Source organism: Sorghum bicolor, chromosome 4 (genome assembly GCF_000003195.3).
Source record: "Sorghum bicolor cultivar BTx623 chromosome 4, Sorghum_bicolor_NCBIv3, whole genome shotgun sequence".
Lineage (NCBI taxonomy): Eukaryota > Viridiplantae > Streptophyta > Magnoliopsida > Poales > Poaceae > Sorghum > Sorghum bicolor.
Genome location: NC_012873.2, coordinates 6,309,575 through 6,449,525, shown reverse-complemented (window position 1 = coordinate 6,449,525; position 139,951 = coordinate 6,309,575). Strand labels below are relative to the sequence as shown.

General features: G+C 42.9%; 14 protein-coding genes and 1 long non-coding RNA gene across 19 annotated transcripts; 8 read left to right on the top strand and 7 right to left on the bottom strand.

Moving 5' to 3' along the window:
* Positions 8,779-14,377, top strand: LOC8071627 (leucine-rich repeat receptor protein kinase MSP1). The gene is made up of 3 exons (XM_021459425.1): positions 8,779-9,038; positions 9,583-13,418; positions 13,772-14,377. Exons 1-2 carry the CDS (start codon positions 8,779-8,781, stop codon positions 13,391-13,393), a joined length of 4,071 nt encoding a protein of 1,356 aa, XP_021315100.1. The 3' UTR covers positions 13,394-13,418; positions 13,772-14,377.
* Positions 23,961-28,013, top strand: LOC8071626 (non-structural maintenance of chromosomes element 4 homolog A). The gene is made up of 7 exons (XM_002453426.2): positions 23,961-24,342; positions 24,479-24,559; positions 25,941-26,181; positions 26,292-26,388; positions 26,699-26,915; positions 27,011-27,102; positions 27,460-28,013. The coding sequence occupies exons 1-7, from the start codon at positions 24,243-24,245 to the stop codon at positions 27,691-27,693; spliced, it is 1,062 nt and encodes a 353-aa protein (XP_002453471.1). The 5' UTR covers positions 23,961-24,242; the 3' UTR covers positions 27,694-28,013.
* On the bottom strand, positions 29,109-31,835 carry LOC8082890 (zinc finger CCCH domain-containing protein 14). Its single transcript, XM_002451667.2, has 3 exons — positions 31,633-31,835; positions 30,975-31,035; positions 29,109-30,145 (listed from the first exon to the last, which is right to left on the bottom strand). The coding sequence occupies exons 1-3, from the start codon at positions 31,703-31,705 to the stop codon at positions 29,392-29,394; spliced, it is 888 nt and encodes a 295-aa protein (XP_002451712.1). The 5' UTR covers positions 31,706-31,835; the 3' UTR covers positions 29,109-29,391.
* LOC8071625 (citrate synthase 4, mitochondrial) lies at positions 33,719-39,826 on the top strand. The gene is made up of 20 exons (XM_021458504.1): positions 33,719-33,878; positions 34,129-34,206; positions 34,319-34,381; positions 34,468-34,509; positions 34,926-34,991; positions 35,092-35,157; positions 35,573-35,686; positions 35,902-35,965; positions 36,194-36,276; positions 36,486-36,535; positions 36,620-36,697; positions 36,830-36,958; positions 37,041-37,083; positions 37,948-38,034; positions 38,494-38,595; positions 38,779-38,886; positions 38,964-39,014; positions 39,098-39,171; positions 39,282-39,333; positions 39,414-39,826. Exons 2-20 carry the CDS (start codon positions 34,156-34,158, stop codon positions 39,507-39,509), a joined length of 1,419 nt encoding a protein of 472 aa, XP_021314179.1. The 5' UTR covers positions 33,719-33,878; positions 34,129-34,155; the 3' UTR covers positions 39,510-39,826.
* Positions 40,121-43,367, bottom strand: LOC8082889 (protein YIF1B-B). The gene is made up of 5 exons (XM_002451666.2): positions 43,223-43,367; positions 41,414-41,589; positions 41,229-41,327; positions 40,976-41,127; positions 40,121-40,861 (listed from the first exon to the last, which is right to left on the bottom strand). Exons 2-5 carry the CDS (start codon positions 41,582-41,584, stop codon positions 40,480-40,482), a joined length of 804 nt encoding a protein of 267 aa, XP_002451711.1. The 5' UTR covers positions 41,585-41,589; positions 43,223-43,367; the 3' UTR covers positions 40,121-40,479.
* LOC8071624 (DNA-directed RNA polymerases I and III subunit rpac1) lies at positions 43,470-48,203 on the top strand. Of its 2 annotated transcripts, none has more exons than XM_002453424.2 (10): positions 43,470-43,700; positions 44,189-44,355; positions 44,928-45,113; positions 45,235-45,364; positions 45,446-45,526; positions 46,318-46,499; positions 46,831-46,926; positions 47,021-47,114; positions 47,560-47,673; positions 47,841-48,203. In XM_002453424.2, exons 2-10 carry the CDS (start codon positions 44,230-44,232, stop codon positions 47,942-47,944), a joined length of 1,113 nt encoding a protein of 370 aa, XP_002453469.1. In that variant the 5' UTR covers positions 43,470-43,700; positions 44,189-44,229; the 3' UTR covers positions 47,945-48,203. The 2 variants fall into 2 exon arrangements, with proteins under 2 accessions (XP_002453469.1, XP_021314180.1); XM_021458505.1 differs by having other exon boundaries at positions 44,186-44,355.
* On the bottom strand, positions 48,673-52,956 carry LOC8082888 (SWI/SNF complex subunit SWI3B). Its single transcript, XM_002451665.2, has 6 exons — positions 52,710-52,956; positions 52,218-52,624; positions 50,032-50,412; positions 49,439-49,571; positions 48,973-49,100; positions 48,673-48,873 (listed from the first exon to the last, which is right to left on the bottom strand). Exons 1-6 carry the CDS (start codon positions 52,954-52,956, stop codon positions 48,673-48,675), a joined length of 1,497 nt encoding a protein of 498 aa, XP_002451710.1.
* On the top strand, positions 56,373-59,162 carry LOC8071623 (bZIP transcription factor 50). The gene is made up of 3 exons (XM_002453423.2): positions 56,373-56,831; positions 57,644-57,864; positions 58,577-59,162. The coding sequence occupies exons 1-3, from the start codon at positions 56,428-56,430 to the stop codon at positions 58,855-58,857; spliced, it is 906 nt and encodes a 301-aa protein (XP_002453468.1). The 5' UTR covers positions 56,373-56,427; the 3' UTR covers positions 58,858-59,162.
* On the bottom strand, positions 59,479-63,158 carry LOC8082887 (mediator of RNA polymerase II transcription subunit 18). 2 transcript variants are annotated; one of them, XM_002451664.2, is made up of 6 exons: positions 62,825-63,158; positions 61,750-61,792; positions 60,663-60,762; positions 60,532-60,589; positions 60,106-60,462; positions 59,479-60,008 (listed from the first exon to the last, which is right to left on the bottom strand). In XM_002451664.2, exons 2-6 carry the CDS (start codon positions 61,783-61,785, stop codon positions 59,906-59,908), a joined length of 654 nt encoding a protein of 217 aa, XP_002451709.1. In that variant the 5' UTR covers positions 61,786-61,792; positions 62,825-63,158; the 3' UTR covers positions 59,479-59,905. The 2 variants fall into 2 exon arrangements, with proteins under 2 accessions (XP_002451709.1, XP_021314181.1); XM_021458506.1 differs by having other exon boundaries at positions 61,750-61,789; positions 62,825-63,152.
* LOC8071622 (brefeldin A-inhibited guanine nucleotide-exchange protein 1) lies at positions 64,140-73,586 on the top strand. 2 transcript variants are annotated; one of them, XM_021459239.1, is made up of 12 exons: positions 64,140-65,275; positions 66,823-67,140; positions 67,359-67,704; positions 67,803-68,225; positions 68,299-68,591; positions 68,676-68,949; positions 69,894-70,393; positions 70,495-70,816; positions 70,968-71,316; positions 71,414-72,072; positions 72,301-73,062; positions 73,155-73,586. In XM_021459239.1, exons 1-11 carry the CDS (start codon positions 64,278-64,280, stop codon positions 72,904-72,906), a joined length of 5,088 nt encoding a protein of 1,695 aa, XP_021314914.1. In that variant the 5' UTR covers positions 64,140-64,277; the 3' UTR covers positions 72,907-73,062; positions 73,155-73,586. The 2 variants fall into 2 exon arrangements, with proteins under 2 accessions (XP_021314914.1, XP_021314915.1); XM_021459240.1 differs by lacking the exon at positions 64,140-65,275 and having other exon boundaries at positions 66,977-67,140; positions 67,349-67,704.
* On the bottom strand, positions 75,545-78,540 carry LOC8071620 (mitotic spindle checkpoint protein BUBR1). The gene is made up of 11 exons (XM_002451662.2): positions 78,232-78,540; positions 78,049-78,108; positions 77,793-77,937; positions 77,531-77,688; positions 76,891-76,969; positions 76,742-76,811; positions 76,606-76,657; positions 76,339-76,510; positions 76,147-76,232; positions 75,965-76,045; positions 75,545-75,882 (listed from the first exon to the last, which is right to left on the bottom strand). The coding sequence occupies exons 1-11, from the start codon at positions 78,483-78,485 to the stop codon at positions 75,822-75,824; spliced, it is 1,218 nt and encodes a 405-aa protein (XP_002451707.1). The 5' UTR covers positions 78,486-78,540; the 3' UTR covers positions 75,545-75,821.
* Positions 79,235-86,480, bottom strand: LOC8071619. 2 transcript variants are annotated; one of them, XM_021460213.1, is made up of 3 exons: positions 86,165-86,480; positions 83,405-83,865; positions 79,235-79,437 (listed from the first exon to the last, which is right to left on the bottom strand). In XM_021460213.1, the coding sequence occupies exon 2, from the start codon at positions 83,837-83,839 to the stop codon at positions 83,414-83,416; it is 426 nt and encodes a 141-aa protein (XP_021315888.1). In that variant the 5' UTR covers positions 83,840-83,865; positions 86,165-86,480; the 3' UTR covers positions 79,235-79,437; positions 83,405-83,413. The 2 variants fall into 2 exon arrangements, with proteins under 2 accessions (XP_021315888.1, XP_021315887.1); XM_021460212.1 differs by lacking the exons at positions 79,235-79,437; positions 86,165-86,480 and adding an exon at positions 84,678-84,702 and having other exon boundaries at positions 83,202-83,865.
* Positions 91,510-93,483, bottom strand: LOC110434495. Its single transcript, XR_002451998.1, has 4 exons — positions 93,216-93,483; positions 92,953-93,092; positions 91,851-91,976; positions 91,510-91,744 (listed from the first exon to the last, which is right to left on the bottom strand). It is a non-coding gene; the product is annotated as an uncharacterized LOC110434495 (long non-coding RNA).
* On the top strand, positions 114,558-115,598 carry LOC8072363. The gene has a single exon (XM_002457485.2). The coding sequence runs from the start codon at positions 114,617-114,619 to the stop codon at positions 115,229-115,231; it is 615 nt and encodes a 204-aa protein (XP_002457530.1). The 5' UTR covers positions 114,558-114,616; the 3' UTR covers positions 115,232-115,598.
* LOC110435047 lies at positions 121,863-123,749 on the top strand (the record flags this gene model as incomplete). Its single annotated transcript, XM_021460357.1, has 4 exons — positions 121,863-122,013; positions 122,183-122,280; positions 123,195-123,308; positions 123,566-123,749. Coding segments are annotated over 4 exons (411 nt in total), but the record flags the coding sequence as incomplete, so codon positions are not given.

Sequence of the window (139,951 nt, the reverse complement as noted above, 5' to 3'; positions counted from 1 at the left end):
CGCCTATAACTAAAAGCATAAAGCTATAAACCTAAAATATTTGTTCTCACGGGGAGTTGAACCAGGACCTCATGTGCTTTTGTAACCACTGGGCTATATTGTGCTTCTAGCAAAAGGACAACTAAGGATACTTTTGCATTTTTTTTTTGTTGAGCCATCGGGTCACCCACACCTAACCCCACTTTGCTTTAGGCCAAAATTGATGGCCTGCACCCAATTGAACTGTCATCTAGGTCAGGTATTTTTAGGTAAATCAGATCAGTAGATTCATCAAGTCAAATACCCATGACTAGGTCTAGATCTTTTCTCTACTCAAAGTTCCTCCAAAATGTTTCTAAAATTTCTTCTTGAAGAGATTTTCCAACAAAAATTGAAAAAGCTTGTATCATTTTTTCCCTATGAGCAAAAGTACCCATTTTTCATGCGCACGGAAAGGATAATCTAAAGCCCCTTGTTGGGAGATGTGTGACAGTGATCGCTAGTGCACCGAGTAATAGGCCTTATTTACCCACTAAATGATGCCACAATTTTGTTATTTCCTTCCACACTTCTTCCAATCACTTCAGAAAGGATCTTGTTATCGTCTAAAGGAGGGTGAATAGATGATTCTAAAATTTTAACATAAAATAAAGCTTTGTAGTGTATTAAATCACCATCAAAAGTTCTGACATGGATCAGAACTCTAATGGTCATCTGAAGTTCTTGTTGAAACTTCAGACCTATATAGAATAATACTTTTTTGATCCATTCGGGTGGAGTTCCCACCTACTATATTCATTGAAAGAGCCGAAGGTCGAACAATACAACATACTTCCAGCATACCAGAAGGTGTAAATTTTGTAGGAGAGGGGTGTGGAGAGACAAAGCAGAGAAAAGAAGTCAAGAGTTATCACATCAAGATTGAAACTAATCTATCTAGGCCATTACCAAGGCTTTATCCTCCTTGTACCAACAAGCCTAGGCTCCAGTGTCTTTGATTGCCGAGTGCAACACTCCAATCGTGGCGACATCCATAACATTGAAGATCAAAGTGTTCCAGTCTTTTCCACATGTGCGAGAGAATGATAAGCATCGTGTCCATGCGTAGACCATGGCATTTTTTGGTCATCGATAAGAATGTTGATGTTGAGCCGGTCCCAAAATCTCACTGCCCTAGGTAGGCAACAAAGATGTGACCTAATGTTTCCAAGATGATAGAGTAGCTAGGATAGAAGGAGCCTTCCAACGGCATGATGTTTTTCTAGAATAGATTGGTCAAGGAGTTGATTATGTCAAAATGAACAAGCCAACTAGATAATTTCAACTTCCCTAGGAGCCTACACCCCTAGATGAGTTGTGGCCCCAAGGAGTATGGGTCATTAGCATGAAGAGCACGATAAGCTTCTTAAGAGAGAAGGCCGATTTAGAAGAGTGTCCATAATCCTGAGGTTGGGTGTATCATTGAGAGTCATCGAGGTCAGAGCAAAGTGAAGGATCAAAAGTTCAGAACTTCCATGATTGGTGAGGTGGGGTGGAGAGTGGCCTCAAGGCCCTAGGTAAGAATGTCCCTAACACTATAGGAAGGCCTATGACAGTGAGAGAAAAGTGTCGAGAAGGTGGATGCCAAGGTGTCTATTTTGAGCCATTTGCTGTCAAGCCAGAAGGAAGTGGAGTTCCCATGACCAATGCTAACCCTCATAAGGGCTCTGAACCTCGGGAGCTCTTCATGAATGATGCGGTCAAGGAAATTGACTAGATCCCCATATCCTAGGTCGCTAGTGACAAGGCGATGAAACCATTATTTCTATGGGAGATCATATGGGCCCAAGAGCTTATTCATAAGCTTCATAAGTACACAGTGGTTCTGGTCTTCTAGGTTTCTAATGCCCAAACCACTAGCATCATTTGAGAGGCAAACACGTTCCTGTGCAATGAGGCATTATGCGCCACTACATTTTTCTGCACCATGGACCAAAGAGAGAAATCCAAATCAAACTTGAAGATATGCATTTGGAGTTCAATATATAGCAAGTCCACAGAAACACTTGAAACTCACAAACATGCACAACCAAGTAGATAGGGATAAACATAAAAAGAAATTCAAAATAAAAAGGAGACAAGGATGTGTTCACCAAAGTTCTATATCTCCATTGAGGAAGCTGTGAGTGACCAGTCTAGGGTGCCCTCTACATAGGTTTCTTTCAGCCACTTTCCTCGATCCACTAGTTTGATCTCTCTTGTAGAGGCGAGATCATGGCCTTCATAAACATGTGGCACTCCACAACCTTAGATGCTCACCGATGAGCCAAGCTCCAAACATGACAAATGCTTCAAGAATAATCGATGAAGCTCAATAAGTGCTCAAGGATTTTGATTGCTCTCTTGTGCTCAAAAACTCCCAATTTCTCACACTCTCATCCAAATCACAAGATCTAACTTGAATTCTCTTATAGAGGGAGTGGGAAGAGGTAGAAAGGCTTTTGGTTCAAATATAGTGGGCATTGGAAGGCAGCAACAACCCCTCTAAAAATGAGGGGTAGTATAAATATCCAACACTTATGAAATAGTTGTTATGTCTATCAAACATCAGAACTTCAGATGAAATCATCTAGCCATTAGAAACTAGTTGTTATACTATTTTCTGCATGGAACATCTGACATCACAAAAATCAGCACAACCCACTCTATGAAAACGCCAATCTTTTAGCTCCAAACTTTGATTTCAATGATCTTGGACTTTTTGGAAAGCTTATCCAACCCAACCAAGAACAAGACCGAAGACCAACAAATACAAATGTTGTTGTGCCATGTGTTCCTCTCATGTTAGTAACCGGGGTTTGGTTAGTTTGAGCACTTGATACTTATCAAGCTATTCATGTAGCCCATTTCCATGCATATAATTTCACTTGTAATTAAGTCACTTCTTAACATGATTAAATAAAGATTTTATTCTCCTCAAGATATGATTTCCCATAACTTGAATTGTGCTAGACTCAATGCAAGTACTCTCTTCTTCACCATAGCCATGTTCCTTTGATGCCCAAGCCGTCACTTTTCCTTCACCCTGCTTGATCCTTCAAGGCCATTTCTTGATATCTTTACCCTCTCAAACCACCCAAGCCTGATGGTTTGAATTAACAATAGGCATACATTTAAATCCATCTTCATTTGCATTGTTGTCTTTTTCTTGAACTAGATTGTTTACATGAACTTTCTTCTCAAAATACTTATGTTGATTTACTATTGCACAACTTGACTGAAGTTCACATTTGAGACTTCATTTGATATCCATCAACAAGCATGTCCCATTTGACATATTTATCTTATGTTTGTTAAGATGCTTAGTCCACTATGTAGATGCAAACCAACATAATAAGACCACATATATGCATAAGTTTGTGTCTCTTCTCCTCTATACACTCATGTCTTGGCATTTCTTCACTTATTCATTTTCATTGATTCTTCGAATATGATCAACATCAATCAACTATCAATCTCTCCTTGTTAATACAAAGCAAGCCACTACCGAGACCAAACCATATTCATTTTTCTTTGTTGCCTTATCAAATGTGCTTGTTCCTTCTTCATATGAGTAATACCCCAAGTTTGATATGATCATTTCCAATGAAACCTATTAAAAAATTCATCAAACTCAGTAGTCCTTTCATTATTTTGTAATTCAACCACAAAAAACCCACAAGGGGTCCTAGATGCACTTTTGAACTCAATTGATTCACTTGGCCCTCCTCTACGCCCTCATGATAAGGGTCACAGTGGCTGGCGATCTTCACCTAGCCTTTAACACTACATTATTTATCTTTTCTATGGCCCCATTTTGGAGAGCGCTCCCTAGTATTGCAACAGATTTCCAATGCCACCCCCAAACTATGAACTAAGAGCTAGGTTGTCACTTTTACTCGTACCATGTAGAAATGAGACCTTGCCAAACAAGGCCTAGTGAGGAGGCAAATTTGAAAGAGTTGCATCCATTTGGTCTTGTCTTAAAAATGAAAATAATTAATCCTATACTTTCCCATTGTTTAGATCCACCAAATGGTGTAGAAACTATTTATGCCAATGAATGTACTTCTAAAATATGATACTCTCTCTGGTTTCCAGTGAGCACAATTAGACTATTCCAAAAATATGCTATTGTGAATAAAACTTTTTAATGTTTAATATACATGAATAGCATAAAATCAATACAAGTAGATTGTCGTCTCAAAGAACTTTATAAAGATTATGATTTTGCAACTATTTATGAAATAATATAGTAATAATTTATAAAAAGGTGTATTTTAGATAAGTAAACTACTCTCACTAAAATGGATGGTAGAAATTATCCCATATAAGTACATGCAAAACTACTCAACAATAGAGCAACAAAAGACACTATAAGAAAACACAATGAACAAAAGAGAGGGCCCACAAATGATGCGCCACGTGAGATACTCGTGTTCATGAACTAGAAACAATGCAACTGTGCGGGGACATGTTCGGGAGAGTCAAAATGGGCAAATAATGCGGCCACATACAATGGGATAAGTATGATAATATTTTGAAGTGTCAACAAGGTTACAACGCCAACATGTCTATTGGTGAATACCTTATTGACACTTGTGAGTAGCCTCTCGACATGGAGAAAAATGTTGTCCCTAAAATGCTCCTTGCTTTTCGCATAGATCTCGGACCCTTGATCCACTACCCTCTTTTGCAAAACTTCCTACACCACTGGCAATGTGAAAGTTTGTACTACTTGACATTATATATCTCCATGTTCCCGAACACCATTCGCTACCCTCATTCATTGCATCATGCTCTATAAACAACACCACGACCACATTCTCTTCCATGGTGCTAGTGTGGTACCAGAGAGGAGGGTCATGACAGGGCAATGCGAGATCTCCAAGTCGAAGAGGAAGACATAGATCAAGACAATGACAAGTATAATGTAGCCGTCACTAGTTGGGGGCACAACTTATGTTGAAGAGGTGGAAAGCATGGCAAGCTAGCGCAGTGAGGCACCACGCATCCCAAGCCAAAGGTTGCGAGCTAGATAGGGTGGAAAAGGTATGTCTTGACAAAAGAGACAACAAGATCTCAATGACAAGGTGCAGAAGGACCTTGATGCATCTACCACAGAGAGGACGGCACAGGGAGTGCTTGGTTTGGATGATCACGGTGTAGTGGAGCATGTGCTCACACATGGCAAGGGTAAGTAGGAGTGCACCACCACATGTGGCTAACAGTGATGTTTCCATATTTTTTTTATTCCTCAAACTTTACCCAAAAATTTTTAAGGTTTTTTTTTGCTAAAACATTTTCTTAAAAGGTTTTTTGGATAAACTTTGTCTTCCACAAAGTATTTTAAAATAGTGAAAAGATTTAGTTCTTTTATTCGTGTTTTTTTTGAAAGAGTGCTAGTGGTCCCCACATGCTAAATGCGGGGACTGATTATTCTTGTTTTATATTTATCTATTAAAGGTAAATATTCATTCCTTCTTACAATTTTCTTATCATCGCCGCCTTGATTTACTTGATCCTCCTTACTCTCGTGATTAGGGTTGACGGGCGCCGATTGACAATCTTTTCTCCATATGCAGTCTCTGGTACCGGTCTATGTCATTGCCCATCTTTGGCATGCTCGTTCCACTCTATAGGTGTCATCACGAAAGCATAGTCAAAAATTCAAAGAGCTGCATTTTCGCGTGGTCCTGAGAAAAAAGGCAAATAATTAACTCTTTCCTTTCTCTTTTATAATAGGTGCTTATTGAAGAACTACAATTAATTCCACCGGTTATAGTAGCAGTTATTTATGGCATAATGAATGCATTGCCAAAAATGAGCACTCCCTCCACTTTTTTGTGGGCACAATTTGACCACCCAAAATTGTGCTTTGACCGTCTGGAAAAATATGTGAATTACGTGCCACAAAATTGCTACTAAGATTATGATCTTTTAACTATTAAAACATTGTAGCAATACTAAATCCTCTTTCTAACTATCACGATTTTGTGACTATTAGTAAAATATTGTACTAATATATATAACGCTCTTTGACGTTTCGAATGATTATGATTTTCTGACTATTATAAAACAATTTAGTAATATTGAACACACTTTCCGTTGATTATGACTATGTGACTATTAGTAAAAACATTTATATTAATTTAATGTTTTTTGAAAGAATAAACTACAACCCACTAAAAATAGATCGAGAAATCGTCTCAATACAAATACATGAGAAATTTATCCAAATTAAAGTATTTCCAAGAAAGTTGAAAGAAACTCTCAAAAACTGGAAGTCACAACGAAACTTCTCAGCAACAACAAAAAAAAGGATAAATGGGGTGGGGGGAGGGGAGGGACTATATATAAATACGCACCAAAACCAGGAGTTCAATCCCTGCGCTCTCCTTTTTGCTCCAAAGAAAAACCCCTACGCTCTCCTCACTGCTTCACCGACGGCCAGAGCAGAGAAGAGAGAGGAGGTCATCATCATCCCGCCGCCCATTCCATTTTGCTGGTATTGTGCTGCGCTGCTCTTGTTGTGCTTCAGTAGTGTTGCACTGCGTATGTAGGAACAGTGGTCCATTTCTCGTTTTGGTGTGAGAATCCGATCGACGGATCGACATGTAGTGAACGAACCTTGGAAAACTGTGGAGATGAGATTCTACAAGTTTGTTTTTTTTAAAAAAAAAATACTGGAATGGACTAAAGAACGATCTACTAAGTCTAACGTCTATGCACACACAACCAGTAATCGTTGTACAGGAGCTACTTGCACGAGGTTACTGATGCAAGCTTTGATTATTGCTAGCTAGTAGTACGTACACAGAGATATCTGGTGCCACTCTGTTGGATCCTCGGATCCATTGGAGGGAGGTTTCCCAGTCTAGCTAAAATGCTAGATCTGTGTTGCACGGTGTTCTTTCCTTCTTTTTTTTTCCCCCATTGCGCCATAGCATGCACGGTTAATTACCTCTCCTGTTCGATCCAAGATTTTCCAACACATGTGTTTTTTGTTCATTCGTAGTGTGATATGTGGAGCTTTGGCTAGGTTTGATGTGTTTCTTTCAATTGGGGAGCTTTGAGTAATCCAAGTTATGCTTTCACTGAAAACTCTTTTGGAATGCAGGGAAGCTTCCTGAATCTGTAAAAATTGAACTGAAAATTCCGGTGTGGTTTCTGTGAAAATCTCGTGTTCCAAAGAGTTTTGAACGTGTGGTTTTTTTCAGTTCATTTATGTTGTAACGGGCGACCGTACGTGCGGATCTTTATTACCTCTTTTGTAATGGTAAAATCATGGAGCGTTTGATTATCTTACATGTCTAGAACTCTAGATATCCGAGGTTTTGGTAGTTTATTTCCTATCCCTTGTGGAAACTACTCTTTTTGTTGATCCATACGCCTAAATTTTGGATGTGTAGATTTTCATTCATTTGTATTCTTATGGGTTAGTGTAGTGTCATAGTGTCATTTTCTTTCACTCGGAGAGCTTTGAATAATCCAAGTTATGCCTTCACCGAGGCCTCTTTTGGAATGTAGGAAAGTTTTTGTAAAAATGAATTGAATCATGTGAGATCCCTACATGATTCCTGTGAAAACCCTAGGTTCCAAAAGAGTTCTGAACATGCGGTTTTTTTCAATTCATTTGTGTTGTAACGGACGACCGTACGTGTGGATGTTTATTACCTCTTTTGTAACGGTAAAATCATGAAGCTTTGATTATCTTACATGTCTAGATATCCAAAGTTTTAGGTAGTTTATTGTGTGCTCTTTTTGTTGATCCATACGCCTATATGTTGGATGTGTTGATTGTCGTGTGTTATGGGTTATTGTAGTGTGATGTTTAGCATCAGATTTTGTAATGGTAGAATTGTGGAGCTTTGATTACCTTGTTTATTTGATTAGCAAAGATTTACCACTCATAAATGCACTATCTTTTCCTTTTATTACTACAGGACCATCTTGTGGTACACCATTCTGCCATCCTACTCTTGTCATTTTGTGGTACACCATTGTGATTACTATTGAAGTTCGTTGCTGTATCCTACTACTGAAGTTCGAGTTGCTGTTACGCTCAGAGGAGGCAATCATGGCTCTCAAGGTATTGAGTTTAACATACTTCCTTGATTGTTTGACTGTTCATATTTAGTTAATAAGTTGACAACTATTGCTTTATTTTTTGCGAATATAAATATAAATATGTAACTTTTCAGTTTTGATAGTCAATATCTAAAAACTTTAATTAGGTTGAGAACGTCAAGTTCATAATGTTTGATTCCTTATAAGCATGTATAATGGGGTCTTTAAAAGAAGATTTTTTTGCTCTATGTCATTTGCGTATGATAAGATGCTTAAGAATTTTAGTAATGCATTAAGTTATTTAAGCACCAATTGCATTGGGAGGATTAACGTTTTTTTACAAGTGGTTAATGGTGTAGTAGCATCCCCCCCCCCCTAACTAAGCACCCATATCCAAGTATCATGTATTGTACGTGTCCTATAGAACAATACCAATAATATGTAGTATTATTATAAAATCGTTGTGACACAAATATGCACCCGACTTCGTTAATGTTGTTCAAATGTCTTTTTTTTATGTTTCCTACTACCATATGTCCTCCATGAAAAATCTGGGTAAAAATCACAGAATCGTGTAAAAATCACTTGCAAAATCTGGGTAAAAATCACTGACCTTTCAGAAAGAAAACCAATCCATGCATAGCCGAAGTGCCAAACGGCCCAAGGCCCAAGGGATAGTAGGGCCCAAGGCCAAACTCGACGAGTAACGCCATGCCGCTATGGAAGTCACCGCTGCCGCCGCCGCCGTGCCGCTCCGGCCTCCGGCGGCCACCGCTGCAGCTTCTCTTGCGCCGTCCCATCCATTACACTGCCCTTCCCCAGCTCAGCGACTGGTCCAGTTTTGCTGCCTCCCCGCCTTTGTGGGTCCTTTCTAGTGGAGTCGAGGTGAAATTGGGGATGGATGTGGAACAGAGAGAGGCGCGGGCTGTGGCCTGCTTCGTCGATGCGACGTCGCGGGCGAGTCGGCGCTGGTGCTGTGGCGCCGATCACCTCGGCAAATTTGGCGGGTTAAAACACCGATTTTACTGTTGAGTAGTCCTCGGTCAAGCAAACTTTTATTTTCCATTTTTTATTTCCTTGGTAAAACTGCAGAGTAGAATGGTTATCCGTTACTCTACTAATTTAGCATGCCATCAAAGCTCCTTTCTCAAACCATGAACCATACCAGCCCATCAAAGCTCCTTTCTCAAACCATGAATCATATAGACCCTGCTTTGCACAAGGCGTTACAAATCCTGCTTATTGGTTGAGGCATTTACAAATAAGAGCTTTTCGGAGTTGTAAGTGTAAGAAAGATAAAAAAATAAACAATCAGAAATTCACAAACTAGAAATGTATAATGACATGTTATTGCTTCTAATGTAGCTAGAAAGTACCTTTTCCAAGTTTTTTTATGTCATCAGCATGCATGTGTTCTTCATTGGTTGGAGGCATTGATATTTTTCAGAACTGTGTTACCTGCACAATTATTTCGAGACCACCTGAACATCCACAACTTTTGTTTTAACATTTTCTTTCCTTTTGGCAGGATACATTCAGCTTGTTCATCCTATTTGCCTACTTTGTCACTGCTTTTGCTGGATCTGATATAAAGAATCTATATGCTCTGAGGGATGAACTTGTTGAATCAAAGCAATTTCTTTGGGACTGGTTCGATACAGAAACTCCTCCATGCATGTGGTCACATATCACTTGTGTGGACAATGCTGTTGCAGCCATTGATTTGTCATATTTATCACTCCATGTTCCTTTCCCATTATGCATCACGGCATTCCAGTCACTTGTTCGTCTCAACTTAAGTAGGTGTGATTTATTCGGTGAGATTCCAGAAGCCTTGGGAAATTTGACAAATCTCCAGTACCTGGACTTGAGCAGTAACCAGCTTACTGGGATCGTGCCTTACGCATTATATGATTTGAAGATGCTTAAAGAAATACTGTTAGACAGAAACAGCTTGTGTGGACAAATGATCCCTGCCATTGCTAAGCTTCAGCGACTCGCTAAGTTAATCATATCCAAGAACAATATCTCTGGAGAACTTCCTGCAGAGATGGGCAGTCTGAAGGACCTGGAGGTACTGGATTTTCACCAGAACAGCTTCAATGGATCAATACCAGAAGCATTAGGCAACCTGTCTCAGCTCTTCTACCTTGATGCAAGCAAGAATCAGCTCACTGGATCAATATTTCCAGGAATAAGCACATTGTTGAACCTGCTGACACTTGATTTATCTTCAAATTATTTGGCAGGGCCAATACCTAAGGAGATTACTCATCTGGAAAATCTAGAGAGCTTGGTTCTGGGGTCCAACAATTTCACTGGAAGCATTCCAGAGGAGATTGGTAATCTGAAAAAGCTAAGAAAACTCATTCTCTCTAAATGCAACTTATCAGGCACCATCCCTTGGTCAATTGGTGGTCTTAAAAGCCTACAGGAACTTGATATATCAGAAAACAACTTCAATTCAGAACTCCCAGCATCTATTGGTGAGCTAGGAAATCTGACTGTCCTAATTGCAATGAGAGCAAAGCTCATAGGCAGCATACCAAAAGAACTCGGTAACTGCATGAAGCTTACTCACCTGAGTCTGTCCTTCAATGCCTTCGCTGGTTGTATCCCTAAAGAACTTGCAGGTTTAGAAGCTATTGTCCAGTTTGAGGTGGAAGGTAACAAACTGTCAGGTCATATTGCTGATTGGATTGAAAATTGGGGAAATATTGTATCTATAAGACTGGGAAATAACAAGTTCAGTGGTTCTATACCTCCTGGCATATGTGACACCAACTCTCTTCAGTCACTTGACTTGCATTTTAACGATCTGACAGGGAGTATGAAGGAGACATTTATAAGGTGCAGGAACCTTACTCAACTGAATTTGCAAGGCAACCATTTCCATGGTGAGATACCAGAATACTTGGCAGAGTTACCGCTCCAAATTCTGGAATTGCCCTACAACAATTTTACAGGAGTCTTGCCTGCCAAGTTGTTTAATTCATCAACAATTTTGGAGATAGATCTCAGCTATAATAAGCTCACTGGCTATATTCCTGAGAGCATTAATGAGCTCAGCAGCTTGCAGAGGTTGCGGATGAGCAGTAACTGCTTGGAAGGACCAATCCCGCCGACGATAGGTGCTCTAAAGAATTTGAATGAAATTTCTCTTGATGGGAATAGACTATCTGGGAACATCCCACAAGAGCTCTTCAACTGTCGAAACCTAGTCAAGCTAAACCTAAGCTCTAATAATCTGAATGGAACCATCTCGAGATCCATAGCTCAATTGACTTCGCTCACTAGCTTGGTTTTGTCTCACAACCAACTCTCTGGTTCTATTCCTGCTGAGATATGTGGGGGATTCATGAATCCATCTCACCCTGAATCAGAGTATGTTCAATATCACGGCTTACTTGATCTGTCATACAACCAGTTGATTGGTCGTATCCCACCAGGAATCAAGAATTGTGTTATTCTGGAGGAGCTACACCTGCAAGTTAACTTGCTGAATGAATCTATTCCTGTGGAGCTTGCTGAGTTGAAGAATCTTATGACCGTTGATCTCTCTTCTAATGAATTGGTTGGACCTATGCTTCCTTGGTCCACACCATTGCTCAAGCTGCAAGGCCTTTTTCTGTCTAATAACCACCTCACTGGCAATATTCCTGCTGAGATAGGTCGCATCCTTCCCAACATTACGGTTCTAAACTTGTCTTGTAATGCATTTGAGGCTACCCTACCTCAATCTCTACTATGCAGCAAGACCCTGAACTATTTGGATGTCAGTAACAACAACCTCTCTGGTAAAATCCCGTCATCTTGTACTGGGTTTGAAGGATCATCTAGCCAACTGATCTTGTTCAATGCAAGTAGTAACCATTTCTCAGGGAGCCTAGATGGATCTATCTCAAATTTTGCACATTTATCTTCTCTTGATATCCACAACAATAGCCTCAACGGGAGCTTGCCAGCAGCACTGTCCAATCTCAGTTTGTACTATCTTGATGTCTCAAATAATGATTTCAGTGGTCCTATCCCTTGTGGTATGTGCAACCTATCTAACATCACGTTTGTCGATTTCTCTGGTAAAACCATTGGCATGCATAGCTTCTCAGATTGTGCAGCATCAGGCATTTGTGCTGCTAATAGTACTAGTACCAATCATGTGGAGGTTCATATACCTCATGGAGTTGTAATAGCACTGATCATTAGTGGCGCCATTCTCATTGTGGTTCTTGTGGTTTTTGTGACATGGATGATGTTGAGAAAGAGGTCATTACCTCTTGTATCTGCCAGTGAATCCAAGGCTACAATTGAGCTTGAGTCAACCTCCAGTAAAGAGCTCCTAGGCAAAAGGTCAAGGGAACCTCTAAGCATCAATCTTTCTACATTTGAGCATGGACTGCTGAGGGTTACCATGGATGATATCCTGAAAGCTACCAATAATTTCAGCGAGGTGCACATCATAGGCCATGGTGGGTTTGGGACTGTCTATGAAGCAGCATTCCCTGAAGGACAGAGGGTCGCTATCAAGAGGCTTCATGGTAGCTACCAGTTCCTTGGTGACCGTCAATTCCTTGCTGAGATGGAGACCATTGGAAAGGTGAAGCATCGTAACCTTGTTCCCCTAGTTGGCTACTGCGCCCGTGGTGATGAGCGTTTCCTGATCTATGAATACATGCATCATGGGAGCCTTGAGACATGGCTGAGGAACCATGAAAATACACCTGAAACGATTGGATGGCGTGAACGTCTCAGGATCTGCCTTGGTTCTGCTAATGGACTCATGTTTCTCCACCATGGCTTTGTGCCCCATATCATCCATCGGGACATGAAGTCAAGCAACATTCTATTGGATGAGAACATGGAGCCAAGGATCTCCGACTTTGGCCTTGCAAGGATAATTAGTGCCTATGACACTCATGTTAGCACCACTGTCTCTGGCACGCTTGGCTACATTCCCCCAGAATATGCGCTAATTATGGAATCCACCACGAGGGGAGATGTCTACAGCTTTGGTGTAGTCATGCTAGAGGTGCTCACTGGACGGCCACCTACAGGGAAAGAGGTGGAAGAAGGTGGTGGGAACCTTGTCGACTGGGTGCGGTGGATGATTGCACGCGGTCGGGAGGGTGAGTTGTTTGATCCATGCCTGCCTGTTTCAGGTCTATGGCGTGAACAGATGGTTCGCGTGCTTGCCATTGCTCAGGATTGCACTGCCAACGAGCCTTCAAAGAGGCCGACCATGGTGGAGGTGGTGAAGGGACTCAAGATGGTCCAGCTGATGAAACATGAATCTCACAACCTCCAGCAATTTGTGGCGCAGCCATGATCTGGGCATGCACTGGTGCCTACTGGTATGTTTTTCTTTTGTTTATTAAGTGCTTCATATAAGTTATTACCGGTTCTAACTTCTAAACACTCTAAAACTCATGCAACCTTTTACCTGATTCAGTTCTCTTCTGTCTTTCTGTGGTTTTACAATGCTAGCTAACAATAACGTATATATAACAAAAGTTTAAAACATATTAACCTTGGTATATAAATGCAGTCTGCAGCATGTTCAAAATATCCAATTACATATTTTTGGATTGTTCTAGTGTTAGAAACCTATAGCTTCAAATTTTCATACAGGATTGATGCTTATACTGTAACCTATACTACTTTAGACAGCAGTGTATACTTATCATTTGTGACTTTTGATTTGCAGCCAGTCTTTGCTGGAGATGAGCTTGGAGCACACTACACCCCCTACAACTATTTTCAGCTCTCACAGCACCATCTGAAGTGGAGAACTCGAGAGATGGGCCGCATGCATGCTCTAGGGCAGAGAATAATAAGACACCAGGCTAAACAGAAACACAAGTTTTGTGTTAGTAGTAACTCTTTTAATTAGCGCTTAGTGTGCACGTGCATGTGTTAGCTTATTCAGACTGTTAGTTAGCTAGCTATGTCTATGTGCATTAGCCAGAGTCCCTGCGTGGCTGTGGGCATGCGAACTCCGATGTGCATGACAGTTCACATCGATCAGAAGCACGCCACGTCGCGCCTCACGTCTCTTGGCATCTAAGCTGGCATTCGCCATGAAGAGGGACTGTCGTGCATATGGGAAGGAGTGAAGGACATGGTGTCTGAGATGGCATTCACCCAGGTAGGGATGGACATGTGTTGTAATCATTTGTGTTATAATAGACAAAGAGTTCAGAAAGCGCTGCTACGTGGTTCTTTGTCTATCATAGAATCCAAGAACTTGTAAGATGGTTCCTGGTTGGAGCATATAGTGAGGCAAAGGATGATCCATTACTAATTAACACTATTTATATCTAAATGATCATTTAGCCCATGCAAACACCATGTAAACTCTAAACAGTGGTATGCCATTTATATTTAATCGGTCGTTAATTTAGTGAGCCATTTAGTCCAAACAATGACTAAACATGGGTGATTGACTATTTAGCATTTACTATTTAGGATAAGACCACTAATTAAGACTTTGAATTTGCCTCCAAACGACATCTTGGTCCACACTCGGATTGCTATGGTAGTGTGGGATGATCTAGGACATTTCATTGCTACCTATCAGGTGTTTACGATTTGTTTTCAATATACGGGTGGCCACAATGAAGCCTCTTGATTGCAACTCTCCATCCTTTAGGGAGTGTTGCTCCATAGACAGTCCCATAGTCACCATGGGCTATGATTTGTGCATCACTAAAATTATTGGTAGCTTTAAGAACATCTACGGTGACCCTCAGTAGTGCACGCTCAAATGTAGCAAGATTCATACTCAAAAGGTTAACATGAATTCTTTCCTAAGAGCTCATAGCTTGAGGTAGGCCCAATTATAGTCTAGTAGTGTTCACTAGCAGGTGCAAGAGGCAATAACCTGTTTCTTAATAGCTTGCATCCCACATAAACCACCAGAAGAATCACAATTGAAATAGTGGTACAAATGGTCACTGCTCTTCAAATTACATGATGCAGGTGACCCTCCTTATGATTGATACTACTAGGAGGACAAATGCCTAACGCAACACAAATCTGAAAAGTTATGTCTGCCAATGCGGTTACTAGAGAAGTTGGCAAATGTGTTGCCAAATAAATTGCAAATACCACAAGGGATGGAACCACTGAAATCATTATTTGAGAGATCAAGATAGTTAAAAAAACTGAGATTCGACAATGTTGATGCCAAGCTACCGGTGAGGCTATTGTTGTGTTCAAGGGTAGATAGTTGCCTAAAATTTGAGATAGAACCATGTAGGCTCCCTGACAAATGGTTACTGCTCAAGGGTTCTTCATAACCAGGTTAAGGTGATGGGATTTCACCAAAGAGGTTATTTGACATCCAGACGGTTCAGACTCTTGCTTACAGTAAAGATTGGGGTAGCATAGCCAAAAATGCATTACTAGACAACTTTATAACTACAACGGTGGGAAGAATGTGGCCTATCTCAACAGGAATATTACCACTTAGGTGGTTGTTAGAAAGAAAAAGGCCAGGGAGAGCAATGACGCAAACCAAGAAGGCATAGGTCCAACTAATGCATTAAATGAGAGATCAACAGTTCTGTAGGAATAGATCCATCCAATAAGTTACCTTGCAAGTGTAGGATAGATGCAAGAGAGTAAGATTCTTATAGTTACCAAGTTCTTTTGGTATTCTCCTTATTAGCTTTGCCCTCCTTGCAATCATGACTTTCAAATGCCTAGCTCACCAATAGATGCAAGAGTTCTGAACTGAAGTTGTTCCCTGATATATCAGGTTCTTGTAAGCTTTCAAGACTACCAATTGACCAAGGGATGGTGCCTGATGAGTTGCATTCAGAGAGCATGAGTTTTCTTAGCTTCTTCATGTTACCAATCTCTTTTGGAATGCTTGCAGTGAAATGGTTGGATGGCAAAACCAAATGCTCTAAATTTTCCAAATGAGTCTCCTTAGGTATTGACCCCACCAAATCATTTGAAGAGAAAATCAAGTGTTAGAAGAGTCGACAATGTGCTTATTCTCGGATATGTTCATCCAATGAGTTTATCTTGTTTGCATCAAGGTAGAAGAGCCGAGACAAGTTGCCAAAAACTTTTGGTATCAATCCACTGAATATATTCCTGTGGATGTTGAGAACCTCTAGATTCTTCAAACTACTGAGCTCTAGAGGAAGTTCTCTAGAGATGGAATTCTAGGATATGGTTAACTTAACGAGGTGCTGAGGCTAAGCAATGGCAGGTCTCAACTGTTCAAACAAGTTGTTTCTGTCTAGCACTATTTCTTTCAACATCTTCAATTGTATAATAATTATTGATCTAGTAATCTGGTTCTTGGTCAAGTCTAGGTACTGGAGCTGCTACAAATTTCTCATGGCTTCTGGAATCACACCAGATAAACTACATCCTTTGAATTTGAGCCTAGCTAGTGACTGGAATGTTGTGATGCATAATGGAAAAGGGAGATGAAGTGGCACAGAAGACAAATCTATGGCCACAGCATTGTGACGCTCATAAGTCATACCTGGCCATGGAGGAGTTTTTTAATCAAACCAGCTCTGAAGGAAGCCTTTTGATTCAGCAAATTCTTGCCTCAGAACATGCATATTCATTATATTAGAAGATGCAGCAAAAGTAGATCCAGTGATGAAGGAAAAATAGGATTAAGAAGTGGATACCATCCTACAATAAGGAAATGCAAAGTTAAAATAAGAGATATAAATGTGCAGGTAACGGAGTTCTAAACAATAACATAACAACACTTTCAACCAATGAAGAATGCATGTAAAATGCTAAGAGAAGGAATTTTAAAATGAGTAGCAACTATCAAAAGATAGCTCTCGTTTGTACATTTATTAGTGCTTTGAGTGAGGGATCTCGATTTGATAATGCCTCACGGGTCAGGCTTATGCAGGGTTTATACTAATTGTGTTTTATTAAGAAAGAAAATTCACCAATTTAATATAGACATGCTAAACAATAGGTAAACAACCAGATATATCTACGATGTTCTAAGATCACAGAATGAACCCACACAACATCTTGGAACATCATCCCAGAAAAAAGTATGCTTGACCAATGATCACTTAACCGTAAATTGGTCTTTTAGTTAGTAGCCGACTATATAAACTAGAAATGTGGTCGACTCACCCGGAGCCCCAGCACTATAATCGAATCGCCCATGGCGTCGAAACAGGCAAAATCTCGTGCCATTGTTCCATTCCCAATTTCACCTTGACGTCGCCCAAAGGACTCATGGTGGCGCGTGGAGGTAGTGATGCAAAAAATGACGTAGTCGCTGCTCGGGGTAAACATGATGTTTGGATGTGACCGTTCATGTGAAGCTATTGTGGTTACCGCCAGCGGACGGAGTGGTGCTACGACAACAAGCATGGTGATTTGGCCATTTGAGGATGGGTGGCTCAGATTTAGATGAGGATTTTCCTGGTCAATACTTTAGGTTCAAAGTTATGATATAGGACTAGTGGACATTGAAAAACAAAATCCATGTACCGCTTGGAAGCTCAAAATAAAGACTCTTTGGTAAGGGTTTTTGCCTCCAGTTTCTGAGTCGTAACAAAAGGAAAAGTACCTAGAGTAGCTAGAGTCATGAAGCCAACAAAAATAACTTCATTGGCTCCTAGTTCATTAGAGAAAAAGAGATAAATTTGACTTGTACTACTATGACATGAATACTGCTCGTTATTGTGTGTCACTCTCGCACGAAATACTGAAAAACGAGAGCCGAACCGAATTTACCGATAACCGAACTGAATTTACCGAAACTAAAAATTTGGTTCCTTGTTTGGTACCTAGTTCTCAGGAACCAAATTTACCGAGGTATATTCGGTTCTGTACCTCGATAAACCGACGTACCGAACAAGTAACGAATATGTCTACTAGCAATATGTAATATTATTGATGGGTCTATTATAGACAAATATGTTACATATTTGTGTTAATCTACTCCTATTATATTGTGGCTTTTTATATGTATGATTTTGGCACTGTTATTCTATATGAAATCATGCTAAATTTTTATTAAAATTGGCGTTCTTTCGGTAAATACCAGAACCGATACCGAATTAGCTTGGTAATGGATTTTTTTTAGGAACCAATCGGTACCAGTTTCCTCTAGAACCAATTTGTATGAGTACCAAGGAACCAAACCGATTAATTCAATATTACCAAACACCCAAGGTGAATTGTGTGTAAAAAGGAGCTAGGCTAAGGAGAACTCTCTCAAACAAGGTCTAAGGAACAGTTGAGGCCAAAAAAACACTAATGGAGTATGCACAGACAAACTCAAATTAACAACCAAGCATCTCGAACCTAGTACCTTTACAATCATGATTATCTGCATAAGTACCAATACTCTTCAACTATCAAGACCTTAGTAGTTTGTCAATAATAGATCATGTAACATTAAATAAAGACAAAAACACATGAAAGTAAGCACATATTGTAAAATCATTGATGATGAGACAATAAAGATAATCAAAGCTCCATTGAAAAATAAATGAGAAGCAAATAAATATCAACAATGAACTAAAATATGCCCAACAAAAGTAACATTTTCTCCAAAAAAATAAAGTACAAATCAATGACTTCTTAGGGAGGGAATGGGGCTCATGAACTTCATGCGTAATCATACTCGATTAGCTAGACCACACGATGGATTTTGGTTGCAAACTCCCCCACTAGTTAAAGCAAAGTTAGAACCTTGAATATTAAGTTTGCAAAAACATTGAAGTTTGATGCACCAAACTTAGCTCATATTCCATACGTTCTACTTAGAGCTTGATCTAGACTTCCATAGTTACAAGGAGATCCAAGTGGGTTTGTCCAAAGACCACATGTACTTATGTATATAAGGGGATGCAAGTGGGTTTGTCCATACCCTTAAATAGACTGAGCCAGTTCAATACACCCTACTAATAGTCTCATTAACAAACCTTCTTACATCCATAACATGGGTTCATCGACTCACGCACCCACATGAACTATATTTTTTAAGTAAACATCGGGGAGCTGAGGGGCTCCATGGATTCTGGCAAGCCAGTAATGGATGGTGCAAGGCGCCTAGTACATGGGCGGCCCTTGGAGGGTCTAATAGGGTACAAAAAGAGAGGGAGAGAGAGATGACAACCAACATCAACACCACAAGAACAGATACATAGAGAAACAACCAACAACAACATGGATAGACTAACATGGCTACAACTCCCACTATGGAGGCAAGTCAATGAATGCTGAATAATGTACCACCAATAGAAAAAGCTCCATTTACCTCAATTCTATAGGCGACTTTAAGACATTGAGTCAAGAATGACAGATGATAGGTGTGATAGTATGTTTTCTATGGAGTTCATTAGGATCCAATCACCTTCCACCTATGCCCCTAAAAGGAGAGGAAACCTCCAGGGTTTGAGGATTGATGATTGAAGAAAAAGGAGATGCGAGAGAGCGGATTATAGTCTCGCTAACCTTGCATATGGTGAGGAATGCAATCATGGAACCCTTGGAGGACAACAATACAAGGACACCAGCAACAAACACCATCCAAGAAACATATTATGCCACAATATAGGGAGTGAATGGAAGACCCTACAAGAAAGTAAGTTCTTGTAGGTCTGAGTTGGCCCCTCCATGGTTGTGCCTTCAAGAGGGACGCGATGTCGTTGATGTTTGCCACCATTAGCTCTAGTTAACCAAAGTTAGGTTTTCACTAGGAGGAGAGGGACAAAGCCACAAGTATAGATCGGGGACTAAATCAATGCCTCTTAGGAGGTAAACAATGTCAAAGGGCATCACCATCGATCGCATAGGTAGGTCATGCACATCTTTTGCCTAAGCTCCCCAAGACCTTGAATGGCAACCCACCATCTCAAAAGAAAGTGGATGGATCTAAGGCACGACGACACACAACCTGCATAGCTACATAGCAATGAGACCATGCTACGGTTCCTAGGGGACACTGGCAATGGCTGGTCCAAAGCCCCTACTACCTAAGACCTTGACAACTTGCACAATGCAGGAAGGCATGTTGCCAAGCATGGAGCCACCGACTAGCTTCTCAGCGCTGAACGAGATGAGCTCGAAGTAGCCAATGGGGTGACCTCCTTCGCCATGCCCTCCCTGACAAGAGCACTCAGGCCAAAACACAAGGGGCTTCTCCCCCACCACTAGGCCTCGGTCAATGACCCAAATGTTGATGAGCAGCCGAGTATTGGTCGAGACATGATAGCCATTGATGTTATCGCAGGCGTCAAAGGATAAGTATGGGAGGTTGAGCAGTGTGGATGGGTGTAGTCGTGTCTCCTTCTTGCAAACAACCTACAGGTTGGGCATAGCAGTTGGCAATGTCAGCGCGACATCGATGGCGGTTGCCGTGGGAGCTTGCGCATTTGTCATCAAGACTGTGGCATCCACCACAATCAACTTCACATGGCCAAGAGCATGGAGGCTGAGATGATGGCCTTGCTGCTGTCCTCAAGTGTGACCCTAGGTAGGGACATGCGAATACTGGTCCTATATAGTCAGATCTAGGGTGGGGGTCGCTAGATCTAGCCCCTAGGGACATGGATCTGGCTTATTGTCAGCCAACCTACTCGCCATCGGGCATCCTTGCCGTCATAGATCTAGGGTTTGATATGAGAAAAGGAAACGAGGAGAGGAGGGAGGATGTGGTAGTTGCGGCGGTGGGGAGAGGGGGAGCTTGCTGGGTGCCATCATAGACCGTCGCCACCGCCCGCAGGGGAGCGACGATGATCGAAGAATAGGTGTGGTGGATGTTGTTTCGGCGGCGATGGCTAGGTCGCCCCCGAGTTGCATGTACGGATGATGCCCGGGGGAGGGGAATCTAGGACAGCTTTTGCTGTCGCGCCCACATGAACCATAGTTCTAAGTTCCAGCAACTTCTCATACAAGAATCAAGTGGACTATGCATAACAAAGGCACAATGATTCTAGGCAATAACTTCTCTACAAACATCAAAGAAAAATAAGGGAAGAGAAACATCAATACCAGGACATGGGACAAAAGGCAGGGGATTGGATGACGATGATCCTGCTACCTTCCTTGGTTGTAGCCTCTATCTCTTGTCGTCGATTCGAGCGAGCGAGAGGAGAGGAGGGTATGCGGAGTGAAGAGAGTGCCTTGGCTCCTGTTTCGATGAGTATTTATTAGCAAGGCTTTCTTCCTTTTGACCCATGTAGTGTCATGTTGTTTGCCTGTTTTGTTGGGTAATTCAATATTTAATACTAGGATGAACACTATGAACCATCTATTTTAGTGGGACATTTATTGCACTTATATAGTATTATTATTGTAAACAATTGATGCCCAAATTGATTAATCTTATTGAGCTCGTATATTGAACTTAATCATATTCAACTCCTATTTTTGAATTTAATTGTATTAATCTTGTCTGTTGGATTTAGCCATTTTATTTTATAAAAGTAAAATAACTTAATAACTGTATTAGTATCACCAACTTAACTCTTTTATTTTTAGACCCCAACAAACTAAGCTCTTTTTGAATTTGTTGTTCCATCATTTCCTTTTTTATAGAAAAGAGAGTCCTATGCATATTGTTACTCCAAAATGAAGTTTCATCCATTTGCTCGACACAAAGAGACGCTTTGTCCCGGTTGCGCGTGGTAGCATTTTTATTCTCTTTGATGAGTCGTATGAAGTCATACAAAAGTGATTTTGCTCTATCATACTAAACTTTGAAGCATTGGTGTTGAACCACCGAGCTTCTCTAGGTGCAAACGTCACTTGAGAGTTGAGATCCCTAATACTCCCAATATTTTAGCAATAGAATGCCAGATATGCAATGTTGTTCCAATGCCAGGGAAAAAGTAGGAATTTTGGCAAGGATTTTTGGTATATTTTTAGCATTAAATGAGAATCCTACCAAATTATCTAGTTGTGAAAATAGATCCCAAAGAAACATTTTGGTTTTCTTTTACGCTACTAAAAATCAGGTAAAAGTAGTTTCACATGTGAATTGCTTTGTCCCCACCCCTTCCACACTGCCTCTATTATTTCCAATCATGTGAAAATCACTATCCTTTATTCTAAATCCATTATAGAATCATTTTCGGTGAGAAACCAAGAGTGAGCATTTTCCAAATAATCTAGAATCTTTTAAGATGTGGTGAAAGTTCTTCTGCATAACTTTTGCATTATAGTGTGTTTCATGTGCTTTGTACGATCTCTCACAATGCATACGACAATATGATGTAGTTTTCATAATTCAGAGTATCATCAATTGAAACATTTGGTTTTGTTTAATGCATTGGTTGAAAGCTTTTGCATTATAGTGTGTTTGATAGAAATTACCAAAGTTCACGCCACTTTTGTCTTTGGAGTGTAGGATTGCTAGAATTCTACATTTTCTCATACAAGATTAGTGCTTATACTATAATCTACACGCACCTTAATGGCAATACATACATATCATGTTTTCATGTGATATTATATGATTTTTCATGGGCAGCTTGTATTTTCTAGCCAATACCAAAGGAGATAAGCCTAAAGCGTGCAACTACTTTATACACCTAGTCCCTTTGTCCTGCTACAACTGTCGATATGACAATATATTTGAATGTCCGCATTCACAGCGTCTGCCATGTATCTGGACGCGCCGAGTGTCCATATTCACAGAATCTCCATTGTACTGCCAAGAAGCCAAAGCAACATAAATTAAGGTCCAGAAGGAGTATATCTGTTTTTTTCACTTGACAACATCATTTGAAGTGGACAACCTATCAATCATTAGGCAAATGGACATCAGGATCTGTAGATGGAGGGTTCAATGTCCAGGGCAAAGAGAATAAGGCACCAAACAAAAACAAAACTTTTAGACTATATCTTTTGTGCTGAATCTGCCAGCCATTCATTAGTATTTTTCTCTTACAATAAATCAACGAACAATACTTTCAGCCATGACTTGTCAGCCAAGATTAGTGCACTAATATGTTTGTTGTCATTTATATATTGTTGTACACTTATACTTTAGCCCTAGTTTTGCCTCCCTTTCCCCCTATTTTTACTCAATGAATAGGTAATTTAACATCGGGTAACGGAACTTAACATCACATCAGGATTGGCGATATAAGGCCTTATTTAGTTACACCTCAAATCTAAAAACTTTTCATGATTCTCATCACATCGAATCTTGCGGCATATGCATAGAACATTAAATATAGATAAAAAACTAATTATACAGTTTGTCTGTAATTTGCGAGACAGATTTTTTTAGTCTGGTTAGACTATGATTGGACATAATTACTAAATACAAACAAAAATACTACAATATCAAAATAAAAAAATCTAAGCAATGCCTTATTATCATCGTGTTGCGTCTGCCTGGACCTGTTGTGGCAGCCCGAATGTTGTTACCTTTGTTTTCTTTTCTTTTTGTTGCTATTTTTCAGCAAGCAACATGCTAAAAGTTCATCACTGCCGTGCCTGTATTTTTTTTTTCTGTGGATTATTAGTAGTATGAGTCTATGACGCCGTCTGCTGGCAGAGGACCAAAGCGAAATGCTGAATTGAAGCGCGCTCAAACCAAATCCGCCGTCCAGCGGGTGAAAGCCAAGAGGCCCCGGATCCAAACTCCAAAGCGCAAACCCAAACTCAACTGCAAGCGGGAAACCACGTGCTGTCCGCAACACAAACGGTCCAAAAACCATCCGCCACTGACAACCCGGTCCCACAAAACGGTCCAAAAGCTGGTCCAACCGGAAGAGCACGCGGGCCCGCAGCACAGCAGCACACTGCACACTGCACACTTCGCCCCCTTCACGCCTTCACCCAACGCCCCAGTCACTGACAACCGGGCCCTAAGAGAGAACACGGGCCTCGCTGTCGTCCCCGCGGGCCGCGGAAAAATCCGAGCAGGGGTTGCCAGTGCCAGCTCGCCGCGCGGCGCAGGCCCTCCCTCTCGGGAACATTTCAAATCCCCGCCTCTCCCTCTCCCCTGCTCGGCGGCACTCCCCAGGAAAAATTCGCGCATCCCAGATTCCACGGGCGCGCGCTGCCGATTCGCGCCCCCGTCTCCCTTCTCCCCTTCCCCGCCCGATCGCTCATCGTAGCCTTAGCGCAGCCACACCGCCGGCTAGGGTTGGGGCTGGGACTGGAGGCCTAGGGTTTGGAGGGTCTGGTTGGAAGTTTCGGAGCACAGGATGGCGGGGGAGCGGGGGGAGAGCAGCGGCGAGCGGCAGGGGACGGTGGAGCGGCGGATGCTGCGGTCGCGGTACCACGCCGTGAAGAGCCTCATCAGCGGTAGGCGGCCGGCCTCTCGGCTCTCGCGCTCTCTCTTGTCTTGTCTTGTCCGCCCGGGTTTGTTGGTCCCGTTTCGGGTTTGGGGGTGTTTGGTTCTGACCTTTGAAAAGGGGGTTTCTTGTATGTATGTGCGCAGATGAGCGGGATGAGATGGCGAGGGCGGATTCGGACAGGTTCACGGCCATCATCCAGCAGGTGGATTGCCTGCACGAGCTCGGTAAGGATCGTCTCTGTTGCTTGTGAACGACTGCTTTTTTATTTTTTTCATTTCAGAAAAAGTGTGTTGAACTTTGAAGAGGCGTAAGGCGAATTTTTTTTGCTTGGATTTGCTGCATGGTTTTCGATTTAGGCATGTTCTTTGTCATTTGAATGGTGTGCTAAGATTACTGGTTACTGTAAAATTGTTTTGGTGGGGTTGCTTGAAGCAGGTTTTAGGAACAATGGCATCTGATTTAAGACTAGTAAATAACACGAGCAGGGTACAAAATGGGTCCAATTGAATGAAGCTACATTCTTTGAACTTTTTTTTTTAAAAAAAAACTCAAGAATAAGCTCAGTTACAGCTAGCTTGCAAGTTGTGTGCTTGTGTTCCTTTTTTTAATAATTTCCCACTCATTCTGAATGCTTTGATAAAGTAGCTTACGTGGGACCAAGATTAGTCAGCTTACAGATAGTTTCACTCTAGACCTTCAAAATGCTTGTTCCCTATCCCTAATCACAAATTGTTAGTGATATTCACACTGAATTTGAAATGTTTGGATCTTCTGAACTCATCTGTCAGTTTGTTATCTCGATAAGGTATTGCATTATTCGTATTCATATTTCAATCTACTAAATGACATTTTGATGCAAAATCTTAATTGAACATCAGGATATAGTAATAGCAGAGAATTGTTAACCAAGCTTGCTGTTAACTATAATCTATAAGTGTGTTTATAGACTTTGATGCCTCTGTTAGATGTGTAATCTAGCATAGGTATATTCTATAGCAACTTATCTTAGGACCTGTTTGGATCCATTAGCACTAAAAATTAGCTAGCTAATAGCTAATAGGTGCTAATTTTTAGCTGCGGGCTGTTTGGATCCACCTGCTAATAGGTGGTTGGACACTAAGTTGAAGGCACCTATTAGCAACTCCAAACCTGGAACTAATAGTTAGCAGCCCTCCAGCTAATAATTAGCAGGTCTGTTTGGATCCACTAGTACTAATTTTAGCTGCTAATTTTTAGTGCTAATGGATCCAAACAGGCCCTTAATGTTATGCCTTTAGTTTTAGATTTCTAAGATACAAGTAACATGGACACATATGTATAGTATGCAGACCGTGCAGTTTGTGTTAGTTGTTTGTCCATGCTAATTGGCGCATGTTGATGTATTTTCCTGCTCAACACTTTGGTTTGTTCCTTGCATGATTGCATTCTGTGGCAAAATGGATGTACCATTTGATTGTAACACAGTATATTAGGGACCACTATTATATGCCAACTGGGCTATTGATTGTGGGAGCAAATGCTGTATTTTGCTATGCTTTGCTTGTTGACTATGCAAAAACTAATCCATATAAGAACGCAAAATAAGAGTGTCCTTCCACATTGCAGTGCAAAAGCCCAGGGAGCAAATTGCGGATGCAGAAGCTCTGCTTGGCATTGCAAGCACTTTGGTAACTTCGGTGAGGTCCCAGTCAAGTGAAGGAATCACCCCTTCTGATTTCATAACAGCTTTACTCAAGAAGTTTGGGCAGCAAGGGAGCCTTGATGATGAGGCTGTCTCATTGCAATGGGGTGATCTCGGGCTTTCTGTTTCACATATCTTCAGGCCTATGCCTGGATGCTGTACCATGTAATGAAGCCCCTCTTTAAACCAACACTTAACATTGCATGCATGGACACCCCTGCCCACCCCCTCTTCTACCAAATGATTTAAACTGTGCATGATGTTAATGTTTTCAGGCTTGGTCCTATGGATACTGAAGTAAAGCAACGGAAAGTTGCGGCTGTTGGTAGAAAACGGACTGCACGGCCAACAGAAAATACTTGTCCTGAAGAGGTAGCCACATGCTTATCATGATGTAAATCATACATTCATACAGTATAAGTTAAGTGAAATCATGATTTCCTTTAGGTCTTCCTTTTTGCCTTTGATTTCAATGCATTGTACTCATGACTGGTGTTCTGCTTTGTAATTCTTAGTTCACATTATTTTAAAAATCAGAAATATTTGTAAGGTAGTACCATTCATATTCTCAATTATTCCTTCATATGCATTTGAATTTCCTATAACATTGTTATTATCTTTAAGTCATTGCACTTGCTGTTCACAGCTAACTTCCAACCATTTGACATTTTTCAAAATGCAGCTTGCTGATTCTTCAGAGGAAGTAAAGTCAGACACTGACAGGAATGTCTTAGTTATTTTTGATGTCCTGAGGCGAAAGAAGAGTGCAAAGCTTGAAAACCTTGTTTTGAATAGGCTTTCATTTGCCCAAACAGTTGAAAATATTTTTGCACTGTCTTTCTTAGTGAAAGATGGTAGGGTGGAAATAAATATAGATGACAACGGGCATCATATAGTACGTAAGTACTTTATTCACAATTGCATTTTGAGCTTAAGTTATATTATGCATTTATGCTGTGACTGTTTCTAACATAATATTATTGGTCTTGAACAGGTCCAAGGAATGCACCTGCTGCTAGTGCCATAGCCTCCGGAGAAGTCTCCTACAGTCATTTTGTTTTCAGATTTGATTTCAAAGACTGGAAGGTATAGTTTCTGATTATTGTATTTGTATTTATAAGCAAAGCTTTATATATTTAATCTGAATATTCCTCAGTCTCATGCGTGGAGTTGGTCTGTGAGTAAAGTTGTAGGGATGCAACTGAAAACAGAGCTTAACATATTCAACTGCTAGCTATGGTACTAGGAAAACATCATAGCCATCTGTTCTGCTTACCATGTCTTAACCATTTAAGCATGCTTCCATTGCAAAAGGAATTGAAGAAACTATAAAAGCGAATAGGATTGCATTTCCTATGTACATGATGTGGGAATAGGTTATTTAGTCTTATTTGTATGTGTTAACTTCACATAATCTGAATAACTCTTTTTATCCAACCACAGCTTATGAAAGAAGCTGTCAAGGAGGGGGAAGAGTTGTTGCCACACAGGACTTCCCAGAGCGCTCTTTGCAATGAAGAGAATTATCAACCAAATATGGAGGCACGTGCGCAAGTAACACCTATCAGGAAACTCTCCCGGAACCGAGGCTTGATCTTACAGGATAATGTAGTTGAGGAAACTCCTGAGGAGAACCAAGCGTCTAAGCGCAGGCGCCTTTTCAGAGATCAAGATTGACCTAGCAATTGCTTGGCATGAGTAGTGTAGGCAGGCAGGCCTGCCTTGTTTTTTTGTCTGTATGTAAAAAATTGCCTTAGCTTGAGTGACTTATCTTACACTAGGTCTGTAGGACAGTTATGCATGCTGTCTTAGGCTCTTAGCACCGCTCGTGCTTCTCTGTGAGAAGTAGGGAATGTAACTAAATTCCCATTATATGAACTTCAGCTCAAATCTCACAACTACATAATGGTCTTGGTAGGGCTGAATAACTAGCAGCATGTCTCGTTGTGGCTCAGGTAATCTTGTTAAGAAATCATCAGTTAAAACTTAAAAGTTCAGATTTTGGCTCGATAACAGCTTGAGCTAGTTGTTTAGCTTGTGAGCTAGTGCAACAAGCCAACAACATATGGCTGGAATTCTCTAACATAGAATTGCGACATTGTACGTCGGTTCAATTCAGTTGAGGAGTTCGATGTACACAACACACCGTCCGTGTTCCTGAGCTTTCTCAAACCATGCCAGCTTAATTACTGCATACTCCTGTGTTGCAAAATCTAGCCAACAGGTCGGCCTATTTTCAAAATCCCAGACACATCACACGTTGCTACAGCCTATAGATATACAGTAGCTGATACATCCTGTACAAGCAAAATCTAGTGTAGAGGTGTTTTGTAACCTTCGGTACATACATTTCTGTGGATATGGAGGCAGGCAGCCTGAGGCTGATTTGTGAATCCTTGTCCACGGCCAAGCTTGTCTGGCGGCGGCAAAGCTTAGCAGGCGGCAGCAGCTGACCAGCTGTGCCAATAAAAAACGGCAGGGTGATCTGCTGATCCTCAACCATGGCCAAGCTTTCTATTCTACTAGTTCTAGGCGCCATCCTTGCCGACGAGGACGGCAACAAGGTGTCTTCAGTTGCCGATCCTCGGCTGTCGACGACGATGACCGATGACATTGGCCCTCTTCTCTCCTCGATTGCCCACTTGTGGAGTTGGTTGCTCTTGCTCCTCGACCTCTTCCTCCATGATTGGCGATGGTCGCCAGGTGGTTTGCTCTCGTTGGCTCCGACTCAAACTAGCCATTTTGATCTTCATGTCGGCTGATGAATGATGGTGTCCCATTCTTTTATGCTTGACGCCTTAAAATTTGTTCAGTTACCGTACTCTTGCTATCTTGCAACTTGCAAGGACTAGCAACCCACTAACACCTACAGAACTGAACCATTACCCGCATCCTAGCTCAATGTGAAAACTGAAAACCTACGAAACGGCTCCGCGAGAAACGACATCACGACCGAAGCTGAAACCAGCCTGCCGTGGCTTCTCTGGCTTTCGGTGGCTCCTAGAGTGAAGTGGCTTCTTTTGCCAAAGGGGGCCTATGTTTAACAATTGGAACCGACCATAACAAAATAGTCACAAGCTCTGGCACAGAGATTAGAGATACTATGCCAATCAGCAGCATCAAACACTTTTCTTCTTGAACGGGTCCTAGTAACATACTACCTAAGTAGTTCATAACATAACATTCAAGAAGAATGCTGAAAACAAATTCTGTTGGCAATAGCGAGGGCCTAAAGAAGTCCGCAAATTCAGTAGTAGCCCTGAAGTCAGTAAATCTGTAGCGCAGGCCTAAAGAAGTCAGCAAATCCATCATCAGAGACGACGTTTAGAGTTACATTGACTAATGACTACTGAGGTATGAAACAGGGCATAGATCTCAAGCAGCAGCAGGCTTGCGCAGCTCATTGTCACCATGGGCAAAGTGACACTTGTCGCCAAACGAACACGACCCTTTTGCGAAGTTCTCACACATCTTGGTCTTGAAGTTGCTTCCTGTGCGTCCACCACGATGAGTACCGCCAGCTGGGTTCTTGGCCTGTGGAGGGGCATTGCCACTGATGCTGACAATAAGCTCACTGACCATAGCACTAGCATTCCTGATCTGATCAAAGGTGCCCTCAAGCTCAATGTTTTTCAAGCTGGTGTCTGATTCATGGTCCCGGATGGCCAGCTTTGCCCCGGTGACTCGGGATATCTGTTTTGTGTTTACTCCACCCCTCCCGATGATGCCACCTGCAAGGGATGCATCAACACTGATCTTGGCTGTGGCAGAAGCGCCGAAGCTAGCTGGAGTGGCCAAGCCAGGGCTGGCCATTGGTGGAGGTGCAAAATGACCAGTGGGTCTTGGCCCCATGGGAGGTGGCATATAGCTGCCCATCAACTTAGGCTTGCCAAGCTCCTTTTCACCATGTGCAAAGTGGCATTTGTCACCCCATTTGCATCCCTCTGCAGTGTTGTACTTGTTGCACAAGCGAGTCTTCACGGTGGGTGTAGGTGGCCCGTCCATCGTCATTCTTCCAGGAGATGCAATTGTTGTGCCACCCAGATTGGTCATTTTTGAAACTGCCTGGTAGCCACCGGGGAAGTAATGGAGAAAATGGCAGCCCTCACCAAAGGGACAACCAGAAGTACTGCATGATGAGAATATTATCAGGATAAGCAACTGAAGAAGCATCTGAATAACGAATATATGATTACAAATGATGACATCAGCTGAAGAAAACAAAACTAAGCAGCATTCTTGAATGTGAATTGCTGAACATAGTGATGTACTACCATCGACCGACATTACAATAATCTGAAGAAAAATCTAACATGACTTAACTGCAAATATTTGCCATGCTGTGAAAATAATATTCAGGAATAGATACATGTCAGATGTTGGGCTCAAGGACATCGCTAACATGTGCTCTAGATCCCAACATTAAATTTTTAGCACTACATCATGGTTAAACAAGAAAAAAAAATGTAAATGTCATAAATATAGGCAGTGAGCATTTATTAACAGCTACTGATGTAATAATTTCAAACTACAAGGAAGTAAAGTTATCCCTGCAGAACCAAATGTTAGGAAAATTTTGTAGGTGGAGAAGGATATAGGTGGCACAATTTCAAGATGGGTGTTCAATTGCAGTTCCCAAGTCATGTGCTCAAACTTCTTTTTCTCAATTTGAGCAAATGCCACTGCATCATGACAGCAACTGATTGTTCATCTGAAAAGGGTTAGATATCCTTATTGTCTTATACTGCTGTTGCATCTTTCAAAGGTTCATGTGCATTCCAATTTTACTCCAGTAATGTTCTTAAGCTGGATTAGGAGAACCTGTAGCACAATATTTCTTAACTATTCTGTTAGCAATAAAATATTCTTACAACAAAGGCAAGTAAATTTTAATTGAAATAAGCAGCTATGTAGAATGAATGTTACCAGGTGAAGTTCATTTTAAGTTGGATTATAACCTGAAAAAATTGGTGCATGGCTTCGATTTGCTTCCTACGCCACTTTGAAATGACTCCGATTCTGTTACATCAAATTAATTATGTGGGCCAGGTTAATATGTTGCTAATTTTACTAATCCCCGTATAAAAGAATGAACATTAATGAGGCCTTGTCTGCATCAGCGTAGTGCATTAATTTAAACGCAAAGTGGACTTTGAGCTGGTATCTGTGACCAAATTATCGATTGGGCAGGAGACACAGCAAGCCAACAATAAAAAAAAACTCATAAACCCCAGTAATCGAAAGAGACCCGCGCACTATATGAATGATTTCAGGCTAAAATGCAACAAATAAGCCCAATGCCTAACCCAAACGACAAGATTGCCCACATACGAAAAAACAATATTACGCGCCGAGTTCACGAAACTTGGGGGAACTAGACGATTCTCGTTTCACCGATCAACAGCCTCAGTGCCCTCAGATCCGACCTGACCACCGCACCGGGCAGCTTCCCCGGAATCCCCAAACCCAGACATAGCAAACAGCTCAAACCCCACTAACCCCCGAGGCTCCGAGGCGCAACGCCCTACGAAAGTTGAACAGCCGCCAAACGAGGAAACACGTCCCGAGAGGAACGGGGTTCGCGACCAGAGCGAGGGCGGGCTGCGGTCCACTCACCTCGCGACCGCTTCGCGCCGGCGGAGGCCCCTTTGGCGCCGTCGGCCTTCCCCCTCTTGCGGCCGCCGTCCATGGATGCTTCCGCTCGCGCGCCTCCGTTGGCTCCGTTAGGGTTTGCGCTGCGAACAGCCGCGGCCAGGAGCGTGTGGCCTTGCCGTTGCGGAAGAAGAGCTGTCCCGGCAGCGGTGAACGAGGGGAAGCGAGAAGCGTGTGGAGTGGGGAGGAATCACTGAAGCGACCGATGGGCCGCAGATTAAGTGGGCTAGGCCCACCTGTCATCTCAGCCCAAAGAGCTAGCGGTCCGCGGTGCCTACGCAGTAGTTCTTCTTTGCTTTGCAAGACTGTTCCCCGTTCCGTTTATCTACTACCACGAGGACGCCGTTCCCTTTTGCAGTTTTCTTTTTGAAAAAAAAACAGCTGTCGGTTATTAGAGCATATATTTTTATACTAAGGCCTTGTTTAGATGCGAAAAGATTTTGGATTTCGCTACTGTAGCACTTTTGTTTGTTTGTGGCAAATATTATTCAATTATGGACTAACTAGGATCAAAAGATTCATCTCGCGATTTTACAGTAAAACTGTGCAATTAGTTTTTATTTTCGTCTATATTTAATGCTTCATGTATGTGCCGAAAGATTCGATGTGATAGAGAATCTTGAAAACATTTTGGTTTTTGGGGTGAACTAAACAAGGCCTAAAATCGCAAGTTTAGCTCATTGTAATTTATGTCAACATATATGCAATTTCGGTTCCAAGAATAAAAACCCCTTAGACAAAATCATAAACCTGACAAAATGTTATCTATATATTGGCACAAAGACTATTAACAAATTATAATTGTTTATATATATATATATTGACAAAATTTTGATAAGTAATGATACAAAGACAAATAACAAATCATTGACCGTCAAGCACCTAAAAGTGTTACCTGAAATCACCTTAAAAATCAAGCACCTAAAATATGATCTTCCAGGAAAATATCCAAGTCAAACTGCTGATTTTCAAGAGGTGCACTTAACACAAAAGATCAAATGTGCACTTAAAACTAAAGGACCCTCAAATGTCGTTTTTTTTTCCTAAGAAAAAGAACCCTACAACGATCTTTTTCTATGAAAGTGTGGTGCCGTCTCGCTTTCTAGGTGGCAAAGTGTGGCCTAGCTACCAAATTCAAATCATTGACCTGTAGATTATTCAATCAACCTTTCTAAACAATCAGGATCATGTGTCACAACAATCTACCTCAGGAGAGCCAAAAACCGATGTCCCTTTCTTTCCTGGGGAGTCGACATGAAGAAGCACGCGTTGCATCACGTTTTCTGGCTCGTACTTTGTACCATTCCTCATTGTACACAGTATTTTAGTTTGTAACTATAGCCCATCTCTGTCTCTTAAGCATCTTTTTCATTCATCTGAAATCCCATATTATGGTCGATTGAAAGGGACGTCCCTTCATGCTTAGCTCAAAAGTCGTATGTACTTGTGTTCTTTTGTACCCATTTTGAGCTTTGTTGAAACATAAAACAGCCTTCCATCCATGTAAAAAGAAAAGGACCCTTTCACTAGAAAGACGAAACAAAATTGTCGTCTCAGATATAATTTTCTCCCACCATTTCCAATATCTCAAATCCAACGCAAAATGGCCATAATATAATTCAAACTGCTTGTTAGAAAACACTTATAGTTATAGCTATATACTCCCCCCATTCACTAAACAATGCAACTATACCAAACTAGTTTAATTTTGATTGAGTTTATAGTAAATAATTTTAACATTTATTTCACCAACTAAATTTATTAGAAAATGAATTGTATGATCAACTTATTCATACTTATTTTGCATCATAAAGATTAATATATTTTTATACTATTCTAGTCAAATTTTACATCGTTCGACTTTTTGAAAAGCGGGTGGACAGAGGGAGTATTTACAAATTTGTTTATGAAACTTCGATTTCTTTTAACTCCCCAAAATAGCAAAAACTTGAAATTTTAATCCAAAAGGCATCTGAAAGATATTAATGGGGCCATATGTGTATGTGTCCGGCAGGCGGCGTCTGGAATGGTGGTGGCACCGGACTCCTCAACCCCCCGTATAAATTCGGCTCGCCCCTCACCAACCGAGACCGACGACGACCAGCCCCCATTCCTCCCCCAACTTTTCAGGCTCCCCTCCTCCCTCGCCGCGGAACACGCGCCCCCGTCCTCGCCCGCCTGCCTGCCCGTGTTCATCTCTCCATTCCTTGGTAAGCAAGTCTAGGCCTGATTTTTCGTTTTTATTCGCTGTGATTGGGATCTCTTCTCCATCGCGAGCCTTCGAACTCAATCCCATCTTCGTCTCCAATCTGTGTCGCGGATTCGCTCGCTGCGTGGTGGGGGGCGGAGCAGTAATTATCCGTTTGCTTCCCCTAGTTTCCTCGGGGGGTTTCTGTTAAATTCGGCTGCGCTGGTGACCTGATGAGATCGTCTGTTGGTTTGGTTGCTGTGTCTGCGCAGGTGCGGTCGTAGCCGAGCGCTCCGGCCATGGCGTTCTTCCGGGGCCTCACCGCGGTCTCGAGACTGCGATCCCGCATGGTGAGTGGTGTCCGTTTAGCGGTGGCGCTTTTGTGTGTCGTGCCGTTTCACCGATTGTGGGCTTGGTGCTGAGATTTTTTGTTTCCCGTGCTGTTGCTGTTGTTGTTGGCAGGCGCAGGAGGCCACCACGCTGGGTGGTGTGAGATGGCTGCAGATGCAGAGCGCGTCCGATCTCGTAAGACAGTTCGTCTTCCTGTTCTACCTTGTGGTAGAGTTTTGTGTACTCTGGATGGGATGCTGATCGTGTTTCTGCAAATGCAGGATCTTAAGTCCCAGATGCAGGAATTGATTCCGGAACAACAGGTTTGCTGCTTTTAGACCATCTGTAAATGTTGTAAAGTCGAAAAGTTCCTGGGGTATCTGATGCCTTATCTTCTGTTCCTTTAGCCAATACTAGCAAATAGTGTCAATCCCTTTTCGTTTAGCTCACGTATTTCTGTATCCGATATATTTTCATCAATTCATCTCAACATGCGGTGGAACATGAAAGCAATTGCTTGTCTGAAAGTAGCATCTACTGTTACATCAATTCTCTTCCCTCTTCTGTCAGAGGCAATTAGTCTGCACACATTCGTTTTGCACCTAGCAGTAATTGCCAAATTTATAAGTCTAAGAGAATCAAATTCACACCTGGTTTATTTCACCACTTGTCTTCGTGAAATATGAACACCTGTTCATCTGGCCTTGCTGTTCTCAGATGTTAGTCTGTCTTGTTACAGGATCGCTTAAAGAAGCTTAAGTCAGAGCATGGAAAGGTCCAGCTTGGAAACATAACTGTGGATATGGTATGATATACTACGTATCAATTGTCTATGGATAGTTCTGTTGCTTTTCTAGAGTATATATTAACTCATCATGTGAAATTCCTGAATAATGTTCCTACAGGTCCTTGGTGGAATGAGAGGGATGACTGGAATGCTTTGGGAAACATCCCTGCTTGACCCAGAGGAGGTAATCTTGCATGCATTCTCTTCATGATGCTATGCTAGCGTAGTGTACAGTTAGCTCATGCCCATTCTATGTCAAAATATGTACACAGTTCCAAATTGAATTAAATATTACAAAAGATCTATAGAAGGTACATGGAAATTTTTCTAAGAACTTACTATAGCACACGAGTTCGCCGTAATTGAAGATTATAATTGTTTATAAGGCATTTTCTTTTAGCATGATAGCTGCATTTCTTGTTTCGTTATTGGGGTTGATTTTGAGCTTGTCAAACCTGAATGGCTTGGATGCACATCACTCATCATCTTTGTTGTTGGATGTAATAAATCTAGTTTCGACATTAACATATTTATGAACTTCAAAGTGAAGCAATGAATCACAACATTCATGCACTAATAACCACTTCTTTTCTATCCAGGGTATTCGTTTTAGGGGCCTCTCAATTCCAGAGTGCCAGAAAGTGCTGCCAACCGCAGTTAAGGGTGGTGAACCTTTGCCTGAGGGTCTCCTTTGGCTTCTTTTGACGGGGAAGGTATATGCCTGTGGCCTGCCTATATATCATTTAATTTTGATTTACAAATGTGCCAAAGGTGTTCCGTAAAACTAGGAAATATTTATTGTTGATTAAGAATGGGGACATATTTCTTGCTTATCTTTGTATTGCCATTCCTTTAATATATTTCAGTTTTCTCCAATTCTCACCCTATTTCTATAAGTTTTAAGCCTGTGGGTTTTTTCTTGTTTCAGGTCCCAACCAAAGAGCAAGTTGATGCTCTATCAAAGGAATTGCTTGCGCGCTCAACTGTCCCAGGTATTTTGAGCACACTGCTGGATACTTGTGTTACTGTTTTGACCAATTAAATCTACAAATCATCTGACTCAATTGATTCTAATGTCTCCCTAATCCCTATTCTAAAATTCAACGATAGCATACATTAGTAGAGAGGTCTATATGTTTCTGTTAGTACGATTGTTTTAAGTTTATATGCTCTATCTTGCCACTTTGCTCTCTAATAGCTTATAATTAATATGTTTGCAGCTCATGTCTATAAGGCAATAGATGCTCTCCCAGTAACTGCACATCCTATGACACAGTTTACCACGGGGGTAATGGCTCTTCAGGTGAGTCCTTCCACTTCTGGCATGCTGTCTTTTCTAAGTATAATATCACAATTGTGAAATTAAATCACATTTCCTTGCAATTTCCTTGCATTTTTTAGAACTGGATGCCAGTGGTATTTAAATCAATTTCCCATTGTGTTTTGAATGCTGTTTTTAAATTCTAAAGCCTTGAAAGTGACTTAGTTTTCCATTTTTAAACCCCATTTCAGGTTGAGAGCGAATTTCAAAAAGCATACGACAATGGATTGCCAAAATCAAAGTAAACTTGGGATTTATACAGCCACCCATTTTCTATGTGTTCAATGGTTGCTCTCCATGGTGTTCACAATTATTGTTTGTATAGGTTTTGGGAGCCTACTTATGAAGACTGCTTAAATTTGATTGCTCGGCTTCCACCAGTGGCTTCTTATGTTTACCGCAGGTAGCTTTTGTTCAGAAATGCTTCAATTTTTAATACGCTTACTGGAGGTGACACCAGTCAAATTTCGTGAAGTTAAAGTTGTGTGCAAATTTTATAGTTAGTGAATAACATTGTTTCATTTGTTCTTTGAAGAATTTTCAAGGGTGGAAAATCAATAGAAGCTGATAATTCTCTGGATTATGCGGCAAATTTCTCACACATGCTTGGTTTTGACGACCCCAAAATGCTGGAGCTGATGCGGCTCTATGTAACAATTCACACGTAATTTTGCATCCATCCTTGTTTGTAATTTTGTTATGTTTCAGAAGTACTTGTTTTCATACTATGACTTGTGTTCTTCTAGTGATCATGAAGGTGGGAATGTCAGTGCTCATACTGGTCATCTGGTAATATTTGTTCTTTTGTTGTGATCTTGATTTTTTTTTCATTAGTGTTTTTCTTAACATGCCAAGATAATGACAGCTGTCAGTGTGATACCTTATCTTGTACCATCATGGCACTTTGCTTTTGGTTTGGTGCAATGTGATTATTAAGCATCGTGTGATACTGTAGTATGTACTGTTAAAACAAACTGAATTGATCTGGAAATACCTCTTTAAACAGTGCATGATAGCACTTATTGGGAACTGGAACCTGGAACAGGATAAGAGGGTTAGTTTTAGCTGGTACTTTGCTAATTTAATCATGATTTGTCAGGATTCAATTGTATTCCTTGCTCCATGTTTGTTGTATTCCATAGTAGTGAGTTTAAAATTTTGGTTCTAACAGTAGTGGGATCTGTTGTTACACTCTATCAGTTTCCCCCTGTGTGGGCTATTGTAGATCAGGAGCTCCATGTGATGTAGGATCATAATGTGTGTCACCTTTGGAAGAGGGTCGGGGATCATTGTAGTTTTTTTTTCCCCATTTCCATTAACTAGGACGGAAATACAAAAGATTCATACAGAGTGATTAGAAACTACAAGAAGGAAGAACCAGACATCTAAGAGATAGCATACTAAGGCTACCACCAGCATTTCCACTGCCTGCACACTAACAGAGATCAACGCCACCCATGGATCATTGTAGTTGTAGAAGTATATTTATTGTGTGCTCTTAATTCACAGTTTCATCTAGGTTGGAGTAGAGCTGTTCGACACTGGCCATTTTAATCCTATAATTGCTTGCAACCTGCTAGCTGCTGGTGTTTTTTTTGCCATGTCCTAGGCTTTAACTTTATCTTCTGTCTCATGGTGGTCATTCACATGCAGGTTGGGAGTGCTCTGTCAGATCCTTATCTTTCTTTCGCAGCAGCTCTGAATGGGTTAGCTGGGCCGCTGCATGGCCTTGCAAATCAGGTATGCTCAGTTTGACATACTAGATCTGATCTGGTACTTAATCTCCGCCTTGTGCTTTGTTTTACTTGTGGATTTTGAAAAAAAAGGTTTCCATGAAAAAATTCCCACCCCTGGCCCCACTTGCACCCATTTTACTCCTTTCGCCCAAAAGAGTACATGTCTCGTTTTTTTGAGGAGTCAAACTTTTTAAGTTTGACCAAACATATATAAAAAAACTAATAGTATTTGGGATGTGTAATAAGTATCATTAGATTAATCATAGAATATATTTTCATAAGAAACTTATTTGAAGAAGCAAGATGTGCATTGTTTTGGGGATGGAGGGAGTACTATTTTTTACTTGGTCACTCACTTGATATGTAATGCACCTCATCTCTGAAAGAAGAATTACATTTTCCTGCCACTTGTATTTCTATATACTTGCTGTTGTGGTGTGTATGAACTTACCATAAATTGCAGGAAGTGCTTCTATGGATCAAATCTGTAATTGAGGAAACTGGGAGTGATGTTACAACAGATCAACTCAAAGACTATGTCTGGAAGACACTAAAGAGTGGAAAGGTATATCAGTTCACTGAGGTCTAGTGTTTGTGAGCATGCTTGAACGCAGTTCTGTTTCGCATAGGAAGGCTATATCAATTCACTGAGATTTGAATGATGTGCAGCAGGTCTGATAGAGTTGACTGTTTATGAAAGTGCTCTCTCTGATGGTCTGTGTGCACTGTTGCTTACATTCAATCACAGGTCGTTCCTGGGTTTGGTCATGGAGTTCTGCGTAAGACGGACCCACGGTATTCATGTCAAAGGGAGTTTGCCCTGAAGCATTTGCCCGAGGATCCACTTTTCCAATTGGTCGGTCTGGAACCTTTTTATCTAATTGCATTTACTTTCTTGAGTTGAATGATTTTAAGTGTAATGTTCGGTTACAGGTGTCCAAGTTGTATGAAGTTGTACCTCCGATCCTCACTGAGCTGGGCAAGGTAATGTAGTGCCAGATTGTGATCCCACTTTTTTGGTTTCAGCTTACTGGTTATGAACACCATTCTTGCCTGTGTTTTCTCAGGTCAAGAACCCCTGGCCGAATGTTGATGCTCACAGTGGAGTTTTGCTGAACCACTTTGGACTATCTGAAGCACGGTATATTTATGCTTGTCATTTAGATACCAATTTATTTTATTTTTATTTTTATTTTACTTAGCATACCTAGTTCTGATTGAGCACTCATGTCTGGAACACTATCTGTGCAGGTATTACACTGTCTTGTTCGGTGTTTCGAGAAGCATGGGGATAGGATCTCAGGTCTGCCTTCTTCCTTCTCTTTATATAGTTTCGTATTAGTAATTCTGCCGACTAATTTTGTTTGATTATTTATGATGCAGCTCATCTGGGACCGTGCCCTTGGCCTGCCACTTGAGAGGCCGAAGAGTGTCACCATGGAGTGGCTGGAGAACTACTGCAAGAACAAGGCTGCTTGAAGCTGTTCACAAATGCTGCTTTTTCCCAACGTACGCTGTTAATAATTAAACAGGAGTTATAGAAGTAGTCATTTTCCTTTTGGCCGTTGAATGAATAACGCAAGAGCAAGATGCTCTCAGGCGGTAGAATTTTGTATCTTCCGTCACTTGGTGGACATCCAGATAGTTGATCCGCGGCAAAACTGGCAGAAGAGATCAGGACCTGCTGATTAATCTTTATATGCCGACACTTGAGTTTTTTGAACGTTTTGTTCGGCAGAGTTAAATGATAGTTACTGCAAATTTGGGTTATGGCATGTATGCCGGTTATCTCTGAAGTTCTGTTTTAAGTTGATCCGCGACACGGCTGGATTGCTGATAGTCGTTTTGTGTGCCTGATCTTTTCCCCGTTTCCTGTGTTTGGTTGGGTTGACTAGCAAGAAAGGGAGGAGGGGTTCCGTTGGGCAGAAGTTGGTTTTTCCAGCGTCACGAGATACCTAGAAATTGCCACTTGGTAAAGCATCACTATCTCTGCCAAACAGGCCTAGCTACCTGCCTCCCTACACGTTTGAACTCTGGAAAGCAACGCAATTAGATCATCCAAACAACGCCCAAAACATACATATGATCAGTAGACAAAACTGCCGTGAACATATCGAACCAAAACTGAAAGATAAGTAGCATGATCATAGAAAACAAGTCAGATTCAAAGAGGACACGCGAAGCAGTTAATCTTTATCCTATCCCAAACGATCATGGTTACTTTTGCCTCCAACAGAAACAGGTGGTACTCACGTCTTCATTTGCTTCTCCAACAGAAACAGGAGGTACTCGCGTCTTTTCATTTGCTTGCCCAGATATCCACAGCTAATAGTTCTGTACCATCTCCACGATAACCTAAGATACATCAGCAAGTAAGAAGTACCACATGTCTATTCTGCTCAGCAGCCTCTCAGAAATGATGTTCGTGGCCCGACCATAGGATCATAGATCAGCCACTGATGTTGCCGAGCCAGAACAGCATAGGGAATTGCACAACCGCCAAGAAGAGCAGGAAGTAGTGGTTCCGGCTGGGGTGTCTCTCGTAGCTCCTTGGCCCGCCCAGAAGAACCCTCTTCATGGTCTTCACAAGGAAGACTCCCGTGCAGATGCAGAACCATGGCATGATGAAGTAATACAGATAGCTCCAGAAGATGCGGGCCAGCATTGCAAGGGAAGTGCCAGCGAAACCATATCCAGCATATGCCACAATGTCCAGCAATGGAGCTTCACTGCTGCCCAGGGAGTAGAGCAGACCTTTGATGAGGATGACTTGCAGAAACCAGCCAAGTATCCCTTTAGAGAACTGTAGGGTCAGTGCCTCAGGGGTAAACCTGCATCACAAAGCAATGTGCCTCAAGGTGAATCACCAATCCTTGTGTGCTGCTAATACAATGTTCTTCTCTAACTCCAGAAGGAACAAAAGAAGTCAATCAAAGAGTATTTACCTTCCAAGAACACCCAAGGCGTACCCAGCAACTACAATGTAGGTGCCAAATGCCATCAAAGGGATGTACAAGTCCGGTGCATTGATATCCTGGACTGGAGGTTTGTAGGACAGCCTTCCTCCTACTGGTTCAGTTATTCTTGTCCAGTGACCCTTAAGGAAGACAGTAAAGGTCAGGCATATATTATGAGACTTCACAAAAGCACAATATGCAAAATCCTGCAGAGATAAACAAAAGGTCATCAGCCCTTTACCCTGTGCAAGAAAGGGAACAAGATGACCTTCAGTTTGTTCCTCACATACTGGCTGTTGACTTGAAAGTAGTACTGAGGGTCGGACAAATATTGTGTTATCTGACAAAAATAGAGTGAGGTTTAGCCTTTCTAGTTCCAAGATAGATACACTGATCTCTAAACATGAAACCTGTGTACAAATTTACATTGCTCTGCATAAACTCAGAACTTGAATCTAAAAACCTCCCCCCATATGCTTCTAGCCCAGTACGGATCAGTCCTGGCCCAGCACCATGCAAGGCAGTTCCAAAAGGATTTGCTTGTTGATTTGTCGGCCTGCCACCTAAGCCTCCCATATCGGTATTCATTGCTGCCATGGTAACTGAATAAAATAGGAGTCAGACAGCAAGTCATTTAAGGATACAGGCAGAATAAATGGTTGCTTCGGTTTCAAGATTAGAAACCAGTTCTTAGAGAACATTTTCTATTAGGAAATTTAGAAAAACAAGTTTCAAAGTAGCTATTATGTTATTGTTGGTTTATACATTTATGTTTTTGGATTGCAAGTGCTCAATATGTTTTACGTTAGATGAATGACACACTGTTAGTGACCATGCAAACTATCCTCATCATCAAAGCTATGTTAACAATGTGAATTATTGAATGAATCCGCATAGAAGGACACAGCAGATTTTGCTAAAATGTGGAATTTTGAGTTTACTAGAAAGCAGGTTTTCTTATCTTCATGTTAAACACAAATGGTTTTCTAAATAATAAACCGACTTTTAAGAAATCTAGTTTTCGTAAAAGTTGAGATTGAAACAAGGCCTAAAGTATGTTCCACGTCATTACATCTCATATTGGATCGTTAACATGTCTACAGTAACACAATCATATTGTGGTAGAAGTGCTACTGAACTGTTGTGATTCTGTGCCAATCATACTTCTGTTGGACAAAAAGGATAATTTGGATGCACATCAACCTACAAGAGTCTTGATTTGCGATTGTGTAATATGGAACTGTCTACATGAATAACAAATTAAGGATACTTGCAATGCAATTGTAAAACATTATTAGAACATTATGAAAATTGCTGAGGAACCCATGGCAATTAGAGATGCAATTAAAGCTATGGCAGTATAAATCTAATCATATTCAAGAAATTGCAAACTGTTGTTGTAACCAGTAGCCAGTAGGCTACTTCACAACCTTTTGGGAACAATACGCAATTGAAGATTCAATGACCAAAGAACCAAAACTAGAACCCTGAATTGTATACATTAACATTTTCCACGTATACCTTAAATCTTATAGTGACCCAAAGAGATGCATCATGTAAATATACCGCTCACTAAATGAGATAGTGGCACTAAGCAGATTATATTTATATCTCTCCCATAATCCTGTACATCAAATAGGAAAACACTTTTATGCTCCAGATAAATAAAGACAACAGATGTACTAGCCACGGCCGTTGGTTATTTATAGCCACCCATCCACTAACATCACTGAGCCCCCAGCACTCCCAGTACATAATAGATAAAAATCAGCACCCATCACAGTCTTCCTAGTCGCTGTCCTTGGTCCCTTTTCCCAATCACTCTGCAATCCAAGCTTCTTGGCATTGCCACAGCATCCCAGCCCATGCCATGCAATACTCGAGGGTTCATTGGTGATCCCACAGGGAATCACACCATGATGAACCCGGAATCACACCATGATGAACTCCGAATTCAGTCCAAACCCAATTCGACCAACAAACTGAAATGCAACCACCCGCGTGTTGCGCCCCAACTCCAATGGCGTCAACTGAGAACAACCTCGCGTCACTGGCAAAGGAGAGCCGAATCTAACCGTCTCAGAACCGTGGGGGGGTCGATGGATCAGATCAGTGCGGCATGTATATGCTTGTATAATTAGGTCAGATCCGAATACAAATAGCTCACATTAGGGTCTCTAGGTCGCTCTGTTTCGCACAGCAAACAGCAGGAAGCAGGGAGAAGGGGCGGCGTACCAGGTCGCTGTGCTCGTCGCCCGGCGAGGGGCGGCCCGTCGCCGCTCGTCTAGCAGAGGCAAAGGGTGATCCGAGAAAGAAAATGGAGGGAGGGGGCGTTCGTCACTGTCGTCAGCACCTCTCGGGCAGGTGACAGAAAAAAAAATCAATACGTGGGCCGCCGACACGCATTTGCTTATTCTGCAGACGCGGCCCGGCCCGGCCCACAGAGCAGCCTCCAGTCCCCATCCCGTTCCAGTTCAGCAGCTCTCGACCCTGGACGCCCAGAGGGCAAACGCATTCGGCGCCCCGCCCCCGCACGAGCGCCGCCGCCGGCAAAGAGGAGTGAGGAGCGGCAACGGCAGACTCAGCAAGCGTAAGCGCCGGCCCTCCGTGACGAGGCGCTGCTGGGAAGGACGAGCGCGGACGCCCGACACGCAGCACACAGGAGCGCCGCCTCCATCCACCTGCCCGCCCGCCGCCACAAGCGCAATCTCCGGTGGGTTTCCCGTTCTCCTCTGGATTGTTTTCTTTCTTCCTAATTTGATCCAGCTTGTAGTGAATTTGTTTTCATCATTTCTTTTTCCCGATTCTGAACCGTCCACTTGTTCTTTAATTATTTTTTTCCTCTTTGATTTCCTGCTCCCCCAAGAGGCTGCTATTGTGGAGGAGAACGAGGCAGTGGGGATGAAGTAGCTTGAACTCAAACCTGCAGTCCTGCACTGCCCTAATGCCCTTTATAGTTTCAATAAATTTGACACTACCTGTGTTATGTAATAGTAGAAATTAAGTAGACTGCTATCTGCACTATTATTTATTTATTAAACAAATACTAAGACGTACTGTATCTGCTTATTGGGTTTTTTTTCTGGGAACAATGCCATATCAGTGTAAACGTCCCAATATCTGTATTCGTATCCGTGCTGCTCAGGCACAAACATTCACTGACTATTGTCTAATTCTTGCATTGGGAACATGGCATAGCAGCGGTACAAGAGTGAAGAAAGAAGCATAGAAAGGAAGACAATATGCCAAAGAAGGGGACTAAATCTAAGGAGGTGGACAATGCACCCAATCAACAAGAAAACAAGCTTCCAGACTACCTGGAGGTCCAGCGCACACGTGTTGTCTGCAATGCTGATGCCCCCATTCATGTATACACATTTATATGCTACTCTTCTTTCATGTCTTTGCATTTGTTGCTCATGGTCATCTGCATGACTAGCTTTGCACATGTTTCCTGGTGAAATGGTCTGTTTGTATATTCAATGATTTTCACATGAAATTAGTGTGCTGGTAAGTTTATCTTGCATAGGAACTTAATTTCACATAGATGCATAGCCGCAGGTGTTTTGACATTATGAGTTTAATTGACTACAATGAACACAGAAAATTAATTTGTTAAGTATGTGTGCTATTTTTTCTTCTGATAAAGGATTGAACATGTTACTTGATCTTCTTTTCTCTATTTGTTAAGTGCACTGTTAAATTTGCTGCTATGCACACAAATTCTCTGTGAAAATAATCATATTTGTTCTTACTGATTTTTTAAGTTTGATTTTGTTTTGTCTTGTTGAAATTTGTTCCTTGAATACATGTTGGAAATTGTTTGTATTTGTTTTGCTTTATTATTTTGTGAAATAATTTCCTCTTTATTGATATCGAACTTCATTCCATTCTATTATTGGGCTCATATATTATTATGTTTCTCCTGTATGTCTAAAAGACTCAAGGTTACCAATACTCGGGTACATTTGCTGCTATGGGAGTTGATAATAGCGTGTCAGTGGAGAAGTTTTGCAAGAACTTCAAAATTGAAATAAATCGTCTCACTGAAGATGATATGGAGTTTGATATGATTGGTATTGATGCATCAATAGCTAATGCTTTCCGGAGAATCCTCATCGCAGAGGTATTTGCATGTTTTCATGTGTACGTTAAGATAACCAAGAACCGTCTTCTTTTAGTAGGTCATATGTATCGGAGTTCTGGATCAATAAGTGCTTAGTTTAATACTAACTCTGAACTAGTAGGTTCCTACTATGGCAATTGAGAAAATCTTCATGGTTGACAACACCTCAGTTATAGCAGATGAGGTTCTTTCACATAGACTAGGACTTATTCCACTTCGTGCAGATCCAAGGCTTTTTGATTACATCTCAGGTAAGTAACTTCAATTGCTCTAGCTTCACCTTAATACATTTGACACAAGAGCCATCTTATTGTTCCTTTCTCTTTTCACAGAAAATGATGTCCCAAATGAAAGGAATACTGTTGTTTATAAACTGCATGTTTCATGTCCAAAGGGTTCTCAACGAATTACAGGTATGCCTTATCTTCCATTCTTCCTACAATGTCTGCTGAGTACAGATTCCTGCCATCTTTCTGTCATGTGGGGCAGCCGGGGACCGGCTGCATGCAACCAGGACGGTATCCTAGGGGGTGCCGGCTGTAATCAATGGCAATTAGAGTCTGGGGAAGGGATTAGAGTTAATGAGAGATTAGAGTCATTGATGGGGAGAGAAACGAGGAGCTAGAGGCTGGGCGCCTAGGGGCTGAGCGCATCTGTTTATACCTGTAATCAGCTTATGATGAATCAAGCAATGAACAACAAACAATCTAGTTACCCCAAAATATTCTAGTCTCCCTCCACGCTGACTTTGCCCGGCCTTCCTCTTGGCAATGGTTATCCTCTCTATCCCCGATATGAACTAGGGTTCATAACACTTTCAAAATGAAATTCCATGCCCCATGGTACCTTATTGGAAGAATATCTCATTGTTCGAATTGGAAAGTGCAGTTGAGCTCATGTGTACTTATGTGACATCTAATAAATGATTTACTAAGTATATTGTAGTGACAAGTTAAAAGTTCCATTTTTAGTTCCCTTGTTAATGGGTTTTGCTTACCTAAAGTTGGCATCTTGTTTACTTTGTCATTAAAAAAAATATTGCTAAAAGTAAAAAAAGAAAAAACTGTGGTAGTTGAAATATGATACTTTGCCCCCTTATATTTCTTTTATCTTGTTAGCATAAACCAAATTTCCTCAGAAAGATGGTTGAGATTTTCTAGTAGTGTGACTTTGTAAGTGTTGACTGCTTGGTTGTCTGTGACAGTGAAATCTAGTGAACTAGAGTGGTTACCTGAAGGTAGCCAATTAAGCATGGCAGCCCCTGCGCAGTCTGGGGACAAACAGAAGACTTTCACATCCTTCAGTCAAAGCCAAAAGGAGATCTTAGAAGAGCCTCTTGGTGTGAAGTTTAAAGATATTACTATTGCCAGGCTTGGGCCAGGACAGGTAGCTGTATAACTTGTTTTCTATGCACCATTAGGATATGAGTAGCTGTACCTACATCTTCTGCATTTCTTGCTTCAATATTTGGATTAAGATACTTTGTTGCGTGATTGAGGCCACATGGTAAAAATAGAGTCCAGTGGAAATTTCAGAGTTTTAAATGTATGCAGCCAATAGCTGATAAAAAATTGTGATTTGAATTCATTGTATGACTTTGTGTTCATGCCAAATTTAAAATTTGTAAAGATAATTTGTCTATTATACCTGTTTTTTTTTCTACAACAATCTATCATTTCCATTGGGTAATCATAATTTAAAATCTGTTCTTTTATAGGCTATTGAGCTTGAGGCACATGCTGTTAAGGGAGTTGGGAAAGTTCATGCCAAGTGGTCTCCAGTTGCTACAGCCTGGTACAGAATGCTCCCTGAGGTAAAATTGTTTCACTAGCGACTTTACAACAAGATGGTGAATAACTGTATCCATTGCTTGTGTCCTGATTCTATTTTGCTATATTATCATGTAGGTTGTTATTCTCAAAGATATTGAAGGTGATGATGCAGAGGAGCTAGTAAAGAAGTGCCCAGTTAATGTTTTTGACATTGAAGACCTGGGTAATGGTAATTTCTCTTTCCCTTTCTCTTTTAAGAGGCTGAACTTGAGGTAGCGAGGGAGTCAGAGACAGTATTTAGCTGTGGTGGAAGTCTGGCAGGTGTTATATTTTGAATGTTGGAGCAAGTTGATTGTTTGAAGCATTTGAATTTCTTAACCGGTATCAACCACTGTTTTAGTTGAAGTTTCTGATGGGTATTAATTGGAAGTTTGCACAACAGAACCAAGGAGAATTAGAAGAAATGTATGATCCCAGTTTTTTTTAGTTCTCATCTGGAAACTGTATTAGAACATGGTTGATGCTAAGACTAGGGGTCAAAAGCAACTTACGTAACACTGACCTGGATGTCCATTGCCCAAACTATTGGGGTTTTAGTCTTCTATAAATCAGACTCCAAGCTTTTTTATGATCCATCTGCCATTCACACTAACCCTTCCAAATTGTATACACAGGTGGAAAGAGGGCAGTTGTTGCAAAACCAAGGGCATGCACACTCTGTAGAGAATGTGTCATGGGACCAAATGGGAATCAAGTTGAACTACGGCGTGTCAGGGACCACTTCATATGTAAGTAGTCAATAACTCAGGTTATCTTTCCTTAAGTGGTCTTCATTATTGCACCTTCACAGTTGGACAACCATATCACAAAACAGAAGTTTTTCCGATACGATAGCACTGTACTTCCACTGCAACATTCTAATTCTCGTTGTTGGCTATTGTGTTTTCCTTGCTAGTCACCATCGAGTCTACCGGAGCTCTGCCCCCAGAGGTGCTGTTCACAGAAGCCGTCAAGATTTTGGAAGAGAAATGTGAGAGGGTCATATCTGAACTATCCTGAGAAGCTGACATTGTCCAACAATGGAGTAAACCGGCTCAATTAGTCTGCCATATCTAGTATTTTGCTGCAGACTAGTGTAGCATCAAACATTTTTGTGGTGGATGTTTAGGTCAAGAAATGGGAGCTGAACTAGCACTGTTGTGCTATAGAATGGCCTGTAACACAGTGTGATGTTAGATTAAATTAAACTGTGGCAAGCAACACAGAATGGAAATTGTGGATTGATGAAATACGTGGTTGTGCCACAGGCAGATATCAACGTGTTAGCGCACAAGCGGTCAAGGATTGTCTTGTCGTTGAGGCAATAGGTTTGGAGAAAAATTAGGTGGATACGATATGCAAACAAAATAATCAAACGATCATGGCCTTTCTTCGTCCACCCGCGCGAATCCGTGATCGACTTTGTGCGCACTGTATGCATGCAATTATAGATAGAAGACAAGACGTGCAAGTTGCTACTTTGGTTTCTCTTAATAAGCTGTCTTGCACCAACCGGTAGTCATCATCATACATACACTTGCCCTCGCACTTCAGGCCTATTTGGAGCTGAGCTCATTGTGCAAAAACGGAAAGGGATGCCAAAATTAACGGAACCACCACCCTATAGAGAACTAGTATCGACTTACATGTAGCATTTCAAATTAGTTCCAATCCTACCAACGGCAGATGAGGATGAACGCCGCTGAAATAATACATCAGAATCATGCTATGCCGAGGATATACTCGAATCAACTCATGTTTGCCAGGGGCTTTGGCTTCTCATCACCTTTGCACTCTGTGACTACAGCTGGAGTCCTTTGTTGATGTTGCATAACTGCCAATTGATCTGTGAAAAGTATATCCCTTAGACAATTCAGCTGCTGTCGCTCTTTCTCCATCAGCATCTCCTTCTGTTCAAACCGGCATATTTTATCTTGGATTTCCATCATCTGAAAAGGTCACACATGACACAAGGGATGATATGGATAAGCGGTCAGTATATATTATACATAAATTTGTAAAGTTATCTCACACTTGAGTGTTGGTACCTGGACATCTACTATGTTTGATAAAGATTGCTCTATGCTGTTTCGTTCCTTCTCAAGTTGTGCCCGTGCATTAGCAGCCGCCTCTTTCAGTAAATCGTTGACTGAGAGCCCATTTGTGTGAGATGATTCTGAAGAGGGCATTAAAGTTAGAGGCTAAGAAGCATAGTATGAGTGAGGTGAGCAAGAAACATTTTAATAGTGGATGCACAAAAAATTCAGGTACAAGGCCATATATACTATTATTTGCACATGGCACAATGCTATAATATTACACATGTATGCTTGGGCGTATTGTTCCCTGTAGAATGTTATTTGCATCCATACAACATTCAGCCTTTCATTAACCATCACTGTTGATATTGCTTGCATTTTGCACACTGATGTGCAAAGGAGTATGTTTATGAATAATTCAACAGCAGAAGTTGCAAAAGAACAAAGTCAAATATGTAAAGAGCAGAGCTGATACCTTCTTCCTTGGTGCTATTTATTGAAGTTTCAATCTCGCTGTCATTTAGGTCAACACGGGATTGTGCAGAAATAGCTGCTTGCGCTGCAGCTGAGGCAACATCGGGACCCACAATAGCTGATAAAAATGCAACCTGGGAAAACACTTTCAGTTACTCAGATTTCTCCCTCTGTGAACAACAATACAGTACAAGGAAGCTGATGAAACAAGCCTGCCACCAGCAGGCCAATGCAAGGCATTTGTGTGCACAGTGCACACCTAAGTCAGGGATCAGTTTTGAGAATGTTATGCCAGAGGCTGTTTAAATATTATCCCAATGCTTCACTTTTGTTCTGAGGTAAAGAATATGGGTTATACATGCAAGGAACCAAGGCTACTTGAGGAAGTGAACTATACATCTAATAACAAGGACATTATAGAAACGGAAATTGACATGTTACATTCTTATATACATGGAACGACTCATAAGTTTTAATCACAAAAAGGATATGCATTGGTGCTGCCATCTTTGCTCCTAGGCCCAAGCAAATGGCATACTGCTTAAAAGTACTCTAGCAGCTACCAACATCAGGGTAAAAAGCAACGATACAGACCTGAGCCATAATCGGATTGCTTGCATCTGCTAGTGGAGTGAGATGTAGTCGTTTTGAGACATCTGCTCCAGGCTCATCAGTATTGTCATCATTGTTCTCAAATCCCATTCTATCCTCCCTGGGTCCCATGAACTGTTCTCCGAAAGGTAACCGTATAAATCTTGCAATACAGTCTTTTTCTGACCGACTACCAACATGTTCAGACACCTTTTTCCAGTCTTCGCCATAATGCAAGACAGCCTCAAGCAAGTGAAGAGTTTCTTTGTCTGTCCAATCTGCTTTTGAATCTTCAGTAATTTCAACTCTCTTGAAGTTAGCAGGAGACAGACCCGGCCGGTAGTTATTATTTACATAGCATCTAGTACAAAGACTTATATCTGCCTGATCACATGCAAAAGGTTAATAAGAACAACTTAGTAACTCTTCAAATTAAAAATTTAAAAAGCCAATGAAAAAGTTTCAGCCAACATGGTAAGAATGGCAAGTGATGACAATAGTTGAACTGATCTTTGTTGCTCACTTCAATTGGCATGAACTTGATCTGAATTGTTTACATGTCCACGTTACTTTGATGGTGAAAAATTAACTGTACAGAGCGTCTAACTTCAAACTTCATTATAAGTGTTGATAATGTTCTGACACTACAACCATACCTTCCAAAAAAAACAATAAACAAATGTGGCTACTACAAAAGCTGAATCAACGCGCCAATGCCTGAATGACTTTGTATGTTCATAAATGAGGAGCATGTTCTAAAACCAGGCCTATTGGGCAATATGAAACAGTTCCAATCTACATTCAGAAGAAGCAAAATATAGCCACCTTTTATCAACAAGATTATTTGCTCACCAGTCTTAATGTCCTTTCTTTTTTTAATAAGGACAAATACTTCAATATTTGCAGGTGATTTTGTGCACAGAAGTTGCACTGTGCCCTCAGTTTAAAATTTAGAAGTGAATAAATATGACAATCGTCAAAGCAAAATATGCTTATATTACATGGGATCTTTTTTTTTCAAAAGGTTGTCCGCTCACCTGTCCTAACTCCTAATACCAAGGTTATTAAGGCACTAAGGCGAGTCATGGTGAGCCACCCCCTTCCAATCGCCTAGGCGACGCCTGGGCGATCATAAGGCGAGGCGAGGCAATGCCATATGGTTATAAGAAACTTGAAAGCAGCAGCACAGAGGAAGGAAAAAACAGAAAAAGAAAAGAAGAAGGACAAGACACTAAGAAAGGCCCAGCCCACCAGCCAGCCCATATATCCTTCCTGGCATATTGTGTGAACTATCTTCAGCCCTCCCTATCGACAAGCATTCCAGGTCTCCGCCGCCACTGCCCCTCTCTGCGCGGGACTCTTCTATCCATCCATCCCTCTCCCGTTCTCCATTTGTGCTGCTGCCGCCCGCAACCATTCCTCCCTACCTCTTCCTCTCCCTTCCTCACTGCTGGTGCCGTCCCCTTCCAGATCCCCAACAGTCACCTGTAGATCGCAGATCGAGAGTTGCTGACTGCTGCTGCCCCTCCCAGATGTCCGATGTTGCAGAAGTTTGCGACAGCCATAGCATCTGGAGCCGATGGGGATGGAGCACAGACAGGTTCTTGGCCTTCCCAGTCCTCCACCAGTTCTTCCTCTCTCTTCTGCCTCCCTCCTCTCTCTCATTTTGCTGATTTTTGGTTGTGGCGACGGGGACGCCCAGGTTTTTTTAGCGCCTCAACACCTAGTCAACGACTAGGCAACGCCTAGGCGACGACTTAATAACCTTTGCCTAATACCCTTCCCAGGAGACATATGGAAACAAGGACCATAGCATCAACCCGGAAGGCAGTAACACATCCAACCCCGCCAAATGAATTTCTCGATACATGGCTGAACTCATAACCACAGAACTATTGCTCCTTCCGTTAGATACCATGAGAAACCAAAGGTGCAGATTTTGGCAACTTAATTTATCTTAATGTTGCCAGCACAGACAGAATACTTTTGCATTGCAACTTTTGTAATTGGTGTAGCCCACTCCAAATACTCATATTAATGAGTTAAGATTGTTCTATTCAGACCTAAATGTTTGATTCGTGTTACCAAATCTATATCTGCAGTGGAAATTTGATGCAGTGGTACTATATCCCTAAGGAAAATTTATGCAGTGGTACATTATACCAAATCCACAATTTAAAAACACTCACCTTGTCGCAGGCGAAGTAAGCAAGCCCACACACGGTGCGGCATCCAGTACAGAGCTTCCTGGGTACAGTTGCCCCAGAAGGCAACGTTGACTGTTGCGCAGCCTCTTCCCTCTTCTCTTTCGCTTGCTTTGACCCCGATGGCAAAGCACCGTAGTTGATGAGCCCCCATTCCTCAAGGAAGTCGAAGACGCGGCGGACTGAGCCGACGTCACCAACAAGCCCCCTCCTGGCTTCCGTGAGTGTGAGCCGTCGACCCGGCCGCGCCCGGAACCTCCGTATCAGGGAGTCGCGGTAATACTTGTACGCGTGCGGGCCCCGGCACCCGGACGCCGCCGCGGCCTCTCCCTCGAAGAACTCCGGCAGGAGGCGGCGCTCCGTGTCGTGGATGGAGTCGAACGAGAACCACGCTGCGTGGGGAAGCCACGATTAGGGTTCCAGGTTTTAGCCTCCACAAGAGGTAGAAGCACGGTGCTAAGGCACGGGTTTGGTTACCTGAATAACTAGGGACGGTGATGATGTAGGATGGATCCTCCGCTACGGCGGCTGCGGCCGCGGCGGTGGTGGCGGTAGAGGACGAGGGGGTGGGAGGGGCCTCTGACTTGACAGGACCCAAGGTGGAAGGCGCCCGGAGAGCAGGTGGCGCGGCGGGGCGTGGATGCGGAGGCGTTGGTGTAGGTACGAAGTTGGCTGTGGCCGCCGGCGCCGTCACCGTCGCCGTCGTTGTCGCCGTTGTGGCCATCGGAGGTGGAAGGGGAGAAGGAGAGGCGGAAACGCGGTCGTTGGGCTGGGTTCGATAAAAGAAGAGACTTGTGTTTGTGTACTGGGCTTACCGCGTATGCATTGGGGCCCCAGTGTTTTTTTTTTCACAAAGGCCCAGCATCTCCAATAGTTTAAAAAAAAAGATAAATTAGTGAGTTTTTAAATGGCTAAAAAAATCTTAGAAGTACATTTGTCAGATTCATAACAGTTTTTAAAATATCACTTCTAAAATATAGAAATCAGTTTTGCATCAAAAATTCTAGACTATTTCTAAATTACATTGTACCATTTTTATATTTTTTCTCTTGTACATTTTTATTAAAACATTGTCCTTCGTATTCTTCCTCACATTCTTCCACCTCTAGATAGGTAGTTGTTGGAGCAGTTCTTTTCAATCTTATAAAAAAGATTGAGAGTGAGTTTTGGAAACTCTTGATGATGTTAGACATGTCCTAATGAGTATCCCAAGCAAAGAAAACAGTCACGGCCTCTTAGATGACATCTCCTTATATATGCTCATCATGTAAATTGTTCTTTATACATAATCACTCTTTATTGCGAAGAAAGAAGATAGAGAAGTTATGTTCTTTTACACATTAACATATGCAAATAGCTTAGCTCAAAGGTTTTTTATATTTTTTTCACATGGCATTTTATGCTAACTTAGAACTAGCTATTAGAATTTCCCTATGATGAGGTCTATAGTACCACATCATGAAGTTTGAGCTAGAGCCTAGAGGGATAACATGCTGTCTCTCAGAGTAGCCTCAATGTACTGGCATGGCTAGTAGCCTTAGGGTCAAACTTTAGTAGTTGTATGAGAGTTTTATAGACATTAAATAGAGCCACTTTATTTCATGTCATCTTACCTAGTGTAGCATGTTGCGACTACTTCTTGTGCGCTCCTTCGTTTAATATTTATTTTATAATGTGATTTTAAATATAAAGGATAGCCACATATGATAAACTATATTAAGTCATGTGTTGTTGACAATGTGATCATGTTCTAATATGCCAATAATTACAATAATATCAACATATGATATATTTGATCATAAGTCCATAACACTACATTGATAGGTTTAGGCAAGAACAATTTTTTGGCAATCACATCAGGAATGGAGTCATCTTCAATAATAAAGTTGCTACCCTCATGGAATGGAAGGCTGCACTCAAAGAAAGAGCATTAATCTCATCTCATTGTGACGAAATATTTTCTTATGATGTTTCTCTCTTGTTTGCTTGGGCTTTACAAGCCTTGTACCATGTTGTACTTTGTATACCTATTCATATTAATAGAAAAAAGAAAAAAATAGGTAGGGGGCTTCCTTGTCATTTCCTTAAAAAAGCACTACATTGACACAAGTTGTTTCATGTCTATTTTCAAAGATTACCATATTATTAAAACTTAATACATAAATCTCCAATTAAGATCGGTAACCTTCGTGTGTGTCCAAAATCTTCGTATTACATGTACTACGGTCTCGCGGATGAATAAAAAAGCAGCTATCTCAACCAAAAAAAAAGTTGCACAACATTCACCCAAACTCATCATGGGAGAGAAGCAGCCTAAAGGCTTCTCTAATAGTCGAAACGACACATTTCTACTCTTCTCACTTCAAATTATAAGTCGTCTTAGCTTTTATTATACATATAGATATACATTATATAGATGTAAAAGTCATATATTTAAAAATATCAAACGTTATATAATTTAGAATTTAGAATGGAGAGAATACCCGATGCATGGTGAGAAAAAGAGAAAAATCAACTCCTATTTAAAAGTCAACTCCCGGTAACTAAAATATTCATGGCTTTACACCTCTATAAGGCCTTGTTTAGATTCAAAAAGTTTTTAGATTTTGATACTGTAACATTTGTTTTATTTGACAAACATTATCCAATCATAGAGTAACTATAAATAAAAGATTTGTCTCGTAATTTATATGCAAACTGTGTAATTAGTTTTTATTTTTATCTATATTTAATGCTCCATATATGTGGCACAAGATTTGATTTAACAGAAAATTTTGAAAAAAAATTGATTCAATGATCCCCGAGGCCAACAGCCTTGTTTGATTTCGAAAACTTTTTGGTTTTCGGAACTGTAGCACTTTCGTTTTTATTTGATAAACATTGTCTAATCATGGAGTAACTAGGCTTAAAAGATTCATCTCGTAATTTACAGGTAAACTGTGTAATTAATTTTTATTTTCGTCTATATTTAGTGTCGTGCCGCAAGATTCGATGTGACGGGAAATCTTGAAAAAATTTTAGATTTTGGTTGAACTAAGTGCATGTTTAGATTGGGTATGAAAATTTTTTGGATGTCACATCAGATGTGTCGGAAGGATGTCGTGAGGGGTTTTTAGAAACTAATAAAAAAACAAATTACATAGCTCGTCAGGAAACTGCAAGACAAATTTATTAAGCATAATTAATTTGTCATTAGCATATGTGGGTTACTGTAGCACTTAAGGCTAATTATGGAGTAACTAGGTTTAAAAGATTCGTCTCGCGATTCTCAACTAAACTGGTTTATTTTTTTATCTATATTTAATGTTCCATGCATGTGTATAAAGATTCGATGGGATGGATGAAAAATTTTTAGGTGGGGAATAAACAAGGCCTACGGATTGCCTCCGTCGCAGCCCACCCTGACACGCAGCCCAACCCACGAGCTTCCACCGCCCTACCTCCACGTGCGTGACTCGTGAGCAGTAGTAATTTGAACTGACGTGGCACTTTATTGCCTCTCCACTGGGAGAACCACGTCGGCCACTATGAGCCATCAGCAGGCCCACTGGACTGTCTCCTTCCTCACTCTAAGACTATCTCCAACTATCGTCACCTAAAATACAAGACCTATTTGTCCTTTGGGTAGCGTTACAGGTAAAAAGTTCCATATCTATTTTTAGTCTTCTCCAACAGTAAGACCTAAAAGACAACACTCTCTGCAAATGGGTCTTAAGGAGAGAGGATACCCAAATTTGGGTTATGCCTCTCCTGATACCTAAAATGAGTCTTCTGTATGGGTATTCTGTTGGAGGCTATAGGTATTGTGTTGGAGACCCATTTTAGGTTTGGGTTCGCAAATGAGTGTGCTGTTGGAGACAGCCTAAGACTATCTCCAACAATCATCACCCAAAATACAAGATCCATTTGTTCTTTGGGTAGCGCTACAGGTAAAAGGTTCCATACCTATTTTTAGTCTTCTCCAACAACAAGACCTAAAAGACAACACTCTCTGCAAATGGGTCTCGAGGAGAGAGGATACCCAAATTTGGGTTATGACTCTTCTGATATCTAAAATAGGTCTTCTGTATGGGTACTCTGTTGGAGGCTATAGGTATTGTGTCGAAGACTTTCCAAATAAGTCTCCCGTTGGAGACAGCCTAACCGAGAGAGAAATGCGCGTTCGCCGTTAGCCGCCAGCCGGGCCAACATCGCCATGGCAGCGGCGGGGATTGGGGCCGGGGGAGGAGAGGACCACGACCTTCCCCTCGAGGAGGTCGACGCCGTCCTGGCCTCCTTCTCCGGCGACCCCGCCGCCGCCTTCGCCCCGCTGCCGGCACCGGAGGCGGCGGCGTCGCGGGAGCCGGTGGTGGTTGCTGGTGAGAGCCTACGGGAGGGGCTGGGGGACGTCGAGAAGTTCCTTATGCAGGACTACGAGGACGAGGCACCGTTGGACGGGGTTGATGAGTTCTTGAACGGCATCCTCGTTGGGGACAGCGAGGGCGAGGGTAGCCCCAAGCTCACTGGTGAGAAGAGCGCGGATAGGGCGTGCGCGGGGGAGGATGAGGTGGTGGTGGGTGTGGATTGCGGCGATGATTCCAACAGCCAGAAGAAGTGGAGGTATTGGTCTTTTTTCTCGTGTCTTTTTTTATTAGAAGAAAAAACAATCTGATGTTCTCGTCTGTCTAGGGAATAATTTCCTGCCAGTTTTATGGAAATATACACCAGATGCATATGAGCATCAATTTGTGTGGGAAGGGGAGCTGTCAAACTTTTGTTACTTTGTTCAATTTTACGTATCTGTGAGTTGATTGATGCTTGAGTCACTGCCTGATTATTATTATGAGGAAAAAGGAAAAAGAACGGAAGGTCCCCAATAACTGACTGTAATATGATCACGTGCACTACAAAGGAAATGAAGTATTTCATCATAGAGTTTTATCACTGGGTACTTTTTGCTGGGCCTTATTATTTAGTTTGATGTTTCAGGAGGACTGGATTTGTTATCTGAAATTTGAAAAGCTACATTCCTTTTATTTAGATTATATGTTATGGGTGTGATGAACTCATGACTCAATGAGGTTCTTGTCAACTCATCTTCTGCCTATGAGGATGTAACGACTCCCCTCCCCCCCCCCCCCCCCCCCCTCCTAAATGGCCAGACCCCCCTGTTGTAGTAAAATATATATATTGTTAAGCAATACTAGAAAAAGGAGGAAGATTGTTTATATGCATCTTTTGTTGGTTTTGTGTCACACATGTGCTACTGTTGATACTAGTTACTCGCTGTAGTCGCTTCTGAAAGGTTGAGAGTTTGTCATAATTATCATATTGAAAATGGCTCACTAGGGAAGCATATAGTTGGTACATTTTTTTGCTGCTTGGTTACGCACCATATAATATCTATGCTTTTCTGTGTTGTGTTTCAACAGACAAATGAGGAATAGGGATTCTGCCATGAAATCTAGGGAGAAGAAGAAATTGTATGTAAAAGATCTGGAGATCAAGAGCAAGTATCTGGAGGCAGAGTGCTGCCGCCTAAGCTATGCCCTCCAGTGTTGCACTGCCGAGAACATGGTGCTTCGCCAGAGTTTGCTGAAGGATAGGCATGCCGGTGCTCCCACAGCCATGCAGGAGTCTGCCGAACTCTCGGGTAAATGATCATCTTATCTGCTTTGGTTTAACCCATCACATCATTCCCTTTTTGTATGGGGGATGAACTGTGAGCATTTTCATCATTCTTTGGTGCTCTTAGGATGGACTATGAACATTGCAAATTCTTTATGCTAGTTAATTTTGAGTAGTTGTCAAACTAAATCATTTTATTTTAGGCATAATTTTACCTTGTATAAGGCTGTGAATGCTTATATTCAAATAACATCATGATTGCTAATCAGCTATTCCATATTTCCATTCCTCAGGGTTACACCCATGTACTAATTTTTTTGCCGAATCAGACACCCCGCACATGTGTCAGATTCCAAGTAGTATACTGACCGTAGAAAACTTGCCAAGTTCGATACCCGAACCTGAACCAGATGCTGAAACCCCCACCCGTGTCCATGTAACACTGGTTTCACATGTTAAATTGGAGATGCAGAAGCAGCACATTTTGGCTTACTTTTTTCCCCTGAGAAGACAATTTGCCTTTTTATGCAATATGGTGTGCATTTTTGTTACTGTCGATGAAATATATTCATATTCATTTAGCACAAAGCAGGAAGTGATTTAACTACTTTCTTTGGTAATCATGTGGAAGATGAAATGTTGCAAACATCCTTTTTGTGTGGAATAAACCGATTAACTTACAGTAGCTACAGATTTTGTCATACTGTTATCGCTAACGCATCGTTTACTGTGTGCAGAAACCCTGCCGCTGGTTTCCCTGCTTTGGCTAGTGAGCATCTTGTGCCTATTCCTGGTGGACGACATGCCCAACAGAAGCCTGGTGGCTCCAAGAAGCCTCGAAAGAGATCTTGTAAAGCTAGCCAGGACATCAATAAACGGTGTAAAGATGACCAGAATGACAAACAACAGTGACAATCCTGGGGCTTTGGGACTCATCCGCCTTGGAAGACGCTGCAGAGGCACAAGGGCGAGGATCAAGTCACCTTGGGTTCCTTGGCATGCAGTAGCTGCTTGCTAAGCCGCCAGTCATCATGCGAAACCTTCTGAGGTGTTGTTAAACATAACATATTGGCACATGGGACGACTGTATGCATCGTTGCTGTGAAAGTGTGAATCTTTGTTCCGCTCTTTTCCTGATACCCTGTTGACGTGGTTTAAGAAAAGTTGTCACAGTAGATATTTGTTAACCTTGCATAGCGTTGATGATAACAGCAGATACTACTATCGAAACAGGGATTAGCTAGCTGGGTGACAACAGTTGCAGATACCTTTCAATTTTTCCCGACATAGTTCGGATTTGAGAATCGTTATGTCAGAGAAAAACTGAATCGTGTGTATGGTTCCAGACTTCCCATTTATCAATGCTGAGGGACGGTGCTGTGAAAAAAATAATTGAAGTAGCGAAAGACTTAAACAACCCACCTACGGAGGGGGGAATGTTTGCTCAGTACCATGAGAAATGGGCAGCATTATTGCCTTATTGGTAATCGATATGACAAAATCACATTTTATTCAGACGAATCATTCCAACATTGCTGTAATTTATCCATCCAATTTTCCAATTAGACAAGGGCAGCATTATTGGTAATCGATATGACAAAAGATTACCAAAAACACAACTTTTTTTTTTGAGGGACCAAAAACACAACTCACTGAGACATCATGAGATTACTAAAAATAATTTGGTACATGATCAGATCAGATGGCAGCAATATTGGCCATCTACTTGCAGCCAATAAAGCATTGCAAAAACTGTGAGAACTTGACTCTAGAACAGGTATACATAGATCAGATCACGTTGCCAGCTAAATAATTTGGTCAATAAGTTTACTAAAAATAATGCATGTACACAACAGGTGCGGACCTGCAACTACAAGGCACGACCCCATCAGCAATCATGCAATCAGTCAAACCACCACCTAGGTTGGCACCAGAAGCAAAACTGATTGCTCAGCCTGAAGAAGGCCACCACTAGCAGGCAAAACTGATTGCTCAGCCTGAAGAAGGCCACCTCATCAGCCACGCCCACTCATCTCAAAGAATGGACTTTGGCTGTAGCGGCAGCATTACAAGGTTTTGCCACCACCACTTGACATGAGTGAGGCAGCAGCAGCGCCTGCAGTTGCAACAATTCCAGTCGAGTGTCCTGGTTTTGACAGATGCAGAAGCCTGCAGCAGATTTGCAATGATTACTAAAAGAAGACAGGTGTTTGATTCATTCTTATATGTTTTCTGATTGTTGGAATTTAAGCTAAGGGGTACTTACGGGGCAAGATATTCACAGAATGCAGAGACAGCTGAAACAACATCATTGTAATTATCAGCAGCAGCAGGGGCTGTGATTTCCACTAACTGTATGCCAGGAGTGACTGGCACAGCCTCATCGGTAGCATGGAGCCTTGGCATCTTGTTAGTAGATGTAACAGTGACAGTGATTTGGGCACCTCGGTGGAAACGAAACGCAAAACCAATCTTCAAGAGTTCATGGTCTAGCTTGTACCCTAGAGTGTAGAAGTAGTGCAAGACGTTCTTGCTAGCTTTGCTCTCCACAATTGTACGAACCAGAACTGAGATTTGCTCTGCACCAGCACCTCTCATGGCACCACCAACATGTCTTATGGTCCTACAATCTTGCCACAGTTAATGACAAAAACTACGAAAAGGTAAACTTTCAGCAGCTTATCACGGTTACCAGGATGGTGTGGGCTGAGCTAAGTCACACAACAAACGAACCTCCGATGGGACAACACCTGTATGATTGGAAGACATCAGTTAATATGCCACATGTGTAGGAATGGGAGAGTAGAATAATCACGAACTAACCTAGATTGGGTCCACTTTTAAGGCAGAGCTCATGCACCCTAACACGCTCTTTTGGGACACCAGAGAGACCCTGGAGAAGAACCTCCAGAGCTTCGACATGCTGCAAAATGGGACGATCAACCAAAGGTTAAACTAATGGCAGAGCAGTACAACAAAGGCCGAATGACATTCTTTGCACAACACATCAACTAGAACATGCAAATAAATTAAGTTCCTCCCTATTGTAAAAGCACAATGATATAGATCATATGTTCCCCCAATTGTATATTAAATGTTATTATTCTGTTAACATGCTGAGCAGAAACGGCAAATGAAGTCCAGTAGTAGTGCCTTAAAGCGAGGAATAAATTATTGACATTTAGTGGTCTACATGATCTATCTATCACTTCATTGAAATAAACTTTTATTATTATTTATCTGTGCTGGAGTAAACAGAAAAGTAACTACCAACTGGCAACTATGGATAGTGGCTATACTGGAGAGGGAGCTCCACTGAGCACTAAAATGAAGCTAGTGGTATGGTCACTATGGTGCACACTAAGCTCAACGTTGGTGGCTCAACATTGTACACTGTACATGTACCTAAATATGAGATTGTGGTAATTCCAATTTTTTTTGCGAAATGAGCACTGTAGCATTTTCGTTTGTATTTGACAAATATTGTCCAATTATGGACTAACTAGGCTCAAAAGATTCGTCTTGCAAATTATAGGTAAACTGTGCAATTAGTTATTTCTTTTATATACATTTAATGCTTCATGCATGTGCCGCAAGATTCGATGTGACGGGGAATCTAAAAAATTTTGCAAAATTTTTTGGGAACTAAACAAGGCCTAGTAGTGAAATGCTCAACAACAAATACAATACTATAAGTAGATACTTAGATATTAACATTCTAAACACCATTGGAAATACTTATCAAATCTAGATGCAATCAGTGAGAGGAAAAGTTAATGTCAGATCTTCACAACAAAATAGGCTGCAGTAACAGTGATGAAAGAGCTCCTATCTTTCAAAAGCTATTAGAATGCGTGAAGATCACATTTTGCATAAACCATCAGTGCCAACTTGCATTACGGAATAATACCTGGGTCTCGATGATTCCCTGCACCACGCACTCCATCGGTCTACTGTCCGACGATGATTTTGCCCCAAAAAAGAATCAAGTTAGTGGATTTGATATATCTGATCAGGGCGGACCAGTAAAGGGACATGCGTGTACACATGTACACCGATAATTTAGCAAAAAATTACTGAGAAGTTAGTAGGCATACTTGAGGTTAGAGTTAAGGAACTCGTTTTCGAGAAAATGGCTATTATAGGACTCCAATCGTTGTGGCTTCTTCCAATAGGACTGCAAACATTTGTTTCTTCTAAATAGGACTCCAAACATTGTTTGTAAGCTCTAATGATATTTTAATACAATTAATCAGATTTTAAGTCCTAAATACATGTATTTGGCTATGGTATGACTCTTTTGTCCCTGGGACTTATCCCTAGCCGTACGTGACATGGTTGGGCTAGCTGGCCGCCGCCTGGCCATGGCACTATGCTAACATGCACAGCTTCCTCAAAAAAAAAAAAAAAAACCTCCAGCATGTACATCTCACAAACGAATTTCAGGACAAATATGAATCTAACAATTACAGGTTCATCTTACAAGACCATAATTTAGTTCCACACGAGATCAAAGAATACTGTACATGCTGGAAAACACAGATAAACTAAATATTCAGAAGCAGCATCCCTTCTCACTGCTGACGAACAGCAATTCTGCCACTATATAAGTGGCTAGGGATTCTAAATTGCGCGAAATCTGAACCCAATTGATATCCTGAACACGATCATCAAATGACTTTCCAAATTCCTACGCAGAAACCCAGAATGGTGCCCCGACCAGCGAAAGAGCCGAGGAACAGGCGGCAGGTGCGGGTCGCGACTCGCAAACCCTTTCTAAATCAAATACATGTATTTAGGATTTAAAAATATGTTTAATTGTATTAAAATGTTATTAGAGCTTGCAAACAATGTTTGCAGTCCTATTTGAGAGAAATAAATGTTTGCGGTGCTATTTAAGAGAAGCCACAACGATTGTAGCCCTATAATAACCATTTTCTCCTCGTTTTCGGACAGCAGATAGGGAAAAGAAGGGGGTGGGATACCTTGTGGGCGCTCTTCGTCGGCGAAGAGATCGGCGAAGGGCTCGGCACCTGGCGTAGGGCGGCGGCTGCGGTAGCCCGCCCAGTCGTAGAGGGAGCGCGAGCGAGAGCACGCGGTATGAAGGCGACGGATGCGGCGGCGGCTGTAGCCAGGACCCGAATCTGGGAAGAGGGAGGCTCGATCGGACTGAGTTACTGTCCGCGGTGCGAGCCGGTCGGCGGCGTCGACGTACGGACGAGAGGAACGCGACGCGAGGAGGCCAGGGAGGGAGACGGGAGCGGTGGTGGAAGGTTGGGCTTGAGCCGGAGTTGTGTTCGGCCCAGTCGCCAGGCGGGGTTGTTCAGCCCAGTCGCAAGTCCTGGATTTCTTTTAAGGCCTTGTTTAGTTCACTCTGAAATTCAAAAACTTTTCAAGATTTTTCGTCACATCAAATTTTATGCTACATGCATAAAGCACTAAATATAAAAGAAAATAAAAAATAATTACACAGTTTGTCTATAATTTACGAGACGAATCTTTTGATCCTAGTTAGTTTATGATTGGACAATATTTGCCATGAACAAACGAAAATGCTACATTACCAAAATCCAAAAAAATTTCGGAACTAAACAAGACCTAAACTTAAAAAAAGAAGTCCTGAATTTTTTTTCACACATCTTTTGCAATTGTTTCTAAAGAAACGCCTTTTGCAATTTCTTCTTCTTCCTTATTCTCTCTCTCTCTCTCTTGAATTTTTTGTATTAATAAAAAAATAGTAGCTAATGGAGCATTATTAAAAATAAGTTTAGAAATAGTGACATTTTTAATAATTGCAAATATGCAAATGTGGCAATATAAAACTTTCTTTTTGAAACTAATAATATATAAAACATTCTTAAACATAGTATGTGGTGACAACTTATTATGAGAACACCCTAATTCATACTAACAAGTTGTATCCTACTTGTAGAATAGCTTGATTGAAGTACAATGCTAACTGAAAATGGTAAATTAGAATGATATACACCATCATTGATTTGTGTTGAAAGGCAATGCTTCAAAAAAAAAAATCGAGAAAGGATTAGTGCCCATAAATATGACAGTAATTTGATTTTATATTTGATGATAACTCTTATAGTAATGATGTGGTTATTATTCGGCAGTAACTCTTGTTCATTCTTTGGTAATAATAACATAAATAACGCTATTAGTCTTTTACTTTGGAAAATGCAAGTCAAACACCGCAAATATGTAATTTGCGATTCCATCCTCTTTTGGAGTGCGCCCAGGGAAAAGTCAAAATTCCAGTCCTACCCCTCCCCCCTCCACCCTCTTCTTCCCTCCTTCAATTCCTCCCCCACGCACCCGGCACCTCCCTCCCTCCATTCCAATTTCTTCCACCTCAGATCTCCGCCCCTCCTCCAATGACGTGACGGTCATCACGACGGCGACAACCACCGCATAGACCCCCTCACCATGTCGACCCCCACGGCGCCACTCGGCGGCGCGTCTCCGTCGGGCCGCGTTCTGGGCCCAGCGCTGGACCGGATCATCAAAAACGCCGCGTGGCGGAAGCATTCGGCGCTCGTGGCCGCGGCAAAGGCGGCACTCGACCTCCTCTCCTCATCGCCGGCATGCCCGTCGCCGGACCCTACCTCGCCGCAATCCTCGCCGCTGCTCGGCCTGCCCTCCGCCGCCGCCGACGCGTCCCTCCACGCGCTGCTGCTCGCTCTCGAGTCCGCTTCGCCCAAGGTCGCCGACCCCGCTCTCGATTGCGTCACCAAGCTCCTTTATCACCGCCTCCTCCTCGGCGACCTCGGCTGCGCCGGCGCCGGCGACGATCCCTCTGCCCCCACCTCCAGGCTCCTCAATGCCGTCCTCACCTGTGGCGCGCTCTCTGATGATGCAATGGAGCTTGCCACCCTCCGTGTCATAGTCGCCGCAGCGCGGTGCCCCACCGTCGCCATCCGCGGGGAGGGCCTCGGCCAGGTGCTCAGGACCTGCTACAACATATACCTCAGCAGCAGCAGTGGTGCCAATCAGCTCTGCGCCAAGCTTGCGCTGGCGCAGGTGCTGGTGATTGTGTTTGCACGCGTGGAGGTGGATTCCATGGACGTGCACGTTCGGACGGTGTCGATCACGGACATGTTGGACGTGTCTGACCGCAACCTGAACGACTCCAGCATCGTGCAGGTGGCTCAGGGGTTTATAAACGAGGCTATGGAGGGGGGTGATGCCCCAGAGCCAGGGGCACATTTGGAGCCAACTGAGGTGGATGGAAAGGAGGATGTTGGGATGAGCAAGACCAGAGAGGATGGGCTTGCGCTCTTCAAGAACCTGTGCAAGCTATCAATGAAGTTCTCGACACCAGATAACCCTGAGGATCAGATGTTGCTGCGGGGCAAGGTGTTGTCTCTTGAGTTGCTGAAAATGGTTATCGACAATGCAGGCCCTTTCTGGAGAACAAATGAAAAGTATGACCCCATACCTGTAGTTGTTTCCAGCTTCGTGGATTTCAATTATTTAAGTAAATTTTATAGAACTACAACTATTTGGCACTTAGTACCATAACCACAACTTTCTCATAGGTACTCAGTGACAAACTAGTTGTAGTTCTGTGAGGAAGTTGTATTTTTGTAGTACCAAGTGTCAAAATAGCTGTAGCTCGGTGATACTTATAAAAAATGCTTGTAGTTCTGTGGGTTCTTGGTAAAACAATAAGTTAGAATTCTGGAAGTTACTAAAAAATTATTGCGGAGTGAAATGGACTGTAGGTCCCTAAACTATTCCCGTATTCTCATATGGGTTCATGATCTCTCAAAGTGATCATTTAGGTCCTTCAACTTTTGAAGAGGTTTATTCTAAGTTCACTTTAGGTCCAATCATGGACCTGGATTCACACTTCAAATGAACTGCTTTGAAAGCTGAACGACCTAGATGATCACTTTGAGAGATCATGGATCCATAGAGGATACAGAAATAGTTTAGAGACCTACAGTGCATTTCACCATTGAGGTGAAGTATAAAATGACTAGTGGGAGGATGGCATAGAGTGTACAATGTTGAATCTATGTGGAGCATTCTTGTTGTGCTCCATTAAGCATACACCATATTAGCTCTGAAATTATTTTTCACCCTTTTTATGTGCATAATATTTCTCTAATCTGCCTGCTCAGTATGTCCACATATTTCTCTAATTCTATTTTTGGAATTCATGCAAAGATATTTATTCTATATCATGAATGAAAGGTTTGAAAATGAAAAGGATTAAGAAAAAGCTATAGCAATAGGTACTTAGATATAGTTTATTACAAGCACTTTAAAAAGCTCTAGGATCTAGGTGGATGGCTGGTTGGAAGATGATTTACCTATTTGTCAAAAACCCCACATGTCTTTATTCTGAATTTGTGTTTCCATAAATCAGGTCCTGACTCCTGAGGAACCTGCTCGAATTGTCTGAATTTGTTTTCATTTGGGTTCTGTTAAGTTTATTGTACGGTCCTTTCACTTGAAAGACCAAATAAATAAATAAGTCACAGACTCAGCAGCACACGGAAAAGGAAGAAAACGGGATGGTATTACTGCATGGCTGCTGTGTACTATAATAGCGACTTAGTCAAAAAGGGAGCGGAAATGAATGTCGTTCTACAGATAACTTAACTTTGCACTACTCAAATGAAATATGTCGTAACAATGTTTTTTTTGGCAGAAAAACAAAACTCCACCTTTTTTGTTTGCAAAGTAGAAATGGTAATTCTGAAGCAAATATATTACAAGCATGCACGTACAGCTATTGGCCTTTATGATTCTAGGAAGTTTTCTTTAGGTTATTTTATAGTGGAGTGTTGAAATTACTTTGATCTTGACAGAATAAAGCTCGGTAATTTTGAAATTACTTTGATATCTTACAAGTGTGCTCTTACAGCTTTTAGTCTTTATGAAGTTTCTTTAGGTTATTTTATGAAGGAGTGATCTTGACAGCAAATAAAACTTGTGGACTGAAAGTTCTTTTCTGAATCAGGTACCTTGGAGCAATCAAGCAGTATCTTTGTTTGTCCTTATTGAAGAACAGTGCTTTGTCAGCAATGAGTATTTTCCAGTTGTTGTGCTCCATATTTGTGGGCTTACTGTCAAGGTTTAGATCTGGGCTGAAAGAAGAAATTGGAATATTCTTTCCAATGCTTGTCCTAAGGGTTCTTGAGAATGTCCATCAACCTAGCTTTCTACAAAAAATGACAGTTCTAAACTTGCTAGAAAAGATCTGTAAAGAATCTCAGGTTCTTATTGATATCTTTGTGAACTATGATTGCGATGTAGATGCGCCAAATATTTTTGAAAGGTATGTAACTTCTAATTGGTACTTGATGAATAGTCACCTTCTGTTTTGTTATTAAATGAACAAAGCAACAGTTACTGATTTTTAGTTCTGCATGTCACTTTGAGTTAAGTATGTTGTGAGGATCGATGCATTGAGCTGAGCTCTGCTCTTTAAACCTCATTTTTCATTATCTTTTCATCATTTATTAAGGCATCTCTAATTTCAGTAGATTTTTGCAGGGTTGTCAATGGACTTTTAAAAACTGCTTTAGGTGTTCCTCCAGGATCTACAACAACATTAACTACAGCCCAAGACCAAACATTTCGGATTGAGTCAGTGAAGTGCCTTGCAACCATAATCAAGTCAATGGGTTCATGGATGGACCAACAACTGAAAATTGGTGATTTTTCACCAAAAATTTCTGAAGCTTCTTTAAGTTCTTTAAGTTCAATAGACATTCCTAACATCCTTATTGGAGAAGATGGCAGTGGAGTTGATTATGAACTGCAATCTGACTCTGGTAGCCCAGATGTATCTGGTGCTCCCTCCCTTGAGCAACGTCGTGCTTTCAAAATAGAACTTCAGGTATATGTTATTTTCATACTTGGTTTAGAAGTTTCTATTCTCAGTGTGAAGGAGGGTTTCACATTTTGGACTAATGAAGAATAATTTTCCTTCTCCAGAAAGGAATATCCTTGTTTAACCGAAAACCTTCCAAGGGAATTAATTTTCTTGTTAAAAGCAAGAAGATAGGGCATACGCCAGAAGATGTTGCTTGTTTCTTGAGGAACACTGCTGGTTTAAATGCAACAATGATTGGAGACTATTTGGGTGAAAGAGATGAATTCCCTATCAAAGTTATGCATGCGTATGTTGATGCACTGAACTTCGAAGGTATGGACTTCGGTGAAGCTATTAGGTATTATTTGCGAGGCTTCAGGTTGCCTGGTGAAGCACAGAAAATTGATCGGATCATGGAAAAGTTTGCTGAACGATACTGCAAATGCAATCCAAACTCCTTTACCAGTGCAGATACTGCATATGTTCTTGCTTATTCTGTAATCATGCTCAACACTGATGCTCACAATACTATGGTTAAGGATAAGGTAAGCAAATGATAATAAGCATCTTTGAACTTTGATTCAAGATTAGTTCATTTATGAGATTTTCAACATGCAGATGTCTAAATCTGACTTCATTCGCAATAACCGAGGAATAGATGATGGGAAGGACTTGCCAGAAGTTTATCTGGGTACACTGTATGACCAAATTGTCAAAAATGAGATCAAAATGAGTGCTGATTCATCAATTCCACAAAACAAGCAACCTAGTAGTGTGATGAAGCTATTAGGTTTGGACAACATTATCAGCTTTGTTAACTGGAAACAGGCTGATGACAGGGTAGTTGGAGCAAATGACCTGCTCATAAAAAACATACAAGAGAAATTTAAACTAAAGAGTGGAAAGTCAGAGTAAGACTAACACAAACCATTGTTATAAAATAGATTTGTTTCCGCTGATGCTTTGAAAGTAACTCAAGCTTTTGCTTTATGCAGGTCTGTGTTTTCTATTATCACTGATACAACAATTTTAAGATTCATGATGGAGGTTTGTTGGGCCCCTATGATGGCTGCATTCAGTGTGACACTTGATCAGAGTGATGATAAGGCCGCCACGTCACAGTGTTTGCAGGGATTCAGGTCTGCTGTGCATGTTACCTCTGTTATGTGCATGCAGACACAGAGAGATGCCTTTGTGACATCTGTAGCAAAATTCACATATCTGCATTGTGCTGCTGATATGAAACAAAAGAATGTGGATGCTGTGAAGGTGGGAATGTCAAACAGAGATACATTTTTTATTTATCAAAGTTATAGTTAATGCATCTCACAATTAAAGGCCTTATCATGCCAGACATATTGGATCATTTGATACCATAGGAACCAATATCCATGTTTTTATACAAATCCTGCAGTATTTTAGGAATCTATGTTCTATTCAGATGCTTATAATTTTAATGTAGTCCTTTTTCTCTGTAGTGTACTAATTTTTCCTATCGTGCACTATTTATAGTACTTTTTTTTGAACAAATCCTTGGCATATATGTAGCCTTTTTCATTAAAGCATACATATATGACTTGAACCATGCCTGAAATCTCAGTCAATCCAAAGTATTTACTGGATTATATTGCTTTATCCTTTTTTTCTCGAATACGGAGAGTTGTGTATCATTTCATTAAAGAAGAAAAATGAACCAAGTACAACAACTCCACCCCACAATAGTTTAGAAGATGCGTGCCACTCAGCCACTGTCAAAATAACAAACGACCTGACCTAAACAACTGCTTAACCTAGACAATCCTAAAGAGTAAACCTAGCAGCTGCTTTGCGCCAGAAGCACATCAGAAATCACTTTATTCTACAACAGCCTTCACGACCCAATATACATAAGGAAAGATAGAGTTGACACAATTGTTGTGTTGTTTCCAAAGCTTCCAAGCAACAAGGATGGTCAAAGAATTAAGGCCTTTCCTAAGTTGCTTTTCGACTTGTTTGAGTGAGCGACAACACCATCCTGAGAAGCTGCCAATATCAGGAGGTGGGTACTCAATCCATGCCTGATTAGCTGAAGGACGATGAATATTGCTTTACCCTACCATTTATCATCAGCACATGAATTAGCATCTAAATGAATCTCACAGTTAGACTATATCTATTTGTCCATTTCGCAGTGAGTCTGTCTGTTTTCTTTTTCTCACTCTGTTTCCTGACAGGCTATAATATCCATTGCAATCGAAGATGGTGATTATTTGCAGGAAGCTTGGGAGCATGTACTAACATGCCTTTCACGGTTTGAACATTTACATCTTCTTGGAGAGGGGGCACCTACTGATGCTTCATTTCTCACAGTACCACTGGTTAACTCAGAAGATAAAACACAGAAGTCTACCTCTATGTCATCAAAGAGAACTAATGCACTTCAGAATCCAGCGGTAATGGCTGCTGTTAGAGGAGGTTCTTATGACAGCACAACAGCAAAAAATAAAGTGTCACCGTTGGTTACTCCTGAACAGATTAATAATTTTATATCAAACATAAACCTGCTAGACCAGATTGGCATTTTCGAGTTAAATCACATATTTGCTCATAGCCCAAGATTAAATAGTGATGCTATTGTTGCTTTTGTGAATGCTCTTTGCAAAGTTTCAATGACAGAGTTGCAGTCTCCTACAGATCCTCGTATCTTCTGCCTAACAAAGATTGTTGAGATTGCGTAAGCTTATAATCTATGACCTATGTCAAGCTATATGAAATTATGAATATATTCGTAGACAATAATTTCCAAATGAACTAATTTGAAGTTTCATTGCACAGGCATTACAATATGAACCGCATACGTTTGGTTTGGTCCCGTATTTGGAAAGTTCTGTCAGATTTTTTTGTTTCTGTTGGGTTGTCAGAGAATCTTTCAGTTGCAATATTTGTTATGGACTCTTTGAGGCAGCTAGCTATGAAGTTTCTGGAAAGAGAAGAACTGGCAAATTATAATTTCCAAAATGAATTCCTGCAACCTTTTGCGGTTGTTATGCAGAAGAGCAATGCTTCAGAAGTACGTGAACTTATAGTTCGATGTGTCTCCCAAATGGTTCTGAGTCGTGTCAACAATATAAAATCTGGATGGAAAAGTGTTTTTACGGTACGTAATGTTCTCTGTCTAGTTTTAGTTTATCATGATATCTTGGCATAAAGTTCACAGGATCTACAATTAGCTGTTCTCAGGAACTAAGCTATAGAGTGTCTTTCTAAAATTGATGATTCCATATTAACGTCATGTTACCTACTTACAGGTTTTTACTGCAGCTGCTGCTGATGATCGGAAAAATATTGTTCTGTTGGCATTTGAAACCATGGAAAAGATTGTTCGGGACTATTTCCCTTACATAACTGAAACTGAAACCACAACGTTTACTGATTGTGTTAAATGCCTTATCACATTCACAAGTAGTAAATTTAGCAGTGATGCCAGTCTTAATGCCATTGCATTTCTTCGGTTTTGTGCCGTCAAACTCGCTGAGGAAGGATTTATTAGTCATGAGAAGGATACTGACCAGCAACCAAGTAACTTAGATTCATCAGATGGGAACAGCACGGTGCATAAGGATGATCATGTTTACTTCTGGGTTCCTTTGCTTGCTGGTATATATATTTTTTTCACAGAATTACATGGATCTTACTGGAAAATTTAGAAATGCTTCATGTTGTAACATATTTTATTTGAATCTCTCTTTTCCAGGTCTAGCTAGATTGACAACTGACTCAAGACCAACTATCAGAAAAGGTTCTGTGGAAGTGCTCTTTGACATCTTGCAAGATCATGGGCACCTCTTTTCTCAGTCCTTCTGGGCTAATATCTTTGAATCAGTTATTTATCCCCTATTTAGCAGTGAAAGCTTTGCACCAAATGGCCAAATTTCAAGTGTAAATAGTACCGAGGATGATTCTTGGAATTTTGAAACTAAAATGGTGGCTCTAAAATGTTTAGCAGATTTGTATGTTACGTTTTTTGAAGTGATGCGTCCAGAACTTTCTAGAGTTACTTCTGTTATTACGAATTTCATCGGAAGCCCTTATAAACAATCAGCTACCACAAGTATATCAGTTTTTCAGCGTTTAACAGAAGGACTTGCGAGCAAGCTCTCCAATGATGAGTGGGGGATGATCTTGTTGTGTTTCAAAGAATCAGCAGCACATACATTTGTCGTGTTTGACAAAATAGTTAGGATGATGAAAGGCATTGAAATTCCAGATAGAAATGAATCTTACTCTGAAGCTGAGCAATATTCAGATCATGACATATACAATGATGATGAAGAGGAAGCTAATATGGAAACAGCATCTTATGCTGTTGTCAGAATGAAGAATCATATGGCTTTGCAACTCTTAATTGTTGAGGTACTTAAACTAAAATATAGAAATCATGTGGTTTCTTGTTAGTTCAATTAGTTTTTAGTAACCCCCTGTATTATAAGCTCTGCTACATTGATTTTGATACCATGAAAGAGCAGATACCATATGCATATCCAATTAAAATAGGAACCAAATTTAAAGAAAAAGAATCCTACATGCATTTTTAATTTGCCAACAGTTATCAATCAAAACCTTTTCCTGGCTTCCTTGCAGGGCATCATTAAATTGTATGAGGTGAACAGAAGCTTTCTTTGTGCTGAGCATATAGGCATAATGTTGGAGATGCTATCTGCCATTGCATCACATGCAAGTGAAGTGAACTCTGAATCTAACTTGCACATTAAACTACATATAGCATGTTCCATTTTGGAGGTATCTGAGCCAGCGGTCATCCATTTCGAGAGCGAGTCCTACCAGAGCTACCTCAAACTTCTCCAAGCTCTTCTTCATGATAACCCATCTTTGTCAGAAAATATGAATGTGGAGTCACAGATTATGCTTGTCTGCGAGAAAATATTGCGATTGTATCTGACCTGTGCAGGACATGAACCATCTAATGATGTTTCTGGTAGAGATCCAGCTTTACATCGGCTGCCTCTGGTTACTGCTAAAAAAGAGGAACTGGATGCTAGAACTTCATTGGTCCTTCATGTGATGCGGTTATTGGGCAGTTTAGAGAAGAATTGCTTTAGGAGAAACTTGCCCCTCTTTTTCCCCTTATTGGCTAATCTTATTCGCTGTGAGCATAGTTCTCGAGAAGTTCAAGTTGCACTGTATGATATATTCCAATCATCAATAGGCCCCATAATATCAGCATAGCGTATATTATTTCTTCACCAGTTGTACAATTTTGTTGATCCATTTTTGGTAAGGTAGCTCATTTGATTGTGGTTACATCAGAATATGGTATAAGAAAAGGGTACAACTTTACAGTACTGTAAATGATTCATGTCTGAGGCATTTCTGGTGTTGAAGGTAAACTCTCTTTCTTATTCCCCCACAGCTTTAATATATTAATCTTTCAGTAAAAGCAGGGGATTAATTTATTTGTGCCATACGTTTTGCAGCTACATGTAACATCGACCCGGATGCCTAAAGAAGGCTTTTGAGGCGCACATTTGCCATTCTTTTCTAACATTCATTTTAATCTGCTGGGTAATCATGGACATGTCAAAGCAGCTGAACATTTGAATAAGACACTAATTTCTGTTGTGCACCAACAACTCTGAAATTCTGCAAGGGGCGTTTGCTTACAACAGAAATTTTGAGGTGCATACAGTTTTGGTGTAATTTTTCTTTCATCTTGGCTCTGTATAGTGTCCTCTCCTGAACATAGACGAGGCTTCTGCCATATGTTACTGTTCATCCTAATCTGTCGAATCTGTTGGAATTACCATTTAACAGATCTACACTGTAGTTAGTATATACTCCTACTTTCATTCTAATAGCAATGGTATCCCAAAGTTGCCTATTAAGGAAAGGTGAGCGATATAGTTCAATACCTTCTCTCATGTCTATTGCCATCTGGGATTACGACTTGTACTCTAATCAGAATACCGTTTCCCCCCCAAGAATCTTGAATTATCTTAGCTCTTTGTATTAGTTATTAGGACTTGAATTGTATGGCGCTTCTAAGTTCCAACAACCATATTGAGTTGCATGCGCTAACAAAGGCAGATGGATTGTCATTTCAAAAATGTTGAGGTGTCTGTCCTGGTAAGTCAGTATCACATAAGAAGCCCTACGCCCTCGTCCGCAAATTTGTTTGTACTATGCAGTGGCCAGGTCAACTGCTCTGAAAAACTAAGCTTGAACCCTTCTTAGTCACCATCCATGACTCAAGTTCACCTAATCCCCTGTGGAAAACCACCGCCCAGAAAAGCAACACCACATCCCTTCTCATCGGCAAGAAAATGACATTTCACCTTTCAGTAGCCATAGACAAGTAACAAGTTCTTTGTTTTTATTCAAGAAAGAACTAGCCTCCTCCTAACACAGATTTGGTCATATATATTCTTGATGCACACAACAAACATAGATAACTATCAAAACTGCTATGTATGTACAAACTACAAGAGCCAGAACACTTGGGGGCTTGTTTGGAACCAAGGAATTTCACGAGAACTGGGAAATTCTTGGGGTCCCAACAAACCGCGCCAAGAAGGGGGTGTGTAGCTAGCTAGCAATCTGGCTTGTGATCACCACCAGCAGGTAGGTAGGATCTCTTGATAAACTCCAAGCAATCTGCAATGGCCTCTGCCTGGAGGGAGTTCTCCCTCTCTGCTGGTCCAGGGCGGTGACACCTGTCGCCGTGGCTGATCATCATCTTATTCTCCGGCCTCGACCTCCTCCTGCTCCTGGGGCAGCAGTTGAGCTCCTCCAGGCACCGGACGAGGAGGGCGGCGAGGCCGAACAGCCGCACGCGGAGCCTGAGAAGCGAGCCCAGCCGGACATGGCGCACCCGGTGGCCTCGGCGACTCCCCTGGCGATTCATCGTCGGCGCCGTCGCCTCCTGAGAGGAGAGGAGAGGAGAGAATCTGCACCGCAGCCTGGCTTGCCTGAAACCTGAATGGAGCAGGTGCACCGGGAGCATGCTATGCTCGCGTGACCTCTTATATAGCTGTGTGTGTGTATGTGTGTGTCACTAGTACTGGTTCTAACCAAACCGGCCATGTCGCATAGCAAGCCCAATGATGTAATGCAAGTGTACAAAGGCTGTGGGCTAGGGCAGCCAGCCACAGTTTTTAATACGTTATCATCTGACGAGACTGATTGTCATGGCGTCCTAAAAAACCACACACAAAAAAAATGTAATTGTCATTTTCATGATGTGTAGGAATGTAGAATGACTCTTTCTTGTCTGCACCTGCTCTCGAACTGCTCTGGCCTAGTTGATGTCCTTAGCTGTGTACTACACTAGTGGCTACTTCCATATAGTATGAGCTACACTTAGAACATTCAGTTTATAGATGAGGTTGCCGATCGAACTTTGATCCGAATCAGTGTGCCCTCCACGGTTTCGCGCATAGTTAATTCCGCAAAATGCAGAATACAGTAGCAATATATATCTTAAGAGCAAAAACACCTGAAAGTCTTACAGATCCAGGCGTGTTTGTGTTTTGTTATATGTAAGGGACACCTGAATTTCTCAAGATCTGCACTCGTCTCATCTCTCCTCTTATGGCAATGATCTGGAGCTGTTGTTTGGGGTGGCCATGAGAGTTTTGTGTTTATGTTTGATTGATGTGTCTACCAAAAAAATTTGCAAGTTGTAGTCCTGACAGAAGTACCTGGCCCAACAATGTGCCATGCATCCACTTGCATGTCAGTTTTCAATCACGTTTTGTCCGTAGCTTTATTGCAAAATTATTTGGAGAAACAAGTGCTTTACTAGTTTTTTTATTTTGAGAAAAATTAATCAAAAAATATATATATAGAAAGACAAATACACACGGGCTTAGTCCAGAGGTATTCATTAAAAACAAGCAGAAAGGACCAACCGGAATTTGTAGAAGCAGATTATTTTGTGTAGCTATTAGATTCACATAAGCCTGCGAGATCTGCAGGTCTATCAATAATAAGATTACAACACTTGCATAAAGCCCGTGGGCGCGCACATGTTGCTTGTCAAAGCTTTAGAGGCTAAAGCTTATTGGGCATAAAGGCACAACCTCACAACAATCATACAACCAAATCAGTAACGAGAATGCTTCTCAGAACCAGCAAAATGCTGACTATCTAAGGCTGCTCAGGGGGAAGTTGCGCAAGGGGTTCTCCTTAAGCAATTCAGTTTCCCTGTTTCAAAGAAAAGAGCACAGGTTAGGGGAACTGCTGAAAATAGTTTCCATAAAAACTGAAGTTGCAAGGCTATACTTACTTCTTAAGGCTTTTGCTTGTTGCTTGTCTAAGCTTCAGAACAGAAGGATTTGGGGTCTTCGGCACCGGCTGAGCAGGTTCCCTATAGCAATAGAAAGGAGATAATTATTTAGAAATATATGTTTGTAGTAACTTTGAACAATCCTTCAAAAAACTGTAACACTAGGATGTTAAATAACATACTGTGCAGTGTCTTCCTCCACGAAGACCTCAATGGAACTGGTTCGGGTGGACTGAACTGCTCCTCTTGCTCCTAACTTTTGTGGAATCTGTACAGCAGTGCGATGTTACCACAAGTTCATTACTCAATAGTTGTCCTCGATACAAGCCTCACATGGGTCAGTTCAAAGAATCCTAGTGGCCTGGCAAAAGTACCTTGTGAGATGTCCATTTAGCAGGCATCATGCTATTCTCCTTGTTTCGATCTGCTTGTGTTGGGAGGGTGCGCCAGCTTGTGTTATTTTCTCTGTTCCTCACTCCGTCAAGGCCCTGATTTAGTAATGGCCTCTCATCTTTGTAAATTGAAAGTGGCCTGTTGGGATCGATTCTGCAAGTGTGCAAAGACATAATCAGTGACATTACGAGAAAAAACTCCAGGTGTAGATGGATACTTTACATCTGTTGCATCATAGTTGTACTGACCTCTGCAGTGCCCTTGGTCTCCCCAGGCCGGAGTTCCCTGCTTGGTGATTTCCTGCCACGTTTGCATATGTATTAGGTTGCAAGTTGCAACCACTTGAAGTTCATGCTAAATCAGAGTAAAACGGAACAAGCTTACTGTTTTCATCTCGTTTCAAGTTAGTCCCGAAACTGCGATTTGGCAGATCATCATCTGCTGTATTATCCGGCTATAGAAAAAAAGAAAGGATTCATTCAACGGAGATTATTCGTTCCAAGATAAACACTGCTATCATTTAAATGGCAAACCTCCTGTTCCCTTCTTTTGGTTGATCTTCGAAGAAATGTCCTGTATACAGCTTCCAACTTCTCCAGAGGCTTCGCTTTTCTGACAAGAAAAACCGAATATAAGAAACTTCATTCATTCACATGAATTAATCTACAACAAACCATAACCAAAGAGGTAAGCACAAACCATGATAAGTAAAACAATTCCGAGTGTTGTTATCATTCACAAGAAGATAGTGGCATAACTAGTCAAAGGAGTGTCATATCTTAAAGAATAGGAACTCGAAGACTCCAAGAAAGCTTTAGCATTTTACGTTTGCTAACTAGAAACTAACAGGAACTATTAGTTTCTAATTCGTGAGCATGTATCAAATTAGAAGTGATCATGGAGAACTAAGTACCCTGCTAGACATCCTCATGAGTGCCTGATTCAAGTTAATATAACATCAGCCTCATTGTTTGTTCTATCCTTGACTCTTGTTCTGTACGAAAATCAAACACAGGAGAAATATGTTTTTCCCAAGGATATGTACCCACCCCATGTCATTATAGGGCAAAATTTTTAGATGGAATAGATAGTACACCAGCATGATCTACGGAGCAATTTCAAATTTAAGAGCTTTATATGAACAAACAAGTGTTGGCCTCGTGGAAATCTCACCTAGCTATACCAAGGTCAAAGATCTCCTTAGCTTTCCTCAACTTGTTCTTTGACTCCATCAACGATGCGTAAGCCATGTAGTAGATGGCATGGCCCTGCCCAATCTGGTTGGCCTCCAGGAACCTGTAAATCACCTCAGCATCTGCACAATTCCCAGCCTGCAAACAGAACAAGATCAGCAGCGGAATAATATGTGAGATTCCTTCACTGCACAGAAGAAAACTAAAGAAAAAATCAATCAAGCTGGCATCGCACGACTCACGTATTCCAGCCACACTTTGAGGAAGCGGAGGTCGTCCTTGTAGCGCCCGTCGTGCCAAAAGGTCCGCACGCACTGCTCGTACAACACCACCAACCCCGAGCACTCGCCGCCAGTCGGGAATGACTCCTGGACCCATTTGATGCAGCTGCACGCGGACGAAACAGAGAAGAAATTATCAATATTTCGGCGCTAGAGCAGCTACCACGAACAAAGAGATCGAAAGAGGCGAGTGAAAGGGGCTTTGAGAAACGCTTACTCCAGCCACGGTTGGAGCGGATCCTCGCCTTGGTACTGGTCGATTGCCTCAATCATCTTCCTGGATCAGGCAAATCAACCGAACGATGAACACACATGACAATTTGCATTACTGCAGCAACTTGTCTCCTCCAGAGACCCAGGCCCCAGATCAAGAAATTCAGACCAAACAAAACCAACGCACTTGCGGGTCTCGAGGAGAGCGGCGCGCTGCGCGGGATCGGCGTGTGCCTTGAGCGCGTGGTTGAGTTTGGACACGTCGCGCCCGCGCTTGAGCGGCCGCACGTTCTCCTTGAACGTCTCCCACTCGGCGCCCACCGCCACCGGCGCCGCGGTGGCGGCGCTGCTGACCCCCATCAGCGCCAGCGTCTCCTCGTCGAGCACCTCCACCATCTCTTCCGCCGCCTTCGCAGTCGCCGCCGCCGCCGCCGCCGCCATGTGAGGTGGGTGTGGGTGTCGCACCGGCTGCAATTCGAATTTGAGGGGATTGGATTGACCGTTGCGTTTTGGAGCGGCTGCTGCTGCAGGTCAGGTTTTAAACGGCGAGGGTTTGCGAAAATATTGGGCCGTGGGCTTTCCGTCACTCCGATCTGTGATTTTTTTGGGCTGGTTTGTACCCAAAATAGCCCAGCTAAATTTTGGCCCAGGTTTTGCTTGACTGGAACAAACTTCACTAGCAAAAAAATTGGCAAGAATGCAAAGGAGGTCTAAAGTTACTCCACCAAGTACGTATTTTTAAGCTACCACAACGTTGTCAATCAAGAGAAAAATCAATCAGTGGAGGTGATTATTCAGTTCCTTTGGGAATATATGCATATACTCCCGTTGCTTTGGGAATAACATCCATTAGATCTTCTCATCTGGAACTAACAGGCTTATTGAACACAAAAACATTCATCAGGGACCATCTGTACATTTTGTGTGCTCAGTTATGTACTCGACTTAAACAATACTCATACCACTGAGAATATTTGTTCTTCATGCCCGCCCACAAAATTGTACAAATTATCCCATGCTCAACCATCCAAACTTTCGGTTATTCACCGCAAACACGGCTTATGAGTTATGACGCAACCAATTTCCTCGTAGGCATTACCCATTAAGTATGAAAACAAGTGCATCATTCCTGTTACACATCATGAGCTCAACTTCAGGTAAGCCGCAACAAGGCTTCATACGCACCAAACTAAACTTCGCAACTAAATTTTCTTCTGATTCTCCATACTTTACACAAACACACTAAGAAGTTGCCGACCCTGCAAATATTCATAAGAGTTTTTTATTCGCCGATAACAGGTTTATGCTGTTTCTACACACTGTTCAGACCCAGAAAGTTTAACATCTACTAGTTGCAGTATTACACTGAACGACAACGAGATTACACATAAACCAAAACACCTCACGGCCTACGCTGAGACTGCAGCTGGGATGGTGTCATGTGGGGCCGCACTTACGCACGTCAGCGAAGGGCCCGTGATGTCAGGCGGGCTGCAGCACGTGCTGAGGCAGCAGGCGCAGGAGATCAGGAGGAAGGTGCGGCTAGGGAAAGTGGCTGATTTGATTAGATGATTGATTGGCTGATTGATTGGCCTTAAGTCTAGGGGATTCATTCCTAATTAGTTATTTCCTATTTTCTTGTTACCAAGTGTGGCAGGCCACGGGCCTATATAAACTGTACTAGAGGTCATGATTAATCAAGCAATGAAGTTATCCCTAGTCTCTCTCTATTCTCTGTAAGCCTACGGTAGAGGGGTATAACCTCACCGGAGAAGACGGCCGACGGCTACGAGCTCCGTAGCCGCGGTCCAGCCAGTCAGGGGTTTGCTGCCCTTGACAACCTGGTATCAGCCTCCAGGCGTTCCCGTTCCCGGCAATCCTCGCCCACCCGCTCCGTCCAATCCACCACAGCCGCCGCCCACCACCACAACAGCCCGCCATCACCAGCAGCATCCACCGCGTCCGCGCCGCATCCAGCCACCATGAGTGAGCCGACCATGGCCGATGTGATGGAGATGTTGAAGGCCCTCAATTCGGAGATGACAACGATGAAGTCCGACATGGCGGCCATGAAGGACAAGGCGTCGTCATCAACGGACAGCAGCATGGGCGGCCGCGATCTTGATCGCCCTCCGAAATTCCAGAAATTGGATTTTCCCCGTTATGATGGTAAGACCGATCCGCTGCTCTTCATCAACAAATGCGAATCATATTTTCGCCAGCAGCGTACCATGGCGGAGGAGCGAGTTTGGATGGCCTCGTACAACCTGGAGGACGTCGCCCAGCTCTGGTACATCCAGCTGCAAGAAGATGAGGGCACGCCACCATGGGGGCGCTTCAAGGACCTCCTGAACCTCCGGTTCGGGCCTCCCCTCCGTTCGGCTCCGTTGTTCGAGCTCGCCGAGTGCCGGCGTACGGGTACCGTGGAGGAGTACTCCAATCGCTTCCAGGCCCTCCTGCCGCGTGCGGGTCGTCTGGAGGAGGCACAGCGCGTCCAGCTCTTCACCGGCGGGCTCCTGCCACCACTCAGCCACGCCGTCCGCATCCACAACCCGGCAACATTGGCGGCTGCGATGAGCTTGGCCCGCCAGGTGGAGCTGATGGAGGCAGATCGCCCGGCGCCGGCCCCAGCTCGCGCGCCACCGCGCGGCCTCCTGCCTGCGCCTGCGCCCCGTCCAGCACTTCCGGCGCCCCCGGCGCAACTGGCGCTTCCGGCTCCACCAGCGGCCGCCCAGCAGGGCCGCGGTGAGGGCAATCAACGGCGACTCACCCAGGACGAGATGGCGGAGCGACGTCGTCTGGGTCTGTGTTTCAATTGTAATGAAAAATATACACGTGGCCACAATCGGTTCTGCAGGCGCATCTTCTTCATGGAAGGCGTGGAGATTGAGGACGCGCCGGACGCCGCCGACGACGCGGACCACGACGCCGAGGCACCCTGTTTTTCACTACAGGCAGTGGCTGGGGTTCCCGTGGCGGGCACTATGCAGATCGCCGTGGTGCTGGGTACCGCGGCCCTCGTCGCGCTGCTGGACTCCGGCAGCACGCACAACTTCATCTCGGAAGAGGCAGCTCGGCGCTCCGGTCTACCCCTCCGCCAGCGGCCTCGCCTCACCGCCTTGGTTGCCAATGGCGAGCGGGTCACCTGCGCTGGGGTCATTCGCGACGCACCCCTACTCGTCGATGGCGCGGCGTTCCCGGCCGATCTCTACGTCATGCCGTTGGCCGGGTACGACGTCGTCCTCGGCACCCGGTGGCTCGGCGAGTTGGGGCCCATAGTCTGGGACCTTGGCAGCCGGCGCATGTCATTCCAGCGCCATGGGCGCCCCGTCGCCTGGACCGGCGTGGCCTGTCCGTCGTTGCCAGCCTTGCGCGCGACATCAGAGGCGCCGAGCGCGTCCCTCCTCGATGAGCTGCTGGCCACATTCAGCGACATCTTCGCCGAGCCCACGGGTTTGCCACCGCCACGCGCCCGCGACCACAGCATCGTCCTCCAACCTGGTGCCCCTCCGGTGGCTGTCAGCCCCTACCGGTACCCGGCGGCCCACAAGGACGAGCTCGAGCGGCAATGCGCCGCCATGATTGCCCAGGGGATCGTACGACGCAGCGACTCGGCGTTCTCCTCGTCAAGAAGGCGGATGGTTCGTGGCGGTTCTGCGTCGACTACCGCGCCCTGAACGCCGTCACCATCAAGGACGCCTTCCCCATCCCCGTCGTCGACGAGCTGCTGGACGAGCTGCACGGGGCACGCTTCTTCACCAAGCTCGACCTTCGGTCGGGGTACCACCAGGTGCGGATGCGGCCCGAAGACATCCACAAGACAGCGTTCCGCACCCACGACGGCCTGTACGAGTTCTTGGTGATGCCATTCGGCCTCTGCAATGCCCCGGCAACATTCCAGGCACTCATGAACGACGTGTTGCGTGCCTACCTCCGCCGGTTTGTGCTTGTTTTCTTCGACGATATTTTGATATACAGCTCCAGCTGGGCGGACCACCTCCGACACCTCCGCGTCGTCTTGACCCTACTGCGCCACCACCGCCTCTTCGTCAAGGGGTCCAAGTGCTCGTTCGGCGTCGACTCCGTGAGCTACCTCGGCCACATCATCTCCGCGGCCGGCGTCGCCATGGATCCCGCAAAGGTCCAGGCCATACACGACTGGCCACAACCTCGCTCTGCGCGTGCTGTACGTGGCTTCCTCGGCCTGGCGGGCTACTACCGGAAGTTCGTCCACAACTACGGCACCATCGCGGCACCCCTCACCGCGCTCCTGAAGAAGGAGGGGTTCACGTGGAACGACGACGCTACGGCCGCCTTCACCGCCCTTAAGGCGGCTGTGACGTCAGCCCCAGTGCTGGCCCTTCCGGACTTCGGCAAACCCTTCGTCGTCGAGTGCGACGCGTCTACCTACGGCTTCGGGGCGGTCCTCATCCAGGAGGCACATCCGCTTGCGTTCTTCAGCAGGCCAGTGGCGTTTTGGAGCGGCTGCTGCTGCAGGTCAGGTTTTAAACGGCGAGGGTTTGCGAAAATATTGGGCCGTGGGCTTTCCGTCACTCCGATCTGTGATTTTTTTGGGCTGGTTTGTACCCAAAATAGCCCAGCTAAATTTTGGCCCAGGTTTTGCTTGACTGGAACAAACTTCACTAGCAAAAAAATTGGCAAGAATGCAAAGGAGGTCTAAAGTTACTCCACCAAGTACGTATTTTTAAGCTACCACAACGTTGTCAATCAAGAGAAAAATCAATCAGTGGAGGTGATTATTCAGTTCCTTTGGGAATATATGCATATACTCCCGTTGCTTTGGGAATAACATCCATTAGATCTTCTCATCTGGAACTAACAGGCTTATTGAACACAAAAACATTCATCAGGGACCATCTGTACATTTTGTGTGCTCAGTTATGTACTCGACTTAAACAATACTCATACCACTGAGAATATTTGTTCTTCATGCCCGCCCACAAAATTGTACAAATTATCCCATGCTCAACCATCCAAACTTTCGGTTATTCACCGCAAACACGGCTTATGAGTTATGACGCAACCAATTTCCTCGTAGGCATTACCCATTAAGTATGAAAACAAGTGCATCATTCCTGTTACACATCATGAGCTCAACTTCAGGTAAGCCGCAACAAGGCTTCATACGCACCAAACTAAACTTCGCAACTAAATTTTCTTCTGATTCTCCATACTTTACACAAACACACTAAGAAGTTGCCGACCCTGCAAATATTCATAAGAGTTTTTTATTCGCCGATAACAGGTTTATGCTGTTTCTACACACTGTTCAGACCCAGAAAGTTTAACATCTACTAGTTGCAGTATTACACTGAACGACAACGAGATTACACATAAACCAAAACACCTCACGGCCTACGCTGAGACTGCAGCTGGGATGGCTCCACAAGACCTTCCAAGACAACAAGCTGATCAAGCAGTGCAAGCTTTTCATCCTCTAGGGCCTTCATTTCTTCCTCTTCCATGCTCAGTTCTTTGTCCAGTGCAAAGTTCTCTTCCTCCAGCATCAGGTACTTCCTCCGTAACGCCCGGTATTCATCAGTAGGACCAGATTCCGTCAGGGAATCTGGAGTCCCTCTGTCAGAAGGGGACGTGTGAGGCTCAACCTTCAAGCTTCTTTTGGGTGGCTTTTGGACCATGCCTGATGACTGTGGAAACTCTCTCCGCAGCAGTTCAGGTTCACCCTTGAGCTGGCCTGATGGCAGTGGCCGGTACACAACCTTCTTCTTATGCAGCTTTGGTGCTGAGAAATCATCATCCCTTGGGTCTTGCATTCTCTCAGGCCAAGCCTTGGCCTTCCCTGTTGAAACACAATTTAAGTGAGCCAAATTTACTAAAGCAGTAACATAACATGTTAAATACCATCACCAACAGATACGCAGACAGACCTACTATTTTCAAAACATCAATTAGTATGGCGCATATAAAATATAATAGCAGGAATAAGTTACCATTTAATAAATGTAACAAATACACTTTCAGATCCTTGTACAGTAATATGGATCGAGTGGCATAACTTGTGGGCAATCTGATCTACTCTGCTCCCAAGCAGAAGCAGCAACAGAGCACATGGCACAGCAGACCAAAGTACACGCCCATCATATGTAACAAGCAGTCTAAGCACAATGCAAACTAATTTCTTTTAAAAAGAACACAGAGTAGAGTACACAGCACATCATAGCAGTCAGTTCCCCAGCGTTAACCAGAGTAGCTACAGCAGAGATGGGGGACTGGGAGAGTAAATATTTTGTTGGTCCTGGCCTCCTAGCAGCAGCAGATTGGGAGGGGATGGAAGATGACACACAGCAGTGGATGCGAATTGGATCAACAGAACAGGGGGAGGGGAGGGGAGGGGAGGGGAGGGAGAAGGATTGGAGCATAGCCGATTGGCAGATACACATGGGATTAGAGCAAGGTGGGAGAGTGAATCAGAGCAGATGGGTGGGAGAGGCAGGATCCGGCATGGAGCACATGGATGGGAGAGGCACGATGGAACTATTGAGCCACTGGTTCCAAGTACTGTCGATCTGCCCCTCTTCCCTGGCTCTTTGCGTGGAGGGAAGGGAAGAAATCAGACCATGTTAGGGATGAAAGTGGAGGAATTGAACATACCTCGCCGTCGCCGACGACTCGCCGCTGGTTTCTGCTGCCAGAGTCAAGGCAACAGGGAGGCGGCGCTGCTGCTGTTGTGACGGCCGGCAACGGATAGGGCACGGAACGACCCGACGTGCCGATGCCCATGCCTGATGCATCGCTGTTCTGGGCTGGGCCAGTTGTATCTACATGTGCCAGCCCAAATATACCCCATGGGTTCCCATTGCATATCCACCTAGTACTCGTATCAGATATGTATCCATACGGTGGGATACGGCCCTCAGTGGCATATACTATTTGGGAAACAGATAATATGAATGAAGGAACACAACTATTACTTGATATGTCAGTTACTGGGATAAGCCTGCAGTAACACAACATGATAATAATATTGCCACAGGCCCCATAGAATCAATCAGCAAACACAATTACCTAACTACTTGTCTACTTGATATGTCAGGTAGTGGGATATGCCTGCAGTAACACAACATGATAATAATAAATATTGCCACAGGCCCCATAGAATCAATCAGCAAACACAATTACATGACTACTTGTCTGCTTGATCTTTGGCAGATAAGCATCCACAGTGGCAGAGCTTGATTGAAGTATCAGGAGGGGTTAGTCCCATACATAAACAGTACAAAAGTACTACTTAGCAAACACAAATCAACTTGGCCTTAACCAAGCTCCGCCCCTGAGCATGCACTCTATTTATGTCATCAGGTGCAGCATGTGAATGAAACCACAAAAGAATAACATCATTCCCTTAATCCCTTCCAAGAGAAGAAATAATTTGGCAAGAACCCTGTTTCCCTGGTCAATCTGACAAATGCTGCAAAACTGGGGCATCTGCAAAATTTGGAAAATTAACTGCGCCCACATGGCCAAACCTCAGTTGGGTACTAAGAACTGCTGTGGTGCCAACAAAGAATACCCTAGCCTAATTCAACCATGAATGGATTGATGAGATAAGTAGGGCACCACACAGCACATACACATAAAACCACAACTCAACAAGCTAGGGTTTACGCGCCAATCCACTTTACCGGGCAGATGATCAGCGACCTCCTAGCATGCCACCGGCAGCGGATTAGGATTTTTCTATGGGGTATGCAAGACCAAAATTTTCATATGCAACGCAGTGAAATGCATTTAGCAATTTGGTAGCTGCTAAAGTACCATAAATTTGCTCCACAATCAATATATACACAAATACTAAGTAGCAAACTAAGTCTTAAACTACAATACAAACAGTTCAAACATCATATTAATATAATTTGAAATATACATGATAGAAGCTTCTACAACCAAAGCACACATAATGCATAAGTAATCAACCAATACATCCCGGCTAATTTCTACTGCTTACATGGCTACATGGCTACATCCGTAAGAACTAAGAAGCATCAAATTAGACCAGAAAGAGGAAAGTTAGGGTTAGGGATTTAAGGGACCTTGCAAGAGGGAAGAAAATGGACGGGGACAGGCTTGTCAGTTCTCACCAGGTGCGCCGGCTGCCTTCCTCGATTCCTCCCTCCGTTGGGCACTCGGCCGTCAGGGGGCGCGGGGCGGCAGTGTGCTGTATGGAGGGCTGGAGGCGGAGAGCTGGAGACGGCGACGCGGACAGGATTCCTCAGGTCAGGCGTTAGGGGGCTGGGGGCTGGGGGCGGCCGGGGAGAGGAATCGGATTGTTTCCTACTACAAACTAGCAGTAGCCTTGTGCCATGCCATCCGCCCGTTGCCGCCAGCGACTGCCGCCGGCGAACAGAGTGCGGCTGCCTGGTCGGGTCGGAAGATTTCTAACGGAGGCCCAGGCGACGAGAAAGCCGACAAATAACAATTATTTAGCATAGTCCAGCAGGACTACAGAGAGAGGGCCACAGCTAGGCCCATTAGCAGTTTTTTTTTTAAAAAAAATCTGCCTTCCCTTCCTTTATCCGTTCTCATCGGCTCACTATTATCCCTCGACTCGATCATGTAATATAGTAAATGATTCTAAAAAAAAAATGTAATATAGTAAATTACAAAAAATGTTAAGATAACTTAAGAAATCCTCTAATGACACATATACCCACATATTAATATTCCCACTGTCTTAAATTATAAAATGTTTTGTTTTTTCTAGATATATTATTTTTACTGTATATCTGAGTATATAGTAAAATCAATGAAATTCTAGAAAAACCAAAACGTCTTATAATTTGTAATGGATGGAGTACCATTTAAGATGTTTCTCCTTAAATTATACTTTTCTTTTTAACAAACTTTTACCAAACCTAGACATTAACATCTATTGAATGTATTATATTTTTAGTACAAATTTAAGAAGTCACAATACATAACGCATTATATTTCAGGATGTAGTGCATTCAACAAATTATATGATATAGTTTGCTAAAACACAATTGTTATGTGACATAATTATCTGAATGTCACATTCCGGCTTGTTGTATGTGGGCTGAGCCAAAATGCGAATCATTCTTGAAAAAAACATAAATGCATTCCTTTGCAAAGAAAAAAATCACAAAAACCCCTCGCAAGAAAATAAAAAGAAACAAAATTTCCCCTCAAAGATAAAACCATAAAAATTCATTCCTACTAGAATAAATAGATACACTTAGTGCCAATCGAAATAAGGAAAAAGACACACCAAAAACAACCACATAATCGTAGCCAAACTCTAGGATCTAGCATGCATATATCATTTAACCCTAACATATAGATTCATAGATTATACATGGGAAAAGAGTATGACACAAGAGAAGAGCGACTCCCTAGATCTATACGCAAAAAAGAGAAGTAGTGAAACTTACCATTCCTAGCTGTTTGGAATGATGTTGGCTGCCGTTGTCGCCGAGGCTTGTCTCCTGATAATGGATGAGGAGGCCTTGGTGGGAGGGGAGAGATGGAAGGGGGCACAAACCGAAGAGAAGGGAGGTGAGTTGTTGCGGATGGGAGGGGAGGAAGGCAAGTAGTTTCAAATGGGAGGGAAGGAGAGTGAGTTGCCGGTGGTGGGAGAGGAGAGAGGAGAGGAGAGTGAGTTGCCATCGGTGGGAGAGGAGGGATGGGAGGAGAGTGAGTTGCCGGCGGTGGGAGAGGAGGGAGGCGACTAGTCATGGATGCGAATTGCAGATCTGGATGTGGATGAGAGAGACGGCGGGAGGAGGGTGAGGAATGAGTATCCATAACACAGAGTGCAAATGAGGACAACTCCTTGGGGCTTTGCGCAGGTCAAGTTATGAAGAATCATTATGGGCTCTCCAACCGTTTGTAGGCTTGGCCCAGTTAGCACAACCTGACTAGATGCTTCTACTTCTATATGGCGTTAACTCCATTTTTGTGTCGTTCAAATTATGTAGGATACATGCTTAACTTTGACCAAACCACAATAGAACGACCTAAAAAAGCTTCTTAAACTCAACAAATGCTAGGGCTGCTAGGTAATATATACCAAGAGCCACCAAACCCCACAACTTCAACTCATCGCTATCAAGCAATAGAGCTTCTGCCAAGTTTTGTGAGGCTCTAGAAAAAAGCACATATGGTATGGTGATTCTATATTGACAAAGATCCTAAGTGAAAATGGAGTTGAGGCTTTGTTGCACTTGGCCATCAACCTTTCACTAGCTCTAGGGATGGCAATATAAGCACATTACCCACGGGTAGAGGGCTTATAGACCTGCACCCATGAACTAAATCCCAAACATGCACCCACGTACACCTGTAGCCCATCGTGGGTATAGAACACTAAAACCACAACTATCACTCGTGAGCACAAGATACCTAGGGGAGCACTTGCAAAACCACCAGGAATCTAAACACGTACACAAATAGAAAACTTTCACCAATGCAAGGATGAAATACTTACAAGATATTGTCCGCATCACAAATCACACATCGGGATGTGGGGAGGTGTTGGCTCTATTTACAGTGACACTTTCATTCGTACTTTGTTTAAGCATTCTTTTATTAGTAAAGTTCACCGGTGTTGGCATTTCTAACATCACTTAAAAGTTAGATTGTCATCCCTAGCATGACGCTAGAAATGCACCGGTGGTATTAATGCAAATGCTTCCTTAAAATATATATGAATGGGATATCCATAAGCACACAGATGTAATACCATTGAAGCAGTTCACCCGGAGTAATCCAGGTATCATTATTTATATTTTACTCATGGGATGAGATGACTAAGGATAATGAGTATCACTTGCATGTGGGAAATGGAGAGGCAAACCATGTCTTGTCTATCTTCTCTTACAGGGTTAAGTCACAAGATAAATATATATAATAATGAATAAATGATAAACCACATGAATAAAAGGTAAATATCTCATAGTGCACTCTAGTCTATAGCACAAGGCATGGAAATAGGTAGAACTAAAGGATAAATCCTAAGTTATTCTAACTATTAGTCAAAGTATACTATGATTAGTGCAATTGCACCTAGCAATCATGACAAGACAACTTTATATCTACAAATAGGGACATTATTAAGGAAGAATGAGATCAGAGCAAGTACTTCCCTGTAACTATATAGTCCTACACGACCTACATTTGGGGCATGGAATACAAAGGACTCAACAGGGCTGTCACCCCGCGATCTACCATAAAGCCCAGAAATATAGGTGCATCTGCAGGTAAACATGGTATAGGCACCACACCTACACAATGTCCACCACACTCACCCATCCATGTAATGAGCGAATGCTATACGATCGTATGCTTGAATATAAAGACAATTCAACTATGCTAGACTATAATCAAAGTAGACGATGAACATTATAATTAAGAATATAAGCAAGTACAACAAAGTCATATCCAACATAATAGAATAGAATAAAGTCATATTCATATCTAGACAAACAATAATATGAATGGTACAAGAACAAATACAAAATAGGAGAGGTCACAAGGATTTATTGAGCAATACTCTTGACAGATCCAGAAACCAAGCAAAGCTTGCCTCCTCTAATTCTAAACCTATGTAGCTAGGCTTCTAAACTGTGGAGCTCTAGATGAGATTAGGGTTTTCTGGCTTGGCTTGATCAACAAATGACTTAATCTATTTTGATTGATTTCGTTCTCTTGAAACCCTAGACCCCAACCCTGTTTATAGAGCCCTCCTGAATGAACCATGGCCCTCAGATCAAACCGACTTGAACCAACGATTATTATTGATCCTCAAAGTTGGTGGAGCCATAATCCGCGAGATTCATATCCATTGGTTGCTAGAGGAGGGTGGGCACCCTAAGGGGAATGGCGACCGCCCTATCCTTGTGACAAGTGGGACTCCCCCAAGGGGGGGTTCTCCTTCTCAAGTCTTCTAGATTCTTCTTTTTAGATGTCACACTTATATTTCTAAGTAAACCTACCATGTGAGCCTTCCTTGGCTTTTTCCTGATTAGTCCCTACAGAAACATACATTCACTAAACCTACTGGAATTATGTTAATGTAACCCCTATATGGTGTTTGCTGTTAAGTCCATTTGTATGTTTCGCTAATGGTTAAAAACAGGAGCTATCTACCATCAACAATCGACGATCTTTGAACTTGTTCAATTGTGTCATCTCGGTCCCTGAACTTGCAAATCGATCGTTTATATCCTCAAACTTATTCTTCTGTGTCATCTTAGTCCCTAAGCTCTCAAAATACTCATTTAAGTCCTCAACCTTGTTCGGCTATATCATTTAGGTCCCTAAACTTGTAAATTACCTGTTTATGTCCTCAAACTTGTTCAATTATATTATTCTGATTCTTAAATATTGTAAATACTCTAAACTAGTACATTTAATATATATTTATATAACTGTACTCCCGGTAACATGTACTTTAAGTTAGAAATAAAAAAAATTGGCTTGGTCAAGTCTCTCCGATAGAGGCAGACATGGCACACTGGCTTGAGCTTTGGCCGTTCCAGGGCTTGTTTGTTCCACTAGTTGAGTGTCCGTGCGTTGCTATGGGTATACATAGAATTTTATAACATACGACCACACAGGTGACATGTAAAAATCTCATGAATCCCAAGTAATTAACAATGAAACACATAATTCAAACTGATATAATATTTAGTTGATGCTATATGAATTGTTTCATAAAAAACAATTCATTCAAAATTGTGGTGATTCTTTCACTAACGACTTCCTCAAAAGTATCTTTATCTTTTAACATCAAACAAATCAATTTGTTGGTACAGTGGCAGGAAAGACAATATACCCTTTGAATTTAGAGCATGTATAACTTTGTTATCAAATGCAAAGGAATATGCCCATGTGTTATAACATGAGAAGATAAGAAAATTTAATTTTGATGTTAATCTCTATTTACATACTAAGGACAAGTAACATTGTTTTTCATGAATATGTGCCTAAAGATCAGAAACAAGTTGTCAACGAGTAAGTTATATGTGACCATGTGCCACAGACATGACCTATCTCCATTTACATTATATAAAGACCATTGTCCCACCATTCAAATTCCACGGCCAATGTATATAAGGGAACCAGAATAGGTAAGTTGTAATCTACTACAAGAATCAAGGCTTTACATGATGGTTACTTTGGTCACAGATAGTCAAAAATACGTCACGGTTAACTTACCATGACGAAAGGAAAAACCATCATGTATCTCACGTCATACATTTACTGAACCAAGTTGAGCCGTCACAAATTGACATTTAGTTTCGTCATGGAATACCTAGAAGTCCATTTAGCCCGAACTGGGCCCAATAGTGTGTGACAAAATTGACCGTCATAGTCATCTACCACGTAGAATGCTTTTCCATCACAGATTTGATTTGCCATATAAGCTTTATGTGTTCACCAAAATTGACCTTCACAGATTATAGAATGAAAAACTCATATAGCCAAACAAATTGATTAACTCAATTTCCATTACATTAACACAACATGTCCTGGTCACCATAAAACTTAAGGAAACTCAAAAATAGATCCTTGTCAACCTTCAAATCTATTACGATAGCATTATAAACAGCAAGTGCATAGGCTTCAAAAAATGACATATATAGTGGCAACTCCAAAAAGTTCACTGCATCAGGTTGCTGGTCTTTGAACTTGTTTTCCTGAAAATAACATATATGCAATATTAACTCACATGTAAGCTGACATGTACAATAAGGACAAAGAAATATTCCTGCACTTAGAAGGATTTCAGTTCAGTTCACTTACCTCTGTAGGTCTCGCTGACTTGTCAATCCAAGAACTATAGCCTGCCGGAACTATAATCCAAGACCTCTATCAACTCTTGAGTCCAGGAATATTTCTCCAAGTCCAGACCATTTTCAGCATTTGGTTCTGATCCACAATTTAAAAGGAAAACACCTTAGTTATTTGATGTAAAGGATGTGAGCACAATAACATAAATGGAAGTTGCAGATTACAATTAAGTTCATCTGATGTCCAGATCAACATGAGAGTACAAACAAATTATTTGAGAAGGGTATGCACAGCCCAAGTTGTTAGTAATTGATATCCCAGAATTGGAGATCAGGGTGAGCTACAGTAAGTTACATGTGCAAAACACAGTTGCGACCAGAAATGGGTCTGAAATTACAAGGAATAAACTTATCAACTATTCATTACAGTAGAAATGCTACTTAATTAGAACAATAATGATAATTTAAAGACAAAACTTATAGGTTCAGCGCAGCAGAATACTACTGACAGTCTGACAGAACATATCAGCAGAAGAACAAGTAAACATGATATTGCATCGTCAACTGATTGCTGCTTGACATACATACTGTTAAACGTGCAGATCTCAATAAGCCAATATTGATAAGTGCAACCGAGTAAAGAACACTAAACAACTTGAAATCCCTTTAATCTTTCGTGACAGACAAAGATAAGCATTAGTTCAGAACTCAATCCCAGTAAAAAAAATCATGTTTGTTATTATGTAAATCTCAACGCCAACACTTCACACAAGAAGCAACTACGGTGTATGGCATACTTTGAAATTCCATCATATTATTTGCCTGAATGTTGTCAGTATGTCAATCTGAACACCTATGAGGCTATGCATCATAACTTTAGAGCACAATCGCAAACCCATGTGCTCAATCTGAAGCTAACTAGTTGCGGAGCCTAGAACTGCCATGCGACTTTACTCTCTACTTTCACAAAGACATAGGAGTAGAAAGGAACAGAGCGCCTTCTATTTGATGAGTAAATGCAGCATCAGAAATCACCAGGCACAAAGCAAATCCCACATTCGAACCATGAACATCACAAACAGACCAAAAAAAGGTGGCGGTACGAGATGAATCACCTCTTGCACCCCTCCTGTCCTTCGCCGTGTTCTCTGTCCCCCTCCATCTCTGCATCCGCCGCCCTCCTCGACTCCTCGTTATTGCCTTGCATCCTAGGTTATTGTGTACTGCACCACCCAGTCCTCAGGCCACCAACACCCTGAATCAAATTAATTCCAGACCAACACAAAATAAAATCGAGCAATTCCAAAGAGGGGAAGGGGAAGACAAAGGGAAACTGGGAGAGATAGAGAGGGAGTGAGGGATCTATCCAAAGCAGCACCATTCTTCGTTGTAGGACCGCCGCCGCCGCTGCATCGCCGGGATCTGAGGAGCAGCCCGCTGGAATCTGGGGAGGGTGCACAGGATGATGCGAACTGAGGACCTGTAGGTCCGCCACCACCGCTGCATCAACGCTGGTGCCTAACACCGATGAGAGAGAGGAGTCGTGAAGGGGAGGTGGGGAGAGAGGGGCGATGCTTGTGGAGAGAGGGAGAGAGGGAGGGTGAGGGGTCGGCTGATGGGTAGGGGGAGAGGGAGGGAGGCTAGGGTTTGGCCCGTAATGGGCTTATAGTGGCCTTTGGTAGTACTGTGACAATTTTTTATAACGTCACTCTAATTCGTCATGTAAAGACACTCAAGCTCAAAAAAAGGATGTTCTTAGTTGAAAAAGTGGCCATCTAAGATTTTGTTGGGCATAAACTTGTAAACAAGCAACCTCTGTTTACCTGTTTCTGAATCCACTACAAAGTAGCGGATAAGTCTGATGAGGTTCATGTGCAGGGGTTGAGCTCAGTGGAGGCGAAACTTATGAAGGGCCAGCTAAACCTATCTGTAGATAAAGCAGTGCTCATTTTACACTATGCCTAGCTAGCTAGCTTCTTGTAGGAGTACTCAATTCTCAGGTGCAAAGGCATACCAGCTGTTTATAGGTGGTCTACACAAAACACAAGCTGCAATGCTGCATGGAGTCTCACCCGGCCGTTAGCACAATGCTCAGTTGCCAGACGCCACCAAGACATATACTAATGCCAAGAAATTCTTGTTCTAAATCACTTACTATTCATGAACGCAAATGCAGTGCTTACTATAGAAATTAGGAAAATAATGCTTATTAGTGGATTAGCCCCCGCTTGATATTATGTCACGCTCTGTCACTGTTCATGTGTTTAGGAACATATAGTAATTGGACTTCAGCCAAGCACGTACTGCTTGTGCACTTGAAATCATTTTTTTATAGAAAAAAGACTTGAACTGTTACTGCTTAATTGTGCCACTTCATTTGTTAGCCATTACTCTCATCGCATTACTCTCTCAACTGGAAAGAAAGCAGCAATCCTCGACCTGATACAAACCAAGTTAAATTGTAAGAAGTCAGCTGATAAAATATTATATCTTGGTCAAGGTACCTAAAAAACAGCATCATATCAGATTTCAATTAAACTGTAAAGAAACTTTTTAGATATCTCTCTGAGTTACCTTTTCAAATCACAATTACCTTATGCCAGTATACATCCACAGGACATAGAAGTGTTTCAAACAAATCGGACTAATGTATCTCATGAGATGATACATTAAACAATCCATTTGCATAGCACAACACAAAGGCTTTGAATGAAAGCACGCTATAACTCGATTCATCAACAATACACAATTCAACAAACAGGTGGTACACTACCGGATAGCAGAGCTTTGTCGTGTGCCTACGCACACGGCAAAGCCCAAATTACACACGGCGAAGGCTTTGGCGTGTGTTACTCACGGCAAAGAACACACGGCAAACTCTTTCACGGTGAACTCTACTTTTACTCACGGCCAAATTATGGACACACGGCGAACTTTGCTGCGAGTCAATCTTGACACACGGCAAAAAAAAAGATAACGAAACGGCCTAACAGTAGGGTTTGCCGTATGTCACCATGCAACAAAGTCTCTATGTTTGCCGTGTGCCAGGGTTGGTATAACACTCCAAATTTTTGAATTTCAAATTCAGTTCAAATTTGATTTAATTTTGGCATAGTTTGAATTTTTAGAGAATTATTAAATAATTTACAAAATTAAATAAAATTAAATATAAGGTAGAAAACTTGTTCGTGTGCATTCATGCCGCTGCATTTATTTTGTTTGATTTGTTTGCTTGTGCTTGAATTATTTTGTTGGAAGAAAGAAATAAATAGGAGAAATCGGTTTTAAAAAAAAAAATAAAAGAAAAAAAAAAAAAGCTTTTCCCCTCTCCCTGGGCCGGCCTTCCCTCGGCCCAGCGCCCGCGCCTCTCTCCCGCAGCGCCCGAGTGGGCCGCGGCCCAGCCGCGCAGCGGCCGCGCCCCGCGCGCACCCGCGCTGCCCCCGCCCGCAGCCGCTGACGCGTGGGCCCCGCAGGTGGGACCCACCGTCGTCTTCAACCTCCGTCCGATTCGGACGGGGTGCGCAACCGCCGCGCCGCCTCCTTCTCGGCTTCCGTGCCGCGCGTGGATCGAGAACCCCGGGACCACCCTAGCCTATTTAAGGCACCCCTCGGCCGCCCGCACGCGCCCCTAAACCCTAGCCTCGAAACCCGCGCCGCCGCCGTTCTTGCCGAAGCTCGCAGCGCCGCCGACAAGCTTCTCTTCGCCGTCGTCAACTCGCGAAGGTATGCACGCCATCGCGTTCGTCGCGTCGAGCCGCGCCCGCCCGTACCCTCGGCTCGGCTGGCCGTGCCCTGCAGCGCCGCCGCTGCAAGCTCGCCGCGGCCGGCCATGGCGCCGCCGCCTGCGTCCGCTCCCGCTCCGGCGCGCGGTCCACCGTGGACCGCGGCCCAGCGCCCCCGTGCGGCCGGTCCACGTGGACTCGGTCCACGCAGCCAGCACCGCCCCGCGCCCCGGTCCCGGTCCACGGTGGACCGGTGGACCGCCACACCCCCCCCGGTCCACAGCGCCGCCATGGACCGGGCCAGCCGCGAGCTGCCACGTGGCCAGGCCGGCCACGGTCCCGCGCGCCCCCTGCTGCTTTTGCAGAAAAGCCCTCGGGCTTGTTCAAAATTAACCCGCAGTCCAGTTCTTTTAAAAATATTTAAGTTTATGCCCTTAGTTTTCGCAGTTTAACCCCTGGTTCGGTTAGAATTTATATATTTAATCCAAAATGAGTTTTAATTCAGTTTTAATTAGTTTTAATTACGAAAAATAGTTCAGTTTATCTACAGAAATGCCATTTAACTTGTTTTAGCCATAACTTTTGCGTCGTAACTCCGATTTAGGTGATTCTGGTCGCTATAGTTTCGTTTCGTCGAGTAGAATGCAGTAGGGCAGTTGCTTTCTGTTTTCGCATGCTTTGGTGTACTGTTTCTGATTAAGTTTGTTTGCTTGCATGTATTGTTCCTATGATTGATGATTGTCGCGTATAGCCAACGAGACGTTCGTGGAGGAAGAGGTTCAGGATCCCGCGGAGTTCGAGCAACCCGACTTCGACCAAGGCAAGTGCAGACACCGTTTGATCATTTTGAACCTACTCATTAATGTCGTTTACTTTATATGCATGTGTCCAATGAATGCAAACCCTAAGGACATGACTAGCTTTACTTATTATTCCTTGCTCACCTGGGGTTATGTATTTGGGTTGACTAGGCTATACTAGGTCTGCTTAGCTGCTCTACTCATCTTATACACATGTCTAAACAAGAATTACTCTCTACTTAACTTGATGCTTAAACTGTGCTGAATCTTTGGTCACTGCGGTGATGGCGATGTTGGATGCTTGCGAGCATCGTGATGATGGTGGTGACAGGGGGAGCGGGTACCGTTGATGGTCCGGATTGCCGGGCGTACCCGTCTCTGCTCTCCGTAAGGACTTAGTCAGGGAGCGGCCCCCTGGGACTTACAGTGCAGCTCCAAGCTATATGGCTCTGGCTTGACTAATTAGCAGGACCTCCACTAGTAGGGTGTTACTTTCCGGGAAGGCGTGAGGAAGTAACTTGGGTAATGAATATTAAGTTGTCGGTTGATCGGTACGCCATGGCTATGGGTATCGACTGCCGAGCGCCCCGGCAAAAACTTGCGAGTGGCATCCTATTAGTTGGACCCTGTGAAAGGTCTCGTAGTGAGACCCCGCCTGCTCACCTTGGAAGTGTTTTGGGGAGTCGCGACCCCGGGCAAATGGGAATCACGACTTGGAGTGAACGTGCACACCTCTGCAGAGTGTAAAACTGATATATCAGCCGTGCTCACGGTCACGAGCGGCCCAGACCCTCACTTGATGAGCAAATTGGATTCACTGGTTACTTGGAGATGGACCTTGGCGAGATTGCTACCTCGTGTTTTGGCGGAATGGCTATTCCGTGATGGCAGGATTGCTATCCTGTGTTAATAATTGGGGTTAATCCCTGGATCACTATAATAATTAGGATAGTCTTTTGAAAAGATGCTAATTACTACCTACACTAATTAAGGGTTGGGTTTATGCTACTCATATTAGTAATAGGTTGTTTTAGTAATTGTTATAATTAAAAGTGATCAACTAAAATGCTACCGCAGTCAAACCAAGTCAGCTTTACCTTGTTTTAAGCCTTGCATGTCATTACTTTCCGTCTGTGCTTGCTGAGTTCGGCATGAGCTCACCCTTGCTATAATCATTAAAGGTTGCTCGGACGATCAGGAGCACAATTGCGATTTCCCTGAGGACTACCCTGAGTCTCCTGGTTGTTAGGCTCGTGTGGTTCTACCGTCGACCTTCCTGTGGCAAGGTGGTCCTGCTACGTCGGCGTTTAGTTTTCCCTTTATTTATGGAACAGATTAGTTTATGTTTCCCCTCCGCACTTTGATAAACATTTGGCTTGTAATAATGGTACTTTTACTCTCATTTATGTAATTCGTTTGAACACTGTGTTTTGTACCATTGATGATGTCGGTCCATGTGTGTGAATTTGAGATCCTGGCGCACATGTGATTTGGCACCCGAATGCTCTTTTACATCCGGGTGTGACAGAAGTGGTATCAAAGCCGTGTTGACCGTAGGATCACGCAGCCTAGTTAGAAACAGCCGTTTAGATTGTCCCTTTTGGGTGGAATACACCATTGGATCTATTAACTACCTTACTAACCTGTCTCATTTGACTTTATCTATTGGCCTTATCTACTTACTTTTACTAACAGCTAGGTTTATTCACTTATTTCTTGCATTTATTACCTTGTTATCATTTATTGTTTTCTATTTCTCATATTGCATTTATATTCTTGTTTCAACTTTTACTACTTGTTATTTGAACCTTTCTTTTATACCTTGTCATTTATTATCATTCTACTCATATTACCTTCTTGTTCCTTGTTTTTCGTTTATTACTTGAGTTATGTTTTATTTCTACCTTGACAATAAATTTCATTACCTTGTTTTCACTTTAGACCTTCATTACTTACTTTTATATCTTACCATAAATACCACCAAAGTTCATATTGTCCATCCATTGTATAATCTTGGTTCATCTTCATTACACATACACTTTTACCTTCATTTATGTTATTCAGTATCCATCATTGTCATGATCTATTAACCGTTTCCTGCATGTCTATGATCTTATGCATAAGTAGATGACTCGCCACCTGACCTGCCGCAAGAGCGTTATCCGTTTCCGCCCCGTTCAAGCTGTGGAGTTCTCGTTGACTGGTCGCGTGGATAACATCGTGTTCCAGCCTAACCAGCATCTTGATGACGGTGCTAACCTCCAAGACGCGGAACCCTATGAAGGACAGCAACCACCTCAAGCTCTGGTGGTGCATGGAAGGGCGCCTTGCTGGGCACCTGGAGGAGATGATCCCTTCGGTGATGATGACATGGATGATGATGATGATGATGATGATGATGATGATGCACCTGGAGGACCTGGAGGACCCGGAGGACCCGGTGGACCTGGAGGACCTGGAGGTCAAGATGGACTTTTTGCTGCTGATGATGGGTGGATTGTGACAGTCTGCACAAGGGATGGTGGAGAGTGTTTCTTCCACAGCGAGCTGAAGCGTCTCCTTGACCAGCAGCTGGGACATGGCATGTTCTCAGTGGAGTACCGCAGTGAGCACTGGAGTCACCCCGACTACCCGGCGTACTGGAAGGTCTGGGCACACGTCGGCAGGCCTAACCCGACGTTGAGGGCATTGAGGATCATGTCCATACATGAAGCTGTGGCTGAGAGGTCTACCCAGATGGCGGGCATTAATGATGCTGCTCGCCAGGCTTTCTACGCATACCGTGATCACTTCTTCGAGGAGATCAGCCAGGATGAGCGTCGCTACTACCCTCGCCGTCGCCGTGGAGAGTTGGCGATGACTATTGCTTCCACCACTGATGAGCAAGACCCCCGCGTGCACAGGACTGTCAAGCTGGTGGCGGTCACTAACACCGAGCTCAACAGTTCACTAGTGGAGCTGAAGCAAGTCAGGAAGGAGCTGGACGACGCCAGGAAGAGGATAGCGCAGCTGGAAGCTCAGATCACTGGAGTGCCACCGCCTTCACCTAAGTGGCCTGCTTTCTCTCCGCCTCGTGAAGATCCAGCCTATGGAGATGCCAGCGCTCGTACTACTATAGAATAGGAGCTATTCCCAGCTTAGTAATAAATAGTGCCACGCTTAGAACGTTAGCACGATCTTAGCTATGCGAGTTTAGTGCTTAGTCGTTTGCTTAGTGTGCTTTGCTTGGTCTGTGTGAGAACTTGATTTATTATTGTGTTAATGGTGTGATTTGGTTCTTTGTAATGAGTGCGATGAGTTGTGGGTTATGTCCACAACGCATCAAGAACAAGATTAAGTATTAAGTTTATTTGAGATAGTTAGTTTGGGTTACCATCGGTCTCCTTTATTTGTGCTTTATCATATTTCATAATCGTTTTATCTTATCAGTCTTACTTTATCATGATCAGTTCAGTATCTATATATTACATCTGTTGTGAGTACTGTGTTTATCAACTGAGATAGGAAAGTGAATATCAGCTGGTTCATACTGTGAGGAAAGATTTTCACATCGCAGTTTACATTACAACTCAGGGTTACACATATGAACTGCATCTGATTTTGTTATATTGTTTCTATACATCAGATGCCTGTCCACACCAGGAGCAACACCAATGGAGGAAACAATGGGCAGTCCAACAACAACAACAACAACAACAACAATGATCAGAGCGGGACTAATGCCAACCCTCCTCCTCCTGGGAATCAGCCCATGACCATAGAGCAGTTGATGACTATGCAGACTCAACTGATGCAAGGGATGGCTCATATTATGAACCACATGCAGCAGAACCAAAACCAGAATCAGAACCAACATCAAGGAGGTAACAACGCGTTTGCCCCACCTAGGGACAAGCGTGGAGAGTTCATGAAGGGACGTCCACCGTTCTTCTCCCACTCAGCTGACCCTATGCAAGCTGAGGATTGGCTTAAGGCAGTGGAGAAGCAGCTGGTCATTGCTCAGTGCAATGACAGGGAGAAGGTTCTGTATGGCTCTGGGCAGCTTCAGGGAGCCGCACAGGACTGGTGGGATTCATATTGCTTTGCACATCAAGACCCGGATACTATCACTTGGGATGAGTTCAAGGTCGCCTTCAAGACTCATCATGTGCCTGCTGGATTGGTGAAGCTGAAGAAGAAGGAGTTTCTGTCTCTGAAGCAGGGCTCCATGACAGTTTGTGAGTACCGTGACAAGTTCACTCAATTGTCGCGGTATTGCCCCAATGAAGTGGAGAATGATGAAGACAAGCAAGACCACTTTCTGGAAGGTTTGAATGATGGTCTGTCCTACATGATGTCGAATGTCAAGTATGCCAGTTTCCAGGAGATGGTGGACAGGGCATTGGTGCTTGAGAGCAAGCGCCGCAAGATGGAAGACAAGAAGAGGAAGTATAATTCCTCTCAGCAGCAGGCTGGTGCCAGTCGTCCCCGTTACAACAACCAGCAGGGCCCTCAGTCTCGCCCTGCATATCAGTCAGGCAACCAAGGACAGCAACAGAATGTCAGGTACAGCAACCAGAGTCAGCAGACGAGCCAGCGCTACAACAACAACCAAGTGCAGCGCCCCGCTAGTCAGGCGCCTCGCCAGAATGCCCCAGCACCATCAGGCTCTCGCCAGAACTCCAACACTGTCCCAATGAAGCCCAATGTCAACCCCGCCCCCACTGGAAATACCTGCTTCAAGTGTGGTCAGCTTGGACACTACGCGAATGCGTGCCCCCAGAGGCAGAGGAGTAACAACAACAATGGAAGGGTGAATCATGTGAAGTTGGAAACTGCGGAGGAGGCTCCAGATGTGGTAGTTGGTATGTTTCTTGTCAACTCTTGCCCAGCTACTGTTTTGTTTGATACTGGAGCATCACATACTTTTATAAGTGCACAGTTTGTTGAGAAACATAGTATAGCCACCTGTACCATGCAAAACACCATGATAGTTAAATCACCTGGGGGAAAGATGCATACTAATACTTTGTGTCCGGGAATGAGCATTAAAATAAGGGGGGTAGATTTTCCTGTCAATCCTATTGTGTTGGGTTCAGAAGGTTTAGATATGATATTGGGAATGAGATGGTTGTCCAAGTTTAAGGGTACTATTCAGTGTGCTGAGAAGACAGTAGCTCTAACCGCACCTAGTGGGAACAGAATTGAGGTCAGAGTTTCTATGTCACCTAGTAGCGAAGGAACAGTTTACCATCTGAGCAGTGGGTCAGTAGAAGATATTCGAGTGGTGAAAGAGTTCCCTGATGTGTTCCCAGAGGATTTGCCAGGTATGCCACCTGAACGTGAGATTGAATTTGTTATTGATTTATTACCTGGTACTGCACCCATATCTAAGAGACCTTATAGAATGGCTGTTAATGAGTTAGAAGAACTTAAGAAACAACTAAGGGAGTTACAGTCTAAGGGGTATATCCGTCCTAGTTCCTCACCTTGGGGAGCTCCAGTTATCTTTGTAGAGAAGAAGGATGGGACACAGAGGATGTGTGTAGACTATAGATCTTTGAATGAGGTCACCATTAAGAATAAATACCCTTTGCCTAGAATAGAGGACTTGTTTGACCAGTTGAAAGGAGCTTGTGTGTTTTCCAAAATAGATCTGAGGTCAGGTTATCACCAGTTGAGGATTAAACCTAATGATATTCCAAAGACTGCGTTCACCACCAGATATGGACTCTATGAATATACAGTTATGTCTTTTGGATTGACGAATGCTCCAGCGTACTTTATGTATCTGATGAATAAAGTTTTTATGGAGTATTTGGATAAGTTTGTGGTAGTCTTTATTGATGATATCTTGATCTACTCCAAGACTGAGGAAGAACATGAGGATCACCTGAGGCTTGTGTTGCAGAAATTGAGGGAACATCAGCTCTATGCCAAGCTGAGTAAGTGTGACTTCTGGTTGAAGGAAGTGTCTTTTCTTGGTCATGTCATTTCAAATGGTGGAGTTGCTGTCAGTCCGAAGAATGTGGCAGATGTTCTTAAGTGGAGTCCGCCTCAGACTGTTGGAGAGATCAGAAGTTTTCTTGGAATGGCCGGTTACTATCGGAGATTCATTGAAGGGTTTTCCAGTATTGCCAAGCCCATGACTGCTTTGTTAGAGAAGGGTAAGCCATTCAAGTGGAATGAACAGTGTCAGGCTAGTTTTGAGGAGTTGAAGAAGAGGTTGACTACTGCACCAATTTTGACTTTGCCAGATGTGACTAAAAGCTTTTCTATCTATTGTGATGCTTCCAAGCAAGGTTTGGGATGTGTACTGATGCAAGAGGGAAAGGTGATTGCCTATGCATCTAGGCAGTTGAAGAAACATGAGGTGAATTATCCAACTCATGACCTTGAGTTAGCAGCTGTGGTACATTCACTGAAGATCTGGAGACACTATATTCTGGGTCATAAGTGTGATATCTACACGGATCACAAGAGTCTGAAATACATCTTCACTCAGAATGATTTGAACCTGAGACAGAGAAGATGGTTAGAGTTGATCAAGGACTATGAACTGGAGATTCATTATCACCCTGGCAAGGCTAATGTAGTTGCTGATGCTCTGAGTAGAAAGAGTCAAGTGAATATGTTGGAAGCCACGGAGTTACCAATGGAACTACTGGCAGAATTTGAGTATCTCAATTTGGGGGTTGTTACTAATACCCAAGGTACTTCCATGGACATTGAACCAACTCTTGAGCAAGAGATCAGAAAAGGTCAGAAAGAGGATGAAGAGATCAAAAAGATACTTAAGCTGATAGAGGAAGGTAGAGCACCTGGATTCAAAGTTGATCAAGAAGGAATTGTTTGGCACAAGGACCGATTGTGTGTGCCTGATATTCAGAGAATCAAGGATGTGATACTGAAGGAGTGCCATGAATCTGCTTACTCTATTCATCCAGGAGGTACTAAGATGTATCAGGACTTGAAGCAAAACTATTGGTGGCCTGGTATGAAGAAAGATATTGGTGAATATGTGGCATTATGTGACACCTGTCAGAGAGTGAAAGCGGAACATCAGAGGCCAGCAGGATTGTTGCAACCGTTGAAGATACCTGAGTGGAAGTGGGATGAGATCAGCATGGACTTCATAGTGGGATTGCCGAAAACTCAACGAGGTTATGACTCAATATGGGTTGTAGTAGATCGATTGACCAAGGTAGCTCATTTCATACCGGCCAGAACTAACTACCGTGGAGATCAGTTAGCAGAAAAGTATATGGAACGGATTGTGTGTCTGCATGGAGTTCCTAAGAGGATTGTGTCTGATAGAGGTACACAGTTTACATCAAAGTTTTGGGAGAAGCTACATGATGCTTTGGGAACCGAGCTCAGATTCAGTACTGCTTATCACCCTCAGTCCGATGGTCAGACAGAGAGAGTCAACCAGATAGTAGAGGATATGCTCAGGTCTTGTGCTTTGCAGTATGGGGATAGTTGGGATGCTAGTTTGCCCTACGCTGAGTTCTCCTATAACAACAGTTATCAGACTAGTCTTAAGATGACTCCTTTCGAAGCCTTGTATGGAAGGAAGTGTAGGACTCCATTGTTCTGGAACCAGACTGGTGAAAGGCAAGTGTTCGGCCCTGATTCATTGAGAATAGCCGAAGAAAGAGTTCAGTTCATCCGACAGACTCTGAAGGCAGCTCAGTCTAGACAGAAGAGTTATGCCGATGTGAGACGAAGGGAACTTGTATTTCAGGCAGGTGATTATGTATACCTGAAAGTGTCTCCGATGAGAGGTCTAAAGAGGTTCAATGTCAAGGGAAAGCTAGCTCCAAGATACGTTGGTCCTTTCAAGATCTTGGAAAGAAAAGGAGAAGTGGCTTATGAGCTTGAATTGCCTGCCAGCTTATCCAATGTGCACAATGTTTTCCATGTCTCCCAATTCAAGAAATGTTTGAGAGTGCCTGAGGAACAGTTGCCACTAGAGGAACTGGATTTACAGGATGATCTAACTTATGAAGAGAGTCCTATCAAAGTCCTGGACACAGCAGAGAGAATTACTAGGAGTAAAACTATCAGGATGTGTAAAGTACAATGGAGACACCATTCCGAGGAAGAAGCAACCTGGGAAAGAGAAGAAGATCTAATATCCAAATACCCTCAGTTATTCCCTGGTTCATCCTAATCTCGAGGACGAGATTCCTTTAAGGGGGGTAGGTTTATAACACTCCAAATTTTTGAATTTCAAATTCAGTTCAAATTTGATTTAATTTTGGCATAGTTTGAATTTTTAGAGAATTATTAAATAATTTACAAAATTAAATAAAATTAAATATAAGATAGAAAACTTGTTCGTGTGCATTCATGCCGCTGCATTTATTTTGTTTGATTTGTTTGCTTGTGCTTGAATTATTTTGTTGGAAGAAAGAAATAAATAGGAGAAATCGGTTTTAAAAAAAAAAATAAAAGAAAAAAAAAAGCTTTTCCCCTCTCCCTGGGCCGGCCTTCCCTCGGCCCAGCGCCCGCGCCTCTCTCCCGCAGCGCCCGAGTGGGCCGCGGCCCAGCCGCGCAGCGGCCGCGCCCCGCGCGCACCCGCGCTGCCCCCGCCCGCAGCCGCTGACGCGTGGGCCCCGCAGGTGGGACCCACCGTCGTCTTCAACCTCCGTCCGATTCGGACGGGGTGCGCAACCGCCGCGCCGCCTCCTTCTCGGCTTCCGTGCCGCGCGTGGATCGAGAACCCCGGGACCACCCTAGCCTATTTAAGGCACCCCTCGGCCGCCCGCACGCGCCCCTAAACCCTAGCCTCGAAACCCGCGCCGCCGCCGTTCTTGCCGAAGCTCGCAGCGCCGCCGACAAGCTTCTCTTCGCCGTCGTCAACTCGCGAAGGTATGCACGCCATCGCGTTCGTCGCGTCGAGCCGCGCCCGCCCGTACCCTCGGCTCGGCTGGCCGTGCCCTGCAGCGCCGCCGCTGCAAGCTCGCCGCGGCCGGCCATGGCGCCGCCGCCTGCGTCCGCTCCCGCTCCGGCGCGCGGTCCACCGTGGACCGCGGCCCAGCGCCCCCGTGCGGCCGGTCCACGTGGACTCGGTCCACGCAGCCAGCACCGCCCCGCGCCCCGGTCCCGGTCCACGGTGGACCGGTGGACCGCCACACCCCCCCCCGGTCCACAGCGCCGCCATGGACCGGGCCAGCCGCGAGCTGCCACGTGGCCAGGCCGGCCACGGTCCCGCGCGCCCCCTGCTGCTTTTGCAGAAAAGCCCTCGGGCTTGTTCAAAATTAACCCGCAGTCCAGTTCTTTTAAAAATATTTAAGTTTATGCCCTTAGTTTTCGCAGTTTAACCCCTGGTTCGGTTAGAATTTATATATTTAATCCAAAATGAGTTTTAATTCAGTTTTAATTAGTTTTAATTACGAAAAATAGTTCAGTTTATCTACAGAAATGCCATTTAACTTGTTTTAGCCATAACTTTTGCGTCGTAACTCCGATTTAGGTGATTCTGGTCGCTATAGTTTCGTTTCGTCGAGTAGAATGCAGTAGGGCAGTTGCTTTCTATTTTCGCATGCTTTGGTGTACTGTTTCTGATTAAGTTTGTTTGCTTGCATGTATTGTTCCTATGATTGATGATTGTCGCGTATAGCCAACGAGACGTTCGTGGAGGAAGAGGTTCAGGATCCCGCGGAGTTCGAGCAACCCGACTTCGACCAAGGCAAGTGCAGACACCGTTTGATCATTTTGAACCTACTCATTAATGTCGTTTACTTTATATGCATGTGTCCAATGAATGCAAACCCTAAGGACATGACTAGCTTTACTTATTATTCCTTGCTCACCTGGGGTTATGTATTTGGGTTGACTAGGCTATACTAGGTCTGCTTAGCTGCTCTACTCATCTTATACACATGTCTAAACAAGAATTACTCTCTACTTAACTTGATGCTTAAACTGTGCTGAATCTTTGGTCACTGCGGTGATGGCGATGTTGGATGCTTGCGAGCATCGTGATGATGGTGGTGACAGGGGGAGCGGGTACCGTTGATGGTCCGGATTGCCGGGCGTACCCGTCTCTGCTCTCCGTAAGGACTTAGTCAGGGAGCGGCCCCCTGGGACTTACAGTGCAGCTCCAAGCTATATGGCTCTGGCTTGACTAATTAGCAGGACCTCCACTAGTAGGGTGTTACTTTCCGGGAAGGCGTGAGGAAGTAACTTGGGTAATGAATATTAAGTTGTCGGTTGATCGGTACGCCATGGCTATGGGTATCGACTGCCGAGCGCCCCGGCAAAAACTTGCGAGTGGCATCCTATTAGTTGGACCCTGTGAAAGGTCTCGTAGTGAGACCCCGCCTGCTCACCTTGGAAGTGTTTTGGGGAGTCGCGACCCCGGGCAAATGGGAATCACGACTTGGAGTGAACGTGCACACCTCTGCAGAGTGTAAAACTGATATATCAGCCGTGCTCACGGTCACGAGCGGCCCAGACCCTCACTTGATGAGCAAATTGGATTCACTGGTTACTTGGAGATGGACCTTGGCGAGATTGCTACCTCGTGTTTTGGCGGAATGGCTATTCCGTGATGGCAGGATTGCTATCCTGTGTTAATAATTGGGGTTAATCCCTGGATCACTATAATAATTAGGATAGTCTTTTGAAAAGATGCTAATTACTACCTACACTAATTAAGGGTTGGGTTTATGCTACTCATATTAGTAATAGGTTGTTTTAGTAATTGTTATAATTAAAAGTGATCAACTAAAATGCTACCGCAGTCAAACCAAGTCAGCTTTACCTTGTTTTAAGCCTTGCATGTCATTACTTTCCGTCTGTGCTTGCTGAGTTCGGCATGAGCTCACCCTTGCTATAATCATTAAAGGTTGCTCGGACGATCAGGAGCACAATTGCGATTTCCCTGAGGACTACCCTGAGTCTCCTGGTTGTTAGGCTCGTGTGGTTCTACCGTCGACCTTCCTGTGGCAAGGTGGTCCTGCTACGTCGGCGTTTAGTTTTCCCTTTATTTATGGAACAGATTAGTTTATGTTTCCCCTCCGCACTTTGATAAACATTTGGCTTGTAATAATGGTACTTTTACTCTCATTTATGTAATTCGTTTGAACACTGTGTTTTGTACCATTGATGATGTCGGTCCATGTGTGTGAATTTGAGATCCTGGCGCACATGTGATTTGGCACCCGAATGCTCTTTTACATCCGGGTGTGACAGTTGGGCACAAGGCAAACCCCGACGAAAAAATCCAAAGTTCTGAATTTTTTGCGATTCAAACCCATGACCTCCCTCTCGGGTTTCTTCGCTCTTAATCACTGCACCACACTATGACTTGTGTTTATATTGCATTTCGGTTCCTCAAATATTATATCAAATTATATGTAAATTGATAGTTTGAGGTCCTAAATGATTTCAAATCAAAAAGTTGTCAACTACAAAGTTTCATAACTTTTTGGGATCTACGATTTTCATTTAGGGAATTTCTCCATCCGAGGTCGTTTACAAAATTTAATTTCAAATTTGAGAAATTCAAACGTAGTTTTTGCATGACAAGATAATTCCAAAATAAAAAGTTGTCAACTACAAAGTTTCATAACTTTTTGAGATCTACAAAGTTTATTTAGAGAGTTTTTCTATCCGAGGTTATTTAAAAAATTTAAAATTTAAAATTTTCAATTAAAATGCTGAAAATAATTAAGAAATAGTAAATGATTCTCAAAAAATTCTCAAACTTGGACACGACACAACCTATATGGTGTAGTGCCTATAGAAAAAGTTTTAAAATCAAACTCAAATATAAAAGTCGAATCTACTCCAACTCATGCTTCTTAACTCATATCTCTATGGAACTTCTTCGAAGATTGTCTGGTTTCTATACATCATACATGAAAACTTGTTCGAAATCTTCCCAAACTTTTTTATGGCCTCTATGTATGATAACATGACATATGTACAAGTTTCAAGATTTACGGAATAAAATAGTATTTATTAGAATTTTTGAAAAGTACCGACGCACGTTCCACGTCGTGTCTCCTAACCACGGCATTCAAAAGTCATTAGACAGGGTTGGGTAACATGAATATCATTTTTTTCGATATTTTTTCCAACTATTTCACCGACTCATAGTTCAAATTTGAACGCAACCGGGAAAATGAAAATAAATAATGTTAATTGCAAAAATATAGCAAACATGTTTCAAATTTTATGAAATTTGAGTATGGAGTTACAAATGGTGAATGTGTAGACAAGAAAAAATTTGGAGGGCAAAAACTGAAAAAAAAGACAAACTGTTTGTCGTGTGTCGCACCCCTAGCCTGGCACACGCAAAGTTTGTGTTTGCCGTGTGCCAGCCTCAAGCACACGGCAAACCCAGGCTTTGTCGTGTGCCTAACGGCCGCACACGGCAAACGTTGACGGCTGGTGGTGGACGTTAGCGTGGGTTAGCTTTTGTTGTGTGCCATATTTTTGCCGTGTGTTGCTCACGGCAAAAGTTTGAATTCGCCGTGTGTCTAGTGTTTGCCGTGTGCAACACACGGCAAAGAACAGATATACCGTGTGTCTGGTGTTTGCCGTGTACGTGAATTAGACACACGGCAAACTCGACCTTTGCCGTGTGTTACTCACGGCAAACGGACGGACACACAGCAAAGACCGGCTCTCCGATAGTGGTAGGTGTAGTATATCAAACTTAATTGGAACAGATCAGCAAACCTTACAAGGCGAGCCCGAGGTCGTGGAAGCCAGCAATGTGTAGAAGCACTCGTCAAGCTGCTCAGCACGTCGGCGGCAGCGGCCTTTGCTGCTACGGGTCTCTAGTGCAGCATGTTGGTGGCAGTGGCCTTTTGCTGCTTCGGGTCATCAAGGACATGAGCGTCGTCGTCGCTGCCGGTTTCTTGGAGGAAGCAGACGCCGCGGCAGACGAAACACGGACGTGGACGTGGACGCCACGATGGTCATGGCCTCGGCGAGCACCTCGGAGTCGGAGTCTCGGACACCTCGTCGTCTGCGGAAGCCTGGTAGCGCCACGCGGGGAGGACGCGAGGCGGGCAACGTCCTTGTCGGCGGGGTGCTAGGCGCGGACCGCGGACACAAGGCGGGCAACCTCACACCGTTGTGGCGCCGGAGTACGGCCTGGTCCTCGGCGTCGTGACACCTAAGGTCGAGCAGCGCCTCTCGAAACGCGCCGTGTGCACGTCGGCGAGGGCGAGGAGGCCGTCCAGGAGGTGGTCCGTGGCGCTGGCGGCGCTGGCACTGGCGGCTCGGTGCTCGGGTGAGCTGCAGGATCGAAGAGACGAGGACGATGGAGTGAGGATCGTGGAGTAGTTTTTCATGGAGCGCGATGGATTGGGGCGGGCGACGTGCGTGCGGGGCATCGGTTCCACACTTACGCACGCACGAAGGGAGGGTGGACCGATTAGAAGAGGAGATGGGCGATTGGGATTAGCACTCGGGACGGAGGATTAGCGTGCGTTAGATTCTTTTTTTAATCAAAGGTATTCACCCAGCTTTATTAGAAAGCGTAACAAACACCCCGATCTGAACATGGGGTTACCAGTTTACAATATTAAGCATCACAACAAACAAAACCACCACTAGAGAACTCAACAAACGTTAGATTCTTTTTGTCAGGCGGTGGGTTATTTTGGAACGGAATTAGCTGCTAAGGTGGGGTGTTAGCGGGAAGGAGCGATTAGCACGGGCTGACAATGACCTCCGAATCTTTTTAATTGTAGAGATATGGAGGTGATGGTGATGCTCACGTCGACGGCGCTGGGGCTGGGTCGTGCATGGTAGCGCTGAAAAGTCGATCGGTGCCCCCGGTCCGTTGCATGCAGTGTGCGGGGTCCGGTCGCCTTGGGATGCAAGGCTATCTGTTGCAGCGCACGCGTATGCACTGATGTGTACACGCAGCGCCATCGCATCACAGGGAAAGCGGCGAGGAAGGTCGTCGAGTTTCAGTGCGAGCAGATGACAGGTGGTCCCAGAGTCTTGGTCGCTGTCGAGTGTTGACTCTCCACTCTCAGACTCGTGCCAGGACCGACATTGTACAGCCGCAGGTCCTTCTCGTGCACAAACAAAAATTATAGGGGTCGCCGGACAGGACGACGGCGACTTGCCGGCGTGTGTGTTGCGTCAGCGCTCACACCGTTGTTACTTCCTCTTTTGGATTTAAGCTGAATCTTTCGCCTCGTAGCCCTATGAATGTGCTATTTTGCACAAACCATACCGTTTTTTGTTCAACACATGCAATGACTTTTATAAGAGTCAAAAAAGCACCTGGAACCGATCCTACCGGGAATGATTGTACAATTTGTATAGCCTTCCATCCCCAGGAACTATTCCTGCTGGAATAAACCACAATGGAATGAGCCCTAAGTCAGTTTCTAAAACTAGATGGTTTATTAGAAGCTACTATAATGCGGCACAACATTTAGACCCTATTTACATGGACTAGGACTAGTGATTAACTGATTACTAGTTAATTAGCTAGCTAAAGTTTAGTATAGTGTTGTTTGATCCTCAGCTATATATAGTTGTGAGCCCTTTTAGTAGTTAGCTAGCGAAAGTTTAGTATATATAGTCTTGTTTGGTCCTCAACTAATTGTTAGCCCTTCTATTTCTCTTTCCTCGTCCACCCTTCCTCTTGCATCTCATTCCTTTTCCCCCACACTTCGTAATTAATCTGCACTTTCCTTCTCACCATGGTGGAGATGTGCAGGCTCAGCGACCACCAGTGCCTTCGCTCGTTGCGAGTGTGTGGGCCCTATCTACCTCTGCTCGTCGCGAGCGTGTGGGCCCTATCTACCTTCACTTGTCGTGAGGGTGCAGAGCAGATTGACGCTAGCTGAGGCAGTCAAGGCATGGTGGTGGAGGATCTTCACTAGCTCTGGTAGGCGTTGTCGGGCCAGAGGAAAGGGCAGTGGTAGGCGGGAAAAAGGGGAAATGAGCGACTTGTGGGGGATATCTTTTTCCTAATTGGGTGGAACTTTGGCCCTGATAGTTGAGTTTGATGGACTAGTTGGCTAACAACTAGTTGTGTCTTTGGCTAAACTTTTGTCTACCTATTGGCCCTTCTATTTAGATCGTCGCTGTGGGGGTATAAACCCCTATACCCTCACGGGCCTATATGGGCCGCACCATCAGAGGTGGCTCGGCCCACAAGATGAAGACGTGCGGCGCACGACTGGTCGGCGTGCACCGCAAGGCTACAAGATATTGTACCAAATAGAATACTTTGCTTGTAACTCTGTCCCTTCAGGATATATAAGGAGGGGCAGGGGTCCCCTAGAGGACACATCATACATCATATTCTCTCAACACAATCCAATACAACCAGACGCAGGACGTAGGTATTACGCCAACTCGGCGGCCGAACCTGGATAAAAAGCTTGTCCGTGTCTTGCGTCACCATCGAGTTCGTAGTTTGCGCACCGTCTACCGATAAACTACTACCGTGGGTATACCCCAAGGTAGACTGCCGACTAGCTTTCGTCGACAGTGGCGCGCCAGGTAGGGGGTGTGCGTGCAACTTTCCCGACGAACGAGATGGTCATTATCCCCGACTTCGTGGCCATGGCGGGCGACTTCACGTTCACCGTCAGCTTCAACAGCTTCACCGCCACGACCACGGAGGAGGTGTAGATCCGATCTGCACCAACCACTTCTTCATCGACGTCGGCGGCGGCTTCAACCACGCCGGCTACAACTCCAACTACTCCAGCAACGTCTCCGACCACGCCGACAACGCGTCACCCGCTTCTTTGCTACAAAGGGAGGCAGATCGACGACACCGACCTGCTCAGGCTATCGACCAAGTTGTTTGGCCTACTTGCTCTGACCACGAGTCGCAATAATAATCGCCGCGAAGAACGGCGCTACGATAGCCGCGACCACCATCACGACAACAAGTCAAGCAACTCTCCCGACCAGACTTTCGTCCAAAGATAAGTACAATTCTAATATTTTATTTATTTTTGGCATAATATTTTTAATATTATTATTCTTCAAAACAACTTTTTTAGCCGACTAGTTTTTTCTCCTACACGAGCTTTCCAGAGCCGGTACTGTCTCCGACTCCTCCCTACACGTGCACGAGATCCGCCCTCTGCGTTCCGGGTGGTCGGCAGTAGCTCTCTGACGTGGCTGACAATCCTACGCGTGCCTAGGTTCCGCACCTCATGCTGATTGTTGGCTAGACCAGAGCTGGTACAAGCTCTAGGATGAATTAACTACTCGTGCTAATTTTATAATAAAAAATCTAAAACTTATCTCGGTGCTGATTTTTTATCTAGAGTTTATTTATACATCATGTACTACCTATTTTCTCTATATTTATTTTTCAGGTGTTTGGCCCAGTCGACAAGCTACGCTCGGGGACTCGTCGACTATTCCCTACGCCGTGCCCGGGGACTGCTCCGACCACCGAGCACGTTTACGTTCCCAACCACGCTCGGGGACTTGTCGACTACTCTCTATGCTGTGCTCGAAGACTGTGCCGACCACCGAGCACGTTTACGTTCCCAACCACGCTCGGGGACTTGTCCACCGGTCCCTACGCCGTGCTCGGGGACTGTGCCGACCACCGAGCACTATACGCTCGGGGACTGGTCGACCAGCTCACCAATTTAAGAACTTGGGGACTGCACCGACCACCGAGCACTATACGCTCGGGGACTGGTCGACCAGCCCATCAATTTGAGAATTCGGAGACTGTACCGACCACCGAGCGTTCTATGCTCGGGGACTGGTCGATTAGTCTATTCAATTGCATACGAGCATGATATGCTCGGGGACTGGTAAATTCAATTTTTTAGACCTTGCTACAAGGCTCATACTTCGCCTTCCAGCAAGCTCGGGGACTACATCGGTACGATGCATCTGGCGATGCATCTCAGTTTCAGAATTTCTTTGAAGACTTTTCTTTTGACCCTGGCACCACGTGCCTACGTCACCTACTACCAGGCTCGGGGACTAAGTGGGCACACTTCACCTTGCGGTGAATATGCTTGCTTTTTGAAAGACTATACTTTTCAGAAAAGTAAAGTGGGCACACTTCATCAGGGAAGAAATCTTTTTTAATTAAGAGCACCATGCATTCTTCGAACAACCTGCTTCTTCGATGTCAATGTTGATCAACTGTCTTTTGAGTTGGTCAAAATACCGTTGCAACTGTTTGGGCGACTTTCCTGTTTATTGAAGACGTCAAGCCTCGCTGATCGAAGAAGCTCAAGACGGCGGTTACATCACAATACATGGTGCTCGGGGACTAGCTGTGGGGGTATAAACCCCTATACCCTCACGGGCCTATATGGGCCGCACCATCAGAGGTGGCTCGGCCCACAAGATGAAGACGTGCGGCGCACGACTGGTCGGCGTGCACCGCAAGGCTACAAGATATTGTACCAAATAGAATACTTTGCTTGTAACTCTGTCCCTTCAGGATATATAAGGAGGGGCAGGGGTCCCCTAGAGGACACATCATACATCATATTCTCTCAGCACAAATCAATACAACCAGACGCAGGACGTAGGTATTACGCCAACTCGGCGGCCGAACCTGGATAAAAAGCTTGTCCGTGTCTTGCGTCACCGTCGAGTTCGTAGTTCACGCACCGTCTACCGATAAACTACTACCGTGGGTATACCCCAAGGTAGACTGCCGACTAGCTTTCGTCGACAGTCGCTAAAGTTTAGCAACTAGTTATTAACCAAGAGATCCAACATGATCTTATAGAAATAGATTGCTATATAAAATGTTCATAAAAAATAATAGATAGTTATAAAATAAATTCATCAATGTAGTATAAATTGCTAGCTACTCTCCTCTTTCTATATTATAAGATGTTTTGAATTTGTAAGATACAATATTTTACTACATCCTTAGATATATACTATACCTATATACATATAGTAAGTAAGATGTATCTAAAAAAGTCAAAATACCTTATAACTTAGAATGAAGAGAGCTAGTACCAGTAATAACGAGTTAACGACACCTTAGAATGCTTTCTCTACACACATGTCATCAACATCCTTATCTTTTTATTTATATATTTAAGCTTTAGGAAAAGATTAGACCCAAAGAAAAAGTTATAAAACTTAACTGGTCTCCTACTATAAAAGTAATCTTCATTGCGCAATAGAACAAGAATGGAAGGGTTCAAATGAAAAAGCTTGTGTCCAGTTTCCTCACCTACATATGCGCCACCCATCCCGTGTAACGGTGTAAGCTACACATAACACATCCAAATAATTCCCAGACAACTAGTATTGTCTGACTCATAGATCCGATGGGTTTGAAGCTTTCTTGCATCCACCACCACAGCAGCCTGTCGCGGCAGGCGCACCTGCCGGCCTCGCCGGCGCCGGCCAGGGTCATCGCCACAGACGGATCGCTGAAGGAGCTCCCGGCCTCCTCTCCTTCTACCGTCGCTGACGTTCTTGGCCGGAGCAGCGACGCGGCGGCGTCGTCGTTCTTCGTGTGCAACTCCGATGCGCTCTACTTCAACGAGCGCCCACCGGCGCTGCCTCCCGGCGAGGTGCTCCAGCCGGGGAAGATATACTTCGTGCTCCCGGCGGCCATGCTCAAGAGGCCGCTGTCGACCGCCGAAATGGCTGCGCTGGCCGTGCGGGCGACCACGGCGCTCGCGTCCAGCACCAAGCCGAGGCGTCACGAACGGCGCGGTGTCCGTGGCGGCGGCAAGATGATGGCCGTTCGCGTCATGCCCGTGCGTGAGGAAATGGAGGACGGCGGCGAGGACATCTTCAACGAGAAGCTGAACCAACAGACGCTGGGGGAGTTCGGGATGTTGCTGAGCCCAGCGAAGGACGAGAAGTTTGCAGCCGCCACGGCGACGTCGAGGCTCAAGCGGGCGCTGAGCATCATTCAAGAAGACGCCGAATGAAGCTAGCAACAGGCTGTGGTCGATCTCAAATACTTTTGTTCTTTCCAGAAACTTAATTTGGTTATAGAAAATGTCTACAAATGTTGAAATGTAGAAAATATAGGGTAGAAAATGTCTACAAATGTATATATGACATTCCAGCCTATACATAATTCAGTAGTTGCCAAACTACAAGAACTTGTAAGTAACCTGATTTGTTGTTTTTTTTTGTTTCAGTGTACAATTCTCCATTTTCTGTATTGTAGATTTTCTACAACTGTGCAACAGTGAAGAATTTTCACGGGCTGAAATGAAATTTGAATGATTCAAACTTCGTGTGAGCATGTGTGGGCCATGACTGATGGACTGACCTACTGAAAATGACATTATCCGCATAATCGTTTCCTCCCGAGGTGTATGGTTTTGATATTAATTAATTATTAAGGCCTCGTTTGAGAGCACAGAATCCCTCTAGGTTCCCTGTAAATTCCAAGAGAGAGAAAACCTCGGGGCAAGCTCCCCTAGGCTAATCCACCACGCCCTTTGGAAGCCCGTTGGACGCGGGATTGTAGCCGACATCCCGTTGTTTTCCATGGGGCAGGAAACCACGAGTCATCTGGCCGGGAGCACATCCTCTCCCCGTCGACTTGCGACACATCACACATCTGTCCCTCGCCGACTCCGTCTCGAGCGAGACTGCCCAAAACAAAGATCCTCGGAGGAAAGTGGGCACAGGGAAATGAATGTAAAAAAAAAAATCCGCGTCACGGGTTTTGCTCCCTGGGATAGGCTCCACTAACATCCAAAGTAGCCCTAAAGTAGAAGACCACAATTTTGCATGCCGAGAAAACTCTTGAACCTGCTTTTGCCGCTGAGGTGATTTTTTAACCAGCCTAAATTCACTCCCACGGGCTCTTTCGCATAGTCGTTTATTTTGCAAAAATCGTTTATCGTGACATTCATGCCACAAAACTCTGATTTTTATGTCCCTTCTAACTCTGATTTTTATGTCCCTCTACTGCTCGCTGATTTATTATGAGAGAAAAACATTATTCGTTCACTTAAATCAATTCTACTAGAATCTTTTTTTTAAACAGCAAACTTCATTACTCATCAGAGACTCAGTGAGATCGCTGGTCACCAAATCCTCAACAAATTGAGGTACATCATCCCAAGTGGCCAAGTCTATTCCTTTGTTGCCAAATCCTCTGCTACAGCTTGCCATCCCAGGTCTATTCCCTTGTTGCTTCCTATCCTGTGCTACCTTATGTATGCCGACCTAACTGAGAAGCAACCTTTGCTATCAGTGCCATCCCACCACATCTAACATATATGGATGCACTGGTAGTAATCCGATTAGGGGACCTATTTGGATACTCTCCTTAAATACCTTACAAGTACCATTTTGACTTGCACATTCTATTTCATCTCCTCTCATGTTGATGCAACACATGCACCAACCTTGATCAACAAATGATATGATCCACTTCATCATCATGAGACATTATTAGTTCATCGATCTTGACCTCACTTGTTTTACACCGTTGTTTTGGTTCATCAACACCAAGTCTTTGCTCAAGCTTCCCTGCCACGTGGTTTATCATTTCAAAGCCTCCAACACTTGCCTTTCACGCTTGCAACTGGTCCATCAAGACAAAAGCCTCATCTTGATCTTTGCCACCTAGTCACATGAGCTCCTCAATGACATGTACGTGTCAGTTTTGCAATATATCCAATCCATTTTTACCTCCAATGCGCATGTGTTGCTCCAACAAGTGTACCGGTAGACTAATTAGTAGTGTATCTCACATAACACATATTAGTCTACCTAGGTTGTCGCTTAATTACTAAAACTAAACAAGGACCTTTCACTATGTACAAAGATGAGGTCATGGCCTTCATGGGTGCTCAGGGCATGCATCAAAGAACCTGGTCTCCAGCAGTGTATGCAGCCATGCTGGCAGGGCATGCTCCACATCAGACCGAGCCATTTCCTTCAGGCTTCTTCAGGCTGACCACTACACCTTGCTGGCTAGAAAGTTTAGTGACAATGATGAACAAACACCTAAACACAGATTGATTATGCACAAACTTAAAATGCAATCCATTGAAGAAATTAAAAATCTACGATCCATCAGGCAGCAAACTGAAAAATAGGAGATGCATGGTACCAACCTGCTGCTTGGGTGATGTATGGATGAAGATGGAGGAGCGAGGCACATTGAGATTTTAGAGACCACCCTTCTCCTTCTATGAAATTTTATCCCTATTTTTCTAGAAATAAGATGGATTTGGATCTAAGATATTAGGGATTTTTATGAAAGGGCATCATAGAAAATTTGTATGTGAAATCTCTAGAAATTTGAACATTTTCTAAAGGTAGACAAAAAAGAAACAAATGCCATAAGTGCATGAAGCACATGTGTATGGCTAGGTTTACACACCTGGCAATGACCCGGGTTATTATATGCCTTCCAAAAGTAACCAAATCTCTAAATAGATGTTTTAGTCCATTAAGTGTTCTTTCATTTTTATCCTCATCATTACTAACTAGTAACATATTAAATGATGGTGGATTTTATGGAAAGGGTGCCACGAAAAATTTATATGTGAAATGTGTGGAAATTTGATCTTTGCCTTGTGGCGAGAAAAAACAAAAAATGATAACAACTGCACAAAGGGTTTGAAGCACAAGTGCATGGCTGGGTTCACACTTGGCATTGACCTGCTTATTATATACCTACCAAAAGTAACCAGATCATGTAATAGATGTTTTAGTCCATTATTAAGTTTTCTTTCATTTTCATACCACTCATTACTAACAAATAGCATATTAAATCATGGTGGATATTTGCGAAAGAGCGTCATGGAAACTTTGTATGTGATATATCTGGAATTTAAACAATGTCTAAAGGTAGGAAAAACAAAAAATGGAAATAGCTTCCCAGAGGGCTTGAATCACAAGCGCATGGCCAGGTTCACACTTGGAAATGACTTGTTTATTATATGTCTTCCAAAAGTAACGAGTAGATATTTTAGCCTACTATGTTTTTTTCATTTTTATTTGGCCATTACTAACTAGTAACATATTAAACGATGGTGGATTTTTATGAAAGCATGCCAAGGAAAATTTATGCGTGAAATCTATGGAAATTTGAATTTTGTCTCAAGGTAGGAAAAAAATAAAAAATAGAAACAGTTGCCGAAAGTTCCTGAAGCACAAGTGCATGGCTAGGTTTGCACACCTAGCAATGACCTGGTCATTATATGCCTTTCAAAAGAAACAAGATCTTGAAATAGTTGTTTTAGCCCATTAAGTTTTCTTTCATTTAATTTTATCCTAGCCATGTGTTGCTCACACAAGTGTACCTGTGGACAAATTAATTGTGTATCTCACATAAATACATACTAGTCTACCAAGGTTGACACTCAATTACGAAAATCAAATAGGACCTTTCACTGTGTACCTAGATGACTTCATGGTCTTCATGGGTGCTCGGGCATGCATCAAAGAACCTGGTCTCCAGCAGCATATAGGCTGACCCATGCCTCCAACACCTTGCTGGATGGAAACTATAGTAACAATGGTGAACAAACACCAAACCAAAGATTGATATGCACATATTGAAAATGGCAAAATGCAATCCAACATTAAGGCACTATAGGAAACTCAGGCTTCGCCAAGTGCTCCAGACTTCGCCGAGTGCCAAAAATCGGGCACTTGGCGAAGCCAGCACTCGGCGAAGAAGGCTTCGCCAAGTGCCAAGCACTCGGCGAAGAAAGGCACTTGGCGAAATGGACTCTTCGCCAAGTGCCCGGCACTCGGCGAAGAACGGCACTCGGCGAGGCCTGACGGCATCCATCCCCATCCATTGCCGTCGGCTTCGCCAAGTGCCTCCGTCTGGCACTTGGCGAAGAGGAGGCTTCGTCGAGTGCCAGACACGTGGCACTTGGCGAAGAGAGGATCCTGGGAAATTGCCTGGAAGCCCTCTTCGCCAAGTGCCACGTGGCTGGCACTTGGCGAAGGCCTCTTCGCCAAGTGCCAACCTTTGCACTTGGCGAAGTCAATTTTTTTTTGAGTTTTGCTCCCAAATTTTTTGTGGAGCTTTAGTACCCTATCTTTAGTAACTTGCCAAGGTTTGGTGCACTTTGAAATTTTTTTCTATATTTTTTCATTTAATTGCGACTCGTTGCATTTTTTCCGACGATTTCGATTTGAACTGCAGGTGCATGGAATAATAGTGTCCTATGGTTACAACATTGCTATTCTTGCTTGTGTGGATGCAATTAGGTCAAATCCATGTCCTGGCACCAAATCTCGATGAGCGTGCTCGCGGGGCAACGCTTCCAACTTGCGTGCGCGGGGTTTTTTAATTATAAAAAAAATCAAATGAACTCGGAAAACCACTAAACTTGTCCACCGTCCTTGATATGGTATGGGAAGGCTATGATAAAAATTTAAAAAAAGTTTGGAGCAAGTTTGCACGTCGGACGTTCAGAAACCCAACATCTCTTCAGAAACGCTCAGCCGCTCCCCACCCCACGCACTCTGCCGGCCGTGCACGCACGCACGCACCCACACCACGCACGCACGCGCCGCGCCGCCGCGCTGCCCGCCGCCCCGCCGCCCCGCGCCCAGGCGGCCGCGCGCGCCCGCACGGCCGCCCGCCGCCGCCGCGCGCGCCCCCGGCCGCGCGCGCTCGCCCGCCGCCGGAAAAATTTCCCCTGCTCGTTTTATTTCTGGCGGCGGCGCTCTTGCTCCCGGCGGTTGGAGGTGCGGCGCTCCTGCTCCCGGTGGTGCGGTGCTCCTACTGGCTGGCACTGGCAGGTCTCGGCCTCGGGCTTGCGCTTCACGGGACATGGCTTTGCGCACGCAACCGCGGCGAGCAGAGGGCGGCCGCGGCAAGCCACGGGAGAGGCAAAATTTCCCGAGTGTCGCAGGCTTCCCCGAGTGTCAAAAATCGGGCACTCGGGGAAGCCATTCTTCCCCGAGTGTTGCACTCGGGGAAGAATTGCACTCGGGGAAGAGAGGCTTCCCCGAGTGCCGCAGTGTACTTGGCACTCGGGGAAGAGCGACACTCGGGGAAGACCCTCTTCCCCGAGCGCAACACTCGGGAAAGAGCCACACACAGGAAAGAAAAGTGTTACTTGACGGCCAAACCCACCGGCGCCGTTACAACTAAAAATGAAAAAAAATCTTCTCCGAGTGCCTTGCTTAACACTCGGGGAAGACGCCCTTTCCCAAGTGCCAAGACATGGCTCTCGGGGAAGAGGTGGCTTCCCCGAGTGCCGTGGGCTTAACACTCGGGGAAGGGTCTCTTCCCCGAGAGCCAAGGAAGACACTCGGGGAAGAATTTTTATTTTTTTGTTTTTTTGGCCTATTTTTTTTCTGAGGTCTTACCACATTATTTAAAACTTCTTGTTCAAATTTGGGGAAATTTTAACTTTTTTTAGTATATTTCATTAGTTTTTTTCGTTTCGTTGATTTTTTTTCATACTTCAATTTTGAACTGCAGGTGCATGAAATAATAGAATTTTTTTATTCTAAAAATTATATTCATGATATTTGATGTATGTTGAGACCATATCTAGGAGCTCATATGAAATGTCGAGCATCTTATTGTCGTAACATGATGAACAACATGTAGGAAAAGTGTTTTTAAATTATATAAAATGCGAATAAAGTCCGAAAATCACGAAACTTGTCTGGGTGTCATGTTATTGCATATAGAGTCTATGGTAAAAAATTGAGAAGGTTTCGAACAAGTTGCAATGTCGGATGCCTAAAACTCATATATCTCCACATGTGATCACTTGTGATCACTTGTGGAGATGTTTGAGTTTTAGGCATTCGATGTCGTAACTTACTCGAAACTTTCTCAATTTTTTATCATAGCCTCTACATTTGATAACACGACACCCCGACAAGTTTCGTGTTTTTCGGAATTTGTTCGGATTTTATATAATTTTAAAACACTTTTTTCGCACGCACCTTGTCATGTTACATCAAAAAGATGCTCGATATTTCATGCGAGTTCCTAGATACGGCCTCAACATACACCAAATATCACAAGTATAATTTTTTGAATGACTAAATTCAATTATTTTATGCACCTGTAGTTCAAATTTGAAATGTTCTATAAAATTTAATGAAACAAAAAATTAGCAAAATATAGTAAAAAAATTCCAAATTATCCCCAATTTAAATACAAAGTCTATAATAATGTACTAAGGCCAAAAAAAAATAGAGCCAAAAGAATAATTATTTTATCAAGTCCATGGCACTCGATACAAAAAATAGAAAAAAAAGAAAATTTCTTTCCCGAGTGCCCTATCTGGAGCACTCGGCGAAGACCCAACTGGCCAGGCCTAATTAGGCCCAACCAGCCCATCCCGCCCCCACCCCCAACCCTATTCCCCCGCGGCGCCCCACCCTGCCTCGCCCCAGCTGCCCCGCCGCCGCCGCCAAGCACCGCACGCTCGCGCGCCCGCGGCAGCGCTCCGCCGCGCCAGCCCTGCTCGACCGCCCGCGCGGCCCGCCGCCGTCTGCGCCGCGTCGCCCTTCCCTCCCTGCGCCGGCCCTCCCCTGCCTCTTCCTCGTCCTCCGGCACGGTCGGCGGCAGGGTGGTGCTGTCCAAGGAGGGGGTGACGGCAATGGCAGAGTGCATCGGCCTGCTGTTCGGGAGGGTGGACGGCGCTGCAGCTGGCGGTGCAGAACCGGTGGGGCGGCCTTGACTCGCAGGCCAAGGCCGACCAGCTCGCCTCCTCCGTCCTCTCCTGGTTCACCCGCGCCGCCGCCAGAGGTCTTGACCGATCTCTCGTCTCCTAGTTCACCCGCGCCGCCACATTGCATTATTGTTGTCTTTCGAACTTTATTAAATCTGGAATCGAAACCATTCCACCTCTTCTGATGAATTACGATTGATTTTGTTTGTTTCGTTTGTGCGCTATCGGTGGATTGAATTACTGAAGGCACTGGACCACTCGACCAGGACGAGCTGGAGGGATTGCTGTACGACACCATGGACGAGTCCTTCAACGCTGACATTAAGGATGGGAGCGTCGAGGAGGTATGTATTCTTCTCCTGCTTTAAATTCTCTCTGTATAATGTAATCTCTCATAGGTTTTCGAAAAAAAAATATAATCTCTCAACCATAAATCAAACCGATCTGTATGTAGTTAATACGATCGGAAACTAGAGAAATTTAGCATATTATTCGTAAAATGAACTTGGGGAATTTAATTCGTTGTCAGAATAGCTGCAGCAGTGTTGCCTTTCAAACTTAATTTGGACGATGTGACATTCGTTCCGATGTGCAAAATATCTAAAACCAGGTTATTTTATTATTAGGTCAAAGATATATGCTCAGAGATAGTTTGAACAATGTTGCCAAGATGCTTGAGGTATCATTAATATCATCCCCGATGACACCAGAACCGCATGATGATTTAACAACGAGACAGTACAGTACTAGATGAAGTGCAGACATACATATGTATCGCAAAACAGGACTAAAAGAATAGTAGCACACGTGTTAAAAACACACACAGGGCATTGCCTTCAGAATTCAGATAATAATTCTGACCTACATCCATCCAAGTAGAAACAAAGAATAATTGTTACTATCACACAGTTATGAGGATAGTGCTTGCCTACCCCTGCACAGCTTTGCATATTATTGCAACTTAATTTGCTTTCCTGAAATAAAAATTTTACGGGGCCTTTCCCTCCGGTTACAATTGATCTTCTGTTTGAAGCTGTATGTATGCCTGTATATATATCTCAAAATATATATCAATATAGAAGAATATACATCTCAACATATATAGATGACTAATGAATTGGATGAGTTATATTGCATCTTCTACTCAATTGCCAAAAGATGATGTTGATTATTGTTCATTGTTGTGTGGAGTCATCCATTTGATTTGTTTCCGTTTAAAGCTGTCGTGACACTTAACCTTCTCTCTTCTCCCAAGCAGGTTACTAAGCATCTGATGATTATGTACACACCATGTCTGCGACAGGACTATTCATATATCGATAAGCTTAGGAAGACACGGCTTGCAGGCAGCGCCATTACCCAGAGCAAAGAGGTAATAATTATGAGTTTTGAGCTTTTGATGCATTATGCAATATCCCTCAAAGGCATGAGCTTTTAATCGATGCATGTATATGCAATTTCAGAGACACTTTTGGCTGCAAAATCTTGTTGTGCTCTGTTTCTCTTGTGCCTTTCCATTAGCGGCCTAAAATCTGCCCATCAGCGATCAACGCGCATATGCACCCTTTAATTTTCCCCTTCTTCAGAGTCACAGTTTAATTTATTCTGATCTATTTCATGTTGTTACAGACCGTCACTGGGATCGCAAGCTGGGGCCACACTGGACCGTCGCCGTGAGCCGCCTTCTAAGTCGTTTTTATGTATTGAACTTGTGAGCTTGGAATAATGTGTACTTTTGAACACGTGATTTGTAATATATTGTGGATTTCATACAAATTTGGTCGTTTGTGATATATAAATGTGGTTTGTGATATATTACTGTTGATTTGTGGTTTATATATATATATTCACATGGAAAAGCAAAAAACAAAAAAAAGATTTTCAGAGTGGCTTCCCCGAGTGTATGGGCTGCAGCACTCAGGGAAGATGGTGTCTTCCCCGAGTGCCTGGGCTGTGGCTCTCGGGGAAGAGGGTGTCTTCCCCGAGTGCCTGGGCTGCGGCTCTCGGGGAAGAGGGTTTCTTCCCCGAGTGTTGCACTCGGGGAAGAATTTTTTTTTAAAAAAGAAGGAAACGACGCCGGCTGGTCACCAACGGCGTCAATTCTTCTCCGAGTGCTAGCACAGCTCTCGGAAAAGCCTTTCCCGAGTGCAAGATTTTTGGCTCTCGGGAAAGACGTCTTTCCCGTGAAGAGATACCCCGGGCAGTCTTCCCCGGTGTTGCACTCGGAGAAGGCTTCCCCGAGTGCATCTGGGCCTTCCCCGAGTGCATTTGGCACTAGGGGAAGCCAGTGCCTCCCGTAGTGGAAAAACAAAAAATGGAAATAGCTTCCCAGAGGGCTTGAATCACAAGCGCATGGCCAGGTTCACACTTGGAAATGACTTGTTTATTATATGTCTTCCAAAAGTAACGAGTAGATATTTTAGCCTACTATGTTTTTTTCATTTTTATTTGGCCATTACTAACTAGTAACATATTAAACGATGGTGGATTTTTATGAAAGCATGCCAAGGAAAATTTATGCGTGAAATCTATGGAAATTTGAATTTTGTCTCAAGGTAGGAAAAAAAATAAAAAATAGAAACAGTTGCCGAAAGTTCCTGAAGCACAAGTGCATGGCTAGGTTTGCACACCTAGCAATGACCTGGTCATTATATGCCTTTCAAAAGAAACAAGATCTTGAAATAGTTGTTTTAGCCCATTAAGTTTTCTTTCATTTAATTTTATCCTAGCCATGTGTTGCTCACACAAGTGTACCTGTGGACAAATTAATTGTGTATCTCACATAAATACATACTAGTCTACCAAGGTTGACACTCAATTACGAAAATCAAATAGGACCTTTCACTGTGTACCTAGATGACTTCATGGTCTTCATGGGTGCTCGGGCATGCATCAAAGAACCTGGTCTCCAGCAGCATATAGGCTGACCCATGCCTCCAACACCTTGCTGGATGGAAACTATAGTAACAATGGTGAACAAACACCAAACCAAAGATTGATATGCACATATTGAAAATGGCAAAATGCAATCCAACATTAAGGGGTGAAGAAATTAAAAATGTAGGATCCATCGGGTAACAAACTGAAAGATAGGAGAAGCATGGTTCCAACCTGCTGCTTGGGTGATGGATGGATGAAGATGGAGGAGCGAGGCAGATTGAGACATTAGGGACCACACCCTTCTCCTTCCAAGAACTTTTCCCCCTATTTTCCTAGAAATAAGATGGATTTGGATCTAAGATATTAGGGATATATATAGTAGTAATGTATCAAATGATGGTGGATTTTTATGTAAGGACACCATGAAAAAATTGTATGTGAAATCTCTAAAAATTTGAACTTTTTCTAAAGGAAGGAAAAAAGAAACAACTGCCATAAGTGCATGAAGCACATGTGCTTGGCTGGGTTCACACACCTGGCAATGAACTGTTATTATATGCCTTCCAAAAGTAACCAAATATGTAAATAGATGTTTTAGTCCATCAAGTTTTCTTTCATTTGTATCCTCACCATTAATAACTAGTAACATATTAAATGATGGTGTAGTTTATTGAGAGAGTGCCATGGAAAATTTATAAGTGAAATGTGCAGAAATTTGATCTTTGCCTCGTGGCAAGAAAAAAAAACAGAGAATGAAAACAACTGCACAAAGGATATGAAGCACAAGTACATGGCTGGGTTCACACTTGGCATTGACCTGGTTATTATATGCCTACCAAATGTAACCGGATCATGTAATAGATGCTTTAGCCCATTATTAAGTTTTCTTTCATTTTCATACTGCTCTACTAACAAGTAATGTATTAAATGATGGTGGACTTTTGTGAAAGGGCGTCATGGAAACTTTTTATGTGAAATATGCGGAATTTAAACTTTGTCTGGAAGCAGGAAAAACAAAAAAATGGAAACAACTGCCAAAAGGGCTTGAAACACAAGAGCATGGCTAGGTTCACACATGGAAATAACTTGTTTATTATATGCTTTCCAAAAGCAACGAGTAGATATTTTAGCCACTTAAGTTTTCTTTCATTTTTATTCTGGCCATTACTAAATAGTAACATATTAAATGATGGTGGATTTTTATGAAAGGGTGCTAAGGAAAATTTATACGTGAAATCTATGGAAATTTGAATTTTGTCTCAAGCTAGGAAAAGATAAAAAATAGAAAAATTGCCAAAAGTGCCCGAAGCACAAGTGCATGGCTTGGTTCGCACACCTGGCGATGACCTGGTCATTATATGCCTTTCAAAAGTAACAAGATTGTCTTGAAATAGTTGTTTTAGTCCATTATGTTTTCTATCATTTAGTTTATCCTTGCCATGTGTTGCTCACATAAGTTTACGTGTGGATTAATTAACTGTGTATCTTACATAAACACATACTTATTTTCCTAGGTTGACACTCAATTACCAAAACCAAATATGACCTTTAACTATGTACCTAGATGAGGTGATGGCCTTCATGGGTGCTCGGGGCATGCATCAAAGAACCTGGTCTCCAATGGCGTACAGGCTGACCCATGTCTGCTACACCTTATAGTAACAATGGCGAACAAACATCTAACCACATATTAATTATGCACATGGCAAAATGCAATCCATTGAAGTGAAGAAATTTAAAATGTAGGATCCATCGGGTAGCAAACTGAAAGATAGGAGATGCATGGAACAACCAACTACTTAGGTGATGGATGGATGAAGATGCAGGACCGAGGTGGATTGAGATTTTAGAGACCACCCTCCTCCTTCCAAGAACCTTTATCCCTATTTTTTTAGAAATAAGATGGATTTAGATCTAAGATACTAGTGATAATATAGTAGTAACGTATCAAATGATGATAGATTTTTATGAAAGGGCACTGTGAAAATTTTGTTTTTGAAATCTTAGGGAGTTTTAACTTTTTCTAAAGGCAGGAAAAAAAGAAACAACTGCCATAAGTGCATGAAGCACATGTGCTTAGCTGGGTTCACACACCTAGTAATGACCTAGTTATTATGTATCTTCCAAAAGTAACCAACTCTCTATATAGATGTTTTCGTCCATTAAGTTTTCTTTCATTTTTATCCTCATCATTACTAACTAGTAACATATTAAATGATGGTGGATTTTATTGAGAGGGTGCAATGGAAAACTTATAAGTGAAATGTGTGGAAATTTGATCTTTGTCTCGTGGCGAGAAAAAAACAAAAAATGAAAACAACTGCACAAAGGGCTTGAAGCACAAGTGTATGGGTGGGTTCACACTTCGCATTGACCTGGTTATTATATGCCTACCAAAAGTAACTAGATCACGTAATAGATGTCATAGTCCATTATTAAGTTATCTTTCATTTTCATACTGCTCATTACTAACAAGTAATGTATTTAATGATGGTGGATTATTGTGAAAGGGCGTCATGGAAACTTTGTATGTGAAATATGTGGAATTTAAACTTTGTCTAAAGGCAGGAAAAACAAAAAAAGGAAACAACTACCCTAGGGATTGAAGCACAAGAGCATGGCCAGGTTCACACATGGAAATGACTTGTTTATTATATGTCTTCCAAAAGTAATGAGTAGATATTTTAGTCTATTAAGTTTTCTTTCATTTTTATCCTGGCTATTACTAACTAGTAACATATTAAATGATGTGGATTTTTATGAAAGGGTGCGAAGGAAAATTTATACATGAAATCTATGAAAATTTGAATTTTGTCTCAAGGTGGGAAAAAATAAAAAAATAGAAAAATTGCAGAAGTGCCTAAAGCACAAGTGCATGGCTGGATTCACACACCTGGCAATGACCTGGTCATTATATGCCTTTCAAAAGTACCAAGATCTTCAAATAGTTGTTTTAGTCCATTAAGTTTTCTTTCATTTAATTTTATCCTGGCCATATGTGTTTCTGTCACAAGTTTACCTGTGGACTAATTAACTGTGTATCTCACATAAACACATACTAGTTTACCTAGGTTGACACTCAATTACCAAAACAAAATAGGACCTTTCACTGTGTGCCTAGATGAGGTGATGGCCTTCATGGGTGCTCGGGGCATGCATCAAAGAACCTAGTCTCCAGTGGCGTACAGGCTGACCCATGTCTACTACTTATAGTAACAATGGTGAACAAACATCTAACCACCGATTGATTATGCATATGGCAAAATGCAATCCATTGAACGAAGTGAAGAAATTAAAAATATCAGATCCACCGGGTAGCAAACTGAAAGATAGGAGATGCATGGTACCAACCTGCTGCTTAGGTGATGGATGGATGAAGATGGAGGAGCGAGGCAGATTGAGATTTTAGAGGCCACCCTTCTCCTTCCAAGAACTTTTATCTCTATTGTCCTAGAAATAAGATGGAATTGGATCTAAGATATTAGGGATAATATAGAACGTATCAAATAATGGTGGATTATTTTTAAAGGGCGCCCTGAAAAAAATGTTGTGAAATCTCAGGGAATTTTTACTTTTCTAAAGGCAGGAAAAAAAGAACAACTACCACACAAGTGCATGAAGCACATGTGCTTGGCTGGGTTCACACACCTGGTAATGACCTGGTTATTATATGCCTACAAAAGTAACCCGATCACGTAATAGATATTTTAGTCCATTACTAAGTTTTTATCATTTTCATATTGCTCATTACTGACTAGTAATGTATTAAATGATGGTGGATTTTTGTGAAAGGGCGTCATGGAAAATTTATATGTGAAATGTATAGAATTTAAACTTTGTCTAAAGATAGGAAAAACAAAACATGGAAACAGCTGCCCAGAGGGCTTGAAGCACAAGCGCATGGCCAGGTTCACACCTAGAAATGACTTGTTCATTGTATGCCTTCCAAAAGTAAGGCCTGGTTCAGATTACAAAAATTTTGGGCCAAAAGCAAAAAATTTTGGGTTTCGGCCTTTTGGAACTAAACGGGCCGCGAAAAGTCGGCCTAGACACTGTAGCCGAAAAATTTCGGCCTGCCACCGCCGTCGCCTCGGATTCGCCCGTGACCGCCGCCCTTATCCGTGCCCGGCATCCGCATCGAGTGGAACCCTAGTCCCATTCGGCACGCACCCCTCGGCCGCAACCGCCCTCTCCATCCGCTTCTGCCGTCCGCCGCCCGCCACCTTCCCCCTCCCAAGTACCCGGCAGCGCAGATCCGGCGGTCCCCGTGCCCCAGGCGGCCGGATCCACTCCCACAGCGCGCTATCCGCCATGGACGGCCACCGCGGAGACGACTTCGACGACGGCAACAACGAAGACGACCGCGAAACCGCGTTCCCCGCGGCCGATGCGGCTTGGTTCGCAGGCGGTCCTCCCCGCCATTTCTCCACAGGAGCGGGGTCCAGCCACGTCACCAACCCCCGGCTAGGGTTGGACAGCTTGGACATCAACGGAGGCGAGGGATGGTCTGGCGGCCCTTCGTACACCGGCAACTATCCCGGTGAGTACAACATGGCCGGCGCTTTTCCCCCTCCGATTCGCGTTCCCGGACGCACCGTCTCGCACGACGGTGCCTTCAGGCCTCCTGCAAGCGTCGGTGGTGGGCCCAACTCCCCATTCTCTCGGCCGTGGTCTCCTCCTCCGGCCAGATCCGGGGCGGCCGGTCAACAGCCGTCCGGCGACATAGGACGAGCCTTCAGCCCGCCACGTCCGCCTCGCCATCCGTCGTGGTCAACCCCGCCACGTCCTGCATCAAGCTGCCCATCGTACCGCCGAGGTACGGGTCGCACCCAGCGAGCCGGTCGGGCCCATGGAGCCTCAGCCGACGGCGACTTTCTACCGGTATAGTTTCGTCCTACTTCCTGCTCTGCAACACATTCTGAACTACTTGTGCTTGCAATTCAGAAATATAGCAGTTTTGTACTGAGTCATGCAATGTAAACGTATCCCTTTGTTGCTAACACTGATTTAGGCTTCAAAAAACAAGGCAAATTGGTCGACTGAAAACACCAAAATTTTCTGTGAGCTTTGGTGTCAGCAAATTGGGATTGGCAACTGTGTCAGGGGGGTTATGAATAAAACGGGGTGGAAGGACCTCCTCCAGAGGTACCATGCTGCCACAGGGTTGCTCCATGATAGGGACCAGATTTCTAGTAGGATTAGGCAGCTGAAGACCCAATGGAAGTTCTGTAACACCCTGCGCTACGGCTCTGGCTTAGGTCGTAAGGAAGACGGTACTGTCATTGCTACTGATGCTTGATGGGAAAAAAATACAGAGGTCAGTTCGTTCATTTGTACAAAGTATTTATCACCAATACTTCATACAACACTTTAACAGTAGTGCATTCATATTGCAGGGCCACTCGGATTTGAAGAAGTTCAAGAAAGGTCTGCCTTGTTACTTGGATGAGATGGACATGATGTTCACTGGGAACACGGCGGACGGTTCGTCGGCTTTTATTGCGGCCAACAGTTCCCCTGTGGACCTCACTGAAAGCTGCGACGACGACGAGAGGGCCGATGACCCCGAGTGCCAGGTGACACCACCAAGCAGTGGGACGAAGAGAACAAGCAGCAACAGCACAACAGCATGTAGCCCAAGCAAGAAGACTAAAAGTGTTGCAGTGCGGACCATGGACAACCAAATGCAGACCCACAACGACATCTTCCATGAAAAGGTTTCCGTCATGAAGTCCATGGTGGAGTACAGAAAGGATAAGGATGACTATGTGCAGGCAGTTGTGAAGATAGCAACGGAGGAGATGGGTGTCAGTGCCCAAACCAAAACTTTATTTGCTGGGCTGCACAACGTAATCCAAAACGAGAACGAAATGAAGTTCTTTCTCTTACTTGGCCATGACGAAAGAATTCTACTACTGGAGCGTGCAGCCGGGGTGGACCACTAGACCCCGTTTTTTCGTTTCTGTTATCTTCTGAAGTTGAACTATGTTTCAATAGTGACCAAATAAGTATGTATGAACTAAGTGTGTGCTGTCGAACTCAGAAGTTCAAACTATATTTGTGATGTTTCATATTTGAAGTATTTGTTTCCAGTGCAGTGTGTGATGTGAATTATTTGAACTGGCATGTGTCAGTGAATTATTTAAACCAGTGCTTATTTCTGTACACAGGCAAATCTCATTTCACCTGGTACTAAGAAATGGGTGCAGAAAGGCGATGACGAACTGGATTGGATGTTTTATGAGTTGATGGAGGATGATGAGGAGGAGAAGTTTGTACAAGGTATGTACCAGTATGCAATGCACATAGACAAGCACTTGAGTAGGAGTGAGTACAGGCAGCCTGCCATGACTGGGTTGGAGTGGGTTCACACCAAACTTGGTAATAGGAAGCAATGCTATAACATGTTCAGAATGAACCCAAGCATGTTCCATAAACTGCATGATGTACTGGTACAATCATATAGACTGAAATCAACTAGAAAGTCCACTTCCATTGAGGCGCTAGGGCTATTTCTTTGGATGGTTGGGGCACCTCAGTCTGTTAGGCAAGCTGAGGACAGATTTGAGAGGTCCATGGCAACTGTATGCGCCATGTTCAACAGAGTTTTGAATTCCCTAGTGATGCTAGCAGCAGACATTATTAAGCCTGTGGACCCACAATTCGCAACAATTCATCCTAGACTTGAGCAACCTAGGTTCTATCCCTACTTTAAGGACTGCATAGGTGCTATAGATGGCACCCATGTCCCTTGCGTGGTGCCTCAAGAAAAGTTTGTGCAGCACCTTTGCCGAAAGGGGATGACCACACAAAATGTCATGGCTGCTTGTGACTTTGATATGCGGTTCACATTCGTGATGTCTGGATGCCCTGGGTCAGCACATGACATGACAGTGTTCAAGGATGCAATATCAAGGTTCGGAGATCTGTTTCCGCACCCTCCTACAGGTACGCAAATGTAGTGTTGGTGATGGTTTTGGTTTTGAGTCTATAGTACAGGCTAATGTAAGATAGTTTTTGGCAGGGAAGTATTATCTGGTGGACTCTGGCTATGCTAACCGGCTGGGGTACCTAGCTCCATACAAGGGAACAAAGTATCATCTGCAGGAGTACCGAGAGGGACCTCAGCCTGAAGGTAAAGAGGAAACCTTCAATTATGCACATTCGAGCCTTAGGAATGTCATAGAAAGGGCTTTCGGAGTGCTCAAAATGAAGTGGCGGATGTTACGTGAAATCCCTAGTTACTCAACTGACAAACAAAGCCGAATCATAGTTGCATGTTGTGCTTTACATAATTTCATAAGGAAAAGTGGCATACAGGATAGACACTTTGCTAGGTGTGACCGTGATGAGAACTTTGTGCCAGAAGAAGCATTTGAGGATCAGCCAGAGCCAGAAGTAGTGGAAGATGACTCACAGCTCATGAATGCATTTCGTGAGTCCATTGCGTGTGCTTTGGTTCACCATTCTTGAAATTTTCTTGTGTTCAAGAATTGGTGTTGTATTTTATCAGTTTTGTTTGATGTGCGTGTATTTCAGAGCATTTTTTATGATGATTACAGGTGATTCATTGTTGTAAACATTAGAACGTATGGCACTGTGCAGACTATGTGCTGGATTGGTGTTTATATTGTAACAGTTTTGTGTAATGGTAACAGTTTTGTGTAATGTAACAGTTTTGGTGTTTGTTGATTGTATACAGTTTGCTATGAGCCATGTGCATGTGCATGGACCTGTTTGCATGGGAAGCATTAAATGCAAACCCAAAATTTTTGGGCAAGTGAGCAGGAGAATACAGAATTTGGAGGGTGGCAGGTTTTGGCCCTAAAACCTGACATGTCAGCTTTTTGGGCAAACTCAGAAATTTTTGTAAACTAAACAAGGCCACAAGTAGATATTTTAGTTCATTAAGTTTTCTTTCATTTTTACCCTGACCATTAATAACTAGTAATATATTAAACGATGGTGGATTTTTATGAAAGGGTGCCAAGGAAAATTTATACGTGAAATATATGGAAATTTAATTTTGTCTCAAGGTGGGAAAAAATAAAAAATAGAAACAATTGCCAAAAGTGCCTGAAGCACAAGTGCATGGCTGGGTTCACACACCTGGCAATGACCTTGTCATTATTATCCTTTCAAAAGTAACAAGATCTTGAAATATATAGTTGTTTTACTCCAAGTTTTCTTTCATTTTTAACGTAATGATGTATTGCTCACACAAGTGTATCTATGGACTAATTAACTTTGTATCTTATATAAATACATAAAGTTCACCTAGGTTGACACTGAATATACCAAAACCAAATAGGTTTCACTATATATGTACCTAGATGAGGTCATGGCTTTCATGGGTGCTCGAAGCATGCATCAAAGAACTTGGTCTCCAGCAGCGTACAGGCTGACCATGTCTGCTACACCTTGTTGGATTGAAACTATAGTAACAATGGTGAACAAACAGCTAACTGCAAGTTGATTATCCACATACTAAAAATGCAATAAGAGCACTACAAGAAGTGTGTAGCTTTTTGATATTCTATTATGTCATAATATATGCAATTTATGTCATAAATTGAGTTTTATGACATCAAGGTGACATAAACTGTAATGTAAAAAATCCACTGGCATAAAATGATTTTATGACATCTGTTTTGCTAAATGTCATAAGTTTACGACATGTGGTTTCAGTGTCATATAATCTTATGACACTGGCTTAGTGTCATTAAATCCTAGCCTTGCCATGTAAGCAATGCCACGTAGGATGAATTGTTGACATGGCAGGAAGGAGAAAAATGTCACAAATTGAATTTGGTCTGCTAGAGCCCGCAATCTCCATAATTAATTAAAATATCACAGGTATTTTATACAGGTTTCAAATTGCAATACAACACCAAAAGCACAAATGACTGCAGAACATAGGCTACACATCCAGAATCTCAAATGTCTGCAGAATATAGGTTACATCAAGAATCTCAAATGTCTTCAGAACATCAGCTACATCCAGAACATCACATGACCAACAGCAGCGGAGCATGTCACATCCCAAAATTTTCAATTTTGGGTTGTGCATAGAAAACACTAAACAAAACAAATAAATTTGATATTTGTATAAAATTTACCAAGTTTAGTTTGAGTTAGTGCAAATTTAGTTATAGAAAAATGTAAATTTTTTAAATTGTTTCAAATTGACTTGATGGGCTTTTAAAGATGTGATGTGATGCTTGCTTATTGCTCGACTTTGTGCTGTGAGTGGATGAAGTTTTAGAGTATATTTATTAAATCGTTTATCTTTCTCTAGTGTGTCAGTCATTAATCAAATCCCTATAGTCTCAGTTTTAATCTTTTCATATAGAGTTGCTCTAGATCCTATTCTTCTACTCTAAATTATTCCTTTAAGTTTATCTTCCATCAACCGACCTATTAAAACTTCTTGAGGATTTTTCTGTCTTTTTCGAGAATTCTTTCTCACTTTTCTGCAAGCGTAATCTAATTTTTAGATACTCATATCTTTTCATGAGCTCAAAATACTTTATTTAGGCTCCCCATGTTAAAATGTCTCTAAGAATTTTCTTCAAATTTTTAGAGCCTTTGGAGTATTTTTCAGGACTTAAAAATCAATTCTGGACTTTTCTAGAATTATTTTAATCTAAAAATTAATCAATTCCGAAAATAATAAAATATCTTTTTTTCTATCGACCTCGAACCCTAACACTATATATATGCCGACGTAGCTCTTGACGCGCTGATTCCAAAAGTATGACTGGTTTTCCGAGCCACTACTCTTAGGCCTTGTTTAGTTCACCCCGAAAACCAAAAACATTTCAAAATTCTCCGCATATGCATAGAGCATTAAATATATATGAAACCAAAAACTAACTACACATTTTGTGTGTAAATCGTGAGATGAAACTTTTAAGCCTAGTTACACTATGATTGGACAATGTTTGTCAAATAAAAACGACAATGCTACAGTGTCAAAATCCGAAATTTTTTCCGATCTAAACAAGGCCTTATCATGCTAGATCTAAAGTCAAAGTTTCGAAACTTAGAGCTCCAACAACTTCCGGCGAACCTTCGACGGTTTTTCCGGCCACGTTTTTTTATCTCCGACGGATTCCACTTCCACCCCATCTCCGGCGAGCTTTTTCGGACACCACTTTCACCCGAGGTTCGTCTCGTTGTTGTCTACATCAACACACTATTACTTTTACCAATCCATATCTTATTTATCTGGGTCCCCATCTCCTCTCTCTTCTCCGGCGACAAAACTCCATTGCCGGTGACGCTAACTTCAGTTCTCTCTGCGGTTCTTCGTAGCTTGGGGTCTCGTTTTCGGCTATCCCGGCCTACTCCCGCTGCTGCCCCTGGAGCCATCCAGCGCGGATGTGGGCAGCCCCATGGGGGCCCTGCCTCGCGTCCCTGTGCGAGCAGACCAGCCGCCGCCGCTCGGTGCCATCCTCGAGGCGAGCCAGTGGACCTCGTCTTGCGGGCCCCGCAGCCTGGAGCACCGCACCGCCATAAGCAGCAGCCGACCAAGCCCTGGCTGAGCCCCTGCCCTCCCTTCACGTGGGCAGCAGTAGACAACCTCCACGGCCATGATTGCTGTCCTGATGAAGACCACGACCAAACCAAGGTAGAAGATGCTCTTAATTACTGTACGAAAAGTAATAGTTTAATTGTTTTAGTTTTGTTTCGAGTCATTCCACTTGCGTTAGATTCGTATTGACATGCTCTATACAGTAGTCCTAAAGTTTATTATGACACTAAATTATAAATTTATTATTTTAAATATTAATTAGATTAATATTTATTTAATAGTTTTCTAAATAAAAGCAATATGAGGTTAATTCTGTTTTTGTTGCGTTATGACCATACCGACCCTAAGCTACATGTTTGTAGGAATGTTTAACATGTCTCACATCATTAAATTTTATAATTTAAATATTTATTTAATTTATGCTTATACAATTATGTTTCTAATTTAAAAGCATAATAGGTTTATATTTCGGTCCTTCATGAATTAATGTTAATTTAACTAATATTAACCTTGATGTCTTTTGAATTATAAAATGCTTAGTTCAACCTTAAAACATAAGTACTTTAGTTTAATTGCTACACATAATCATGTTTCTAAATTATAATTTATTCAGTCCAAGTATGTATGTTAAATTTGATTAGATTTTAAATGCTCCCATATGTCAATTTGTATTTACATATTAGTGTTGAATTGGCACACATGATATCTAAATATTTATAAATAAAATATGATTAATTTTAACTTGATTTTTGAAAACAAATATGTTGACCTTAATTTGAATTAATAACTTTTACATTATTTTATTTACTTAAATAAATCAAATATGTAGGCTTATTTTTTATAATATAAAACTATCATTAATCCTTTCTTTTAATGTTCGGTTCCGGTGCTTCTTGCGATCTTATAGCACTGATTCTCTTTTAGTATGTTCTTTTCTCTTATGTGGTGTATTGTTCTTAGTTCTTTTTATTTGTTGCTTGTATGTTTGCCTATCTATGGTGCTTGCTATAAGTAGACGAGAACCGTTTGTGGACGTTGAGGATGAGAAGGTGATGATCGAAAGCTAATGGTGTGAGAATTGAGCAAGTGTTTAAGGCAAGTATAACTTGGGACTATCCTTGTTACCTATACACATTTATTACAATATATCATATGCATGTGTCCACCTTGACAACCCTAGTAAAATCCTATTTGGATATGCATTTGGGTAGTTCTTCCTAGTGCTTAATTATAATCCATGATCTTGTAACATAAATATTTAAATATGCAATAAACAATAAAATAGGCTTTCGAGCAACTTGAACTTAAAGGGTGGAAAGAACTCTGGCTTTTGCTAGATTGATCTTGACCCTCCATAAGCACTTATCCCTTGGCAAAAGCTGGGACAATTCGTACAACCATGAGGGCTATATGGCTCTGGCTTTAGCTCATTATGAAGACCTTTTCTAGCTGGTTACCCGTAAGGGCGCTAGAGGGGCTTGCCGACATAGGTATAGTGCGAGCCTCTATCCTTATGTGTATAGGCTGCACGTCATTGTGCCATTTGGAAGGGGAGCTCTATATCTGCTCGCCAATTGGAACCTTGCGGCCCTAACTTGTTAGGTGAACTTTTGAAAGGCTTCATAGTGATCCCTACCAACCTCGCTAGGAAGGAGTTTAAGAGACTAACTACCTCGGGCGAAAGGGTAAATCATGACTCATGGGTAAAGATGTACAACCTTTGCAGAGTGTTAAATCTGGCATACTAGCCGTGCCCACAGATACGGGTGGCTCGGAAAACTAACGGAATAGATGGTCACCGTTAAACATGATTAATGATGATAAATGATAGTTTATTATATTGTTTATATGTGATATTCTTTATTCTTGTATACATTGATCATGTGATTATGGAATTATATGCTACCTTGTTGTTGTTGCTACTGAATAAATCTGCTACATACATTTAAAAGCTAAATGCAGTCAAACCAGTGTTAGCTTTTTGAGCCTCATGAACCCCTGGTTATACTTGTTGAGTACGACATGTGCTCACCTTTGCTATTTCCCACCACTCCAGTCTACTAGAAAGAGTTGATCAGAAGAGTGATGGAGTCATGAAGGATGTTCTAGGAAAACTATCAGGAGCGGTAGGCATATGTAACCCCCAGTCAGCCGTCTCTGTGAAGATTGAGCCTAAAGTTTAGTTACTGTTCCACGATACTCTTATGTAAGTGTTAATTATAAGTATGTTTTCATTGTATAACATTTGTTTATGATACTATTGCTTCTGTTGTTATATGTGTGGACTTTCTGGGCACACATGTGGCTAGCCTAGTTTTGTTTTTTTAAAATCGGGTGTGACAGAGCAGCAGCGCACCAGCAGGAGAGTGCCAACAACAGGACAACAGTAGTAGCACAATGGCTACCAACACAGAAATGTCCTAATGCATCTCACCAAAATAGCGGTCTTGCTCACCAAAATGGCTACTAGCACAATGTCGCCAAAATAGCATCTAGAGCCTAATCCTACTTGGGTTAGAGAGATTACTGGTCAGCATCAGGTGATGAAAACCTGCTGCCAAACAAGGAGTGAAGGAAGGCTTTGATTTCACTTCCTTGTTGTTTCAGCTTCTCGGTTTCTTCTCCATTCTTCCTTGCGGACTCTCTTGTCCTCTACTTCCTTCTGCAGATCAGCCACCTGTGACCGCAACCCCACGGATCTTGTCTTCGCAGCTTGCAATTCACTCTCAAGTTCTTGCACACGCTTGTTCATCGCAGCAACTTTAGCATCTTTCTTCATCTATTTGGACTCCATGCTAACATTGCGAAGGAAAGTTGATTTGGACAGAACATGAGCTATAGCTTCAACTAGTGTCATTGGATCTTGCCCATCTTCAGTTGTTTGAGCAAGATAGGCCTCCATTTTAACCTAGCAACAATAGCAACCAAAAAATCTAGATTTGTTAGATATAATGTTCATGTTGTAAATTTGTTAGACCATATACTGACTAGAGAAAAAAACTAATATAGAACTTGAAGTAATTGTGCAACTATTAGTATATGTAAAGGGGAAAGCTCCAATACATTAAGATGGATAATCAGTTGAGTTGTCTTGGCAGTGTGAAACTGAACTCTATTAACAAAGGTCAAATACTACTCTTTATGGATGATCAGGTTTACCTCATGAATAATTGCATAAAATGGCTATGTAAATTGATAAGTAGTGGGCAAAGAGAACTTAGATGTAGAAAACAAAAGCAACAAATTTCACAGAAGCCACAATCAATTTCATCTTGAGGGGAGTATGCAGTAAGCCGTCGGAAGTACTCACAATGGCATCCTTCACGTTCTCTTGGAAACCCGACTTGCTGCTGCAGTGCGTGTCCTTGAAAACATCAATCGCATTTGGTGTTGCATCCTTAAATGTGGTTTGCTTCTGAAATTACAAACAAAGAAGTAAATTTTTGAAAGCATGTGAAGAGTTAAATGAATAGTAGCAGCTAAAAATCCCTTTAATCCTCTACAAGTGCTACATATTAACAGAAGAACAGCTCCAGTGTGAAAGATGAAGAAAGTTGCAAAAGCTGCTAGTAATTAAATGGACACTCAGCTAGATATCATATGGACAACAGCTTGATATAAAGGATTAAAAGTTGCCAAACCACTTATCCTTCGCAGGTGTCCTTTAATTCTATGTGGATAGCTGCTAGTTATTAAATGATTGTGTGGACAGCTGCTACTTATTAAACGATTAAGTCTGGGCTGCTAGTTATTAAGTGTGAACAAGAGTGTTAAATATAGTCATTTAAGTGTGCACAACTGCTAGTTATTAAATGGATAACAACAAGTTTGTAAATATCACAAATAGAAGTATTATACATCTATCCAATGTGTCCCAAAATATTACGTATCTATCCAAAACTCTATCTATGTGTCCATAATTATTATGCATATGTCGAGAACCTTATCGGTGTGTCATTCAGATTCAGGTAGCTTTCATGATTGATGTACTAACAATTTCAGAAACTGATACTTTCAGAAAAATCATACAATTGCAGATTCAGGTAGCTTTCAGGATTGATACACTAAAAGATGCAGATTCAGAAAGCTATCAGTATTTCAAAACTGAATGTACCACTATCTGAATACGATAGAAACAAAAGATAAAATAGACTCTGTTCTACACAATCTGAAGAACCAATAGTAGTTTCAGTTATGACCTATCAAGCACAATATAAAGAATTTGACATGTTCCCATGTAAATAGAGTTACGTTTTGTTTGTTTTGTTTTTTGACCTTCCACTTCTCGTCACCTCATGCCTCTACTTTTTGTTTGTTTTGTTTTTTGACCTGCCTCAACATAGAATCCCTACTCCAGTCTTGCCCATGCGCCATCTCCACCACCGTCGACCACAAATCAGGACATTTACCACCGCCTCTCGTGTCCACGTTAGCTGGAACCAAATCTACCACTTCCCATGCTTGTTTCCCCTCACTTATTTTGAACGTCCTAGGAGGAAGTCACACCCTACTCGGACTTCCTCCTCATGGGCATGCCCACCCTGACTACCATCCCCTTGCGCGCGACCTTTGACGTCTATCCCCATGTGCGAGCCAAC

Excerpts from the sequence above, each read along its gene's own strand:
- LOC8082887 (XM_002451664.2), bottom strand. The coding sequence starts at position 61,785 with ATGGAGTGCGTGGTGCAGGGAATCATCGAGACCCAG. Across the intron at positions 60,590-60,662 it reads TAAAAGTGGACCCAATCTAG|GTGTTGTCCCATCGGAGGTT; the intron begins GTTAGTTCGTGA and ends CCAATCATACAG. Across the intron at positions 60,463-60,531 it reads GCTCAGCCCACACCATCCTG|GACCATAAGACATGTTGGTG; the intron begins GTAACCGTGATA and ends GCAAGATTGTAG.
- LOC8082890 (XM_002451667.2), bottom strand. The coding sequence starts at position 31,705 with ATGGACGGCGGCCGCAAGAGGGGGAAGGCCGACGGCGCCAAAGGGGCC. Across the intron at positions 31,036-31,632 it reads CGGCGCGAAGCGGTCGCGAG|AATCGGAGTCATTTCAAAGT; the intron begins GTGAGTGGACCG and ends TTGATGTAACAG. Across the intron at positions 30,146-30,974 it reads CCATGCACCAATTTTTTCAG|TACTTCTGGTTGTCCCTTTG; the intron begins GTTATAATCCAA and ends CTCATCATGCAG.
- LOC8082889 (XM_002451666.2), bottom strand. The coding sequence starts at position 41,584 with ATGGCAGCAATGAATACCGATATGGGAGGCTTAGGTGGCAGGCCGACA. Across the intron at positions 41,128-41,228 it reads TGTTCCCTTTCTTGCACAGG|GGTCACTGGACAAGAATAAC; the intron begins GTAAAGGGCTGA and ends GTCTTCCTTAAG. Across the intron at positions 40,862-40,975 it reads GCCTTGGGTGTTCTTGGAAG|GTTTACCCCTGAGGCACTGA; the intron begins GTAAATACTCTT and ends TTTGTGATGCAG.
- LOC8071619 (XM_021460213.1), bottom strand. The coding sequence starts at position 83,839 with ATGCAAGACCCAAGGGATGATGATTTCTCAGCACCAAAGCTGCATAAG.
- LOC8071627 (XM_021459425.1), top strand. The coding sequence starts at position 8,779 with ATGCCGCTATGGAAGTCACCGCTGCCGCCGCCGCCGTGCCGCTCCGGC. Across the intron at positions 9,039-9,582 it reads TCGCGGGCGAGTCGGCGCTG|TTCCTTTTGGCAGGATACAT; the intron begins GTGCTGTGGCGC and ends TTAACATTTTCT.
- LOC8071624 (XM_002453424.2), top strand. The coding sequence starts at position 44,230 with ATGCCAAAGAAGGGGACTAAATCTAAGGAGGTGGACAATGCACCCAAT. Across the intron at positions 45,527-46,317 it reads GGGTTCTCAACGAATTACAG|TGAAATCTAGTGAACTAGAG; the intron begins GTATGCCTTATC and ends TGTCTGTGACAG. Across the intron at positions 46,927-47,020 it reads GGTACAGAATGCTCCCTGAG|GTTGTTATTCTCAAAGATAT; the intron begins GTAAAATTGTTT and ends ATTATCATGTAG.
- LOC8071622 (XM_021459239.1), top strand. The coding sequence starts at position 64,278 with ATGTCGACCCCCACGGCGCCACTCGGCGGCGCGTCTCCGTCGGGCCGC. Across the intron at positions 67,141-67,358 it reads GCGCCAAATATTTTTGAAAG|GGTTGTCAATGGACTTTTAA; the intron begins GTATGTAACTTC and ends AGATTTTTGCAG. Across the intron at positions 70,817-70,967 it reads GATGGAAAAGTGTTTTTACG|GTTTTTACTGCAGCTGCTGC; the intron begins GTACGTAATGTT and ends ACCTACTTACAG.
- LOC8071626 (XM_002453426.2), top strand. The coding sequence starts at position 24,243 with ATGGCGGGGGAGCGGGGGGAGAGCAGCGGCGAGCGGCAGGGGACGGTG. Across the intron at positions 24,343-24,478 it reads CGTGAAGAGCCTCATCAGCG|ATGAGCGGGATGAGATGGCG; the intron begins GTAGGCGGCCGG and ends GTATGTGCGCAG. Across the intron at positions 26,182-26,291 it reads ATGCCTGGATGCTGTACCAT|GCTTGGTCCTATGGATACTG; the intron begins GTAATGAAGCCC and ends TAATGTTTTCAG.
- LOC8071620 (XM_002451662.2), bottom strand. The coding sequence starts at position 78,485 with ATGGCGGCGGCGGCGGCGGCGGCGACTGCGAAGGCGGCGGAAGAGATG. Across the intron at positions 76,970-77,530 it reads TTTGACCTTGGTATAGCTAG|AAAAGCGAAGCCTCTGGAGA; the intron begins GTGAGATTTCCA and ends TTTTCTTGTCAG. Across the intron at positions 76,046-76,146 it reads GTGGAGGAAGACACTGCACA|GGAACCTGCTCAGCCGGTGC; the intron begins GTATGTTATTTA and ends CTATTGCTATAG.
- LOC8082888 (XM_002451665.2), bottom strand. The coding sequence starts at position 52,956 with ATGGCCACAACGGCGACAACGACGGCGACGGTGACGGCGCCGGCGGCC. Across the intron at positions 49,572-50,031 it reads GCAATCCGATTATGGCTCAG|GTTGCATTTTTATCAGCTAT; the intron begins GTCTGTATCGTT and ends GTGTTTTCCCAG. Across the intron at positions 48,874-48,972 it reads CAAACATAGTAGATGTCCAG|ATGATGGAAATCCAAGATAA; the intron begins GTACCAACACTC and ends TGACCTTTTCAG.
- LOC8071625 (XM_021458504.1), top strand. The coding sequence starts at position 34,156 with ATGGCGTTCTTCCGGGGCCTCACCGCGGTCTCGAGACTGCGATCCCGC. Across the intron at positions 35,158-35,572 it reads CCCTGCTTGACCCAGAGGAG|GGTATTCGTTTTAGGGGCCT; the intron begins GTAATCTTGCAT and ends TTTTCTATCCAG. Across the intron at positions 36,277-36,485 it reads CGGGGGTAATGGCTCTTCAG|GTTGAGAGCGAATTTCAAAA; the intron begins GTGAGTCCTTCC and ends ACCCCATTTCAG.
- LOC8072363 (XM_002457485.2), top strand. The coding sequence starts at position 114,617 with ATGGGTTTGAAGCTTTCTTGCATCCACCACCACAGCAGCCTGTCGCGG.
- LOC8071623 (XM_002453423.2), top strand. The coding sequence starts at position 56,428 with ATGGCAGCGGCGGGGATTGGGGCCGGGGGAGGAGAGGACCACGACCTT. Across the intron at positions 56,832-57,643 it reads AACAGCCAGAAGAAGTGGAG|ACAAATGAGGAATAGGGATT; the intron begins GTATTGGTCTTT and ends GTGTTTCAACAG. Across the intron at positions 57,865-58,576 it reads GGAGTCTGCCGAACTCTCGG|AAACCCTGCCGCTGGTTTCC; the intron begins GTAAATGATCAT and ends TACTGTGTGCAG.